The 122,474-nt window shown below is 57.8% G+C and overlaps 6 protein-coding genes and 1 long non-coding RNA gene across 13 annotated transcripts; 5 read left to right on the top strand and 2 right to left on the bottom strand.

The window, feature by feature from the left end:
• The first annotated feature begins 22,847 nt into the window (after positions 1–22,847).
• Positions 22,848–24,100, top strand: LOC134169051 (uncharacterized). The gene is made up of 3 exons (XR_009966742.1): positions 22,848–23,133; positions 23,192–23,371; positions 24,068–24,100. It is a non-coding gene; the product is annotated as an uncharacterized LOC134169051 (long non-coding RNA).
• Positions 24,101–54,503: 30,403 nt separating this feature from the next.
• LOC134169083 (START domain-containing protein 10-like) lies at positions 54,504–59,834 on the top strand. The gene is made up of 6 exons (XM_062629320.1): positions 54,504–54,857; positions 57,831–57,978; positions 58,081–58,184; positions 58,283–58,400; positions 58,600–58,652; positions 58,935–59,834. The coding sequence occupies exons 1-6, from the start codon at positions 54,693–54,695 to the stop codon at positions 59,145–59,147; spliced, it is 801 nt and encodes a 266-aa protein (XP_062485304.1). The 5' UTR covers positions 54,504–54,692; the 3' UTR covers positions 59,148–59,834.
• Positions 59,835–63,620: 3,786 nt separating this feature from the next.
• On the top strand, positions 63,621–83,728 carry ARAP3 (ArfGAP with RhoGAP domain, ankyrin repeat and PH domain 3). Of its 4 annotated transcripts, none has more exons than XM_062629294.1 (34): positions 63,622–63,820; positions 65,526–66,614; positions 67,231–67,277; positions 67,547–67,620; positions 67,835–67,905; positions 71,872–72,141; positions 72,375–72,444; positions 73,184–73,304; positions 73,525–73,712; positions 74,378–74,484; positions 74,589–74,788; positions 74,915–75,000; positions 75,158–75,340; positions 75,586–75,724; positions 76,033–76,164; positions 76,236–76,389; positions 76,497–76,599; positions 76,824–77,022; positions 77,112–77,175; positions 77,476–77,639; positions 77,770–77,982; positions 78,119–78,224; positions 78,648–78,795; positions 78,976–79,044; positions 79,304–79,378; positions 79,489–79,603; positions 79,730–79,858; positions 80,017–80,150; positions 80,282–80,364; positions 80,580–80,615; positions 81,323–81,386; positions 81,470–81,607; positions 81,861–81,899; positions 82,530–83,728. In XM_062629294.1, the coding sequence occupies exons 2-34, from the start codon at positions 65,566–65,568 to the stop codon at positions 83,094–83,096; spliced, it is 5,337 nt and encodes a 1,778-aa protein (XP_062485278.1). In that variant the 5' UTR covers positions 63,622–63,820; positions 65,526–65,565; the 3' UTR covers positions 83,097–83,728. The 4 variants fall into 4 exon arrangements, with proteins under 4 accessions (XP_062485281.1, XP_062485278.1, XP_062485280.1 ...); XM_062629296.1 differs by having other exon boundaries at positions 67,234–67,277; XM_062629295.1 differs by lacking the exon at positions 63,622–63,820 and adding an exon at positions 65,000–65,399.
• Positions 83,729–83,919: 191 nt separating this feature from the next.
• LOC134169064 (proteinase-activated receptor 2-like) lies at positions 83,920–85,990 on the bottom strand. Its single transcript, XM_062629306.1, has 2 exons — positions 85,789–85,990; positions 83,920–85,016 (listed from the first exon to the last, which is right to left on the bottom strand). The coding sequence occupies exons 1-2, from the start codon at positions 85,883–85,885 to the stop codon at positions 83,992–83,994; spliced, it is 1,122 nt and encodes a 373-aa protein (XP_062485290.1). The 5' UTR covers positions 85,886–85,990; the 3' UTR covers positions 83,920–83,991.
• A 1,216-nt stretch (positions 85,991–87,206) lies between these two features.
• Positions 87,207–92,873, top strand: FCHSD1 (FCH and double SH3 domains 1). Of its 2 annotated transcripts, XM_062629287.1 has the most exons (19): positions 87,209–87,318; positions 87,571–87,668; positions 87,930–87,975; positions 88,835–88,908; positions 89,097–89,241; positions 89,321–89,457; positions 89,534–89,597; positions 89,692–89,820; positions 90,019–90,141; positions 90,224–90,319; positions 90,402–90,509; positions 90,613–90,717; positions 90,965–91,195; positions 91,284–91,367; positions 91,479–91,635; positions 91,721–91,926; positions 92,050–92,149; positions 92,221–92,288; positions 92,429–92,873. In XM_062629287.1, exons 1-19 carry the CDS (start codon positions 87,298–87,300, stop codon positions 92,492–92,494), a joined length of 2,058 nt encoding a protein of 685 aa, XP_062485271.1. In that variant the 5' UTR covers positions 87,209–87,297; the 3' UTR covers positions 92,495–92,873. The 2 variants fall into 2 exon arrangements, with proteins under 2 accessions (XP_062485272.1, XP_062485271.1); XM_062629288.1 differs by lacking the exon at positions 90,965–91,195 and having other exon boundaries at positions 87,207–87,318.
• A 4-nt stretch (positions 92,874–92,877) lies between these two features.
• Positions 92,878–105,771, bottom strand: RELL2 (RELT like 2). 3 transcript variants are annotated; one of them, XM_062629293.1, is made up of 8 exons: positions 105,589–105,771; positions 102,155–102,368; positions 100,520–100,585; positions 100,376–100,442; positions 99,887–100,075; positions 95,647–96,217; positions 93,840–93,882; positions 92,878–93,555 (listed from the first exon to the last, which is right to left on the bottom strand). In XM_062629293.1, the coding sequence occupies exons 1-7, from the start codon at positions 105,754–105,756 to the stop codon at positions 93,841–93,843; spliced, it is 1,317 nt and encodes a 438-aa protein (XP_062485277.1). In that variant the 5' UTR covers positions 105,757–105,771; the 3' UTR covers positions 92,878–93,555; position 93,840. The 3 variants fall into 3 exon arrangements, with proteins under 3 accessions (XP_062485277.1, XP_062485275.1, XP_062485276.1); XM_062629291.1 differs by lacking the exon at positions 105,589–105,771 and adding an exon at positions 103,018–103,437; XM_062629292.1 differs by lacking the exon at positions 105,589–105,771 and adding an exon at positions 102,744–102,977.
• A 2,103-nt stretch (positions 105,772–107,874) lies between these two features.
• On the top strand, positions 107,875–121,096 carry HDAC3 (histone deacetylase 3). Its single transcript, XM_062629289.1, has 15 exons — positions 107,875–108,019; positions 108,258–108,340; positions 111,936–112,078; positions 113,750–113,831; positions 114,731–114,787; positions 114,879–114,934; positions 116,791–116,924; positions 117,185–117,265; positions 117,351–117,424; positions 117,636–117,700; positions 118,390–118,479; positions 118,592–118,650; positions 119,004–119,083; positions 119,455–119,612; positions 119,882–121,096. The coding sequence occupies exons 1-15, from the start codon at positions 107,965–107,967 to the stop codon at positions 119,949–119,951; spliced, it is 1,287 nt and encodes a 428-aa protein (XP_062485273.1). The 5' UTR covers positions 107,875–107,964; the 3' UTR covers positions 119,952–121,096.
• The last annotated feature ends 1,378 nt before the right edge of the window (positions 121,097–122,474 follow it).

A 122,474-nucleotide genomic window follows, 5' to 3' on the forward strand; every position in this document is an offset into this window, starting at 1 on the left:
TCTCTCAACATCCCTTTCCTTTCCATCTTCCTTGCTAACACACCTGCTGCCATCACCATCCTCTGCTTCCCTGTGTCCATCCCATCAGCATCCCTTCCCCACTCACTGGATGGTGTCCAGGCTGGGCAGAAGCCTCACCCTCTGTCTGAGCCGCCTCATGCCATATGGGACAGGAGCTAAGAGGCACAATGTCCTGCCCAGGTCTGCCAGAGGATGTTGAGCCAGGCCTGATGCAGCCGTGCCAGACAAACCAATGGTTCCTGCTGGGCTGCTCCAGGGCAAGGAATTCCAGGGCTCTACCTCCACATCCCACGGGCACTGCCCTGAGGGTACCCAGGGACCAGGAGCAGCGGCAGCAGCTTGTGCCTGTGCTGCAGCATCCATGAGTGGCCGCCGCAGCTCCCAGCTGGTCTGTGGGTGGTAATCTCGGCAGGTTGGTGGTGGCAACTTGATGAATGGGCTGTAGAATTTGGTGAGATAATTAAAGAACCTGACTCCAACAATGCACCTGATAACAAATGAGGTGTCGCTTCTCCCTCTCTGTTTTGCACCGTGAATTGTATTCCTAAAGATTAATGGATTTACCATTTCTATCTCAACAATGGTCCCATTCCCCACTGCTCCCCTTTACCATGAGGTACATCCTCCTGCCCCTGTCCTCAGGGTGTCTCAGACCACACCATGGCCCTGCTTTGCAGAGACATGGGGAGGCTTCGGGGTCTGGCAGCCCTTGGCTTTGGCTCTGTCTGGCTCCAGCCCCACACTGCACTGGAGAAACCATGGGTCCTCCTGTTCATCCACAGGGCATCTGTCCCTCTGGGAGGGCTGCAAAGGGTTGCATAGGCATGTTCCTAGTGCAGTGACATCAGACCACTTGTTGGGATGCCACAGAGTCTGTGTACAGACCCATCTACCCTGCAGACAGTGCCTGGATGAAGGATGGATGATGTGGGGGAGAACAGGGCTGCTCTGAGCTGCACAGACCAGGAGGGAAGAGCCTGGCTGGTTCTGCTGCACACACCAGCTGGTGACAACCCAAATCGGCATCCAGCTGAGGTGTGAAAAGCCCCTGCCCAGCATCCTAGGGGCTGAGAAGCACCGCTTCCAACTGCTTGCCATGACTCAGACACAGAGCACTTTGCCCAGGAGACAGCACCCTCCTCTGTCCCAGCGGCTCCTCCATCTGGGACAGATCTTCCCAGCCAGACACACCGGCAAGGGAGGCACTTGGTGAGCACGGCTTTGGCCAGGGAGCAAACACAGAGGGGTCCCTGAGCAAACAGGCCCTGTGCTCCCTGAGCCAGCGGGAGGCACGAGATGCTCCAGCCATGGTGGCACTCACCATTGGAGTGATCCTCCCAGCACCATCCACACACAGGTCAGAGCATCTGGGGACTGAACTGAGGCACTGAAGCATCTCCAAAATGTGCTTATGTATTATATAGACATTTAAATTAGGTACCTGTGTGAATGAGCAGGTCATTAATCACCCACTCATTTAATAGGTTTTCCTGCCAAATTGGTTACAGATAAATAATTAAAGCTAAAAAGCAGGTTTGGACGCATTCCTCTGGAAAGCCGGGTCAGCAGCTGCGAAGAACATCTTTTACCTCTGTTACCACACTGCATCCCCAGAGGGCAGGATGATGCTGGTGCTGGGGGCCCTGCCCGTGCTGGCGCTGGGCTTGTCTCTGTGTGCTGTCCCCTGGAGAGGCTTTCCTATGGAGAAGGTGCATGCCCAGGGGTGCAGCTCCAGAGCGTCCTGCTGTGAGTGTGGGTTTTTCACTGCACTTGGCTGCTAATCATGCATAATAATCGCATTTGCAGAACACAAATGTCACTTGGCTGAGTGCTTTAATTTACTGCCCCGTAAACATGCCCTGGGGATGCCTGGGCCCATAAAACATTGACAAGGGCCCTCGTTTCCTGGACATCGTCCCCCACAGACCCCTTTGTCAGATGGCACATCCACTGGCTGTGAGCAGGGTTGGCTGAGGATGGGCACTGCCAAGACGCAGCCCTGGCTCCTGGTGTGATGGAGAAAGAGGAAGGTCGCCATTCACCCCTGAGTGTGAATACAGCCCTGGGGTGCTTGCACCAACACAGGTCCTGGTTGAGGCAGGAGGGGCTGAGTGAGGCTGTGCTGAGCCCACAGGTTTCAGGAGCATGGGCTCTGCCCCACATCTCTGCCCCATCCCAACCACCCCATCCTATCCCACCCCACCCCATCCACCCCATCCCATCCTGCAGGACCTGGACTAGGATCCCCAGGTGGACATCAGGCACCTTTCCCTGTGCCTGGGACATGAACCACACATATGGGGACATGTCTCAAGTGTGGAATGCAGTTTCCAGCCATTGCTTGGGCTGCATCAGCTCCTGCTCCCCGTCAGAAGGTGCAGGCTGGGACACTGAGCCATGCTGGCTCCCACAGAGCCCAAGGGATGCTCGAGCAGGGGATGATCCTGCCTTGATTTGATCAGCAGCAGCTGAGGGGTCTTTAGGCCTTTCCAGGCTCTCCAGAAAGACAGAAAATCCCCTTCCCAGAGCTTTTCCTCTTGGTGGAGGAGAGCTGAGCAGTCACTGCTTGGTTCAGTGCATAAACAGAGGCAGGTCAGTGGCAGAGGTTCTTACTTTACAAGGATGGACTTTAATGACCTAAGGACTAAGGCGCAGCTAGCTGGACCTCTTCCCCTCCTTTTTAAACACAGGCTCTGTACTTGCTGGTCCCTGGCAGTCCCCAAGCCTCCCAAAAGGTGCTGGATCCACAGCATGGATCAAGGTGCTCCTGAACAGCAGCTGGTGGTCTCCCTTCCAGCTCCACCATGGTCCCATCCTGCTCCAAGGCAAGTGCCCATGGTGCCCCCATAGCCTTTATTTGCCCTGTGTCTTTTGCCAAGCATCAGTCTGCTTCAGATGCTACAGCTTATCATGGGACTCATTCCCTTTCCTCCTGCTGGGAAAGACATGGATGGGGTGGGCTCCTCCTCAGTCCCAGGCCCTTGCCATTCAGGGCTCCTAGCCCAGCAGTCCCCTTCCCATTGTTCCATCGAGGACAATTTCAGCATCCTTGGTTGCTCTCTGGTTGTCTCAGCCACTTTGCCTTGTTGTTCTTGTTAAAGGCAGATCTCAATAAGTAGTTCACTAACTCAGCCATTTGAGAATCATCATTAATTTAATATCCTTCCTCATTTATTAATGGGCCTACTTTGTCTTGGCTCTCCAGTATTTCCTTTTCCCCTTGATATATTTGTAAAAGCCCTTCCTATTCCCCTTAGCTGCATGGCTACCACTAATGTTTGCTTTTCCTGCTGTAACATTTCTCTTCAACCTGAAATGACTTGGGCTCCTCCGGCTTCTCTCAGCTTCCATGCAGGGCTTTTCTCCTCCACACCAGAGCTGTCCTGCTGAGGGGCAGCAGTCCCCTGCCTGCAGCACACTCCTCTGGCAGCTCCCTGCTGGATCCTGAGGGAGCTCCAGGAGTTGTTCTTGCCCTGGCAGGGGGTCCCGATGGAGGCAGCGGGACAGGACATCTGCTCATTGCATTGTGAGAGCTTCCCACAGAGAGCATCCCAACCGGAACAGGGCAGGCATCTCTGAGCCCCTCTCCCTGCCCTGGCCCACGTCGCACCCAGTGCAGCTCAGTTGGACCCCGAGGTGACCCGCAGCACTGTGTGAGCCTGGCCTTGGCTTCGGCAGCACCGCAGTGCTTCTGGCTGGCCCTTGCCATGATGTCTGCAGCCAACACTCATCCTCATGGGCTGTGTTCACCGGGTCTTGGCCATGGATCAGCCAGGGAGGACATCAGCCAAACCTGGTCCCCTCACGCTGCTGTGTCCCTGCTCCTTGCCTCAGCAGCTGCTGGAGATGGGGAGTCCAGGATCTAAAGCCAGGAAAGAGGAGCTCAAAGACTTGATCATCCAAGGGAAAGGGCTGGGAGCAAAGGGAGCAGGCAAAAAGTTACAGGCAGGGCTGCGGAGCCGGTAGGAGCCGAAGCACATCTTAAGAGGAGGGTCGGCTCTGCTGTGCTGTTGCCAGGGTGATGGGAAGCAGAGGGCTGGAGATGTGTCTGTTTACATAAGAATTGTTGATTAATGAACATCCAGGCGAGATAATGAACTCAGGGCCCGGAGGCACCGAGTTATCTCTCCATCGCCAGGCAGGCAGTTTAGCGCTGGGGCTGCAGAGCCTTCCCGGGCTACCTCTGTCTGCGCCCCAGCCTGCGTGTCCCGGCAAAGCCAGGTCCTACACAACGTACAGCGGTGCGGGGACCCAAATCCGCGGGAGAAGAGAGCCCCCATGTGATGGACTTCACCTACCCGTGCCCCTCCAGAGCCTCTCCAAGGTGTCCGGGCAGCGACAGAGCTAGGATGCTCCTGCTGGCAGCTGCTGAGAGAAGGAATAGATCCCAAGATCCCTCCCTGGGAGGGCACAGTGCCCCAGTGCTGATGGAGCTGGTCCTTTTTGGGTGTATGGTGGAGCCCGGGCGTCTTCCCTGCATGGGTGTTGAGTGGCCAGGTAGGGAACTCAGGCAAGCTGATACCCACCACTCTTCCAGGTCCTTATCCCCCCTGGCTCTGCCATGAGGTGGTCTGCATCCTACCCACCTCCCTTCCAGGTGGTGATCCCATAGCCTGCCATGAGCTGGATGTGCCACTTTGACTGCTGGCCCTGTTGGGCACGCCACTGCTGCCACCCAGGTCACAGCATGTGGAAGGGCTTCCCAGACAGCCAAACCCACCAAGTCTGGTGTTTGTTGGCACCACACAGGTGGTTCTTGCACTCCCACCTTGATGACAGCGTAGGAACACCCTGAATGGGCTTGCAGATGCCAAGGAGGTGGAAGAGCCCAAATCCCCTCCCTGGACTGGAGCAGAGGCAGGTGAGTGGCTATAAAGATCCTCATGCCCACAGCCACCTCCTCTAAAGTTGCCAGGCTCCATGTGGTGAAAGCTCCAGATCCAGCAGCTTCCAAGCCATGGAGAAGCTGAGAAATGTCCCTAAAGCCACGTGCTTGTAAGAGTGCCCATGCCTTGCACAGGCTGCTGGCCTATTCAAATGCTGGTTTGCTCCCACTCCCCAGTATCCCTTCACTGGCCAAGGCAGGCAGTGAGGAGGGAGAAGCGGTGGTCCCTGGGGTTCTCTGCCTGCCCTGCACCTGCAGGCTTGGGACACATGCAGGTGGCACAACAAGGGCATGCATGGCAGGAGCACAAGGAGAGCAGCACATGAGATGTCACGTGTGCATCACCAGTGCCCAGATTCCTATGCCAGGTCTCATTCCCACCTCATGTATCAAAGCCTCTGTGTTCCATATTCAGTGGAACCCCGTCCTCTCAGAGCTGAAATACCTCTTGAAGCCTGAAAAAAATACCGTGTGTTCCCAAGCAGGAACTAGGGGCTGGAGCAGGGGAGAGGCAGGAAAAGAGAGGGGTCACTGGAGAGTGGAGAGGGGCTGAGAGCAGGGATGCTGCAGTGGGAAGGGGTGCAGTAGGCAGTGGGCAGGACAGGGTGAGCTGCAGAGAAGGGGAAGGGCAGTGGATCCAGGGGTCAGATCCATGTGTGGGAGATGCAGCCCCAAACGGGTACTGGGAGCGTGGGGCAGGGCCCTGGGTGCAGCACGGGGATGGTTTCCATGGCACTTCCTGGCTGCTGCTCCTCCAAAGGCTGTGATTAAACACAGGCAGACCCAGCATCACCGCGGGGCTGCTGCTGGTGGCAGCTTGGGCCCTGCCTCTCTGCCTCTACCTGCGTGCAGCCTGCAATGGGAGGACAGCTGCTGCTGCTGTGTCTGTGCTGCCTACAGTCCCCAGGCAGGGCAGGGATCATGTCCCACATGCCCCAGGCAGGACAGGGATGACGTACCATTGCCCCAGGCGGAGCAGGGATCTGTGCCCCCATGTCTCCAGGAAGCACAGGGACCAATGTTCCCATGTTCCCAGGCAGGGCAGGGATCATGTCCTGCATGCTCCAGGCAGAGAAGGGATCAGTGTTGTGTCCTCAGGAAGGACAGGGATCTATATCCCTATTGTCATTAGGCAGGGCAAGGATGCGTGCTCCCATACCCTTAGGACAAAGATCCATGTCCCCAGGGACCCCAGGCCATGCAGAGACCTGTGGCAGGGCAGTGAGGACACAGACAAGTCCGTCCCTTTGAGGACCCCCCTCGCTCAATCCCCACAGCCCCCCATGTCCCCATCTTCCCTTCCAGGTGCCCCATCCCTGAGGGATGCCCCCTCTGTGACACGCAGGGGGTGCAGGTCCCTGGCGGGGGGGGAGGCACAGCAAATGCTGTTGCTTTGTGTATGGCTGGAAATAACAACTTTAAAAATGCATCGTTGTGCAAACTGATGAAGGCAGGAGCCGCATCCCAGAGCAGGGAAGTGCATTGGGAGACCTGGAAACCTGCTTGATCTTTACACATCCTGCACAGCCAGTGCTCCTGAATATTTAAGCCTGACGGCTCCCTGGGTGCTGCAGTGGCTGCAGGGGTATGGAGGGGATCCTGGAAAAGGGAATGCGAGGACCTTGGCAGAGGGGGAGGCCCCGTCTCCTCATACAACCCCAGACTCATTTGGGTTGGAAGGGACCTTAAAGCTCATCCAGTTCCAACCCCCTGCCATAGGCAGGGGCACCTTCCACTAGAGCAGCTTGCTCCAAGCCCCATCCAACCTGGGGACAGGGAGGGAATCACCATGTCCCTGTTGGAAGCAGGGGTACCAGTGGTGCTGCCACCCACCCAGCAATGCTGCATTGAGTCATCTTTAATTCCCAGCTGTGGGCAAGCCAGGAGTGCAAGGCTGGGGTCTGGTACTGCCTGTGGCTCTCCTTGTCCCACCATGATGCCACATGCCATGGTACCCCATGGTGCTGTGTAACCCACAGTAACCCACGATGCCCCACACCCCGGGGTGCCCCAGAGCGCTGCACCTCACTGCCGTGCCACGCCATGCCCAGTGCCTGCTTCACCTGCAGCAAGCCTCAGCCAGCCGCATACCTGGAGCTCATCGCCAGCAACACCCCAGCCCATCATGAGATTAATTCTGGAGAAGGGGCTGCAATTACCTTCCATCTCCCCCTTCATAAATATGCAGAAATCAAAGCAGCGCACTCTGCTGAGCCCACCAACACTCGGCAGTGACCTTTGCGAAACAATATGTGCTGCAAGGCGCGTTTGTGCTTTGCCAGGCAGGCGTTGCCATGGCAAAGCAGGAGCGCAGCAAACACACGGCAATTACGGGGGGAAAGCTCCCCGGCAGCACCACAATGCTCACCCCAGCACTGATCTGGACTTGGGCGCAGTGCATGTGTCACCCAGAGCCTCACCTGCCACCAGCAAGCCTGGAGGAGGTAGGAGGAGGATGCTGAGTGAGGTTGTGGCCTCTGATGAGGGAGGACAGCATCCTCGTCCTGGCCGAATGGGTTACCTGCAGCGTCTTGCCTGCATTGCTCAGCTCCATCACTTACAGCTCCCAGCCAGCTCCAGGAGCTGATCTCCATCCCCAGTGCAGTTGTCATTCCTGGTCCCTTCTCCCTCTGCTCTGCTGGGGACACTTGCTTTCTCCATACAAATAGGAAGCATCCATACCCCCATTCCTGCATACAAACCTCCTTCCCACACCCTCTACCCTCTCCTCCATCCATCCCAGGAAGCACCCCACTTTGCAGGCCATGCCGTTGCAGTGTCCCCATCCTCTGACTGCCACCTCCCCAGTGCTGCTGGGTGCTGCAGGCAGGGTGGTGGGGTCCCTGCTCAGCAGGTGGCTGCCATTGCAGCACAGCACAAAATCAACTGACCGTGCTCGCTCCCCACAGGGGTTGATGCAGGGAACAAACCATCCAAATATGTGCCAGTGCCCCCAGCCTGACGGGAAAGCTCCTCACGATGCACAGGAGATGCTTGCCGGGCCTCAGAGGTGCACACCACAGCGTGCAGCCCTCCTCCTGCTCCAGCACCCTGCTGATGTGCAGCTGCACCAGGCTGGCATCCTCCAGACAGCTCCAGCTGGTGCCTGCCCGGGGCTGCTCTGCCTCCATGGGTGCTTCAGGTCCCACTGACAAGCAGGCGCACGCTGGTGTCCCCCTGCCAGGCCTGGGGCTGGTCAAGCTGATCTGGAGAGGGGGATTTCAAGGCAATGTTGCTGCAGGGCAGGGATGCTCTGTAACCCCCCCACACACCATGCAGGAAATTCCCTTTACCTGCAAAACCCTGCTGCTGCAGCCTCAGGCAGGGAGCAGGAGGCAGCAGTGCTGCGGAACACGAGGCAGGGATGAGCAGCCCATGATTTTCAGAGGCACGTCATCAACCCTGGCTGCATCCTGCTCTGTGCCACCCGCTCCATCCTCATGTGGATGGGACAGCCCTGGGGCCATGGCTACCCCATCCCTGCGGACATGTCTGGAGCCAGGGCTAAGCAGAGGAGCTGCTGCTGCCAGGCACTGTGCCATATCACTGCTGCCATGCTTCAGCCATGCACTGAGCTGTGTCACTGCTCCATGCACTGTGCCGTGTCACTGCTGCCATGCACCGTGCCATATCACTGCTGCCATGCTTCAGCCGTGCACTGAGCTGTGTCACTGCCATGCACTGTGCCATGCCACCACTCAGCTCCGCACCCCTGGGACAGCAGCCAGCATCTTGCCTCAAGCAGAACAGCTCCGGCGCGGCTCCACGTCCCCGACATGACACTCAACACACAGCTGGCAGGATGTTTTCAGATGCTTTTTAGTCATCCCATAGCATCCTCATCCTCTGCTGAGCCAGGTGCCTGCAGGGCTCTCACCTCAGCATCATTCTGGTCTTTTAGAAGAAGCCAAAGGTGAGGGCACCATGCATGGGCATGGGGGGTCAGGGGACCCCCTGCCACCTGCACAGGGTACAGAGTGCCTGTGTGATGGGGGTGTCACCAACCATCACTGTGTGTGCACATCACTCGGGGGGCTGAAGTGACACTGTGTGTGTCACCCTGTCACCATGAGCGTGGCATGAGCCCCATGTGTGTGTGTGCTGCAGGATTACTGCACGCTCCCATTAGCTATTTATTTAACCTTGTTTTGGAGGCGGGTGAATTCCCTTTGCAGTGATGCGAAGCTTTATTGCTGCCAACCCATAAATCAGGGAGTTTCACTCCTCTCAGGTGCCAGAGGACTGCAATTAGCTGCTCTCCTGCTCCACGCACGAGACGCCCTCCCTGCCTAAGGGGGACACCAGGAGCCTTCTGCACCCCAGGGGAGGCTGGAAGGAGGTACTGGGAGAGCTCTTCCCCCCAAAATATGGATGCTGGAAGGATGAGGTTGGGATGAGCCTCTCATTGCTGCATGACATGGCCATGCACAAGGCATGAGGTGGGCACAAGAGGCCCCAGTGCTCCCTGTGCCCTGCACCAGTGCTGCCTCTAGTACAGCCAATGCACCCTGAATGGATGGGGGGGTCTCCGTTTGTGTTTTCTGACCTGAAGGGAGAGCAGGGGAGATAACACACACACAAACACACACCATGAAAGTATCACTGAGGCTCCCAGGACAGAGGCTGGCTCTCATGTTTGTAGGTGACACTGGAATCCTCAGAGGAGGTGAGGGTGCTGGCAGAGCCCCTGGCAGGCAGGCAGCAGGGTGTCCCCATTTGGCGCCTGCGCTTCCCAAATCCGGCTTCCTGGTGAGCCCAGGTTTCCTTCTCACTGAAGAGGGAGTCGGTGCTCCAGCAGAAACACCATTGTCAGGGAGCTGGAGCCAGAGGGGAGCTTGCGGACATGGCTGGCAGCCCCAAAGGCACCTGCACTAAAGCAGAGCCAAAGCCACCACAAATGGAGCACCCTGTCCCCACCTATATGCTTGGTGGCTCTGCTAAGACCATTGGGCTTTGCAAACAGAAAGGTGAGGGTCTCATTGGGAGTATCCAGGCTCAGCAAATCCCTCTGTGCCTCAAGGAGAGGGAAGGTGGAGGATTCCCCACTGCAAGGAAGGATGTGGCTTCCAGTCAGCGCTGCAACAGGGATGCTCCCAGCAAGGCACATCCAGGATCTGCTGCACGGTCCCTGCCCTTCCCCATGGATGGTGCATCCATCCTGCATCAGGCCTCATCCCCTCACATGCTCAGGGGTGGGTGGCAGTGACAGGGACACCTCTGGTAGCAAACCTCCTCTTTGTGGCATGACTGGGACAGAGACGGCTGCTCCGGCACACAGCCAGCACCAAATGGTCCATGGCCAGGGCTGGGAGCGGAGCCTCACTCGTGCCCAGGCAGGGAGCAGGGGGGGGGCTCCATTTCCAGCTCCCATTTCCCATTCCATTGGCTGTGCTGCTGGAGCTAGCAGCGGGGGCACAGCTTCCACAGCCACCCTGCACCCAGATGGGCACATCCCAGCTCACTGTGGGGCCTGAGGCTGATCACCACATCCACGGGATGAGGGCAGGAGGGGACCACAGCATGGCCAGCCCTGAGCTGCAGCAGGGATGCTTGTCTGTGCATACAGGCACATCCAGCCAGGGAAGAAACCTCTGGAAGAAGCATCCTTTTCACCCCATGCCAGGAGGCTGAGGAGTGCGGGAGGCAAAGAGCAAGAGCAGTGTGAAGCAGCATGGGTTATCCCAGCCATGAGCCCTTCCCTGCTGCAGGGATAGATGCAGTGGGGCTGAGCTCAGTGCTGTGAAGGCAATGAGGGCTGCAGGCTGCGGGGAGCAGGTCTGGGATCAAACCAGACTTCAAAGGGGAGCACAGTGTGAATATTTCACCAGGCCCTGCACAGAGCACTTGAATCAGGCTGGGGGGGGGGACATCAAAGCAGCCTGGCCAGGAGCAAACTTGTGCCCCACCTGTGCCCTCCTTCAGCCCATTCGCAGCCAGGGACATCAAGGAGCTGCTGCCCATGGCCCCATCCCCACTGGGAGCTGCTGCCCAGCCGAGCACCCATGGGTGGGCACGGGGCCGCCTGCTTGAAGCTGGCTCGGTGCAGCACCCTACTCCTTCCCAGAAGGCAGGAAGCTCGCTTCCACCCCCAGTCCTGCCCATCACAGGCACATGGTCAGCGTGCACTGACCGGGACCCCTGCGGATGGGGTGCTGTGAAGCCAGGAGCTGCTGCAGTGGGAGAGGCAGTGCTGCTGCCTGCGCTGCTGTTTGTGCCCTCAGATTAAATGGAATAATTCATTTGTTTCAGCTTCAAAAAGACATTTGCTGGCTGTCCTGTGGAGCGTGCCCGCACCCTGCTGCCATGCTGCTCCCTGGCACGGCTGGCATGGGCAGGAGGTGGTCTCTTGGCCTCGGGAAATCTAAGGGACCAAAGCCAGTGGGCATGTGGGGCAGTCCCCCAGTGCTCCATCCCCAGGCCAGCTCAGGCAGAGGTACAGTGGGGAAGCACCCTATGTGCCTGCAGCTTTCTCTGCCCGTCACGCAGGGTTGGGAGGTGGCACATTTTGGTGTTCCCACTCAGTGCTCTATTGTATAGTTCTGTGATGCTGCTGAGATGGTCAGAGCAGAGCTCGGCTTCCCACCGAGGCATCCAGCCCCTCCTGGGGCACCCCTGCTCCACAGCACCCATGCCACAGCGGGGTCCTGCACAGCAAGGACCACAAGCAAGCCGAGGAAGGGGTAGCACTCTGCTGTGTGCCATGGTCCCAGGGCAGAAGCTCCCCTCACACCACAGGGAAGTGGAATGAGTGCCCTCCCAACGCAATGAGGTGGGGGCCCAGCACCCTGCCCTACAGCACAGGGAGAGGATGCTGCCTCTGGAGAATTATCCTGCGAGTGGAGACCTGTTCCTCATCACCAGCTGAGCGATGGGGTCCCTGCACCCTTCCCCTTCACCCCGCACAGGTTTCTCTCACCAGCGCAGCTGCCACATCCAGATGTTGCTGGTACTGCGGGAGGCGGCTGCTCAGCCCACAGCTGCTCCCTGCTTCGCTTGCAATTGCTTTGGAGCGATTGTGTGTGCTCAGCTCTTTAGAGCTAATCTCCATCCTGCAGCCGGGGCTGGGGGAGCTGCCCACGCCAGCCGGGGAGCCGCGGAAGGGGAGGGAGCCCCCGCTGGCAGCCCCCGCTGCCGGGGTGGAAGCGATGCTGTGCCGGGGGTGGGCTGGGCACCACCCCAGCCGTTCCTTCCCGCTTGATTGGGGCCATTAATCCTGAGCTCGCCGCCAACCTGACAGAGTCTGTAAGTGTCAGCGTGTGAGCGATCCGCTCGCTCGGCACCATCCATCAGGCCCCTGGCAAACGCCGTGCGACACCCCCCCTCCCTGATTTATCTGAGGCCGATGGAGTCATGGAAAACAGCTGGTAAATCCTTCCCCATCAGCCCGCTGGTTATTAATGCAGCCGAGTGTGGAGGCAGCAAGCGGTTTGGAGGGATGGGCCTGGGCGGTGCTGGTGCAAGGCAGCATATGGACCGGTCCGGCTGCCCCCGCGGTGAGGTCCCTTCCTGAAGGATGCTGCCTGCTCCCTGCCATGGTAGGAGCAGAGCCCTGGCCTCACCTCCTGCGTGCAGTGCCCCTGCCCCTGCTCCTGCCTGCTCCCAGCTCAGCGGGCGGGACACCCTCTGCCCCGGGATGCTCAGGCTGGGGGTCTCAGCAGCCCTGGGAAGAGCGACTTGTGCTGTCCCTGCTGGTAAATGGCCCATAGACAGGGCCTAGGGGTGCTTTTCCAGGGTGAGGGCAGGCACACGATGTGCCGCTGATGCAGGGGGCTCCCCAGAGGAAGGAGGGAGAAGCCCGCATCAGCTCTATGAGACCCTGACTTAACCTGGTGATGCTGCCTGCACCCTGGGATGTGGTGTGGAGACAAGCACACCCACATGAGCAGGGATGTCTTGGTCCTGCCAGCCCATGCAGCCTATGGCATCCCCCTGTCCTCCCCACAGAGGCAGCAGTCTGGAGGCACTCAAACCCTCGCCACCGCAAGGTGCAGCACTCACATACATCACTACCTGCACCCCTCATGTACCACATCCCTGTGCGCACCCCATCCTCCTCTCCCAACCTGGCAAAACAGCATCACCACTCGCCCCTGTTGCACCCCTCCTGTTGCACTCTTCGTATGGGGTCCCTGTGTGCTCGTCATGCCCTGCAAGGCTGCTGTGCCCTTTGCATTGACGTAATGGCTCGGGAGAAGGGGGAAAATAAACCTGTACAAATGGTGTGAGTGGGCTGGAGGGAAGCTGGAAGCAGCGTCTCTGCGGTTGGGTGCCGAGCAGGTGCAGCTGACAATTAGCTCTCTCTTCCCAACCCCTTCATTTAGTTTCTCAAGGTTATTCTGAACACTGAATATTCAATTAATTGCAGAGTGGCTTCACAGGGCTCTCGGTGCTCCCTTCCCCGGGGTGCAGGCACCCACAGGCGTAGCTCAGGAGGGGAGTGAAGGAGGAAGAAGCGCATCCTCCTCCTCCTCACCGCAGCCTCCTCCCCTCCGCCCCCCTCCACAGCCACGTCTCAAGTTCGCCGAGCCCCAGTTTTGTGCTGAGGCGATGAAGTGGCACAAGTCATCACGGTGGAAAGTAGGTGACATTGAGTCACGTTCGAGCCTGTCATGGAAGACATTGTGCTCCCTTTGCCCCCCTTCAAACCCAGCCTGCAAAAAACACCATGCCCCAGCCCAGCATCGCCCCAGCCCACCCTGTCACCCCAGGCCATAGGGCTGCATGGGATGGAATGAGGGCAGCTTCTCCCCTCCCTCCCGCACATCCTCTCTCCCACCCTCCTTTGTCTGCTTCATTTTCTTTTCTGCCACTTAAAATACCCTGTGATGAGGAGCCCAGATTGCTTGGAAACGCTGGTGCTGCTCTGCTGGGTCTTGTTCCCCAGCTCCTTACCAGTGCCAGTGCCCACAGCAGTGCTTTCCTGGCCATAATGCTGATGTGGGGTCATTCAATGGCACCCCACAACCCACTGATGGAGCAAAAGGTCCCTTTTCTATAGCTCTCCGCCCTGGGACTGCTTCTCCTGTACCGGCTGCAGGATCAGGACAGACTCTGCTCTCCGAAATTGAGTGAGACCCTGTTTCCTGCTGGGGTCTGTAACTCAGAGCCGAGCACCAAATGAACTTGAATCTTTGCTCTGTGACATGGATGTGTCACCACCAGATGTGCTCACCCTGTTGGGACCAAGACCCTTGGGTTTCACTTCAAGCATGGCCAGCCACTAGGATGGGGACAAGCATCCATGGCTGGGGACATCCCAGGGGTTGTCCCCACACCATGGGATCTGGGAATGCTGGCCTGATCCCACACTGTTCCCAGCTTCCTTTCCTTTAAATGAAGATCCCTGCACTGCCAGATGTCATCAGCATCACTTCGGACGGGCAGTCCCCACTTCTGGTCCTCATTGCTGGACTCAGAAGCAGACTCAAAACTCAACCAGGGATGGAAGAGATGAGCTCTGCCCCAGACTGTGGTGGGGGAGATGGAGCCATGGAGCAGAGCCGCAGCTCAGAGGCAGCATGTCCCCAAGGCAGTGACCACAGCAGATTGGCAAGGTGGCCGGAGCAGGTGGTGGTGGCGTGGGGACACCTCTCCGCGGTGATGTATGAGCGCTGGCTCAGACCTCTGCTTCTTCAGCTCTTCGTGGGGAAGGGATGAGAGATTTATAACAAAATACTGCTCGGTGTGTGCCAGCTGGGGCCCAGAACTGCTGCATGCAGCCTTTGTAAGGATGAAAAGGTACTCAGCAAGGGCAGGAGCCCCAGTCCCCTGTTGATGACCTGCAGGTGCTCTCCTGCAAGGTGCCCTTCTGCAAAGTGCCCACAGCTGAGTGAGACCTGCCCCTGGGGACAGGGGGTGGCCTCATGCTGAGGGCTGTGTCCCTTCTGCAAGCCAAGCAGTGGGGTGATGTGCAGCCCCTCCAGTGCCACTTGCTGCAAGCTTATCTGCTCATCTCAGCCAGCACCACTCACTGGGGAAGGAAGATTGAAGACACTGCTGCCAGTCCTGTCCCCTTCCTACCCCTTTTCCACCCCAAACCATAAAGGTCCATAGATCTGGGAGGGGATATTTTAGGTTACAAAGTGGGGTATTGCCTGGATGAGGGATGATGTGCCCTGTGGGGGTGCTCTGAGCTGTGCCAGGTCAACCTCCCTGCTCAGGGTTCATCCTGGAGTTCATCTCCTCCTTGTACCCTCTTCATTTCTTATTCCCAAAGCCTTACTTACATCTTCCTTATTATCCTCCTCCCCGCTCTATCTGGGTCACCCTCCCCTGCCATTACCCCAGATAACTGTGAGCTGAGCGGAGGCCACGGGCAGCAATCTGGCAGGCAGCACCTGCACTGCTCTCCGGCACGGGGCATCTCCCTGCCCTCCTCACCCCCTCCTCAAGCCTGCTCAGGTCCTCTGCAATTGGGAAGGGCAGGCAAGCAGGGCTGCAAGATCACCCCAAAGCGGGCTGGGGTCACTGTGCGAGGGATGTTTGCTAAGTGAGGAAGAGCACTGGAGGATGCTTTTGGGACTGGTCCTCACTGCAAAGCTCCTGTTTCCAGATGGGAAATAGCTGCACCCGAAGGGCTCTGAGCTGCTGCTCTCCCAGGGTCCTGCTCACGGGCACCAGCAGATTCAAGCCTCACCCAGGAACCAAACGGCACCATCTGGCACTCAGGGAGCGCTTCCCCTCCCATCAGTGAGGAGGGGGTAATCCGGGATGGGAACCAGGCCACGTGGCAGCAGCAGGCACCAGCCCTGTGTACAGTGATGGCCAGGCAATCCCTGCCCGCAGGCTGGCTGGAGCAGGGGAAAGAGCTCTGGGGTCCCCATGGCGTTGTCAGATCCCAGCACATCCTGACCAGCAGAGCTGGATGCAGCTCGTCACCCCAGGGACAAGGCCAGGCTTTTTTTGTACATAATTATCTCTCCAAAACTGGCCCAGGCTCCTCCCAGAGCTGGTTTTAGCTCGGCTAAACCCACGTGGAAACACAAACTGTCTGGGCTGTCCAGGAACCTCATCCCACTCCTGCTAGGATGCCCCAAAGTGTGGACAAAGCAGGAGATGGAACAAATTTGCATCCCAGCCCCTCTGAGCAGCGGATGGGATAGTACTCTGTGAGTTTGGTCTCTCCTTTAAAGGTTCAGTAGAAATGAAGTTAAACAGAGGATGAAAGGAAAAGCATCAAGCCTGGCTGGGCCCAAGGCTTTCCAGCATCAGGGGATGCTGGGACATCTGCGACAGGGCTGCCACTGCCCCTCTGCCTGCCTGTGCTGGGGCCCTGCTGCTCCCTCTCCCCCAGAGCTGCATTTCCCCTGCCCGCACTTCCCGTGCCTGCATTTCCCTGCTGAAGCCATGGGGAGGAGGCACCTGCTCCCGGGATGGCATCGGGGTGGCTGCGGTTCCAGCCTCCGCAGGAATGCAAACCCAGGGTTTAGGAAATAGCTCCCCGCCGTCCCGGTTAATGCCCTCCTCTCCAGGCTGTTTGTTACCCCAGGGGCAGGCACCTCGGGATGCGCTGTCGGAGGGACACCTGACAGGCTCCATCACACTGCACAATTACATCCTCCTCACCAGCTGGGGAAGCCCCTTGCCTGCTCCCACCATCCCACTCTTCTCCACATGCCCTGTGGGACCAGAGGTGGGGGTACCAGACTCCGTCATCCTACCGCTAACAACCAACCCCATCCCCATGGGTACATGGAAGCCCTGGGGACACCCCTTGGCCCTGTAGTGAGGGTGTCCCTCCATGTACAGCAGACCTGGGGCACAGCAGCTCACCCACCCTCCGCTCTTTGCCCCCCATCTCAGGCATGGTGCTCTCTTCTGTCTTTGCCATGCACAGCTGCATCCCAGTGTGAGCCATAGGGATGAGGCTGCCCCACGCTTCCCCCTCGCTTGCTGCCGGGGAGCACAGGCAGCAGCCAGGCTGGAGGGGGGCCCAAGGCGAGCTGCTGCAGAGGCATTAACTGAGCCAGGATTAACATTCACCAGCGAGAAAATAACTCCATCCAAGCTGCGTCTGTGCTGGGGGCCTCGTGTGCGGCACGAATCGAAGCGCAGGCTCCCCCGGGAGCCCCGGGGATGCGTGTGCTGCAGCCGCATCAGCTCTTTGCAAGGGCTGCTCGCGCCTTGGCTAACAAGCTCTCAGCTGAATGTGTCCTACGCACACCCGAGGATGGAGCCTCCTCCCTCATCTTCTCCCAGCTCTTTCCTCTGCCCATCTCCTGGCAGTGCCATCACCTCCTCATCCACCCCATGTGCTGGGGTGTGAGGTCTGTGTGGGCATCACCTGGGGACAAGTGGGCACCACAAGGACATGCTGGGGATCAGAAGGGGGACAGGCACCCCCGGGTGTTGCACTGGCCCTCGGGGATGTGTGGTGACCTGTTCTGTAGTCAAGAGATGTACATGTTGGTATCTTATAGGAACATGTAGGGTTTGTGGGCTACAGGATCCATATAGGTGCTCCTGGGGAGCTGCTATGGGGTTTTTGGTCTCATTGCTGAGCTGTGTGATGAACCCACACACAAAATCCCCCCTAGAAGTGGGCAGCATGTGTCCTCCACACTAGGATGCCAGCTCAGGTGGCATGCACAGCACTCAGGTGGCATGCACAACCACCTTACCTGCAAGCCCTGTCCCTGGAGGGTGTAGGGTCCAGCTTGTCCCCATGCCACCCACTGATGTGTAGGATCAGCTGGATGCTCTGCACATATGTGTGTGCAGGTGTCTCTTTCCAACCTGTGCCTCTCCCTTGGGAAACACCCTGGGATGCTACCGGAGCTGCTGGCATCCCACATCTGGGCAAACCCTCGGAATACCATCCTCCTGCAGCAGCCCTGGTGCTCAGAGGGCCCTTGGGGGGTCTGCTGGGGATGTGCAGGGGTGTCTGGCACATCACTTGCCCCCTGAAGCCCTAAGCTCCTGCTCACCATCCTTTCTGCATCCCAGGTTGTGCCTGCAGGCAAACACCGCTCCCTGGCTCACATGCCATGTGCGTGGGCAAAGGCTGCAGCTCCAGCTGCCGTGGGCACCGCAGGCCAGCGCTGAAATAACAGGCTGAGGACAAGAGGGATAAAAATAGCCCCCGGTGCTGCCTCCCCCTCTGCAGCCGGGGGGAAGTGGCTCCTTGCCACCCCAGCCCAGGTGGTTATTTTAAGGCTGTCACCTCCTTGCTTCTCTCGCTGGCGGCTTTTATAAATAGCCAGTGCCTCTGCATGGCTCCAGTGCCAGGAGCGAGATGTGCCCGTGCCTGGCAGGACTGGGAAATGCCCTGCATCACCTGCCCGGCCCTGCTCGCTCACTGCCGTCTGCACCATCCTCTTCCTCTGGGCACAGACCTCAGGGACACAGCCTGATCCCACCACACATCCCTCTCTGCCAGCCCCCAGGGCCTGGGCACAGCTTCCCCCGCTGCCTGTGCTCATCTGGGTGCTCCAGATGCTGGCCCCAACCCGGGGCACCCCATCCTCTGCCTCCTACCCCCACATCTTTCTGGTTCCTTCCCTGGCCCTGATCCCCATCCTCTGCTCCTGTGTTTCTCAAACCCCATCCCTGGGCTCCAGCTGCTCAGAAGGTCCAGCCCTTGCTCTCTTGCAGCTCTGCCCCTTCCCCAGGGCTGGGAGCACCCTCAGGTGTCCCTAATTATCCTCCTCCTCTTGTTCTTAGCTTTATTTTGGTATCTAAAGCTCCCCTTGCCTGGCAGCATCTCACCAGCACGGTTTTGCCCGGTGCTGGTTCTCAGTGGCCATAAGCGCTGCAGAGTGGCGGCCGCGGTGCTGTAATTAGCCAGGTACAGCAGGAACACACTTGCAGCCTGACAGCTCTTCTGGAGTCGAATGGGAGCCAATTAATCTAATTAAAGCGGCCGCTGGCTCATTATCCCTGCACAGTTCACAAGGCTATGAAGGCATCCAGCCCATCCTCACCATCCTCCTGCTCACGAGCAGCTTGGATGGGCACATACGAGTGGGCATGGAGAGCCACGGCTTGCTCCCCCCATGGATCCAAGGTGCCTGGAGCACTGCCCTGGGGGCGAATAAGGGGGTAAAAAAGCTTCTTGCCCACGGCGGAGTGACCCTGCTCTGTGCATCGGGCTCCTGGTGGCGCCAGCATGTGGCTGGGCTGCAGTGGTACCCACGGGAGCGGGATGCAGGAGGATGCTCCCTGCGGCTGCCACGGCCATGGGGTTGGCATGCCGCGGGGCTGCAGTACCAGGAGTGCCATCGCGGCAGCGGTCGGCAGGGCCTGGAGCCGTGCCACATCCCGGCGAGGAAGAGCTTTGTTTCCCGGTGCCAGAGCAGGTCCTGCCGGGCGGCGCGGCAGCATCCTGCAAGCTAATTAGGAGGCAGGCCGAGGAGGAGGTCTGTCTGCACAGGTGCCTGTCAGCAGGGCGCTGGCACTCACGCCGCCTAATTAGACACCCTGCCAGCCCTTAATGAGAACAAATGAGAGGCCAGCGAGCGCGGGGCTGGGCTGCAGCATCCGGACCCTGTCCCGTGTCCTGGCCCTGGCCCTGGCCCTGTGCCCGCAGAGAGCCATGGATGCTCTTATTGGTGCGTGTGGGGTGCTGCAGTGGCTCAGCCCCTCTGTGCCATGTCATCTAAGCAGAGTTTGCCCCTCTGCAGCAGCCTGCATCCAGCAGGACCCCGGTAGCACTCCATGTGCACCCCCCGGCAGCCCCTGACCCATCGCCATGCCCTTGCCCTTTCTTTAAGTCCTTTTGGGAGCTGGATCTTTGTGCTCCAACACCACAGGGTGCCTCTAAAGCAAGATCCTGTCATCTCCCCCATAGGCTGTCTCATTGCAAAGAGGAGAGCTTGGTGCCAAGTGGATCTGCCCACGTAGGCGGAGCCTCTATCCTCTCATCAGCTCAATAGCTGTCAGTGCCCCATGGGACACCCCATGGCATGCAGATTGCCACCTCCATGCCCTCACCCTGCGCACCTCCAGCTGCACCATGGGACTCAAATGCACCCACTCAGGTATTTTAAAGTCTGGGTGCAGCCAGGGAACGTGTTTGCTCTCCTTGGGGTCTCCATGTGGCTGAGCTTTTCCCTGTCTCTCTGTAATCTAAGGCAAACAGGCCAGTGTCCTGGGTCGAGAACGCAGAGGTCAGCAGGAGCACATCCCTGAGGCCCTGGCACAGGCAGTCTTCCTTGCTGGACTCAGATGTGCAGGGAGGGCAGAACAAGCTCGGCACACCAGGTACGCTTCAAAAACCCCGTGAGGCTGGAGGAGGGACTGCAGAAGAAGACCTCAGGACACATCTGCCTCAAGAGAGGGAAGTTTAACCCAACAGCAGGACCTCAGGCAAGCCTTGAGGCTGCAATGGGGCTGATCAAGCGGGAAACAAGGTGCAGATGCGGCAGATTGTGCTGGGAGAGATGAACTCCCTCCACAAGGGGGTTTGCAGAGCAGCAGGCACCGGGGCACGGCTCAGGGGGTGCCCGGCCGTGCTGAAGGTGCAGGGTGCCCACACAGGTCCCGGCTCTGCAGCAGCCCTAGAAACAAACCCTCCCACACGCCGGGATGGGGAGGCAGCGGCGTGCGGCTCCCTGCGGCCAGCGGTGGGTAATGGGGCGAGACCAAGCACGGTGAGATGCTGCGTGGGTATCAGGAGCAGCTGCCTGGCAAAGGAGCCATGGGGAGGAGGGAGGCAGCTCCTGGGGAGCCAGGCACAGCCTGGAGCCCCCCGGGCAGGAGCGGGTGTCATACAACACAAAGCCTGTGCAGTCTGGAGAGGAAGATGTGCCGTTAGGGGACACACACACCTCTGTACCACCCCCACCCCCCCATACATCCCCTGTGAGTGCATGCACACATCTCCATCCCTGTGTGCAAGCTTCCCTTTACTCCTTGTGTTCACCCTGGTGTGTGCACCCCTTCATCCCGGTGTGTGCCCCTCCATGCACATGTACCTTCACTTTTTATGTGCCACACATGCCTCAATCCTTCCTTGTGCACACATCTCCCTCTTCCCCACCACAGATCCACATCCTTGGGCCCTGCCTGCCCAGGGATGGAGAAGAACAGCCAGATCCATGCCATCGCAGCTCTGCTATTACACCACAGCTTAGCGAGGTTTAAGGGAAAGGCAGGGATGTGCCAGGTTGAGGCTGAGGCCAGCCCCTCTGTGCCAGGCAGGGGGTGGTGGGATTTGCTGAGGAGCAGAGCAATTTCCCTGCCACTCTGCTCCGTCCTCTCATTTTCACAGCAGGGTCTGAGTGGTTGATGGGCAGGTTGGTATCGCTGGTGCAGCTCTGCAGCAATGCTCCCAGCACACCCAGTGTTCACAGGAGGAGATGGATGTGGAGCAAGGGGCTTTGGTATGAATCTGTATGTGTTTGGGGTGGGCAGGGGCCATACGGCATCATCAGCTGTGCCAGCTCCATCCAGACACAGCCCTGGCAGGCTGCATTGTGGCCATGCATCCCACAGCACTGGCTGCAGTGGAAAGGGGGAAACAGGGATGCTGCAGCCAGATGGATCCCCATAGCTGGCCATGGAGTAGACACCGGGAGCCACAGGAGCTGGCACTGCCAGCAGGGCAGAGGTGTGGGGCAGGGGGGATCCAGCAATCTCAGCATCTCATCAGCCCCTTTCTGGGGAGGCCAGCCCTGGCCTGCAGGGATGATGGAGCAGATGATGCTCTTGGTCTGAGGCGAAAGGCAGAGAAGAGTTGCCATGGAGACCAGCTATGTCATTTTAAGGAGGCGCGGAGGCATTCACACCCATCCCTCTAGAATGAACCCCAGAGAGGGGAGCGGGGTGGGAGTCACCAGCATCTCCTTAGGTCACCAGTGGGTCGGCCGGTCCCCAAGCAGTGCCACACCACAGGGAGCCAGCAGCGAGGCTGCAGGCAGGACTGCCTGCCCAGGGTGTGCCAGCATCCCCTGGGGCCAGCAGGAGCAACTGGTGGCACTGGGGCAGTTCCTCTGCTGCCAGCCCAGCCTCAGCAGGCGATAGGGAACAGCCTGCAAGGAGCAGAGGTCAATATATCCCCCCCCCCCCCCAAGTTAGTCCTGAGGCTGGGGAGTGACTGTGAGTGCAGACCAAAGGGCTGGGGCGAGGTTCAGGATGGAAGCAGCCACATCCTGACTTTGTGGATAATTTAAGCTTTAATTAAAATGAAGCTTTACGCATTAGGAGCATCCTCCCGCCCCCCCCCCCCCCACTTCCCTGCAACCGGCGGCGTCCGGCACTGCGGGCAGCAGTGGTGCCTCTACTGGAGTCCCCCCCTCATTGCCACGGCCGCTCCGGTTGAGAAATTACCCAGGTGGGGGGATTGGATGTAGCAGCACTTCCAATGGGAAATACAGCCCCAGATATGGAGGCAAATTAAGGGATGCAAAGGTGCCCCCCCTCCCTTTATCCCTTGTCCCCCTTATCCCCCATGTGCTGGTCCCACTGGGCAGCCCCAGGGCCAGGGTTCACAGCTTATGGGGTGTTGCAGGAGCCCCCCTGGCCCTAAGTGGGTCCCACCAGCTCTGGCACCCCGATGCTGATCAGCTCCGTGGTGCTGGCAGCACCCACCGGCAGCTCAGTGCTGTTGCTGTTCAGATGGGACTGGAAGAACACCGGCATCGCTGCACCGGTGAGTCCATGGCCGGGAGGATGGGGAGTGCCAGGGCTGGGGTCTGCAGTGATGGGGGACACAGCAGTGCATGCTGCCTGCATGGGAGGCAGCCGAGCCTGCACAAAGCAAACAGGAATGATGCATTGATGGCGTGTGGGGAGGAAGGAGGGTGTTAGGCTTCAGCAGGGCTCCCAGGGAGGTGCTGGCACTGGCCTGGGTGTCAGGGACATGCTCACCGATGACCAACACAAACTATTGAATGATTCTAGGACATGGAGCTCGGGCAAGGGGCTGTGCATTGTACCTGGTGCAAGGTGTCTGCAGGTGGTGTAAGCGTGTGTTGATGCAGTGGGGGTGCAGGGGGGTGTGTGGATGTGCAGGGTGTGTGGGAGATGGGGTGCACAAGTGTGACAGGTACAGGATGAATGGCATGTGGCCTTGCTGCACGTGCAGTGCGAGGGGTGGGTGACGTGCTGCGTGTGCACCCCTGCAGTGTGCTGTGCGTGCAGTGAGCTGTGAGTGTGCACTGCAATGTGAAGGGTGTGCACAGTGCACATTCACTGTGGGAGGCGTGAGCTGTGCAGTGCGGTGTGTGCATGTGCAGTGCACAATCACAGTGTAAGTGTGAGCTCTGCAGTGCAGTGTGTGTGTGCAGGTCATGCTCATGGTGGGAAGTGTGAGCTGTGCAGTGCAGTGAGGTGTTTGTGTGCCAGTGAATGCTCACTATGTGAGGTGTGAGCTCTTCAGTGCAGTGAGGCATGTGCAGTGCATGCTCATTGCGGGAGGTATGGGCTGTGCAGTGCAGTGAAGTGTGTGTGTGCAGTGCACACTCACTGTGAAACTGTGATTTCTGCAGTGCAGTGTGTATGTGCAGGTCATGCTCATGGTGGGAAGTGTGAGCTGTGCAGTGCACACTCACTGCAAAACTGTGGTTTCTGCAGTGCAGTGTATGCAGGTCATTCTCATGTGGGAGGTGTGAGCTCTGCAGTGTAGTGTGTGTGCACAGTGCAAACTCGTGGGAGGTGTGAGCTCTGCAGTGCAGTTTGTGTATGCAGTGCAGTGCAGTATGTGTGTATGTGCAGTGCAGTGTGTGTGCGCAGTGCATGGTCATGTGGGAGGTGTGAGCCATGCAGCACAGTGTGTATATGCAGTGCAGTGTGTGTGTGTGTATGGAGGGCACACTCACTGTGGGAGGTGTGAGCTCTGCAGTGTAGTGTGTGTATGCAGTGCAGCACAGTGTGTGTATGCAGTGTAGTGTGTGCATGTGTGGTGCACACTCACTGTGGGAGGTGTGAGCTCTGCAGTGCAGTGTGTGTGCGCAGTGCATGCTCATGTGGGAGGTGTGAGCCGTGCAGCGCAGTGTGTGTATGCAGTGTAGTGTGTGTATGCAGCGCAGTGCAGTATGTGTGTGTGTGCAGTGCAGTGTGTATGTGCAGTGCAGTGCAGTGTGTGTGCGCAGTGCATCCTCATGTGGGAGGTGTGAGCCGTGCAGCACAGTGTGTGTATGCAGTATGCAGTGCAGTGCAGTATGTGTGTGTGTGTGTGCAGTGCAGTGCAGTGTGTGTGCACAGTGCATGCTCATGTGGGAGGTGTGAGCTGTGCAGCACAGTGTGTGTATGCAGTGTAGTGTGTGTGTGTGTGTGCAGTGCACACTCACTGTGGGAGGTGTGAGCCGTGCAGCTCAGTACATGCAAGGCGCACAGATGCAGACACTGACCAGAGGCAAGGCACACACCATGCAGCTGCATGCCCCCGGCACAGGGGCACGGCGCAGAGTCCAGGTATGGCCGGGAGCAGGATGCAGGCGTGGGCACCGCAGTGATCCCTGCTTGGATCCAAACGGGCTCCATCTGCTCCATGCACCTCCCAGCCTTGGGAACCTCTTTCCCCGGGCATCGCAGGCAGCAGCCAGCCTGGCACGGGGCCGGGTGGGAGCATCTCCCCCTGCCGCGCCTGCTCCCGCTCCCGAAGCTCTCCGACAGGAGAAGAGGGAACAGAAATGCACGTTTTCACATTTAGCTCCCTTTGTACTCAGCTAATTAGCGCCTGAGTCTGGTGATGTCATTAAAGCTGCACTAAGTCTTTATTGGGGTAATTTAATTTTCCCTTTCATATCAGGATGATTTCCTTTGTCGGGGTAGGTGCTGGGGAGGGGGAAGGGCCCGTGCAGACAATTGCTATTGTCAGGATAAATAATTCCCTGTTGGATTGACAAGGGGGGAGGTGGGCCGGGGGGCTGGGAGCTGTCACTCACCCGGGTGGCAGCCGGAGCTGCGTGCCTTGGGGTGCCTCTCCCCGCGCTGGGTGGGCTCCTCAGACAGCAAAGCACCTGCTTTGGTCCCTTTCCAACACAGAAACCACGTTCAGGAGGTGGGAGGGTAAAGCTGGGGATGTCCCATATAGCTTCCCCCCTTTCCCACCTCATCAGCATCTCCGGTACCGGAGGGAAGCAGATTGCACTGGGCTAGAAGGAGCATTCGTGAGCGTTGAGACTCCATGCGCAGTAACCCACTGGAGAACCATTGGGTTCTGTATGCAGCTGGGACATGGAGGGGAGCAGGGAGCTGCTGGGGGTGGTGTGGACCAGGTGAACCTTTTTCAGGGGTCTCCCACCTTAAGGGGGTCCCAAGTGGCATCCCTGCATTAGGAATGGTTGGAACTGACCTCAGCAGACATCGCCCCCTCCAGCCCCTCGCTGGGCACTGCATGCAATGAGGTGATGCTGGAGCGCTCACGGCCGTGGTAGGAGGGGGGGCGGCTGGCATGGGGCAGACCCAGTGCTTGAGTAACAGTGGGGTGAAGGTTCTTGGGGTGAAGCCCCTTCCCCAATCCTGGCTTCCCGCACCAATGGCTCATGCTGCCCCAGGAGGGATCCCAAACACAGGGTGAGGGGTGAAGGTGTCCGATGGGATGAGAGCCCCTGAGGACTGGCACTCTCAGTCCCTGCAGAGCATCACTGACAGCAGATCCCCATCACATCCCATCCCTGGCCATTCCCCAACCTTTCCAAGCACGGGAGAAAATGATGGCACGTCCCCAGGAAGCAGCTGGGAGACAAAAGCTGTTGACATTGCCACCACCTAAGTCTTGGTGTCCCAGGGAGCTTGGGCATGACCCATGGCAAGGGTCTAAAGAGGCAATGCATGGGGCAGAATGACTTGGCACAGGGGTGCACATCTTGCCCAGGCAGAGCTGCTGGCACTGGTGTCCTGGTCCAGCAGAGCATCACCAGGCTGGGAGGGGATGGCTTGTGTGGTCCCAAAGCCCTGACTCCTCAGGTTTAACACTTCCAGAGGATCCGTCCCTCCCTGAAAATGGGAAGGGAGGAGAAAACAGAAGACAGCCATTTTCCACCCACACTTGGGTCCATCTCCAGAAGGAACCAGGTCCTTACAACCCTTCTGGAGCAAGTCCCACATTCCCCAAAGCCCCCCGTGTTGCTTGCAACAGCTTGGGTGCAGAGCAGGAGGAGGGGGGCCGAGGGGAATGTCACACCCGGAGCGCAAACACCAGCTTGTTGGTAATTAGCAACCGTTTCAAGAGGAATGATGAGGAGCCAGTGACAGGCGGGCGGGTTGCTATTAAAAGCTGCCACGTGTGATCCCTCTCCAAGCCTGCTGGCCCCTCCTTACCTGGCGCAGGGGAAATCAAATGTAAACCTGACATACGTGCAACGCTCAGGGGGAGCTTTAATAGCGGGGCCCAGGTGCCAGGGTGATGGACGCCCTCACATCCAGCAGTGAAGCGGCCTTTGGGTACTCTCCTCCCCATCATCCTCCTCCTGACCTGAGTCACGAGGTGCTCTGAAGTGAGCACTCGGCTCCCCGCATGCCTCCACAAGCACAGGCACTTGCTTAAATGTTAAGGGCTTGTTTGCCTCCAGCGGAAGGGAAGCGGGAGCTGAGCCTCCAGCTTGGCAATTGTTCTTCTGTGCCTTCCGGAGCCAAGGGGCCAGGGAAGTGCTCATCCACACAGGGAAGCATCCTCAAGTTGTTCCTCCATGTGCTCAGCCCCCCACAATGCTTCTTTTCAGCCTCACTTGGCTTAAAGACTTCCCAGAGCTCTACAGAAGGAGCATGGCAGGCATCATAGAAGGTGCATATGCATGGCCAGGACAGCATTCACACCCCTCCTTGGTGGGGGGATTGGACTAGATGATCTCCAAGGGTCTCTTCTAACCCTAATTCTGTGATTCTGATGCACAATGGTGGGGTGGGTCCTTGTCTCAGACCTGCAAACCAAGCTCACAAGGAACCAGGGCACATGGTGCTGGAGCTCAGCCCAGCAGCAGCCAGGTAGAGACGCAGTGGCCTTGGGCGGGTGAGGTAGAGATTGCCACTGCGCAGGGGCTGAGGGTGGATGTGCTCAGCAATGCATCTTGCGAGTGACGGGAGCGGGAGGATAACCTAGTTCTGGCTTCCTGAGATTGGCTGCCCCAATCCCCACGCCGTGAGATGAAAGTCAGTAATTACTGTCTGACTTGGCAGAATGGAGAAGATCAGCCAGAGGGGCATGGTCAGGACCACTGCTCTGTGGGCTGCCAGCATCGCTTGCCCCTGCTCAAGGTGTGAGCAGCACTGCCCATGTTCCCTGCCATCATCTTGAGGTAAGAGCTGCCCTTGCTTCATGACTTCCATCACACCTCTCTCCCAACCATTTTGCTGTCCATCAGGTCTACCCAACTAGGGACCAGCCTGAGGCAACCCCAAGAGCAGGAGCAGGGATGAGCAGTGTATCCATCTGCCCCTCAGCAGGGTCCTCTTGCAAGTGGTTTGCTAAGCAGCTGCAAGGTTTTGCTTTGAATGAGGGCTGGTTATAGTGAGTGGGGTTTAGCTTGGTCTGCTGCTGTCCTGGGCTTGCTGAAGGAGGTGGGGGTCTCTCAGCTGTGCGTAAGAGCTGGAAGTGACATGGGTTCCTCCCTAGAGAATACTTGGAGAGTGTCCCCTTGCCCCAGTGTCCTCCATGGGTGGTGACAGCCTCTTTCCTTGCATCCAGCTCCTGCCTGTGAGACAGCTCTTTGGATGCCCTGGCACCCTCCATCTACCGCTGCTCACCAGCTGCCACATTCCCTTCACCACCGCCCTGAGATTCAGGAGCTCATTTGTTCCATTGGCTGCTCCATGGGGAGGGGGTCCTGTGCTGCAGGCTTGGCCAGGCTGTCTTGTCGTCCCTTTGGGGTGATCCCTGGTGCCCATCCTCACTGCTGCTGCTGCCCATCCAGTCTGCTGTGCATGCTTGGCATCACCGCGTGTGTCTGTGCTCTACACATGTGCCTGGTTAGGGTGATTTGTGTCTTCCGAACACTCCAGTCATTGTTTAAGAGCTCTTCTTTGGTTGACAATAGTACGGGCAGCTGCCACATTTCTCTTCTCCTTAACATATTGTTTGGCTTGTCCGGCTTTCCTCAAGGCCGAGCCCCCTGCCCCATCACCATTTCTGAGCTCTCCTCCCACAAGGGTCCCTGCTCCCCTCAGACACGTTTGTGAGCTGTGCTGCTGTTCTGGGGTTTAGTTCTGCAGGAAAAAAGCCTCACACTTCTTTTCCCATCTGTATCCCAGCGCTCAGCCCTGTTGTGTCACCAGCTTTTCATTCTGGGCACGTGCAGGGGTCCCTCTGCTCCTGGGCCAAAACCACCCCATCCCTGTGAACCCATTGAGCGCTGTTGCTGCTGCAGCATGGGACCAGCCCATGCGAGCAACCCCAGAGCATCCATGAGGGTTGCCCCAGCACCAGGAGATGTGACACCAGCAGCATGGAGGTGACCAGGGAGAGGCTGAGCTGGCGGTGATGCTGATGCAAGAGGTTGAAGAAACCGAGGAGGGATATAAAGGGGGTTCTTCCATGGATAAAAGGATGAGGAAGATGGGGAAGGGTCCCCAGCCTGGTGCTGTGTGGGAGTGATGGAGCATGTCGTGACTCCTGTCCCACTGGGGGCTCCCCCACACCGTATCTTGCTGCAGAGAGGCCCTGAGTGCACACAAGCGAGGGGGGGGGGGGGGGGGAAGAAGGGGGAGAGAGATCTTTTCATCTAAAAGGTTACATTTGTCCTACTTCCTCCCATCTCCAGCAATTAACTTGAAGGGAGACATCACTGCTAATTGAGCAGTGAAGATCAGGAGCAACAATTACGCCTTTTGACAAGAGACAGCACAAGAGGGACTGCTCCGAGGCTGAGAATGGTAGGGAACGGTTTCTATGGCAATATAACTTTCCTCTCTTCCTCTCCAGCCATAGAAATGATAAAAATGTAGATTTCTCCCTGATTAATGATTTAATGAAAATAAAGAATATTCTTTTTTTTTTCTTTAAAAGAGAAAGAAGGGAAAAGGGAAAAAAAGCAAAAGCAAAGGAAAATCGATGGGACGCAATGTTTAGCACGAGGCTGCGGCTGCGGCAGGATCGATGTCCTTCTCCAGGCTGGACGTGGTGAAATCTATTACAGCAACATGCCGAGGACTCCAGGCAGCCCTGCCATTTGGTAATTAGGCAGCAGGCTCACACGGGGAGAACGTGAGGGCTAGATTCACATCTCTGATCAAAGGAGCTGCCCATCAAAGAGCTCCTCGCAACTGGCTTCTCCAGCAACCCCTCACGCTCGCTCCATGTCTCCCCTGCCTGCCTTCCCTTGCCTGCCTTCCCCTGCCTGCCTTCCCCTGCCTGCCTTACCATACCTGCCATCATTATTGCCAACGTGAATTATTCAACCTGTTCCCTTTAGGATGGTGACTCCAGCCTGGATGCCACATTGGCTGCCGGCAAGGTGAAGGATTGACCTGTCATGGAGGTGGCCCTGAGCTGGTGGCAAGGGATGCTGTACCAGGGAGCAGGCAGCCCCTGTCTGGCAGTGATGCTGACAATCACCTCGGTTGATGTTCAGACCAGGCTGGACTGGGCTTGGAGCAACCTGCTCTAGTGGAAGGTGTCCCTGCCCATGGCAGGGGGCTGGAACTGGATGAGCTTTAAGGTCCCTTCCAACCCAAACCAGTCTATAACTGTCTTACAGCACACACTGCAGCCCATCTACTCCCCTTGAACAATCAATTTTTGTGGTTTATTTTTAACCTTTTAGAGGATGCTGCTTTAGGATGCACAAAGGCATGGGATGGGACTGGACAGACCTCCTCTACCGACACAGGGAGGAAACAGTGCAGCAGGTTCAGGTCAGCTGTGTGTCCATTCATCAAAACAAAACGCAACCCATTTCAGCAAGCAGAGCTGGCTTTTGTGAGAGACCCAAGGCAGTGGTGAATTAACTCCTGCAGCCTTCCCCTGAGCCCAGACCCCAGACCAGGGGTGCCTCCTGCCATGGGGACCATCCCCATCCCAGGTACCTCCATCCCCATCCCAGGTACCTCCATCCCTATCCCAGTCACCCCCATGGGGATGCACCCTTACTGCTGCAGACTGGTACCCCCAAGGTTCATCTGTCCACCCTGCCCATTCCTGCCCCACATGAGGAGCCCACAGAGCACCAGGACACACATCTCCAGCCCAGGCACTCTGCAGGGGCAGAGCATGGGCACACAGAGGGACTTTCCCACCTTCTCAGTTCCTATTTTATTGCCAAAGCGACGCATAAAACACATAAACAAATCTAACAGCGAGAAATGGGTTGCTATCAAATCAACAAATTAATCTAATTATAGGGCTGATTAAACCGTATCAGATAAACCAGCAGCTCTTCCCAGTGCTCGGCAGCCGTGCAGGGAAGCAGGCAGCCCGGCTCTGCTTTTGGCTCCACGGCACAGGCAGGGTCCAGCCACCCTTCATGGGGAGCACCGAGCCCCCTCTTCAAATCTGAATGGCAATGCAAATCCGAATGGCAATGCAATGCAAAGCACATGATTCCTAAGGATTAAAGCTGCAGCTCCAGCCTGCGAAATGTATGCGGGAGCCGTCTTTGGAGTGAGATCGCTTAAACCTAAGCCTGCTTTAGGTACTGGAGGAACAATTTTATCAGTGCTGTTTGCAGGGCTTTGCCGGGGCTGCTTCCACCTCTCCGCGCGCCTGCACATGCCAGCACCCATGTGCACATGGGAATGCTCTTGTGTACCAGCACCCACGTGTAATACCCACCCTGGCAGCCAGTGCCGGAGAGCAAACGCGTCCTGTGTGAAAGGCAAAAGCTCTTTATCACCCGACAACACTCACGGAGAGGGCTGTGGATGCAGCACCGCTGGCTGGCCTCACTCAGGAAGGGTGATGGGCGGCTGCAGACCTTTGCTGGAGGGTCTGGTGGCTCTGAGGCTCCATGGGATGGACTCATTCCATGGTTCCTGCAGGTGATGAACCTCGGATCTTGCCTCTTGCAGGACTCTTTGCAGATGGGAAGGTGGAGAAGGCACCGCTGTGCCTGCCTGGCAAGGGATGTGCGGGCTCCCCACAGGCTCCCACGATGCTGCTGCACCCCAGAGCATGTCAGTGAAGAAGGAAAATCCTTTTCAAAGCAAGTTGGCTCTGTTTTTTCCTGCCACTGGCAGGTTATTTTCCTCTTTACAGGGCATCCTTTCCTCCCAGCCATGGGTTATATCAGCTCTTGATTCTCCTCCTCTTGCTCTTTTAGCTGAGTTGCTCTGTTCCAGGAACAAAGGTGTCGAGTGATGATCTTTTGTTTCCTAATAGGAGATTATACCAGAGTGCTGTCAAGCTCAGCAGAAGATGAGAGGAGCTTGAGAGCCCCGGTGCAGTGCAGAACTCTTACCCCTCTTGGGGTTCCCATCCAATCCCACTTTGACCCCCAGCTTTGGAGGGAATGCTCCATTTATGGTCTTCTCCTTCGCACCCCGCTTCAGGCCATCCTGGTCAGTATTTGGGAGCCCAGAAAATACACAGCAGGGGGTAAAGGGGTGTATTGCAGTGGCAAGGGCACGGTGGGATGGCCAAGACTGGGCACATCACCCTGCAAGTGATGTGTGGTGTCACATCTGCAGCACTGGCCAAGAGCATCACCAGCAGGAGCCAGCCTGAAGGATGGGATTATGCAGCGGGCACATAGGAAGAATAAAGCTGGGGCTATTGACAGGCCCAGCTGGGTGGATCATCCCTACAGAGATGAGAACAAACCCTCCTTTTGTGTTCAAAGGCACCTCTCTGCTGCCTGTCCCCAGCATGCCACGGCTTGGCAGCACAGTGAGGGCTGGGGTACCCATGGGGTACCAGAGTGGGCAAGGGGGATTCAAAGCAAAACCTTCCCAGGCAATGAGCTCAGCTTCAGACACACTTTCACTAATATTTTGTTATGATTCAGTCTTTAATCTGTCCTTCCCCCTTGGAGAAACAGGTAAATAATGCAAGCACAAGCTCAAGGACCAGCACTGTGCGCACATCACACAGCAGGTTTCACACGTTTTCGGTAGAGGTGAGTGCTGCCGTGCCCTGGATCATGTCAGGAGCCTGGGTGATGCAGATATTGGGATGCTGGGACCAACCCTAGAGTGGTCCTGGAGTGGGATATAGGCTGCAGGTGCCAGGATGGGCAGGGATAGGCTGGGAGCCTCCCCCCATCCTCTGCAGGAGGGCACAGCTAAGAGGAGGTACAAACCACCCTAAATGTGCTTCCTACAGCCACCTAAATGTGCTTCCAGTGCCCCCAACGCTCCCAGTACCCACAGCCACCCGCTCTGGGGGTGTGTGTGCATGCATCCTTCTTCCTGTGTGCATGCATAAGCATGTCTGTGCAGAGGTGCAGCACATACATGTGTGCATACATGCACATGGGTGCATACACGTGTGTACATTCATGTGTATGTAGAAGCCCACGTGCGGGTCATGGCGTGCAGGGCTGTGCGCAGGGTGGGGGATGCTCTGTGAAGAGGAACCGTTCCCCAGCCTGGCTGATGCAGTTTAGCAATCAGAATAACTTTGCTGATGAATATTTAAGCCGAGCGCTGAATATTTAAAGCATTCAATTATTTTAATGGCTTCTAAGTGTGACAGCGGGAGGGGACAGGGGGACGGCTGCTCCTGAGTCCAGCGCCGGGCCCAGGCAGGGCAGGCAGGGATGCTGTGTACAGCCCCCTGCAGTGGGAGAGCTGGGGGGAAGCTTGTGGTCCCCAGCAGGGTGGTGGCATCTTTAACACGCTGCTGCCGGTGCATCCCTGCCAGAGCTCATCCTGGTGGGCACAGTCCCAGCGGGCAGGAGGAGCGCTGTGCCCTGCCATCCTGGCAAGCCTCAGCCATGTCCTAGTGCCCTCATTCTTGCATGAGCAGCCTCAGCGTGTGCCAGCACTGCACGGTGCCAACCCCTTCCTCTCTGCCACCAGCAATGCTCTTGAGCTGTGCCTCTCATAGAATCATGGAATGGTTTAGGTTGGAAGGGAACGTAAAGCTCATCCAGTTCCAGCCCCTGTCACGGGCAGGGACACCTTCCACTAGAGCAGCTTGCTCCAACTTGTCCCCGTGCCATTGTGCCATCACAGCAGTGGAAGGACTGATGTGGCCCTGCACCAGGGCCACCACCAGCTCTGTTGGCACCCCCAGGGATGTGAGGGGGTGACACAGACTCCATCAGCCCCAAAGTCACCCTGAAGGCAAGTGGGTGGTGACACGGGGGTGGTGTGCCCACTGCAGCATGTCCAGTCCCACCACCTGGCCCCACAGCCGAGTGCTGCACATGGAACCAGCCTGAGACCCAGGGCCGGGGGTGTCAGGGAGCACAGAGGAGCACTTTCCCAGTGCGTGCTCCCACAGCCATAAATATTCATATTCTTATACTAATTTTCCATGTACTTTTCTGTCACATCCAATTTTATTTTAATTTCCCTTTATAAACCTTCACAGCTAATGCACTCCGTGCTCCCATGATTACCCCAATCAGCCAGCACTTTAAACACAATCCCTGCAGGCAGCTCTTGTTGGAAGCTACAGGATCACCGAGCATCCACACACGACTTGCACACACTTGGCAGACCCACTCACCAGGGTTACAGCAGAGTTCCTTTGCCACCCTGCGGTGGGCACAGCTCCCATCATGGTGGCACGGTCACCAGGCTGTGCTGAGCTTCCTACGGTGCCAGACTCGAAGGAAGGCTCTAGCAGCCTTGGTTGTGTTCGTGTTCTGCAGTGTGCACATTGCATCGTGTCCTGCGCAGGGATGTGGCTGTCCCAGTCACTGGGCTTCCCTTGGATAACTGGTTTGGCAGAGGCCACCTCCAGCACTGTATCCAGCTGGAAGTGACACTTCACTGTGGGCAAGCTCCTGGAGCTCCTTGAGGAGCAGAAGTGTGCAGGATCACGGTGCTGGGGCTGTGCAGTGCCAGCCAGCATGCCAAGGCTGCAACAGGGCTGTGCTAGGGCTGTGCCATGCCAGCTCTCTGGGCTCAACAGGGCCTTCCCTGCAGGGATGTGTTGTGCCATGCCCTGACACGCTGTGCCAAGCCAAGCACACTGCCCAGACTCAGCACTGCCATCCCTGTAGTACTGTGCCATGCTGTGCTGTGCCATGCTGTGCTGTGCCATGCTGTGCTGTGCCAAGTGGTCTGGCCAGGCTTGGCAGTACCATACCTGAAGGGCTGCGCCATGCTATGCCATGCCATGCAGGCTGCCCAGCCTCGGAGGTGCTGTGCTTGCTGGGGAGGCACCACGTGTGTGTGTCAATGCCAAGCCCCATCCTGGCACATGATGAATCATAGAATCCTGGAATGTTTTGTGTTGGAAGGGACCTTAAAGCTCCTCCAGCTCCAACCCCTGCCACGGGCAGGGACACCTTCCACTAGAGCAGCTTGCTCCAAGCCCCTGTGTCCAACCTGGCCTTGAACACTGCCAGGGATGGGGCAGCCACAGCTTCTCTGGACACCCTGTGCCAGCGCCTCAGCACCCTCACAGGGAAGAAGGCAGTGTCTGGCCATGCTCTGTTTGCCACACAACTCAGGCAGCCCTAGCCCGGTCCTGCTCAGCGCATCCCACACTCACCCTGCCTGTCACCAGAATCCTGGCATGGCTCAGTGCCATTCTGCCACTGCTCCCATGGCACTGTGAGGCTCCAGCAGTGTGGATTCATCAGCTCTGGGCAGTTGCACCAAAGCTGATCCAGCTGGCACTGCATGTACACAAGTGTCCACACATGTACCAACATCTCTGTGTGTGCACCCACCGCTCAGTCCCTTGTTGGGTACCCTGATCCAGCCTGTGACCTGGGCACACAGTGGGCATTGGGCTGGGGACAGAACACATCCCCAAGCTGGACAGAGCATGTCCCCAGTGAGGCAGGACATGTCCCTAGTGGGGCACTGGCCCTTGCCCACTGGCAGACCCAGAGTGGGGTCACACAGCCACAAGCAATGGGAAAAGCCAGGGCTGCCCAAGAACACAGTGCCGCTGGCAGAAGGAGGGAGCACATGGATGACAATTTGTTCCTCCCCATCCACGGGGACACGGATTAAAGAGGCTGTGGGAGCAGGTGCTGATCTCTTGATGGTGGTCCCATAGAAATCCCCCCATGGGCAGGGGTAGGGTGGCTGCCATGCTCCTGCCAGCCATGGGGAAGTCACTGCGGCTCCGCTCTCTCGCTGCTGAAGACCTCTTGATAAACATTTATAAACATTTGTAGTATTTTAAACTTCCCCTCAATAATTTATGAATAGTTATTTTATATACTTTAAAGAGGGTAATAATGTAAAATTTATAAGGCGGGAGCACTCAGAGTGGCAGCGCGGCGTCGCGGGGCTGGGAGCGGGAGGCGCATCTTCCCCGCCTCTCCCAGCCAGCGCTGATTGAAACTTGAAAGGCTGCAGCAGTGGGGTGGAAACGGGGCACGGCAGGACACCGAGGGGCACGTGAGCCGGGGGACATCGGGGACACGTGTGGCCAGGAGGGGTGGTGGCCACGAGGCCAAGAAAGGGAGAGAGGGATGGGAAGGAAAGAGATCTTGGGATGGAGGGGATGAGTGATGGGGGTGAAAGATTTGGGGGTGAAGGGGATAAGTAATGGGGGTGAAAAAGATCTGGGGATTCAAGGAATGACCGATGGATGTGAAGAAGAAGAAGAAGGGAAGTGAAAGAAGGGTGAATGGATGAGCAGAAAGAGGGAGGGAGGGAAGGAAGGAGGGAGGGAGGACGATGCATGCAAAAGAGTGATAACAGCGGCAGGAGGATGTGGGAGCGAGGGATGGGGAGAAGGAGGGATGGAAGCAGCGGAGGAGGGGAGGGGCGAGAAGCAGCTGGGAGCTAGAGATAAAGAGGGAGGAAAAGGGTGCCTGGCACTGAGCGCAAGAAGGTGGCAGTCGGATGGACGGACAGGTGGATGGAAGGGTGGATGACGGATGGATGGATGGATGGATGGATGGATGGATGGATGGATGGATGGATGGATGGATGGGCGAACAGAGGGATGGATGGGGGATGAGCAGAGTGGGAAGGAGGGAATGGGGACAGATGTCTGCAGGGATGCAGAGGGTGAGTTGACATGCCCAGGTCTGCCACATACTCCCATGAGTGGGGGTCATGAGCAAGGTTTGGGGTCTGGGAGGGCAGGAAGGGGTGAGATGCTCCTGGAGCTGCGGGGATGGGAAGAGGCATGTCTGGGGGCTGTTGAAGTGTGGCTGTGACAGGGAGGCACCTCTGAACATGAAGGTGTGCAAGGCACCAGGAGGAGCATGAGGGGACAGCACATGGGCATGAGCAGATGTGTGGTAGCTGAGCACATGAGCAAGGTGTGGAAGTACAGGGGGGGTGTGAGCGAACACACAGGCCATGAGTGCACACCTGAGAGCTGAATGGGTGTGCAAGGTGTAAGTGTACAAGGCATGCAGGGCCCGAGGAGGTGCACACAGTGAGTGTGAACAGGGTGGGAACACTTGTGCAAGGGTGAGTATGAGCAGAGAAAGAGTGTGCAGGGATGAGTGTGAGCAGGGTGGCAGTGCTCAATGCAGGGCATGAGCATGAGGAGTGCTCATGCAGGGGGTGAGTGTGAGCAGGGTGGCAGTGCTCGTGCAGGGATGAGTGTGAGTAGGGTGGCAGTGCTCATGCAGGGGTGAGTGTGAGCAGGGTGGCAGTGCTCGTGCAGGGGGTGAGTGTGAGCAGGGTGGCAGTGCTCATGCAGGGATGAATGTGAGCAGGGTGGCAGTGCTCATGCAGGGGTGAGTGTGAGCAGGGTGGCAGTGCTCGTGCAGGGGGTGAGTGTGAGCAGGGTGGCAGTGCTCATGCAGGGGGTGAGTGTGAGCAGGGTGGCAGTGCTCAATGCAGGTCATGAGCATGAGGAGTGCTCATGCAGGGGTGAGTGTGAGCAGGGTGGCAGTGCTCGTGCAGGGATGAGTGTGAGCAGGGTGGCAGTGCTCATGCAGGGATGTGTGTGAGCAGGGTGGCAGTGCTCGTGCAGGGATGAGTGTGAGCAGGGTGGCAGTGCTCGTGCAAGTGAGAGTGCATGTGCTGCAAGTGTGTCTGGGGCAGGCGTGCACGTGCAGAGCATCTGAAGGTGAGGAGGCAGCTGTGTGCTACACAAAGGTCCCCCCCCAGGATCCCCACAAGGAGACACCCGCAGTGCCAGCTGTGCCCCTGGGGACAGCCCTTCCCTGGCTCCTCAAGGAAGCTGGGCTCCCAGGGGCTGTCCTGAGCTCCATGAGGACACACGTGGGCCCCGCTCCAAGGGACACCCGCTCAAATCCTGCCGGAATTACCGAGGCACCTTAAATGCATAAGTGAAATCTGTCAGGCACAGAGGGACCTGCCACGCAGTGATAACATCTTCTATGCTATATATAGCACCACCTTTACATACATATACAGATATATACTTATTTATGCTGCTTCAAGGAGGATGGCAGGAGCACACAGGTAGGGCATGTGTAGGACGGTGGGAGGGGGAAGTGTGCAAGGCATGCAAGGTGTGAGTGCTGTGCAAGGTGTGAGTGCATGCACAGAGCAGGCGGGTGTTCAAGGTGTGAGAGCTGTGCAAGGTGTGCAGGCATGCAGGGTGCAAGAGTGCGCGTGCAAGGCTTGTGTTTATAGGTGACAACACGCATGCAAAGCACAAGCGGGTGCAGAGGGGCTCAGGGGTGCTGTATCCACAGCCGGGATGGCAACGCCACTGCAGGGACCCACTGGGGCAAAGGGATGGAGGTGACATGGGGTGCATGGGGAGGAGGGGAAGGGGCACGTTGTCTCCAGGAGCAGGGAAGGCTCCAGAGCATTGACAGCGGAGGGAGGATTCCTGATTTTGAGGCTGATTCCTGGGTGTTCGGGGCTGTCAGGTTCCTGGTTAGCAGCTCCCCCCTCCGCGGAGCTGCACCGCGTAGTTGACACCACAATTGTTTTCTGAAGAGAACACGCGACTCTCTTCTTATGTATTCCCTTTCCCGGTGTTTGTATTTGCTTCAAAGTCTCCTCATCACCCTGTTTGGTGACAAAAACTCATGTCTGGAGATCAGGGTAATGTGTTGCTTTTCAAAGCCCGTGGAGGAGGGGGTTGGCAGACATGGGTTTGCTGCATTATTTACTTCCCCATGTTTCCCTGCCTCCCTGGCAGCCCTGCCTGTCCCCCCACTCCTGCGTGCTGCAACCCCCACCCCCATGCTCAGCATCCCACCTCATGCTCTGGGGGCACCCAGAGCACAGCAGCACCCGGGGGTGGTGTTGGACACAAGGGTGGAAGGGAGGGTGCAGGAGCCCCCAGGTAGGATGTGGAGCACGCACAGCTTTGCAGACCATGTCACAGTGTCACACAGCACCGGCAGGGTAAGGTGCCTGGTACTTCCCCATCCCCTGCCCACATCCAGGCTCGGCTGGGGGACAGCAGGGCCATGGGCTGGGGTCACTGCCTGTGCCCCTGCAGCAGGACAGGCAGGCTGGCCATGCTCCTCATGAGCTGCCACCTCCCCATGGGCACCTTGATGGGTGGCCTGGCCTCTGCAGATGTGTCCTTGAGCAAATCAGGGCAGGAAGAGAGTGCGCTGGTGCTCAGCACCCTCCAGAAAGCATTGTGCAGGCATACAGTGTGCGTGGATTTGTGCAAACACGGGATGTAGCTGGGTGCACATGGCTGGGTGCAGGATGGGTGCTGGGGAACCACGCTGCAGGTGCACTGCCAACAGCACAGGCAGTTCTCTATCTAATTGATCAGCTCATTACCTCCAGCATTCAACTCCATATTGGGTTTAGATGAAGGGATAAGCTAACAAGTGGATTAGGAGTGTGTCTTCAAGGAGTGAGCCAGGGGGGAGGTGGGAGGAAGGGAGAGAGATAAGAGACAGGTAAATGTGGAATAAAGCCCCTCTGCTTATTGAAAAGGCTGGAACCAGGAGCTGGAGATGGTTCCAAGGCACAGCTGCAGTGATGCAGAGGAGCTACAGAGGAAGCTCCAGAAATGATGTGCCAAGGCAGGAGGATGCTCCAGAAATGGTAGGGTTGGGATAGAGGCAGGAGGGTGCTCCAGAAATGGTGCAGAGGCAGGGGGATGGTGCTGAGACATGACAATGCTGCTCCAAAATCAGTGCTGAGTGCTCAGAGCACACTGCTCTGCAGCCATGGCCGGGCTCGACCTTTCTCCGTCCCCTTCTGTCCTGCCCAGGGTGGCCGGGGCTAGACAGGGTAGGCCATGGTCTGGGCAGGCAGCATGCAGCATGACCCTGCACTAGGGAGCATGGACACTGAGGCTGCATCTCCTGGAGATCTGCATCCCTTGTTTCCTAGGACAAATGGCACCCCAAAACTGCTGGGGCCTGGCAAACCCAGGCAGCTTTCCAGGGGTGTTGAGGAGGAAGGATGGCATCAGGGTGAGCCCCCCAGCAGCGCTGGTGGTGGCGAGCCCCTGGGGATGGCCCGAGGAGGTGGCTGCGGGTGTCAGCCGTCCTCCTGGCATCAGGGCTCATTACTGTGACAGGCTGTCACTCAGGTTGCAGCCAGCCCCGGGGGCACACCTGGGGCTGAAGGGTCCCCCCATCAGCACAGGGCTGGTGGAAGAGCATTTGCATCCCTCTAGTGAGCCTTTGCATCCCCACAGCACGCTCTGCAGCCCATGGGGATAGCGGGGAGAGCTGCACAGCACCACCCAGCCTCCCTGGGCACCCGGGTGCAGCATCCCCCCGTGGGCTGGAAGGGATGGAGGAGCAGGAGCCAGGCAGAGCACATGGGCAAGTGCAGGCAGTATCCCCAGCACGCTCCCTGCCTGTCAGCCGAAGCACCTCATTGTATGTCAGGTGCTGATCCCCACATGTCAGTGCAGGACATGACAGCCCACTAATGACCGTGGCGGAGCAGGACGGCTCTGCACGCAGGGCAGGGATAATTGTTTGACTTTCCTCACTTCCTATCCTGCTGTCACTTGCTCTTTGGAGCCCTGTCAAGCATGCAGCATCCTCCAGCCCCCTCCCGCAGCACAAACAAGCACCGCACAGCTCAGCACACACACGCAGTGCATCCTGCAGCGTTGAGCAGTCACACACAGGAGCACACGTACGTGCATGTGTGCACACGTGTGCCTTTGCCCGTGTGCATGCAGCAGTGAGCTACACACATGTATGTGTGCAAACGCAGCCTGTATCCTGCATGCATATCACTGCATATGCATACATAACATAGACACACACATCCTTCCTTCTAGGGGCATTCAGCACTGAGAAATGCACCCACATGCTTGAACACATGATGGTTCACTATGCACATGCACAAACACATGTGAATTTTGCGTATACATGAAGCTCCCCATGACCCGTCTTCAGTGTGTGCTTGAGCCCAGAACCTCCCCCCCCACTGTGTGCTGGGCTGCACCCCCAGAGCGTGAGCAGCAGTCGAGGGAGGGGATCCTGCCCTTCTGCTGCCCTCCTGGGAGACCCCCCCTGCAGTCCTGATCCAGCTCTGGGGCAACAGCACGAGAGGGATGTGGAGCTGTTGGAGGGAGTGCAGAGGAGGCCATGGAGATGCTGCAAGGGCTGGAGCAGCTCTGCTCTGGAGCCAGGCTGAGAGAGCTGGGCTGGGTCAGCCTGGACAAGAGAAGGCTCCTGAAGGGGAGACCTCAGAGCAGCTCCAGTGCCTAAAGGGGCTGCAGGAAACCTGGAGAGGGGCTTTGGACAAGGGCCTGTAGGGACAGGCCAAGGGGAATGGCTTTAACCTGCCAGAGGGGAGACTGAGATGAGCTCTTAGGCAGAAGCTCTTCCCTGTGAGGGTGCTGAGGCGCTGGCACAGGGTGCCCAGAGAAGCTGTGGCTGCCCCATCCCTGGCAGGGTTCAAGGCTGGGTCACACCCTTCACCTCCATCCTATGTGCATTTGCAGGCAGGGAGCACACAGGAAGTATCAGCACATCCCCGTGGTTTTACCATTCAGGGACTCTGGCTTGTCCTGACTGACCCCAAAACCTGCCCAGAGAGTGGGGGATGCCCCCAGACCTTCAGCTGCACCCACTGAGGTGTGCACAGTGTGCCCAGGCACTTCCATGTCCCCAGGGCTGGGCTCCCATCCTATCCCACAGCGCAGGAGGAACAGGAAGGAGGCCAGCAGGGTTGGAGTTGTCAATGCACCACCGAGGAGGAGGAGAAGAAGGAGGAGGAAGGGGAGGAAGGGCAATGCCAGCCGAAGGTGCAGTCACTGTGCATCCAAGGGATGGGTTGGCTGGCCACGACAACATCACACGGGAAAGGTGCCTTGTGCTGTCCAGAGCTCCCGAGGGCAGGAAGCATTTCCCTGTTATCCTGACGCTGTCTGCGCCATGCCCGCAGCGGTTCCTCCTCCCTGCTGTGCCTGCCACTTGCCTCGGCGTAATTAAAGATCCAACGACCTTTCCCACTGCCTGCGACGCTGGACAAATGAATGGCAAGAGCCAGATTAGAGCCCAGCTCAGCACCCCCCACCGATCCCTTTAATGAGGCATTTAGGCACGGCCAGCGGGGTTCTTGGCTGCCAGGGCCAGCTCTGACCCACCTTGGCCAGCCTGGACATCGCTGGGGAATAAAGGCATCTGTGGATCCTGGTCCTGACCCCATCCTGGTCCTGCTGGGGAAGGGTCCTCAGGGTATCCTCAGGCAGGGGAAGTTCAGGTTGGGTATCAGGCAGAAGCTCTTCCCTGTGAGGGTGCTGAGGCGCTGGCACAGGGTGCCCAGAGAAGCTGTGGCTGCCCCATCCCTGGCAGTGTTCAAGGCCAGGTTGGACACAGGGGCTTGGAGCAAGCTGCTCCAGTGGAAGGTGCCCCTGCCCGTGGCAGGGGTTGGAGCTGGGTGAGCTTTAAGGTCCCTTCCAACCTGAACCATTCTACAATTCTATCCCAGTAACCAGTCCTCATTCCAGGGGTCACCATGGCTCCAGCTCCCCCCATATCCCCCTTTGCAGTGTGTCCCATGGGAACAATACTGCCAGTGGAGGTGGGTACAAGGTTCATGGCACCAGGACCAGGGTCCTGTGTGGACACGGGGTCCCTGGCCATGGTGCTCAGGGACAGGCATAGTGAGCCCAGCCAGGAGCTGCTGGGAGGTTTATCCCTTCTGATTGCAATATCAAAACATGAAAAAAGCCCAAAGGATTGATGGGGCCGTAAGGACACAAATCAATGGCTGACACCACAAACGATGTCTCTGCTCATATTAGTGCCAAATTAAGCTGTTTACTCAAACTTTCCCCGCACAAGGAGAAGCCGGGGCCAGCGTGGGGAGGTGAAGATGGATGGCACACTCAGGGCCCCCGAGGTGTGATTCTTCTTGCTGTGACAGACGGTTTGCAACAGCGATGCCTTCCCCTCCTCGCCTGCCACTTCACAAGGCGGAGATGCAGTGAGGGGACTCAGGGAGCATCCAGGCAGCAGGACTCCCTCCAGACACACTGACAGCCAGGGCCTGGGGCTCACCCTGGCTCACTTTCCCAGCCAGAGAGAGTGTGATGCCCCTGTCCCCTTCATAGGGACACATGAGATGGTGGCAGGAGCCAAGGTGGCTCCAGGTTCCTCCATGACAAGTTTGAGGGCCCAGGTGAGTCAGGAAATGGGGGCACATCCCAGATGGACTCCCTCCCTGACCCGTGTCTCCATCTTATCTTCCCTGTTCCATCATGTCCTTACCCCAGGCTGTCTCCAGCATCCCTGTGTGCCCCTGAATGGTGGCATTTATCCCTGGATTATGTCGTGGATGCCCTTACCCTGAGGCATTGATCTCTGGTGTTCCCGGATGTCCCTGCCCTGGGGCATTTACCCCTGGGGTCCCTGCCCCATGAGTTAGTTTCCAGCATCCCTATGCTGGGTGTTTATTTCCAGTATCCATGGAGTGGCGTTCAGTGGTCCACTGCCCTCATCTCGCTCTGGTGCATGACTCCTGCTCACCATGTCTGAGAGCCTGCTCGCTCCATGTTCTCCAGCCATTCCAATCCCTCCCTATGGCTGGTACACCTTCCCCATTCCCCACCTACTCTTGAATCGTTTGCCAAGCACAATTTCCAACAAAATCTGAGGGAAGACTGAAGCAATCCATGAATTCAGGTCAAACATGGGCAGTACAGAAATGAAAGCCGGAATACAACACAGGAGAGCAGCAGTATTTTCCATCCTAGTGATTCCAGCGTCGGAGTTTTCCAAACTGATCTTAACCTCTGGCTAGCAGAGCAAATCCCTGCACCTTCTCAGTGCTCAGCATCACCCGAGCCCCAGGATGCTGATATGGGATGCAGTGGGACAGCCGGGTAGCACGGGCATCCAAGGATGGTGGAGCCAGGATGCTCCCTCCTACCAGAGAAGGGCAAGCAGAGGGAGGGCAGCGGGCAGAGGCGGGGGCCGGCAGCATCCACCTCATACCTTTTAATAAAACATGAATTAGGTGCCAACGCATATTAGATTCACTTCCCCAGTGACAGGAAATCAAAGGCTTCTCCCATCTTTTCTAGAGGCACGTTCCTGATTGATCTGGAAGAAGCAGCTCAGTGCAAGGGAAAGGAGTCTATACACACCGAAACAGCTCTTTAATTTCTTAATTTAATATCTGACATGTAAAGATTCTCATTAAGCCAGTCAATGAAGCCTGGAAATACAATTTTCGTGCAAACTGTCGCTATCATAACTTACACGAAACTTCAGATGGTGCCCTGTGAGCGGTGTGATTAAAACCATTCATCTTCCCTGTCAGTCGCCTGCTCCCGCACCCCTCAGCCGGCCCCCTGCCCCACACCAACCATGGCCAGCCGTGGTCAGCACCCAGTGGGTGCCGCCACCGTAATGGGCATCCGGGTGATGCCCGACATCTGCATTCCAGGTTGCTCCTTGCAGGACCTTGGGGCAGTGTTGTCTGTACCAGGGGGGTATCAGAGCGCTGGGCAGCACCCCACGAGGCTCAGCCTTGGGACCCCAAGCCCTCAGATCCCCACACTGGGAAGTGCAGGAGGGAGAGCTTCCCAAAGATCCTAATTAGGCAAATTAATTCCTATGGAGTCACAGCTCTTCTCTGCCTTAGGAGAGAAAAAACCCAGCAAGCTGCTTACTTCAGGGATGATTAAATTCCAGCTATCAAGACACAGATTAGACCTGAGACTATTCCTTTGAGGATGTAACCCAGCAGGCAGAGTCCCAGCACCCGCCTGGCCCCATGCAGGCACTCCGAGGATGGGCTGGCAGGCACTGAGGTTTGCACAGGGACACGAGCCATTGCCCTCCTCAATGGGCTGTCATCCCTCACATCCCTTGGCACTGTCAGTGCTGGGCAGAGCATGGTGTTGGCAGAGCTCACTTGTCCAATGTGGGCTGAGGAAGAGGATGGTAACGCTGCATGGGCACAGGGCACCACCCCAGCACAGGGCATTAGGGTGCTCTGCCACAAGGAAACCCTCCTGAGCCTTGGGGTGCCCTCTGAAACCATCCATGAGAGGGAGCCGGGTGGGTGTCCCATCCTCACTGGGGCCTGAGGATGGGTTAAATGATTTTTCAGGCTCTTCTGCCTCTCTCTGCCCTTTGTCCCCCTCTCCCCAGCCCCAGCTCCAAGAAAACTCCATCAATTCCCAGCAGCTGGAATCTCAGTGCTGGACACTGAGCTGGGGAAGAAAAGACACCCCAGGGGCTCTGAGACACTGTGGATCTCTCACCGTGGTGTTGCACCACCCCATGTGGGAGCAGGGAGATGTTTCCCTGGCCACCTAAATTTCTGTCCCAGTTGCTGGTGTCCAACAGAGAACTGGTGACAGGGTGGCAAAGGGACTCATGAGCCCCCCTGACTGCCCAGCCCTTGGTTTTCTACAGCCAGCCCCATGTGGGCCATGGTGCCATGGTCCTGAACAGCCCCATTGCACCCCCGTCAGACCCAGGTACCCCAGCCCAGGTTCAGCTGCCATGCCCCATCACCAAAGAATGCTCCAGCGAGGTGAAGGCTGAGGAGAGCCTCCTGCATCCGTGTTGCCCTTGCCCCAGAGGCATGTGCAGCTCCAAGGAGGAGGAATACAGCTGAGTGGGCACTAATGGGATCACCCAGCTCTGCCTCTGTCCCATGGGCTGCCACCTGGGGTCACTTCGACTCCAACCTCTCCCTAGAGACACAACCTACCTGAGCGGTGCAGCACAGTTACAGAGGCACCCCATGGGTCCTGCACCCAGGCCCCCCTGTGTGTGCCCCATGGAAAGGGCTCTGGGGGCTGCAGCACCCGGTGCTGCACATCACGCTGGCAGAGCCGCTTTCCTTGTCTGTCTTGTGTGTGTTATCTGGAGACGTCGGAGCTGCCAGCTCCTGCCAGCGCGGGCGCAGCCTGACGTCGGTGCAGCTCGAAGCGTGCGTGGCGTGTTTGATGTCAGGATTACCGGCTGCCTGTATTGTAAATGCTAAAATGAAATAAGAAGATTAGAGAAGAAAAGCGCCGCTCCGCAGCGGGCGCCTGACGACTGCTTCCCGCTGGATCTTCTCTGGAGGATGGGAGGGGGGGACCCAGCCCCGGTGGCAGTCATGGGCAGAGGCAGCAGTGCCAGGGAAAGCATTAAAACAGGACAAGCTTCTGCCATCATTGCTGGTGCTGTTTGGTACCCAGGCATGGTGCTTCCCCAGGCAGGATGGACCCATTGCCAGCTTCCCAGGGTGCCCGGCACCCCGATGCTCTGGCTCACGTAAGTATTCCCTGAATGCCCCTGCTGTTTCCTAGCCTGTGTCCTGCAGCCAGTGAGCCTTGGGGCAGAGCGTGGAGGGGCAGTGGGGTGACATGGGGCTGAGCTGATGTGTCTGCAGCCTCTCAGGGAAGCTCACTGAGCTCCGCATGACTTCCCAGGGAATGAAGGCAGAGCCATCTCTCACTGCTGGGAGCTGGCTCTTAGGGAGGAAAAGGCTCGTACCTCCTCAGAGGTGGGTGATGAGCCCTTCAGGTCTCTCCAGGGAATATGCAGGTCTCCAAAGGGCAGGCAGGTGTTCTCTTCTTCCTCACTGCTGTGGCAGGATGTTCTTGCCCATCCAAAGCCAGACCCAGCAGTGAGCAACTCTGCGCCCGTTCTGCACCCTCCTGCCTGGCAGAGAGGCCAGCACCATGGTCCTATGGGCGAGCACGAGAACCAGAGAGGATGGAGGCAGAGCCAGGGCAGGGGTCAGGCCCTGCTGAGCCGTTCTCCACTTCTCCCTGACAGCAGCATGCCCAGAGCATCTCTGCCAGCACCCCAGAACGCAGCCCCGTGTGCGGCAGCCTCTGTGCAGACAGGGAGCACTGAGTTTCAGCATGACTGGTCTTTATTTTCATCTGTGCCCTTGGCCTCAGCCTGCCAGAGCTGTGCCCTTGGTCCTGCTGGGCCACACAGACAGCACTGGAGGAGGAGACAGAAGAGGAAGAGAAGGAGGAGGCCACACTGTGCTACCCACAGCATTTCTTGTGCTGGTCCTGCAGGATGCCAAGCTGGGCATGGGGCTTGGAGTCACACACACAGTCCCACATCCTCCCTGGCAGGACAATTCCCAGCTTGCAGCTCCTCTCAGAACAGCAGAGCATTCTCCCCATGAACCCCTGCTTCCAGTGACCCCCCCACAGCCAGGGAACAGCTCATCCCCCAGCAGTGATGCCCACACCCAGCCACAGCATCCCGCAGCCAGGCACATCCCATGTACCAGGGCATCCTTCCCCCACTCCAGTGCCTGCTGCTTGCCCAGGCAGACCCACATCCATCCCGGCAGCCCTGGAGCAGGCAAGGCATCAGGAGGCTGAGCACCAGCCACCTCCTGGGGCTCTTTACTTCAATTCCCTGCAGCCAGGACCCACCAGCAGGTTGAATGCTGGCCCTGTGTCTAACCATGCGGGTACCTGCCTCCTCCCATCTCTCGTGCATCTGTTCCCAATCAAAGCATCATTTCATTTCAATCCAGGAGAAGGTTGCCCCCCCCCGCTTCCTACCAAATGCTATTGTTTTTCCAAGGCTTGGGAGCAGCAGCTCAGCCCACACCAGCTCTCCTCAAGACATGCATGGGACACAGCCTCAAGCAAGCACCCACTCAGCTCCTGTGTGCCCAAAGCAGAGCCTGTTTCATCCCCATGGCAGAGCACTAGGCTGCAGGGAGGAAGATGAGGCTGGTACCCCCCACATGAGGTGGCACCGGGGGACTTGACCCCCTGTGTGATGCTCAGAGCTCCATGTGGCAGCATTCAAGTTAACATCCACACAGGGCTGCTGGGTGGGTGATACCGCGGCAATGCCCACATGTTACACATCCCACGGCCTTTGCTGCCAGCTCCAGACCCCTCCAGCTCATCCCTGCATCACCCCAGGTGAGTGCAGGTCTCTGTTTCCCCCCAACACTACTTTGGATGTCCTGGGAGCAGCCAGGTCTGGCTCTTTCCCCTGCAGGTCTCACCCCCACACATTGCCACAGGGCCTCTGTTGTTTCTGAGCCATTAATGAGTTTTAATTGCTGCAAACACATGCCCGGCAGTGCCAGAGCTGCCATGGGAAGGAGTTGGGAAAAGGGAATAGGAAAAGGGAATCATAGCAACCTTTGCTATGGCTGGACCAGCCATCCCCGAAACGTGGCCATGGCTGAATAGGGCTCTCCCAACAGCCCTGGGTGCAGCAGCACCCCGAGGATCCCAGTACAGCCCACGTCTCCCTGCCTCAGTGCCACCACCACCACTGTACCACAGTGCTGGGTCCCATGGGGCTCAGTCACCCCATAGGGTCTGCTTTTGGGGTCCCATGGAGGGGCTGTGCTGGCATCATGTTGGGAGACGGCCCTTTCCTCTCCTCTGGACGTGCACCCATGCGTGCGGTGCTAATGAAGTCTGCAAAGGTCAGAGCTCGGGTGGCAGGAGGTGGCTCTGTAAATGCTATTTTCTAGCTCAGTGCCCTGTAACTCTCCCTGACACTTGAGCTTAAATAAAACAAACGGTGCATTTTAATCTCCCCTGCACGGCTCCTGCCCCCCCCGGCACACTGCCAGCCCCGGGGTGCAGCACAGGGTGCCTGGGGAGCACCCAAGGGTCTCTCTCCAGTGCTGCTGTCCCAGTGCCATGTGTTCACATGCGGAGGAATATGCACGTGTGTGCAGCTCTGTGCTCCAAAGTGCAGTGTGTGAGTGCACATACGAGTGTGTCATCATGTGTCTTGTGTATGTAATATATTCGTGTGCTCATAGAACCCCAGACTGGTTTGTGTTGGAAGGGACTTTAAAGGTCATCCAGTTCCAACCCCTGCCACAGGCAGGGACCCCTTCCACTAGAGCAGCTTGCTCCAAGCCCCTGTGTCCAACCTGGCCTTGAACACTGCCAGGGATGGGGCAGCCACAGCTTCTCTGGGCACCCTGTGCCAGCGCCTCAGCACCCTCACAGGGAAGAGCTTCTGCCTAAGAGCTCATCTCAGTCTCCCCTCTGGCAGGTTAAAGCCATTCCCCTTGGCCTGTCCCTGCAGGCCCTTGTCCAAAGCCCCTCTCCAGGTTTCCTGTGGCCCCTTTAGGCACTGGAAGGCTGCTATATCTGTCTATATGCATGTCTCCATGTGTGTGCATGAGCGTAGGCACACCCCTGTGTATGTGCCCATGTCTAGAACTGTGTAATCTGCACAAGCACACACGGATGGATGTCTGTGTGTCTAACACAGCGCGTGTTCACGCACACTGCATCTCCACACCCAACCACACACATGCGGCACCACCTCCTCACAACAGGGTAGCAGGGTTCGGTGCTGCGATCCCAGGGAAGCTTTCCCTAAGGCCGGGTGCGGGAGCAGCACAAACCCGTGCCACGGATAAGTTCCTGCCACCAGGTTTTCTCTTGCTGTTAATTTTGTGATTAGCCTCTGTCTGATGCTCCCGCAGCAGCGCTCCGAGGAGCTTATCCAAAGGCGCCGTAATCTTTGGAAGCAGCGAGCAGGGGGCAGGGACACCATTCCCATTCAGCTCCCAGCAGACAGAGGCGTGTGTCGGGAGGTAATAACTCCTCAGGGGCTGACAAGCAGCCGGGAGGGCTGTTGAAATCCTTTCTGTGGATGAGCCGTGAGGATTCTCCCGCTATCCCCTAAAGCCTGCGTGTCACCTAGTCCAATAAAAGGCATTATCGGGAAGGTGGCATTTTGTTCCTGCATATCTCAGGCCTCCAGCCCAGCCCTGGCTTTGCATGAGAACAGGAGGCTTAGGGCATGGAGGGCGATGGGTGCTGCTTGGGGACTGGGGGCTGCAACCCGCTTTCTGTGCCCCCCCAGCAGAGGAGAGGCTGGAGAACGTGGTTGTGCCTGCTCTTCATCCTGCTGGAGCACCTCCATCCTTCTCTGGTCTGCAGCCACGAGCCCTGTGCCCATGGTCTAGGGTGAGATGTCCCTGCCCATGGCAGGGGGTTGCAACTGGATGATCTTAAGGTCCTTTCCAACCCAAACCATTCCGTGATTCTATGATTCTATGATCTCCTGCCCTGGGGACAGCAGCTGCACCCAGCAGTGACCACACTGGATCTCAGCACATCCATCTGCTCTCCCATCTGCCTTCAAGGAGATGCAAGGCGGAGAGCTGGGGAGTTTGGGGGGTTCAGAGCAGCTGGATCCACCCAGCATCTTTGGTGTGCAAATGCCTCAGCCCCATCCTGGTCCATCCCTCAGCCAGGGGTGATATTGGGCCACCCCCGGAGGATCCTGCCAGCCATGGCACCAGATAACTACAGCCTCAAGTCCAGGAAGAGTGTCCACACGGATGGGGAAAGCATCTGGAATGGGGTTAAAGGCTGTGTTGGGGGTACCATGCCACACAGAGAGCAATGGACCTCATGATACAGGAGGTCATCCTGCGGTGGCCCTGGCTGTCCTATGTCCCTGGATCCTGTCTCATCCATTTTAGAGCAGTCTGATGAGGAACTGCTGCCCAGGGCAGTGCTGGAGTCACTGTCCCTGGAAGTGCTCACACACCATGTAGACAAGGCCCTCAGTGCCATGGGTTAGTGGTGGCCTTGGCAGTGCTTGGAGAGCTTGGACTTGATGATCTTAAAGGTCTTTTCAACCTATTTGATTCTATGATCCTGGGCCCCAGGGAAGTTGCCAGCCTGTGGCATTACCCACTGCAGGGATAGGGCATGCACTGGGACATGATGCCCACTTGGTGCCCATGCATGGAGGGGACACCACCCCTAACCCCAAGCAAGCAGGGGGCTTCCTTGCTGCCCCCCATGCTGGTACAGCCCCAGGTTAGTGCTGAGCTTGGATACAGCACAGCACAGGGGGGTCACCCATGCCTGCTCCAACCGGCTAATTTACTATGCCGCTGCGCACCGCACTAGCCAATAACTCTGAAACGATGTGAAGATTTGCAGCCAAACCCTTTCATAAAGAGATTTAGGAGGGTGACAAAGATAATTAAACATCTTTCCCCAAGTATTGACTTGCAGCTGAAGGGGAGGGGGGGGGAATAACTACATTTTTCACAGTCCTTTTAAATCATGCTGAAACCTGGCTTGGGCACCGTGAGAACAAGCCCTGGACCGGCAGCTGTGGGGTACCACAGCCCTGTGTGCCACGCTAGGAGAAGGGTGGTAGAGCAGAGATGGGGTTTGGGCAGTAGGGGCTGGCACAGGGTCCCTGGGTGGCTACAGGCAGTGTGGGAAGGGAGGGATGCTCCAGGGTACACAAGGCAGGGGGAACACAAGGCTGGCTGCCACCAGAGCAGAAGGACTTAGCTCAAATGAGCAGTATGGGGCAGTGGGAGAGCTGTAAAGGGGGAATGCGGGGCCATGGTGCAGCGATGGTGGCAAGAGGGAAGTGGGAAGCAGGATGCATCCCAACAAGGCTTGAAGTGGGAATGGGGTGTTTGAGAGGCCTTTGAGGAGCGTCAAGATGCACACGAAGGCAGCTGCAGTGGGCACGTGTGTCTGCACACGTACAGAGCACATCTGCACCACCCCGTGTGTGTGGAAGGGATGGGATCCAGAGAGACCTGGACAGGCTGCAGAGGTGGGACCGTGCGAACCTCATGGAGTTCAACAAGGCCAAGTGAAAGGTCCTGCACATGGGTCGGGGCAATCCCAGGCACAGAGGCTGAGGGAGGCTGAATGGAGCAGGCCTGAGGAGAAGGACTTGGGGATGCTGGTCAGAACCCCCCCGTGCTCTGGGCTGCACCCCCAGAGCGTGAGCAGCAGTCGAGGGAGGGGATCCTGCCCCTCTACTGGGGAGAACTGGATGAGCTGTAAGGTCCCTTCCAACCCAAAGCACTCTGTGCTTCTCTGGCCCAGGTCAGAATCAGCCCCAGCCATCACCTCCACCTCCGTGGACGAGCTGGTGGCAGTAGCGCGGAGGTGGGGACAGGTCACCCCTGCGCTGTCCCCGCCGCGGGCACGGCCCCGCTCCGCTCCCTGCTCCCCGGCTCGTCCCTTTCCCCGGCCTCTCCCTGCCGTGTCCCCGCCGCTGCGGTCCGTGGAGCGCTGGTGACACCCAGCGGGCGAGCGCCAGGCTGCACAGGGCGGCGCAGCCCGGGCCGGTCCCTGCTCGCCGTGCCCTGTCCTGGGGGTGTCACCCGTGCGGGGACCTTGTCCTCCCCAGGGAGCCGCAGGGGGGGTTTAACTGGCGGGGTCCCCGCAGCCCCGGGGATCTGGGGTGGTTCCTGAGGTCCTGGGACTCCTGGATCACACTTGGCATCAAGGGGTCATGGAATCCCAGCCTGGTTTGTGTTGGAAGGGACCTTAAAGCTCACCCAGCTCCAACCCCTGACACGGGCAGGGACACCTTCCACTAGAGCAGCTTGCTCCAAGCCCCTGTGTCCAACCTGGCCTTGAACACTGCCAGGGATGGGGCAGCCACAGCTTCTCTGGGCACCCTGTGCCAGCGCCTCAGCACCCTCACAGGGAACAGCTTCTGCCTAAGAGCTCATCTCAGTCTCCCCTCTGGCAGGTTAAAGCCATTCCCCTTGGCCTGTCCCCGCAGGCCAGGAAACTCTCAGCCCATCTCAGCTTTTCCTCCTACCTCTCTTCTTCATTCCCCAGCAGATAAACCCAAGTACCTGAGGAGAGCACCATGGTTCGCACAAAGCCAAAGCAGAACCGTTTTCTGTGGGAAAAGCATTTTCCATTTCAATTTTGAAGTTGATTCTTGAAGGAGCAGGAGCAGGAGCAGTCACTGCAGAGGAGACTGGATGCTCTTCTCCAGCTCTGGAGAGGCTGGACGCTCATCCTGCTGAGGCATCCAAACTCATTAAGGGAGCCCTGAACACCCACATCAGAGCCCTGCAAACCCCCCTCCCAGCATGGAAACCCCACATCCTGCCACTGGGGTCTGCAAAGACACTTGCAGAGTTTAGGAATTTGACCTGGAGAATGAAAGGAGGAGGAGGAAGGGACCAGAAAGTCCTTGTTCAGCAGCACTTCCTCCATGGAGGATGGGGCGCATGGGGCTGTGGTACCTGGAGACACACTATAAAACTGCTCCTGGATAGCTGTTGCCTGGCTGGAAACTCAAGGCAGGACGTTTGATGGTCAATGCTCATGAATAGAAGTTAAAAATGAGTGACAGAGACAAGGTCACGTTAACCTGTGTCTTTACACTTGCTCCAGTCACCTTCCCTCTCCCTTGGGATGTGCAGGTTCCCATCAGCATCACTCAGACCCAGACTTTGGGTCCAAAAGAGCCAAGGACAGGGGTAAAGGGGGCTGCCATGAGCCCTGAGTGATTGCAAGGCCAAGTGGGTGATGGGAACCCATCAGCTCAGCTGGTGGTTTGCAGATGACATGATGGTGACCAGCAACCTCTCGGGTGGCTGCACTGTTTTCCAGCTTGGACACTGACCAGGGAGTGCTGCAGAAGAGAAGAAAGCACCTTCAATTCCACCAGCCTGTCCAAGCAGGGAGAGAAAAGTTCCATCTGTCAGGTGCAGAGAGAAATGGGGCCAGGCAGGGCTGGTTCATGCTTCAGTGGTGCTGGGAAAGCAGTGTGCTCCTTCCTATGCAGCCCAGCAAAGCTGCTCCATCCCCAGGACTGCAGTGTCCTTCCTCCTTTCACCCCACGGAGCCTTGGAGCTACAAAGCCCCCAGGCTTGGGTTCTACCTTGCCCCACACATCCATGCATGGACTCTCCAGGCTGTGTCTGTCTCACAGGGGCTAGAGTGACTGTACATGCAATGGACACACAGGCATGCAGATGCTCACACACTCTCCCGTGCGTGCACCCCATGGGACACTACAGCAATGGTGTTGAACAGCTCTGGACCATAAATCCTTCCAGCCTCATTTGCTCCCTGCTCCACAGCCCCAAGGCCACCCCAAGGTCTTTCCTCTGCACTATCCCCAGCTCAGGATCCGCTGCTCCCTGCCCACTGCGGCAGCTCTTCAGCCAAGTGTGGCACCTGGCAGCTCTGCCTCACTGGTGGTGACCATGGCACCCAGAACAGGCCAAAGTGGGAAACAGCCCCAGGATGAGCCAGTGTGCATGGAGGAGCTGCTCAGCCACCGTGCTGCAACATGGAGAGCTGCAGGCAACCTCCCTCCCAGGCAAGGTTCTGTGAGTGCTGCAGCTTCCTCCGTGCTCTCCCTTTTTGCCTGTGCCTTGATGCCCATCTGGCAGCTAGTCCCAAGTGGGGTACCCCAGGGTGAGTGCTGGGGCCACGCTCCATATCATCATCAGAGGGCTGGATAAGAGATGCACCTTTGCCTTGCAGGTGAGGTTAATCTGGGAGGAATGGGTGCACAGCAAATGCAGAGCCTCAGCCCAGGTGGACCCCAAGAGGCTCCAAAGTTGGATCAACACAAACCAGGACCCAGGGTCCTGGCCAAGAGGCTGAAAGAAAGGGGGCAAGCTGTGTCCTGAGTGACATGAGGAGGAGTGGGGGCAGCAGCCTGAGAGAATGGCCAGTTCAGGGAGAGGTGGAGGAGCTGAAGAGGGACCAGCAAATTGCTGCTGGCAGGGCTGGAGCTACAAGAGGGGTGGGTTGGAATCTACCAGCATGCAGCTACCCGGAGATGGAGACATCTCTTTTTGTAGGGAGTAACAAAGGACAACGGGCAAAATGAGGTGGAACGAAGCACAATGGGCACTAATTGCAGCTTCAGGTAGGACAAGCAGGAATTACTCTTTTTTTATTCCTGGGGAGGTGGTGCATGTGGGGCAAGTCCATATTTCAAGACACAGCTGGTTAAAGCCATGGGTCACCTTACCCTGTGCTGGTGGTGTTTCTGCTCCAAGGAGCAGGGTGGGCTAAAGACCCCAGGAGTCCCTTCCTGCCAGCATCACCAGCATCCTGCTGAGCCCAGTGAGGGGCAACCTCCCCACCTGCAAACACTGCCAGGAGCCCACACATAGACCCAGGGCACCTTGAGCACCAGGGTGCTGCGCACCGGACCGCGGCCTCATCCCAGACAGGCCAGGCCCCCCCCCCAGCCCGCATCCTGCTGATGCTGCTGCCCATTGCTTCCGCCGCGCCGCTGGAGGCCCGGCTGCTGCTCCAGGCAGGTGATCAGCTGATCCCATCGGCGAGCTGGTGCTGCAAAGTCAGGCACGGAGATTGCAGCGTGCAGCGAGGGGACTGCGGGGCTGGGGGGCTCGGGGGGCCTGGGGCAGCTGTGCCCTGAAAGCCGAGTCACCTGCGCGCTGCTGCCTGCTGAATAATAGAGGAGCTGAGAGCCCGCGGGGAGAAATGTGATCCCGGGAGCCAGCCGGAGGAGACACCCGAGCTCCCGGCAGCTGCGATAGCAACTGCAGGCGCTGAGCCTTCCTCTGCCTCTGCCCTCCCTGGGTGCCTGAGCGGCCCCGGTGCCCACCGCAGGGGCACGGGCGCAGGGCTCGGAGGATGATGTGAGCTGCAAGCAGGCACCCAGAGCTCAAGGGCAGAGCTGGGTTTCCCCGGGAGGTGAGGCAGAAGGAGCCTGCCTGCAGCCAAGTACCCGCATCCTGGGTCCGGCAGCGCAGCCCCATGTCCAGAGGAGGGGAGATGGTTTATATCCCGGATGACTCCGACTTCAGCTCCTTCAGGGATCAGTGCGAGAGCCTGGAGGGCTGGCACTGTCGGTATAACAAGGCTGGCGTGACCGTGTGGAGTCAGGGCCAGGAGGAAAGCTGCACTGTGCAGAAAATCAAGGTAAGCAAATGCCTGCAGCTGCGGGACTGCAGCCCTTCCTTACCCCAGCTGCACCCGACGGTCCTTGAGGTGCTGGCCCACCCTGAGGGTGCGCAGGGCCCTGGTCCAGCCTGCCTGGGGGTGTTTCTGCCCAGGGCTCTCACTGCCTGCCCTGTGGCTTTAGCCTCTCGACCTGCTGGGGTGCCGCTGCAGCATCCTGCCATGCACGCGTGTGGGCTCACATTGCGGCTGCCCTTGATCCAGACACAGGAGGGAAGGCCCCAGGATCGATTACGTTATAGAGATGGCCTTGCTGGGAGCCCCCGGGCATGAGACAGGCTGGTGCGATGCCTCCCTGGTGCCTCTCCCCCAGCCACGCCATCCTGCAGCACATCCCTGCCATCCCGCACTGGAGGAGCATCTTGAGTTTAAGAGCCCCCATGTGCGGTCTCAGGATGTTTGTTGTTTGCCACGGCCTGGATCGTAGAATCACAGAATAGTTTGGGTTAGAAGGGACCTTCAAAGGTCATCCAGTCCAACCCCCCTGCAGTGAGCAGGGACACCTTCCCCCAGATCAGGTTGCCCAGAACCACATCCAGCCTGGCCTAGAATGTCTCCAGGGATGGTGCATCCACCACCTCTGGGCAGCCTGTGCCAGTGTTTTACCATCCTCATTGTGAAGAATTCCTTCTTCACCTCCAAAATGGATCTGGGATGAGGTTCAACCATCCCTCAGGTTGTTATACCTAGCTGGTCCTCTATATGGCACCAGTGACACTGGCAGGTGACCCTGAGTACATCAGGAGTGGTTACAGGATGCTGGGGGCAAGGGAGCCCAATTACAGCGTAAGCCCTGGGTGGGAGCATCCTGTGGGTCAGTGCAGCTATGACTCCATGGCTGGTGTCATGGGCAGGGCTTTGGCTTTCCTGAGGACAGAGGCACAGGGCTGCTGGGCAAGAATGGTATCTGCCCAAGCAAGTAGGACAGGAGCATCTTACCTATGGGACAGACAACTTGATAAGGGGAGCTGTCAACTAGGAGTGTCAGGGAAGGGTTGCTATGGCCTGAAGGGCATGGGGAGGTGGTGATGGGTGTTTGGGGTACAGAACACCAGAGGAGCCTCTTGCACTGCTCTCCTGGACACAGAGTAACCGGCAGCCCACCTCGAGTGCCTGCAGCTGGGCAGACACAAGGTGGAGCTGGGTACACGATGGCTGTGGTGCTGCCATGGATGGAGGCCCTTCAGGGCAAGGTGAGGAGGAGCAGCACTCCTTACAGAGGTGTAGCTGCAATGCGCTGCCTTGCTGCTGAGAGCCAAGGAAGAGCTTTTGGGCTAAGATCCGGGAGCACTTAGGCCAGTTGGGCATGAACAAGTGCACAGGACCAGGCAGGATGCACCAGGGGGTGCTGAGGGCTCTGGTCAATGTCTCTTTGAAAAGTCCTGGTGACTGCAGGAGGTCCCTGATAGCTGGGAAGAGGCAAATGTCACATTCACCTTGCAGAAGGGCAAGAAGGATGCCCCAGGGCACTATGCACTGCTGTGTCACCTCCATCCCTGGGAAGGTGGTGGAGAAATTCCTCCTGGAAGCCATGTCCTTAAGGGCAAGAGCAGTGGTAACAGCAGCAGGAACCTGCCAAGGGGAAATCATGGTAGACCAGCCTGATTGCCTCCTGCAATGAGAGGACTGGCTGGCTGGGTATGGGGAGAAAGGTGAAAGCCCTGCACTTTGACTTCAGTAAAACCTTTGGCAGGGTCTCCTGTAGTCTCCTCATCACCACGCTGGTGAGTCTGGACACAAGTGGATGATGAGGAGGGTGGAAAACCAGCTCAGCACCTGGCTCACAGGATGGGGGTCAGCAGTGCAGGCTCTGGATGGTGGCCAGTTGCTGGATCCCACCCTGTTACTGGGATGATGGGAGTGCCCTATCAGCACATCTGCAGTGTGCGCAGCCCTGAAGTGTGGAGAGTGATGTGTTGGAGACAAAGCTGCTCCTGGATGGGCTGGCAGAAACCTTGTGGGGTCCAGCCAGGTTCAAACACGCAGAGCCCAGCAGAGGGGACACAGTTATACCCAGCTTTGCCACCACCGAGTCCCATAGACTGAGAACCCCAGACAGGTTGGTGGGGGGGTCTGAGCACCATCACCCTGCTTCATTGCAAGGATGTGGCTTTTCTGGAGGGGGCCTGGGCATGGTGCAGGGGTTTGGGACCCTTCCCAAAACATGGGATGGAGGATGCCACCCAGGAGCTGAGCTGCACAGGCTGGGGCCTGGGGTTCAGAGCATGGGTCTGGATGCTCCCACACTCTCATTCCTGGTACCCCGGGGGCTGCAGCACATCTCCAAGCCTGTCCTGGGCACAAGTCCAGCACATGGGGCAGGAGCTGCCACCGGGGCCATCAGGGAACGCTTGCCTGAGATTGATGGGCCCTGCCACGCTCAGAGGGGCATCTCCAGTTACACGCCAGTGCTGAGCACCTCATCAAAGATGCAAGGCCTCTAACGAGGAGCAGATGACATCTCCCTCCTGCCGGCACCGAGCGGAGCGGGGCAGCCAGCTCATCAATAATGCACTCGCTGCCGGGTAGGGCAGCTCCATGGCTCCGGTTACAGCCGGGGCCCCAGCAACCCCCCTGGGCTGGACCCCTCACCAAAACCACCCTGCCAGGGCAGGAGCATCCCTGTGCTTGAATAGGTTTGGGTTTGGGGTACCCGGGGAGCCAAGCCTGGACCACCACGCAGCTCTATTTGAGGGTCCTTCTGCCCCTGGATACCCTCTGGCTACTATGGCCTATCCTGAAGCTGGGGCATGCCCTGCACCATGTGTGTGCAGAGCATCCTCCGTGGCACGCGTGTACATGGGTTTATAACAGCACAGGGACATGCCACCGCGCACAGGAGCAGCCTGAAGCCCTCCTCCGCAGGCAGGCAGGCACTGCTCCATGCTCTGTGGTGGGGGCTGCCTCCCTGCCCCACTGCCTGTCACCCCCCAGACTCGCATCTCCTGCAAGGACGTCCCTGCTGAGACACTCTATGATGTGCTGCACGACACCGACTACCGCAAGAAATGGGACTCGAATATGATCGAGACCTACGACATCGGGCGCCTGACCGTGAACGCTGACGTGGGATACTACTCCTGTGAGCAGCCCCTGGGGACCCCCTCCCTCACCCCACAGCACTGTGAGTGGCTGTGGGGCCACGAGGGGCACTGGGTTGGGATGTAACGGGGTCTATCCGCAGGGAAGTGCCCGAGCCCACTGAAGAACAGGGATTTCGTCACCCTGCGCTCCTGGCTGCCCCTGGGCAATGACTACATGATCATCAACTACAGCGTCAAGCACCCGGTGAGCCCGGGCACGGCACTGGTGCCAGCAGGCGCAGGCACAGGCAGGGCTGGGCAGCTGCTGGGGCAGGCTCTGAGGTGCATGGGGTCTCTCTGCAGAAATACCCCCCCCGGAAGGACTTTGTGAGAGCCGTGTCCCTGCAGACAGGGTACCTCATCAAGGCGAACGGCACCGGTGCCTGCGTCCTCTATTATCTCACCCAGGTGGACCCTCGTGGTGAGTGCCAGTGTGCCCCAATGTGCCCCCAGAGCTCACCCGCTGTGGTTCTCCATCACCACAGGGGAGTGGGGACAACCCAGGGAAGAAGGGGGTCCCTCCCAGGGCACAGCCATCAGTGCTGGGGGGTGCTGAGTCTGGCACAGGGCACTGTGCAGGACCCAGACTGCCTGAGTGATGGGGCTTTGGGCTCTTGCAGGGTCGCTGCCAAAGTGGGTGGTGAACCGCGTCTCCCAGTTTGTGGCACCAAAGGTAAGCAGGGTGCATGGCTGGTGGTGGGATGCAGGGGCATCAGGGGTGAGCTGTCACAAAGTGACCCCTAGGTAAGGGCAGGATGGGTGCCGGTGCCCCAGGGCTTGCAGGATGGGTGCTGGGTGACCTAGGACTCATAGGTCTGTGTGGCCCAAGCCACCAGCAGGCCCCCATCCCCTCCAAGCCCCCCCAAAGGCCAAGCAGTGGGGGAGCCGTGCCCGCAGAGCAGGGTGGCTCCATCCCCCCTGGGCACTGTGACAGCCGGTCCCACTCTGCCCACAGGCGATGAAGAAGATCTACAAGGCCGGGCTGAAGTACCCGGAGTGGAAGCGCAAGCACGACCCTGGGTACAAGCCCTGGGTGTACCCGGAGCAGAACACACTGCCCAGCGTCAGCCTGGCCGAGCTCTCGCTGCAGCACGCGGACTCGCTGGAGAACATCGACGAGACCGGGCTGCCCGAGGATCACCTGAGCACCAGTGACCACGAGGCCTGAGCCCTCACCTCATGGGGGGACACCCTCATGACTGAGGCTTGGCAGCCAGGGGGGGAACGGGTGGGAATTTGGCCCCCTGCACCCCAATAGTCATGTCTGCTCTCCAACTCCTTCATCATAGACTCCCCTAGCAGTGCAGCGAGGTACTGTCACATGGGAAATGATGTCCCCATGCAGGACATAGAGCTGGAAGTGGGATTGGGTGCCCCAAGGAGAGGTTGGGCAGAGAGAGGGGGGAACCCTTTATGGGGGGGTGTAGGAGCTTTCCTGGTACCAGGATATCCCTCTGCCAGTTTAAGACCTTCTAAGGGTGTCCCCCAAAGGTCCAGAAGTAGGGAGAACTATGAGGGTCCTGCCCAGGCTTTCCAGTAGCACAGGGCTTGCACTGAGTCTCTCTGGCCTGTGCTCCAGCTCTGACAGCCCCACCGTCAGGCTCGACCTGCTCCAGCCCACCAGGTCCCCCCAGTTTTAGCGTGAACCCCCATCTCAGGGAGCGCACCCAGGTCCTGTCTTGGGCATGAGGCTCACCCCTGGGCCTGGCTCTAGCCCAGCTCGGGGGACCCCTTCCCTAGAGGTGTGGGGGGGGCTTGTCCTGGCAGTGGGGTCTTGGCAGCCTCTGTCCCCACTCTCTCGGTGTTTGCCATTGCTGTGGTTTCTGGCACAACAATAAAGGGGTTGCTGTGTGCACGAGAGAGCTTCGGGCTGGCACAGGATGGTGCTGGCACCAAGCCTAAGCCCCCATGCTGCAAGGCTGCCTGCGGCTGCAGGGCTCCTGCCCCAAATGGGTTGAAGCCTGATCTGTGCAAGGCCAAGGCAAATGGGGTCATCACTGCTGATGGTGCTGGGAGGTTCAGCTCCAGAGCTGTCCCAGCAAGGTAAAGACCAGGGGCAGGGACATGGCCAGGATGTGGCAGACACCCTCAACCTACGCAGTGATGGGGGTGACCCCATCAGCCATCCTGTGGCTCTGTGGATGGCAGCATCCATAGAGCCACTGTGTCTTTTGGGGCCCCTCTGACCGACTCAGCTTCACATCCTTGGTCACCCCAACGTCTGTGATCCCACCCCGAGCTGTAGGGCTGCTGCCCTGTGCTTGTTTCCCCCACACCTTGTGCTTCTCCTCCCCAGTTCATCCAGACCCCCACCCCAGCATCCCTGGCAAGGATGCTCACTGCCCCCCTTTAGCCACCCCATAAGGTCACATATGTCCCGCATATGTGCTGCTCCAGGGGGACATCACCCACACGTGCTGGGGCAGGGAGAGGAGGTCCGTTGAGGCAGCCGCTCCCACGGCTTGCAGCTGGGCTGGGGATGCGCAGCCCTCACAGCACAGTCCCTCCCTGCTCTGTGCTGCTCCTCCCGTATCAGCAGAGGGAGGGCGCTCACATCGGAAAGGATTTTGACACATTCCAGCCCCAGACTGCCCCAGTAACACTTTCTGGTAGAGCTGGGCAGGGAACCATGGCCACAGCAATGGGCAGAAACACCCCTGCCTGCTGCCATAACAGAGCACATCCCCCTGGCACCCCGAACCCGCAGGGTGCTGGGGTGAGGAGCACCCCACGCAGCCTTAGTGCTGCACAAGCAGCCTTCTCTCTCCTCACTCCCCAGAGGTTCCTCAGCAGCAGCCAGGCTGCAGTTCCCTTCAGCCAGCCAGAGGCAGGCGTGAGGAGCTGCTGCCTGAGTTCCTGCTCGCACCAGTCCCAGGGGAGGCTGTGCCAGGGGCTGACACCCAGCCCACCATGATGCTCAAGACATCCAGGTCGGCAGCGACATTGAGTGCATGTAGAGGGCAAGGGCTACTGGGGTGGCAGGGTCACTGGTCCACATCCAGGATTGGCCCCCAGCATCACTCTGGCTGGGGAGAAGAGTGAAACCTGCAGCACTGGCCAGTGGGGCTGCCTCAAACCCTGGGGGTCCTGGACCCCCAGAGTGGTGATTTCCTATAAGTGCCACTGCGGTGTTTCCTGTGGCATGAAGAGGAAGGCAGCAGTGTGCTGGTATCCTGGAGTGCCTGAGGGAGGGATAGGCAGGGAAGATGTGGGGGACTGGAGCCCCCCCCACCGGTGCCCTCATGGGTGGTCCACAGCCCAGTGGGACACAGGCAGAGACACAAGGGCTACAGCCCCATCTGGACAGCTTTTCCTGCTGGCCCCAGGCAGAGGCGAGTCATTCCAGAGATTGGAAAGGAAACGGGAAGCTGCTGCTGGACAAGAGATTAGCCCGGAGGTGGTGATGTCACCGGCACTGGATGGAGAGGAGTCAGGGGGAGCATGGCATGGGCCCCCCGTCCTGCCTGCACACAACTGTGCAACCCACTCCAGTGCCCCCAGTGTCAAACACACCCTGGCTGGGGGACGATGAGACTGCATCCCCGGAATCATAGAATGGTTTGGGTTGGAAGGGACCTTAAAGCTTATCCAGCTCCAACCCCTGCCACGGGCAGGGACCCCTTCCACTAGAGCAGCTTGCTCCAAGCCCCTGTGTCCAACCTGGCCTTGAACACTGCCAGGGATGGGGCAGCCACAGCTTCTCTGGGCACCCTGTGCCAGCACCTCAGCATGCTTAGCTCATGCTTTGCATCTCCTGAGCTCATGGATGTGTCCTGGGCAGCTCTCACCCCCACCATCCACACCAGGACCCTGAGTTCCAGTGCTCTGCTGTGCCATGTTCTCCCCATGCCAGCCGTCTGGATCCATGGTGGTCCTGTGGCTGAAGGATGTCCCAGCTCCAGCTGGGCATTTCCTGTTGGTGCTGGGGCTCAGCAGAGGTGTTTGAGCAGTGGTTTCCCCCCTGCCAGGAGAAGGGAGCCCCAGTCCTGGCACTTTGGTGACTGTGGAGGGAGAAGGGATCAAGGGAGGTTTTCTGCACTGCACTGGCCTGTCAGCAGCCATCAGGATGTGGGCTGTGGGAGTGTGTGGTCACACTTGGCCACAGGATAGGACTGGGTCTTGCCACTCTGGGACTGTCCCACGGTGTCCCTTCCACCCTTGAGCATCTCCCTCCAAGCAGCCCATCTCTGCCTTCCTGGCACATGGCGTGAGCACAGCTCCACTCAGCAGGTTGTGAGGGCTCTATAGAGATGCCACAGTGTGCCAAAGAGAGGTGAGTTAGGATCTGGTCCCTCACTGGAGTGTGCTTTATTGGTGCTAATGCCCCAGCACAGCAGGATGGAAGTGATGGCACAAACCAGTGCCACCAGTGCTATCAGCACCCTTTGCTCTGCCCCTCCAGCTGCTCACACTGCAGACCACAGCAACCTTCCTGTGAGCATCAGGACTTTTTAGCCAGTTTGCTCTAAGGGGCAGAGGTAGGAGCCCAGCAGGATGACACAGTCTGCAGTGCAGGGCCAGAGGGTTCCTATACACCGTGTGGGTCCCAGTACACCCTGTCTCCACACCTCATCCGTAAGGGTGGTCCGTGAGGCCACTGATGCTATCCCCAGCCCCAGGGACACATCACCCATGGCTAGAGCAGCTGGTGGGGAAGGGGGAGGAAGGCAAAAGCCATGCCAGATTCATGCTTTCTGCTTCTGCTTTGTAGGAGAAAGCCTGTGATTAAAAGCTGCCTTTTCACTTCTAGTTGCACACACAGGGGCTTGTAAAGGTGGATGTCCCACAGCAGGGCCTCACGCAGCTCCTAGCCACTACAATGGTTTTTGGGGACATCGTTGGGGCAGGAAAGGACCAGTATGAGTTGGTTTAAGGGGTTGCCCAGGGAGCTGGAGCCTCACCATGAGAACCAGAGAAGGGCTGAAGGGTGCTGTGAGATACCTCAGACACACTGTGTGCAAGGCTGGGTAAGAGCAGAGCTGCACCAACTGCCAGCCCCACTGGGGCTCTTGCACAAAGCATTGCATTAAAAGGCAGCCAGGTCAGCCCGTGGTGAAAGCACAGGTTCCTTGCAAGAGAAAAACCCTCCCGCTGTCCCCCTGACACCCAGACCCTGGTGCCATCCTGTCTCTCAGCTCACTCCACTCTCATGATGGGGCAGCAGCAGTGACGGGTGGGTGCTGCAGCATCCCTAGAGCTCAAGGCAGGGGTCTGTAGTCCCAGCATTTCACCCAGCCAGCGCCAGCCCTCCCCTGTCCCCTCATAAACATGGACATTTCAACCTGTTTCTACCAATCTGGCAGCACCTGCACCCTGCCTTGTTCTGGGCCATGATGAGTATCTCCTCTGTGTGTAGCCAGAGGTGGGAGCAGCCAATAGAGCCTGATACACCTGAGAACGTCAAACGTCCTCAGCTGTGCAGCCTTTGGTGTGGGTGAAGGCTCCTCTATGGCAATGCAGGTGGGGAGCAGGACCTTCACTGGGAAGGTGAAAGGAGCATGAGGCGGTGAGCAGGGAGGATGCAGCCCCCAAAGGAGGCCAGAGCCTGGCTGAGGGGCAGGACACGGGGCAGCCAGGGGCAGGGTAATGCCGAGGAAGGGGCAGGACGGGGCAGGGATGGGGGCCGGAGGGTTGGGCTGTAGGAGGGACCGGCAGCGGGAGGCGGGCTGGGTGCCTCGAAGCCAGGCTGTGCCCGCAGCTGCTCCTGCGCGCGGTGCCTGCGGGCCGAGCCCTGTGCCCGGAGCACACCTTGGCATCACCCTGGAGCCCAGAGCAGGACGGAGCCCGCAGCGGCGCTGCCACCGGCCGGGGGAGGCTGCGGACCGCGCTGCGGGGCGAGAGGTGAGGGACAACCCCGGCCGTGGCAGGGGCGGATGGGGCAGACCTGGGACAGGGAGGGAAGGGCCCCGGCTGGGGCAGTTCGTGCCCGCTTCCAGCCCCCTGCACCGGATGGTCCTGCAGGGACAGCGACGGTGTCCACCTGCCTGTGCAGTGCCATTGCCCATGGGCACAGCGGGACGGCCTCAAAGAGCCACAGCCCAGCCAGTGCCCCAGGGCCTCGCATGGGCGGGGGGGGGGTCTTGGGAGCCAGGTCCTGGCAGGCGGCTGCCTGCTGACCCCCCCAAGGCAGGGCAGGCAGAGGGCAAAGCTGCCCACAGGTCCCTCAGGGCAATACAGGCACAGGAAAGGGGGAAATTGCCCCATTTCTGCTGGGTACAGCCCTTTAACCCTGTGGCAGTGATACCCAACCCACACCCTTACAGGCCATCACCCCCCATACCCCCCTGCCCAGGCCTTTGTATAGGTGCTACCTCAACAGGCTGCAGTGTCCCCATGCCTTGCTCTCCACCCATTGCTCCCCCAGCTTCTCAACCAGCTCCTGCCATGGCTGTCCCTACTCAATGCACTCTGGTGCTCAGCCACTTGCCCTATGGGGAGCCCTCCATGGAAACACACACATGGCTGGGCACATACATGTAAGCAGAGCCCTGCTCTTCACATGTGCTTGCTGACAGCATCCTGCTCATGTGCTCAGGGGCACCGCAGCCACCAGCAGCACATCAGCCCCATGGCACTGTTGTGCAGCCAGCAGCAGGGAGCAGGCAGATGCATGCACAGGGATCGTGCAGCAGGAATCCTGGCCTGGCTGTCCCTCGGCTCCTGTGGAGGGGGCAGGGGATGTGTGGGATCATGCAGGCAGCAGGAAGGAAGCCTGTGCTGAACAATAGGGGGAAATGGAGGAACTGGAAAAAGACCGAGTGGCAGCACAGTCAGCACAGATGGTTTAGTGCGAAGCAGCGTGATTCATGGGAAAAAGGCCCTCAGCGCTCAGCAGAGATCACGGCTCTGTCCCAGAGCTGTGCCAGCAAAGATCTGGGGATGGGGGTCCCTAACAGAGCGGGCCCGGCCGCTGTCAGTGTGCTGAGCCCCCAGCTGTGCCCCTCTGCCTCGAGCTGTGGGTGCTAGCAATGGGCTGAGGTGGGTGGGAGGCTTCCCCCCCCTCTGCCGTGAGTCACGCTGACCTCTCCCATGCCCTCGCCAGCAGCGACAGAGGGAGATTATGGTCTGTCCTTCCGGCTGCAGAGCCCTCCCCGCGCCGGCCGGCTCAGGAGCTCATCCCCTGGGAGGGGCCCGGCTGCTCCCCCCATTATCTGCCTCGGGCAGCCCCTCCGCCGGGGCACCCCTCTGGCTGCTCCCATCCTCCTCACACCCCGTCCCGTGCCTGGCAGAGCCCGGGATGTCCCCTCGCCGGGCAGCTGCGCACAAACCCGCTCCCCCGTGAGCCCCCGGCTGCTCCGTTCCTGCCTGGACTCGGGTCACGGCCTCGTCGACAAAGCCGGGCCAGGATCCGGCAGCTCCGGGGAGGGGCGAGAGGCTTGGGGCTGAGGAACAACAGGATGTGGGCTCCTGAAGCTGGGAGGTGAGCGACGACGGGGAGAGTGGTGAGGCAGGGGGAGCTTCGGGAGCTGCCCGTGCTCATACCCCCAGCTGAGCGCCCCTGTCCCCTCCTGCCGCCTGCTCATCCCCTTTCCCTCCTCTTCCACAGATGATGGGCTGAGCATCCGTCGCAGAGGCACCCCAGGGCCATGAGCTCTCCGTGCGGTCCTGACTCTGATATCGCAGACTGGCTGGCCACCATCCACTTGGAGAGGTACCGGGATGTCTTCAAGCAGCATGGGTACCATGTGGCCAGAGACACTGCCTCGCTGGACAGTGACCGCCTGCAGCAGCTCGGCATCACTGCCACTGGGCACCGCAAAAGGATCCTGAACTTGGTGCAGCAGACACGGGTGCTCAGTCAGTCCTGGAGAGGACCTGCAGCAGAAGACACCCATTTCCAAGCCGTTGAGGGCCTGGATGCCCCCCAGACCGGCAAGGATGCCATGAAAACAGAGCCAGGAGGAGCCACTGACGCCTTGGGGACACAGCAGCTTGTGGCAGTGCCCACCCAGGCATCACCTATAGACAAGGACCCTGCTCCTCCCCTCGTGAAGCCTGTTCCCAAGCCGAGGACGGTTTTCCCTCGCTCCAAGCCAGAGCAGGGCTCAGCGCCTGCACCGCCAGCACGCCCCACAGTGCCGGTGCACACACACAGAGACGGGGCCACTGCAGCCTTTGTGGTGCTGGAGGGGTTTGTGCCGGGGGAGAGCTCCACGGATCTGGAGAGCCCGGAGCCCCGGCCAGCGCAGCCGGCTGGGCCAGGGGCAGCCGTGGCCATGGGCATGGGGTTATCCCGGCTGCGGGTGCGGGACAGTGCTCGGGAGGGGACATGGTCCCCGCCAGCTCTGGATCATGGACAAACCCTGGAGGCATCAGAGAAATTCCCCCTGTCCGTCCCGTTTGTCCCACCACGGCACAGCCACAGGGTCCCAGCAGCGGAGACCAGCACTGGGGGTGTTCCAGAGGGTCATCCTGCATCCATCCCAGCCAGAAGAGATCCCTCGCCGTGCCCCAGACCAGCGCCGCAGCCTGCCTCAGCGCAGGGCAGGATGGAGATGGTGTCCAACGTCATCTATGAAGGACTCAAGCGTCTGTCAGCACCCGCTGAGGACTCAGGAGGGGAGGAGGGTCCCCAGGGCCAGGCTCAGCCCCTGGCTCTGTCCCCACAGGAGCCGACCCAGCCGGACAAGCCTGAGTAAGCAGATGCATTCCCTCCCCACAGTGAGTGGAGGGGGATGCAGAGCAGCCAGATCCAAGGATCCAGAGACCCCCTCCATTCTCAGGACCCCATTCCCAGCCTGGCCCTGCCTGCCTCCGGGTGCTGACAAGCCCCTTTCACCACCCTTTCCCATGCCTCCCCCAGGCTCTGCATGGAGCCAGCCCACAGGGCAGCTGGGATCCCTCTGAGATGACAGGGTGACCATGGGCCCCTGGATTGCTCCACTGCTTGGGGGGAGAAGCTGCTGCGCCCCCCAAGCAGCAGGGCTGGGGTCCCTGCCATGGTGAGGGGTGGCTGAGTGGGGGTCTGAGTCTGGCTTCTGCTGGGAGCAAGGTGGGAGATGATAGAGGGGGTGACCTGGGATGGGAAATGCCTGGCAGCCCCGGAAGCTACAGCATGGTGTTGGGAGGAGAAGGGAGCAAAGGAGGGCGCTAGGAGCAGGGAGGGGATGCTGCGCATCCTGGGGGACAAAGCTGGGTTCTGCCCCAGTCAGACGCAGCCTCAAGCCCATGTAAGCCAGACGGAAAAACACAATGGAGAAATCCCGCCCCATCCCAGCAGCAGCCACAATAACCCTTCTCCTGTTTTCCAGCAGTCCCGGATTGCCCCCTGTCCCGCAGAGACCCACCAGCACATCAGGTGAGAGCACCCAGGGTGCGCAGTGGGGACCTCCTAGTGTCCCCAAAAGGGGGGTGAGGGGGACACCCTCTGCCTTGTCCCCAGGTCCTGCCCTGTGCCCCTGTCTCGCTCAGGGACACATTTGGTTCACGTCTCTGTGGTGTTGTGGATGTTGGGGTTCACTGTGGTGGGCTCAGTGGGGGTTCCTCTCTGGGACTGTCAGTCCTGGCTGGTTGCTGCCCACAGCAGGCACTGCTGACTGCCTTTCCCTCCCATGTCTCTGCCCACAGAGGTCAGTGACCAGCTCGTCAGCCCCTACAGCGAGACCATCTTTGGGCACATAGCCCCATCATGGGAGCAGAAGGTGAGAGCACACAGTGGGGATGGTGGGTGGCCCCTGATGTCACTGCAGCCCATCAGCTGCTGGTGGTGACACAGAGGTGCCTGGCAGTGCTGAGCATCACTGGTGGGCTGCGGGTCACAAGTTAAGCCCCCTTGCAGTGGGCCAGGCTGGTTGAGGAGGTCTGGGGTGGGAGAAGGCAGAGAGGAGGGGAGATGTGACCAATCTCTCTTCCCAGGGTGCTGGCATCTCCTCGGATCAGAGCTGTGAGGCAGTGCCCGAGCTGGACCTGGAGCGAGAAGTGTGCAGGTAGGAATCACCTCCTCTTGGCTCAGGGGCTGGGATTTGCTTGCCAAGGGACAGGGACACCCCTGGGGATAGCCTGAGAGGCAATGGGGGCTTTTCCCCCACTGCAGAGCGGATCAGGATTGTCCGGGATCAGGTCAGCAGTCACAGGAAGAGCTGATGGGCTCAGAGATGAGAAAGGGTCATGCTGGTGGGTGGCCCTCGAGGGGTCAGTGCTTGCCAACAGACGCTGTGGAGCTGTTCCAGCGGTTCTGGGCACCTACACACCAGGCAGAGCCTGGATTTGGCTGCTGGGAGCAGGAAAACACCAGGGAGGACAGGGATCAGTCAGAAATGGGATGGCTCTGAGGACCAGATGAAGGAATGTGCAACCTCCAAAGGCTCCAGCATCATTTGATCAGCATTTGCCGATCTGTCACACACTGTGGTGGACAGTGATTGAGGGGCACTTTAAAATGCTTTTGAAATGTTCTTTCCATAGCTCCTGATACCATCTCAGAAAGAGGAAGGAAAGTTGCTCTTCCCATTTCGGATGGGGAGGGTTCCTTTTCCTGTGTTGCTCAGAGAGGAGGCCTGAGCTGCAGCTCTGTGTCCTTCAGCTCTGCCGTGGCTTTGTTGGCCAATGCATCCCCATGCCCCTGCCTCTCTGGTCCCAGCTCTGGTCGGTCCAGCTCTGGAAGTGTGATCCAGTGTCACAATCCCAACACAGGCCATGGGCTGGAATTGCAAATAGCTGGGAATAGGAGCTTTGGAAACAGAAATACTGACGTCTGCTGTGGAGCCACTAAACCAGAGCAGGGCTGGGTGCTTGTGGGTCACAGTTTCCATCCATCAGCTTCCAGGAAGCTGGGATGCAAAGCATCCTGAGGGCATCAGCTGAGTGCTTTCAGCCCTGGACACACCAGGGTCTTGCTGAGAAGAGACAAGATGTGACCATCAGCAGCATCAGAGGCAGCGATTGACAGGGTTTTCTCACAGCCTGAGCACTAAGGTTGGGGCACGGGGAGTTGAACAAGAGACACAAAAGTCTCTGAAGACCTTTTGCACTGTGCTTGTGAACCCTTTTGGTGGGCTGATCCAATGCTTTCCTCCCCACCAGTCCAACCATGATCCCCCTGGAACAGAGCTATGGGCTGTTTATGAGATACATTCTCTCACCCTCTTCTGGGACAGTTCCATCTGGACCACGCTGCTCCCTGGCTTGGAGTCTGAGCATTGAGGGTCAGTGTTAGAAATGAGCAGAGCTGCCTTTGCCAGCAGCAAGGTATCCTCAGCAAAGAGGAGGAGGAATGAGAAATTCCCCTTGCACCTGGGAGCTGCATCTCTGCAGGTCCAGCAGAGGCTGGAGCATAAGCTGGGATTCACCCACTCTGACACGGAGCACCTTCATCCAAGTTGGTGATGCTCAGCCCCATGAAATGATGGTGTGGAGGATAGCATCTGCCCTGCTTCAAACATCAGACTTGGCAGGAGAGAGATGGTGGCACAGCAATGCCAGTGCCACCCCATGGAGCTCATGGCACTGGGTCAGACGGCAGCTCTTTGTGGGGAAGATAGTGGACCTTACCCTGGTTTGCACCAAGACTCACGATGAGATGATTCTCAGGAAGATAGGTACCCACACTGCTGCTCCTCACACCTCAAGGCATCTTCCCTGTGGAAGAGAAACACTGGGAATGGTGTATGTGACAGCTTATTCCTTCTCTCCCTACCTATCTCAAGGTTGATTGTCTGGCCCATGACCCCCAACTGAAGTAACCAGATCCATCAGCAGCTCCTTGGTCCCCTCACCACCTGCAGATCCCTTTCCTCCATCACCCACCCTCCATCTCCCACATCCCCCATGTAAGCACTGACAGGCTGAGGCTGCCCCAACTCAGTGCACCTCAAGCATCACGTTCCAGGCTCAGCTGACCTGGAATTATGCTTTCCTTGCCCTGAGGACTCATTTGGCCCTAAGGTTGGTTTTCATTGCCCAGCACCAGTTGAAAGGGAGATAACTTGGCCTTAGCACACTTGCTTGGAGGTTTGGAGCTTTCCTCTATCAGCCCTGCCCTCAAGGGCAGAGCTGGGAGTTGGCCTGGATCTTGGTGTGCTCCTGGGATGCTGAGAGACCCCACTCCAGCTGGCCCATGAGCTTTGCTTGTCCCTGCCGGATGCTGCTTGTCCTCCAGCTCTTTGTGGCCTCAGTGGCTGTAAATCATGGCTCAGGAAGGGGCTGTCATGGAGTTTTCCTCTTCTTATCTTGCCCTGACCCATTGGGAGCATCTCTCTCCCACTTGGCTCTGACATCAAGGCTGATGTCCGCCTATGACGTGCAGAGTTCTCCAGCCACCCCACTCCCTGGGCAGCCCCTCCTGAAGGAGCTGGACACCAGGCTGGGACTGCAGCCAGATCCATCACCCTGCCAAGGCTGTTACACTAACTCAACAGCAGTGGTCATTGTGATCTGAGCCTCCAGCCACCCATGGCCATTTCTTGTCTTTCTGGAGCCACACAGGCCATTTTACCTCTCCAGCCCCACACACTACCCCAGAGCTGACCCCTAGCCTGGGTGGCTCCAGCCCAACATCCTCTCAGGCAGACTTCAGGTCTTGCTTTTGTCCCACATGGTTCAATAATGTCCCATGGCTTCATAAGGTGCTTATCCATGGCCAAAGCACAGGTCCATGCATTGCCTTTGTTCCTATGATGGCAATGCTCAAAACAGGGTGTTTTGAGAGTTTGCAATGAAGGAGTTTGCAGTCATTCTCCTGGTCCAAAAGCATTCCAGCACATGGTATGGTGCTGGAGGTGGTTTCTCACATTGAGTAACCCCCAGTGGGTTTCTCCTCTGTACATTTCTTCTTCTACAACATCCCATAGTGAGGATTCCCACAGATCAGCCACTTCTGCACCTTGCTCCTGCTGGCTTTATCTGCTGTCACCCAGCTCCTGTGGCTGGAGCAGAGGTGGCCAGGAGAGGCTTTTCTGCCCTTCTCATGCTGCTCATGACTTCAGGAACCTGCCCCATCACTAACCCTTTCCCCACCGGGGAAGTGAAGCCACCACTTGCTCAGGTGCTCCTCAGGCAGAAGCTGTGACAGGGCTTGGACCATCCTCGTTGCCTCTCTTGGAGTCTTTTCTTCGCCCTAGCATTGGATGCCAGCAGCGATCCAGTGGTAACGGTGCTCTGCTGCTGGTGCTGCCCAGGTGTCTCGGCTTCCATGGCTCTCTTGTTGCCCATCATCATTGCACCTGAGCAGCTCTGCTCTTTGCTCTGGGACTGTCAGACATTTCCCAGCACATTTCCTTTCCAGGGAAAGAGCCACGTCTGCCTGGGAGGGCTGAGGGGAAGGGGCAGGCTTAGCAGTTTATTTTTATAACTTCCTTTTATTGTTATGGCTGGATGGGCTCACCAGGCCTGCCTGGGGGTGCAGCACAGCTTCCCAACAACAGGAGATGGCTGCAGGAGCTCCACCGGCCCATCTCTCCATCCCAATCCTTTGCAGAACACAAGAGCAGGCAGGAAGGTGTCACAGCAGAAGGACATTCCCAGTGCCATGAACACTGGAGGGGTAGAGGGAGAAGGAAGCTGAAACCCCTGGTGAGGAGCTCTGGGGTGAATGGAGAGTAGGGAGCAGGAGGTGGGACTGGGCCTGGTTTGCTGCCTGTGAAGAGGGGCAGGAGGTGATGCCAGGGGTTTGGAGATGTGCAGTGGCCTGTGCAGTGTTACCACAGTGGGGAAGCCCATTTTGCCAGGTAGCCCCAGCCTTGCCACCATGTAGGACTGGCTGAGCCTCAGGCTGCTGGTGGCTATGGGGGTCATGAACACTAAGCCCTTGTCCCACCCTGCTCATGGAGGTACAACCACCACATCATGGGGTGCCCTGAGGAGCTCCGGATGGGGACAGGAGCAGTGTGAGACATCCCAATGGGATGGCATTAAGCTGCCATAGGCCGGCTCCCTCGTAGCCCTGTTTCCTACAGGACGAGCAGTGACTGCAGCAGTGAGGGAAGGAGTGAGGACGAGGAGACCCGGTCCCGGCTCATTGACCGCATCATCCAGCATGACACGGAGGGATACTCCACTGTGGAGGCACCGCGGGCCGAGGGCACCCCGTTCGTCCTGCCTGCACATCTCTACCCGGATGAGGTCCTGGACGACCTCACCATCTCCCCTTACGCCAGCTTCACGTCGCTGTCCGAGCCCCGGCCCACCATGCTCAGGGGATGGCTGGACAAGCTCTCCCCACAGGGGTACGTGCCCACCCATGGGACAGTCCCCATAGGTAAAGCCCCCTTGGACAAGGCTGGTGAGGTTGGCACACTGGTCACCGTGCCGGACCTCCCCACAGAAGGAACCTTTTGGGTACCACTGCACCGGTCTCTGTGCAGCCATTCTCAGGGGAACAGGGGTCAGTGAGCAGATGAGGGGTCCCTGGGGGGATCATCTCCTTCCCAACAGCCTAATTTTTCTGCCATCCCAACAGGAACTATGTCTTCCAGAGGCGCTATGTCCGTTTCGACGGGAAGAACCTGATGTACTTCAGCAGTGAGAAGGTACCAGGGGACAGGATGTGGGCAAGGCAGGGAGGCTGCACTCAGAGCAAGGTGCCTTGACACCACGTGAGCTGCCATGTCCCCTTTGCCTCCTGCTGCCCTGCAAGGAGCCAGCACTCCTTTACCATCACCAGGGCAGAACAGCCGTGGTGGGGCTCTGAACGCAGCCTGGTGCTATAGGAAGCCCGGGGTAGCAAGGGTCCCTCTGCCAACAGGGAGCAGCAACGGGGGCCATTCTGGCTCCCAAGCACTGGGGTAGACCACAAATGGGGGATCTCTGGGTGCCACCATGGACCCATCCCTGCCTGAATCCTCATCTCCTTGTGGCCCAGGCTCTTTGAGGCAGCACCCAGCGGAGTACCTAGGGATGTGCTGCACAGAGCAGCTTTTCTTGCTGTGGGTACTGCACTGTGGGTTAGGTGCATGTGATGAAACAACCCTTTCCTGTCCCACATCCTCCCGTGGGTGCATGGCCCCATTTAGGCCTGATGTGGGCTGTTGGTGGCTGCCATGCCACATGGGGTGACAGACACTGCTTCTGTGGCCCCACATCAGCGGCACCCATGCAGAAACAGGTACTGTGCATGGCCCACAGCTGCAGGAGCTTGCAGGCATCCCTGTCACATCTCCTTACCCCTATGGTAACGGCACCACAGGGGCAGGTGCTGGGGTGGGTGGGTTATGGAGGTGTCCCACAGGAAGGGCAAAGGGGGATAACCCTGCTTGGGGCTCATTCCAGGAGCCCTACCCCAAGGGGGTGATCCCGCTGTCCGTGATCGAGATGGCTCGCTGCACCAAGGACAACAAGTTCCAAGTCATCACCAGCCACCGGATCTTTGTCTTCCGTGCTGAGAATGAGGGTAAGCAAAGACCCTCACCAGGGACCACCGGTCCCTAAGGAACCTTCCCTGCCTCCATCCTCCAGCCAGAGCATCCCGGGGGCAGCTCTCACCCCATCCCCAAGCCATCCAGCCACGATGATCAAGGGGACCTGTCCCCTGCCATGTCCGCTGGGTGCTCTGCTCTATGCCAGGGCTGTTGGGAAGGGCTCAGACCTGCTCCCTCATGCCTGGTCCCCAGCCCTGAGGAATGAGTGGTGCTCCACGCTGCAGAAGAAGGTGACGGAGCAGCGCCTGGTGGGGTCCCGGCCCCGGCCCGCCAACACTGCCCACTGCCAGAAGTCAGGAACCCTGGAGCTGAAGGGACAGAAGTCCAAGGTGTTTGCAACCCTGAGCCTGCCTGAGATGTGGCTGTACAAGAGTGAGCAGGTTGGTGGCTGGACCAGACACCGCAGGGGGCTGAACAGGATGAGGGCAATGGAGGGGTGGAGGGATTTTAGCTAGGGCTGGTGCCAAAGGGAGAGCAGAGAGGAGTAAGACAGGTAGGAGAAAGGGAATGACAGAGCAGGAAGCGAGAGATGCTGCACACAGAAGTAGCAGGGGCTTGGGCTTGGAGATGCAGGTACCAGGAATGGACCCCCCCTTCCAATCTTCTCACTGTGACCTGCTTCCTCCAGGGTTCCCCTCCTCCTGCTTGCTGAGCTTTCTCAGCACCCCTGTTTCTTTCCCAGTCACTTCAGTTTGCAGACATGCATTGAGCATCATCGAGTGTCTGTGGTTTCTGCTCAAGTTGATACTTTATGAGTGTGCCTGACCCCAAAACTGAGCCACTTGAGTGCCCTGATTTCAGGGGCTGCGTGCCTTTCATTTTAAGGTATCACGTACTTGCAGGATGCTTTATGTCAGCCCTCATGAGGTACCTGAGAGATGTGACCTGGTACCAGGTCTGCTTGTCCAGGCGAAGCAGGGATAGAGTGCTGGGGGTGCTGGATGCAGCAACCTGGCTCCAGCCCCAGCATCACAGGCGTCTGGGTGGTGCATCCACTGCAGCCATGGCGCTGCAGAGCCAACACCAGTGTCACTCTGAACTGCAGTTCTTCAAAATGGGCATTGGCATCTGTGTGATCGAGATGCGCGGCTCCACCATTCGAGAAGCCAAGAACCGCAGCTTCGAGCTCATCACCCCCTCCAAAATATTCAGGTATCCCAGTTATCCAGTGGGATGAGGTGGGGGGAGCAAGCAGACGCTGGACCCGGGTGCTGGTTGCTCCAGGCCCCTGACTTTTGTCTGTGCTGGTGTCATAGCTTTGTGGCGGAGTCAGAGCGAGAGAAGCGGGAGTGGATGGAGGCCCTGCAGGAGGCCATAGCTGAGATGCTCTATGACTACGAGGTGGCAGAGAAGATCTGGTCCAACAAAGCCAACAAACACTGTGCGGACTGCTGGGCTCCGAGCCCCGACTGGGCATCCATCAACCTGTGCGTGGTCATCTGCAAGCAGTGTGCAGGCCAGTACATCTCCCATGGGGGGTCCCATGGGTGTGGGTCGGGGGTGCTGGCTGGGGTATGGGCGCGACTCGGGTACCACTTCCCCTGGTGGGACCAGGGAGTGCTCACTCTCTTGCTCCCCACAGGGCAGCACCGCAGTCTGGGCTCCAACATCTCCAAAGTGCAAAGCCTGAAGCTTGACACCAGCGTCTGGTCCAATGAAATCGTACAGGTAGAGGCACTTAGGGCAGGATGCTGGGGCTGGCACAGCAGGCTCAGGGCCCAGGCTGCTTCTCCAGGCAGGGCAGCAGCCCCACGGTCTCCCTCGGGATGCAGGGATGCTGCTCCTCCTGCCTGACCCTCGCCATGACCTCAGGACTCTCCTGCAGCTCTTTATCATGCTGGGAAATGACAGAGCCAACCGGTTTTGGGCCGCTCGCCTCCCCGCCGCTGAGGCCCTGCACCCAGACGCCAGCGCCGAGCAGAGACGGGACTTCATCACCCGCAAGTACCGAGAGGGACGGTACCGCCTGCCCCATCCCCACTACACCACGCAGGAGGACGTGCTCCAGGTAGGAGCGGGGAGCCTCAGGATGCAGGGAGGATACTGGGCTGCTGGGAACCAACCCAGGGCTCCATCCACAGATACCAACACCTCCTGCTTGGCTGTGTCTGCCCACACCCTTGTGCCAGGCAGCTCTGGGGGCTCGGGGGGGAGGTTGTACCCCACTTTACCTGCCTTCAAGCACCCCCAGCAGCAGGCTGGGGGTCTCTGTGTGCCAGGACATGGTCCCTACAGGCACTTGTCCCATCCCAGGCACTGTGCACTGCAGTGACAGGACCAGCTCTGCTCAAGACCATCCTGCAGTTCTTCTCATCCACGGAGGCTGGGCTGGCGGCTGACCCTGCGGGCTGCGAGGTGACGCCAGAGAGGAAAAGGCTCAGGAACCATGCAGGTACGAGGAAACCCAAGCCCCATCTGTCTATGATATCGGGGGTTTCCCCCTATCCACTGCCCCCCGCAGCATGCCCCAAGGCTGGGGACAAGCAGGACATTAGATGCTGTGGCTCACCAGGTGACACCCCTGCCCCCTCTTTTGCAATGGGGCAAGGCAGTGGGTTCTTTTGGAGCCCCCATTCAGGGAGCCCCATGCCTGGCACACCCGCTTACCCACACCTGCGTGAGTGGGGTCTCCCTGCCCCTCCAGCACCCACGCCTTGGTGGGTGCCTGCTCCCGCCCGCTATCAACATCACTCCCCACAGGGACCCCGCGCGCACAGGAACCGGGTCCGGAGGGTGTCTACAATGAGATCACGCAGCCAGTGGCACACAGTGGGTACCTGTACCGGGCAACAGCCCCACACAAGCTCCCGGGCACCAAGAAGAGCAAAGAGGGTAAGTGTGGGGAGCACAGGAGAGCAGCCAGGGAGTGTGCACCCCGGTGCCACTGAGCCCTGGTCCCACAGACTTCCAGCGCACGTGGTGCTCCCTGGAGAGAGCCCTGCTCTTCTTCGAGACAGAGAAATGCACGGAGCCCCTGGGCCACATCGAGAGCGGGGACCTCCTCTCCATGGGCGTGAGCAGAGCTCAGGCAGTCACCAGCCCTGGCCCCACTGAAAGGTACCCCCAGCAGTGCCCCCACTGCATGCCCATGGATGGGCATTGCTCCTGCTTGGAGCAGGTTTAGGGTATGGGGCTGCCCTGATGGGCTGCTTCATCCTCTGCAGGTTCCGCTTCACCCTCGAGCTCTTCCTCACTGGGGAGAAAGTGCAGCAGCTGGGAACCGATGGGCCTGAGACACTGCAAGCATGGGCCAGCGCCATCGGCAAGGTGAGCCAGCCCCAACCCCAGTGCCATGCCAGTGGTGAGTCCCTGCGTTCTGTCCCTGCCTCCCCATTGTGCTCCCTACACTCTTCATCCTCTGTGTCAAGCACCCTCCTTCCCTTTGCAGGGGCTCCCATCCTCCCCAGCAACCTGCCCCCATCCTCACGGGGGTCTGCTCTCGGGTGCTGAGCCCTGTCCTTACCCAGCTCACCTCTGGCTCCCTCCTGCAGTGGTTCACCCCCGTGAGCTGTCACTGCCTACTGGGCTACGAGTTCCAGCGCGTGGGCCAGCTGCGCTACAAGTGCATGCTCAACCCCGAGCGGTGGCAGCAGGCCTTCTTCATCCTGCAGAAAGCCCACCTCTTCATCTGCCCCGCTGAGGACGATGGGGCTGAGGACAGCATCAACCTGCGGCGGCTGCAGGAGCTCAGTGAGTGCTGTGCTGCAGCCCGGGACAAGGCACCATAGGGCGGGTGGCCACACACGGCTCTGACCCCTCCACTTCTCACCTCAATGCAGGTCTGGTTCCCCCCACGGAGACTCCAGAGAAAAAGGAGCTGCTGATCCTGGTGGAGATGGGAAGGTGAGGCCTGGCTGTGGGAATGATGGAGAATGAGACAAGCAACTTCAGCAGGCTGCCCAGGATAAAGGCACTCATCCATGGGTTGATGCTGGTCCCAAGCCCATGGTGGGGATGCTACTGGGACAGCAGCGCTGTGGCTAAGGGGCGTACAGAGGTCACCCCAGCCCAGGGTCTCACTGGCATAGGGTGTCCCCTGGCTCAGCCTGGCTGTGCATTTCTCCCTGTGCATAAGGGCAGGAGGGGGTAACCTGCCACCCCTGGCAACCTTCATTCCCTCTTTTCTGCCCTTGTTGTTCTCAGGACATTTTACCTGCAGGGCTTGTCGCGGGCGGACTCGGCAGCGTGGTACAGTGACATCCAGGCATCGGCAGGGGGCCGGGGCAACGCGCTGCGGGACCAGCAGCTGAGCCGGGCAGACATCCCCATCATTGTGGATAGCTGCATCGCCTTCATCACGCAGTACGGTGAGCCCGGCATGGGGACCACAGCTACAGCATCCACCAACACACACGGGGTGGCCAACGGGGCCAGGCAGCCCCATTAGGGATTCTCTGGGCAGGATAGGGCCCCTATGACCCCATATCCCTGTCCCAGGGCTGCGGCATGAGGGGATTTACCGCAAGAATGGAGCCAAGTCCCGGATCAAGGTACTGATGGAGGAGTTCCGGCGGGATGCCCGCAATGTCAAGCTGCGCATCAGTGACAACTTCATTGAGGATGTCACGGATGTGCTGAAAAGGTTCTTCCGAGAGCTGGAAGATCCTGTCTTCACCCTGGAGCTGCACCCACAGTGGAAGGAGGCTGCAGGTACATCCTCCTACCACGCTGGGCTGCCTGCCAGGGACCCAAGGGTCAATGTCCCTCAGGGCAGGGTCCTGGTACCCTGTCAGCTCTGGACCCGCTGGGTTCACCATTAAGCCATGACCTGTTTGCCTCACTGCAGGAATACCCTCGAAGCCCCAGCGCCTGGAGCGGTACAAGGAGCTCATTCAGCGCCTGCCTCGCCTCAACCACAAGACCCTGGCTGCGCTCATCGGGCACCTCTACCGGTCAGTGGGACACGTCCCTGCAGGGTCCCCTGGTCCAGCCGGGGTAACCAAGGCCAGCCAGAAGTGTGGGATCACTCCATTGCGCAGGGAATGCTGGCTGCCATCCCAGGGAGACAGGAAGAGCCCAGTGCCCATGCCCTGCTTCATCACCCCTCCAGCTGCTGGGGCGTGATGAAGCATGATGCTCTGGGACACCTCAGATGTTCCCAAAGTCATCCTGCAGCAAGGGGAGTGACAGGAGCTTTAGGAGTAAAGGACACCCCCCTGTAGGGTGTAAACTTCACCCAGTGCCCCAAAAAAGAGGGAAACCAAATTCCACAGCTGGTTTTTCAGGAGAGTCTGTAGAAGGCAGAGGAGGATGTCTGGGGCTGAAACCCCATCCAATGTGCGACCAGCCCCTCACCTCTGTCCTCCTTGTCCCAGGGTGCAGAAATGTGCAGACCTCAACCAGATGAGCACCAAGAACCTGTCACTTCTCTTCGCACCCAGCCTCTTCCAAACCGATGGCAAAGGGGAGCACGAAGTCAAGGTGATGGAAGACCTCATTGACAACTATGTCAGCATCTTCAATGTAAGCTCCCTGCAGGTCCTTGCCAGGCCCCTGCATGATGGCTCTGTCTCTCTCCCCCTTTATCCCTCCATTCTGCCCACCCCTGCCTTGCCCTGCACCCCTCCATCCTGGCAATGTGTCCTCACTCCACATTGACTCCATGTGTCTCCCTTCTCACCCTGTGCATCCTTCCTCTGGCAGATTGATGAGGACCAGGTATCCCAGATGGATCTGGAGAACAGTCTGATCACCACCTGGAAGGACACTCAGGTACTGGGGATGTGCTTGCCAGTGCACATCATGTCAGGGACCCCTAGGCTGGTGGGACTTCCAGGTTCCTACTGTCCCACACCAGATATATGGGGAAGGACCTTCACCCACTTGTGTCCCCTTCACCCATCACCTTGAGGCTCCTGCCCAGGTGATAAGCACCCCCAGCTCCCTGGGCCACCATCCCCAGCCCCATAGAGAGGGGCTATGCACAGCACCCACACCAGCACAGCACCGATGCCACCCTCTCTTCCCGCAGCTCTCACAGGCAGGGGACCTCATCATCGAGGTTTACCTGGAGCAGAAGCTGCCCGACTGCTGCGTGACCCTGAAGGTGAGTCCCAAAGGAGACCGTGCTGCGGGATGCAGGGAGGGATGCAGGCACAACCTGTCCCTGGGACCCATCCTGCCACCACCTGCAGCTCCCCATGTGTCCGGCCCCAGGTGTCCCCCACGATGACAGCAGAGGAGCTCACCAACCACGTGCTGGAGATGCGCAACGTGGCAGCCAGCCTGGACGTCTGGCTGACCTTCGAGGCCCTGGAGAACGGCGAGCTGGGTGAGTGTGGTGGGATGGCACAGGGGGATGCTCTCGGCAAGGCAGGGCTGGTGAGGAGAGGTGTGGGGTAAGGGGGGCAGCTTGCTGCTGGTGACGGAAGGGGACACAGTGTCTGTGCCTCCCCAGAGCGGCCCCTGCACCCCAAGGAGAAGGTGCTGGAGCAAGCTTTGCAGTGGTGCAAGCTCCCGGAGCCCAGTGCCGCATACCTGCTGGTGAAGAAGGTCCCCATTGGTGAGGGCAGCTGCCTCTTCACAGGTAAGGCAGTCACAAAGGGTCCCAGCCTTAAAGGGTGTCCCCAGGGGGGACAGCTCTGCCTGAGCTTCCCCTTGCCCTGGCCGCCACCCTGCAGCCATCAGGGGCACATCCCGGAGACCACAGTGGGACCCTGACCCCTGTCTCCCCAAACTGGGCAGGAGTCAAGCGCGAGACCCCCAAGTGTGGGCTGCTGAAGTGCCGTGAGGAGCCCCCCAAGCTGCTGGGGAACAAGTTTCAGGAGCGCTACTTTGTCATCCGGGATCGGAGGCTGCTGCTGCTCAAGGAGAAGAGGGTACCCAGGGGATGCTCAGGGAGGAGAGGCAGGGAGGGGAGCCTGGGGACAGCAATGGCACAGTGGTGGCTGTCCTCCTGACAGGGTGGCTGGCACCAAGCTGGGCTGACCCCATGGATCTCCTTCTCCAGAGTGCCAAACCAGAGCGTGAGTGGCCCCTGGATGCAGCCAAGGTTTACATGGGCATTAGGAAGAAGCTGAAGCCACCAGCCCAGTAAGTGGGACCTTCCCTGGAGCATGCATCCCTCTGTTCCTTGGTCACCCACATGCGAACCCAGGCACTGGGAGCATGCCAAGCTCCAATGGGACCCAAACCCACAACAAGCTTGAATCCATGGGGGAGCTCAGCCCCCTGATACTGCCCACAGACCTTGGGCTGTGTCTGAGCTCAGTGGTGTCTCCTCACAGCCCATCTCTTCCTTTGCCCAGGTGGGGTTTCACACTGACCCTGGACAAGCAGCAGCTGTGAGTATCTGTCCCTGCCACTCTGGGGCTGGGGGTGTTGAGATCAGTCCCCAGTTTCAGTGGCAGTGGCACAGCCAGGGGCAGTGCTATGGGGCCCGGGGGTCAGGGCAGAGCTGGTGCCTGGCTGGGGCACTCAAGGGACAGAGTGGCAGGGCCATACGCACCCTGGCACAAGGTGGGAGCCAGGCTCTAGGGGCAATCTCTGTACCACACACTTCTCCTACATCCCCATCCACACCAGCACCCCTGGTAGATGCATGTCCAAGCACCCACAACAGGCTCCAGAGGGACCTGCCCACCCTGCTCAGGTCTGCATGCCACCTGCATGGCTGTGCTGCCTGCCAGCATCCACTCGGCTCAGCTCTGTGTCCCCATCACCCAACACCTGCACTAAGCTGGGCTCCCTGCACTGGCTTCCCTAGCACCACCAGGTGCCTGGGCACATCCCCGCATCCTGCTGATCCCCTCCCCATTCCTCTGACACTGCTGATGCTAGGACAGGTACATGGGGCTGAGATGTTCTGCTAAGGGCAGCACGGGCAGATGAGCTGAGGAGCCCAACAAGCTCTCGCTTTGCCCTGAAGCATGATTTGGGTTTCAGAGGTGTAGCTGTGCCTGACAGCCCCATGTTCACATGCAGGGTGACAAGGGGACATGGGCCCCGCTGGCCCTGCTCCTTAGCAGCCTCTCCACTGACTCCTCTGCAGGTACCTGGTGTGCTCGGGGCAGGCTGAGCTGTGGGACTGGACCACCAGCATCCTCAAGGCTCAGGTGGGTGCAGAGCGGCTGCGCTGTGGCAGGAGGGGGGTGTCAGGGCAGCCCAGCATGACCCCGCTCCCTGTCCTTGTGCACAGCACGATGACCTGCGCCCCGTGATCCTGCGCCGGCGCTCCTCCTCTGACCTCGCCAAGCAGAAGTTCGGCACCATGCCGCTGGTGCCGCTGCACGGGGACAGCACCGATGCCACCATGCTCTCTGCCAACCAGACCCTGGTAAAGCCCCACAGCTGCCCCTGCCCACAGGGGCTTCTGCACCCACCCAGCTCCATGCACCCATCCCAGCTCCATGCGCCCACCCCAGGGCCCCAGAGGCAGGTGCATGCACGGGTCCCTGATGGATGCTTCGGGTGGGTGTCCCTGTGCTTGGTGCTCATGTGCACAGCAGCTCCCTGCTGCCTGCCCAGGCATCCACAACCCTGATCCATGCTATCTTGTGCTTACCTCTGCCCATCTCTTCTGTTTCCAGCGCCGCCTGCACACGAGAAGGACTTTGTCCATGTTCTTTGTAAGTACCAGCACACATTGAATGCATCCATTGCTGGCTTTGAACTTTGCTGGCAATGGGATGTCACCATACTTGAGACATGCCCAGGCCATCTGCCCACACTGTGTGGCAGAGGACAGGGTGCCCATTACTCCAGGTGTCCCACACCTAGGGATGGGGGTCCCTGCATGGTCCTGGTGTGTGCAAGCAAGACCACAACAGACCAGCCCAGCTCCCACAGCCTCTCCCATTGCCCAGAAACGATCAACATAAGAAATGTGAGGAAACAAGTTTAAGTCCTCCTCACCATCAAGTTATTTGCATGGGGGCCACCTGACTGGACCCCACCTCACCTGGCTCTGTGCTCTACATAAGCACCCATCTTCCCTTCCCACCCCAGACCACATCTGCCAAGGGTTGCAGGGCTGCTGCTACAGCCTGGTGGTGAGGACCATGCCTCAGCAGGCACCAAAATGCTCACCCTCCATCAGCAATAGGGAAGAAAGGGCAACAGTGCCTGAGCCAAGAGAGCTGATGGATAATGGGTCCACGGCAGGGATTGCAGGGAGGGCAAGCTGAGGGGGGATGGAGGGGTACACTGCTGAGCGGTATGGACAGTGCCCCTCACCGTGACATCCTGCCCTCCTGTAGCCCATGAAGGTTCACCAGGACTCCCTGGAGGAGCAGCAGGAGAAGGAGGCAGATGCTGATCCTGTCTACGAGGAGGTGGGCAACTTCCCCGAGCTGGCTGCGCTGGAGCTGGGGCAGGGGCTGCTGGCAGACCTGTCTGCTGTGCCCCCCATGGACAGGTCCAAGAAGCCATCCCTGTTCCCTGAGCATCCCCCCGCCACAGCGCTGCGCTCCTCGCTGCCCGCCAGCCCGGCCCAGAGGGTGGCAGGTCCCTCTGTCACCAAAGCCCTGTCCCTGGAGAGGGGCTTGAACCTGGAGAGTGATAGAGCTCCAGCTCGGGGGCTCAGAGCCACCAAAACAGCCTCTCTGGAGAGGAACATGGAGCCTTCCCTGGCACTGGGCAGGGACTGGGAGCAGGCAGCCACGCCAGGGAGCAGTCCCAGTGCAGACGCCACCGTGGAGATGCCCAGGAAGAGGAGCGTTCAGCCTCCTTCACCCATCAACGACAAACTCATCCAGGAGCTCAGCAGCGTCATCCTCAGGAAGAATGAGGGCCAGTCGCCGGGGCCAGGCCAGCCGGTGACGTGACTCACTGTGCCAAAGGGGTGGCCACCGACCTGGGGGTCAAATAGTGCCCAGCAGCAGCGACAATGGGTACCCCACACTCCTACAGCATGGAGCACGCACCCTCCTCCTCCTCCTCACCTGGGAGTGGGGACCAGTGGGGACCCGGGGACTAGTGGGAACCAGAGGACTAGTGGGGACAAGGATGCTGAGCCATGGTACCCCCTCTTGGGAAGGCTGGGGATGCTGCCCCATGTGCTCTCCCTCCTGGGTGGCATATCTGTCACTGGGCCCAGCACCACGGGAAGCAAGTAAAAGGGAAAATAAAAGCAGAAACATGGAGCCTGCATGTTTCAGCAGCATCCACAGTGTCAGGCACAGGGCACATGGGGCCTGCTGGCATGGGGGAACACAGCGTGATGTCCCCTCTCCAGCATTTGGCCCATGGGACATGTCAGGACACCCAAGCCACCCCCCAGTTCTTCTTGCCTCTAGCATGGCATATTTGTGGGGGGAGAAGGGTCATCAATGGGAGCAGGGCTGGCCATGTGTGCCTGGAGCACGGTCCTGGTGATGGAGGACAGCTCCTGCTCAGCCAGGGTATTTATACCTCTTCCTTCCAGCAGCAGGGAGAAATAAAGGTTTATTTGTACTCTAGAGGGTTTGGTCACTACAGGAGGAGCAATGAGGGATGCTGGCATCCATTAGATGAGGAAATAAGGGTTCCAGGGCCAGGCATGCAGTTGAAGGGCCCATAGGACGGGGGCACCACCAGCAGAGGAGCTACAAAACTGGGATGAAGCCCAGATCCAGGGTGGGATCTTCTGCCCAAGGCTCATGCCAGCCTTTGTGGTGGCACCACACTGCAGGATGTCCCCCTTTGGGGCAGGGGGACACAGCGCAGCCCCCCAAGCCCTGCCTACAGCTGGCTCTGCTCATTGGACCGCAGGGGCAAGGCTGCCTTCTCCAAAGCCCTTCCTGAGGAGGTGTCGAGCCCCTTCAGGCAGCAGCTGCCTGCATCCCGCACCCAGACCCGGAAATCCCGGGAGACGTAGAAGTAGACAAAGGGATCGAAGCAGTTGTTGAAGGCGCTGAGCACCAGGGCCACAGTGTACCACATGTATGTGTCGTTGTGGCACCCCGTGGCCTTCAGCATATAGTGGATGAAGAGCAGCACATTGCTGGGGGTGAAGCAGAGGATGAAGACCAGGAGGACCACGGCCAGGACATATACCACTTGCCTATAACGTCTCCCCTCGGCCAGCAGCCGCACGAGGATGCAGCTGTAGGAGATGGTCATGAGCACAAAGGGCAAGCCAAAGCCCAGTCCCACCAAGCAGAGGAAATAGTAGACGAGGAACATGTGCTTATCCTTTCCTAGGACATCGTGGCACGTTGTGATGTTCAGGCTCGAGATGTGACTTGTCTGGGGGCACAAAAGCAGGGGGCTCATGCCCAGCCCCACCACCAGCCAGATGCCCACACAGACACCTGCTTTGAGCCACGTTTGACTGGAGCCCTTCCACAGGAATGGGTGCATAACAGAGATGTAGCGCTCCAGGCCAATGCAGGTGAGGAAGAGGATGGAGCTGTACATGTTCCCATAGAAGAAGGCCATCATAGTGCGGCACAGGTAGTCCCCAAAGAGCCAGTGGTTGCCCAGGAGGTGGTAGGAGATCTTGAAGGGAAGCAGGAGGGCAAAGAGCAAGTCGGCACTCGCCAGGTTGAGCAGGAAGAGGGTGCTGGAACATCTCCTGAAGTTGGTCACCAAGACCCAGCAGGCCAGAGCGTTGGCTGGCAGCCCCACGAGCAGGACCACAGAGTAGAGGGCAGGCAGGAGATGGGTGGTGAGGGTGCTGTTGAGGAAACCTTCCACAGAAGCACTGGGGCAAACGGCTTCTTCTTGGGCAGTGAGGGGGATTAAGGTTCGCCCTTTGCCACGCACTGTGGAGGGGACAAGGGTTAGGCTCAGCTCCCACTGCCCCTTCCCACTCAGGACCATGCAGGAGCTGTCATCAGCAACCGCAGGACCTGGCATTGCTCTGCTCCATGGCTCAGAACATGGGACCCCCGTGAGCCCAGCACAATGGGTCCCCTGCAACCCAACAGGATCATAAAGGGCAGACAGGAAACCCACAGGGATAGGGTTGGGATAAGGCCTCCCATGCCAGCATAGGAGATGTTCTCCCAGCGGGGCTGCTTCCTCCTCCTCCTGGCCAGGCCCCCAATTTGAAGGCTGCCTCCTTGTTTTCCTGCAGTCTGAGGCTTTTCACTGCATGCTCAGAACAAAAGTGAAGAACAGGAAGGTCCAGGACACCAGGCAACTTCTGATCAAATCCCTCTTGTGGCTGGTTCACAAAACATCCAGGCTTTGCTGTCCTGCACGTCACCCCCAGCTCCAAAGGCTCCATCGATGGTCCCCAGAGGACCCTGGTTACATCCAATAGGTTTCCCACAACCTCTGCCACCTCTCCACATCCAGGGCACAGGGAACATTCAGGTTACAAAAGCAGTAACCTGATTTCTGCCTCCAAGTGGACCAGGGATGGCCGGGTTTCAGGTCTTCACTTAGGTTTTGAGCATGGACACCCAGGGAAGGAAAGAGAGTAGTGCCCCGAGCTTTCACCACGACACCCAGATATCCTCTCCAAGTATCACAGGGCATGATGGGTGCCCATCCTGCCCCATCACCCTCTAGACCCACCAAGGCACTTACTTGGGGAGACTTGGACAGCCGAGCCAAGGCAGGCGCAGCCGAGCAGGAGGGTGACACAGGCGGCAGCAGAGCCGGGCGATGGCACCGGCCAGGACATCTCTGCGGGGTGGCCTCTGCACAAGCTGGGTCTGCAGGAGCAGCACAGGCAGGGCTGGCTCCTCCGTGCGTCACCACGGCAGGACCGGCGCCAGCCCCGACACGCTGCCTCCTTCCTCTTTCACTCCACGTCGTGCCTGCGACCACATCCTCGTGCTCCAGATGACCATCAGCTGCCCGCACCGAGCAGCACGCAGGGGACACGCTCGAGGCCGGGGTGATTTCCAGCCTCCTGCCCGCAGTGACACACTGTGGGGAGGGGGAAGCAGGCGCAAGGCAGCCATCGAAAGGCAGTTGTGAACCGCAGCAGTCATGCCTGTCCCACGCGAAGGGCAGGAAGGAGGCAGCTGGGTTTCAGTCTGGTGACGTCTTCAGCAGCGTTCCTTGGGACAGGCATCGTATTCATCACCTTGGTCTGGCTGACAAGCCAGTGTCACCCTGTAGATGGGGCCATCCTGCATTGTCCCACTCTGCTGTCCTCTTTCTGCCACTGAAGTGGGTGCTGGGTGACCCCTGGTTCGTTTTCCCAGCTCCCTCCTGAAGCAGAGAGGCCATGGATGGGAGCAACAAACCCAGTGACACAGCCCCAGCCCAGCCTTGCGCATTGACATGCATCAGCCAGGATATGTGCAGCAGGCATCAAAAATGTGAAAGAGCAAAGGGAAAAAAGGGACAGGGGGGAAAGCCACGAGCTCTGCAGGACTCATAGGCAGAGAAAAAGCAGGATGGAAAGAGATGAGAGATGAAGGGGATGGAAGAGGGATGGGATAGGGACAGAGGGAACGGGAGACAGTGGGGAAAGGCTGGCTGGGGATCCCCTCTGGGTTCTCGGTGCCCTCCACCAAATGCCTGTGCTCAGATCTGTCCCTGTGTCCCCATGGCACGACCCTGGCATCCAGGGGCTCAGCATCCTCCACCTGATGTGGAACCCCACATGTCCCTGTGCCTGGGGACTGAGGCCCCACATGCTCCCACACTCCAGGACCAGTGCCCCACCACCCCACATCACCCCAGCGCACCAGGGGCCACCGTGTCCCAGGACCATTGCCCTGTGAGTCCTCACCTCAGCGCTCCCAGTGCCCCTGTGCCCCAGCACTTCCCACGTCCCCCTGCTCAAGGACATGGCCCCAATGCCCCCTGCGTCCCCCCTGTCCCCATGCGTGTCCCACCGCTTCGGACCACGAGGTGGCGCTGGGACACGGCGTTGGGGGCGTGGCTTGTACGCCGCGGTGGGCGGGGCTTGCCCGGACAAAGAGGCGTGAAATAGGGCGGGGCTCACGGAGGGCGGGGCTGTGGGCGGGGCCTCGGGAGGGGCGGGTCCGGTCGCGGCAGTTCCGGGCTCAGCACGCGCGGGGCGGGCACCGGGTACCGGGAGCGCGGCCGGGGCTGGGATCGGGACCGGGCACCGCAGCGATGCAGCCGCCGCCGCGCAAGGTGAGCGCGGGCTCAGAGCGGGGCACGGGCCGCTGGGGACCGAGTTCTCCCCGGGTGCCAGCGGGGCCGGGACCTGCAGAGCGGGAGTCGCCCCCGGCGGACCCTCACCGGCGCTGGGCCCTGGCTGCCGGCGCCTGCAGCGGCACGCGGTGTGGTGGGCAGTGGGGACTCGTGCCGGGGCAGCTCAAGGCGGCAGGCCCGGCCCGGCCGGGGTCGCAGCGTCGCCGGGGTCTGAGCGGTGCTGTCCCGCAGGTGAAGCTCACGCAGGAGGTGCGGGTCCACGTCTTGGAGCAGCTCTCGGGCCTGCAGGGCAAGCAGCAGCGGGATGCTGAGCTGCTGGAGGACATCAGGTAGGGCCCTCGCTGGTCTGTGTGTGTCCCCTCCAGAGCTGAGACCGGGCAGCTCATCCCACGTGTGAGGCGAGGGCCCAGCCCGCCGGGCACGGCTCACCTTGAGCCTGCCGCGCCGAGGTCGTGGGCTCCATCACCCGCCGGGGTAGCCAGATGGGGGCATTGCGCGGTGGGGTGGTGGCAGGGGGGTGATGGCAGGGGTGGCGCGTCCCTACCCTCCTGTGTGGGTCCTCACCAGCCCTCTGTGCCCGCTCCCCACAGGTCCTACAGCAAGCAGAGGGCTGCCATCGACAGGGAATACGGGCAGGTGAGGCGGTGCCACCAGTTCAGGAACCGATGGGCTGGGGGGACATGAGACCAGGCTCCATCCTCCCTGTGTGGGGGGCTCTGGAGCAGAGCACAGCATCGCTAAGTGATGGGCAGAGTTGGAAATTATCCAGCCAACAGGGCTTGGCTGGTCCGTGTTAGCCATGGAGGGCTGTGGTGATGGGTGAAGCATATTCCCTGCTGGAGAGGGGGGTGCTGACACACTGACCACCTCAGGGCACCCACTGGGATGCTTTGCTGAGCACAGCATGCCTGAGCCTCACGTGTTTGGGGGGCCTGGAGGGAAAATCTTGCAGTGGGAGGAAGCTACTTGGCTCTGCTGTCTGCTGGGTCATCGCAGGGCTCTGCTCTTAAATGTCAGAGCCTTGGTTTGCTCTGTAAGATGTCCTCACAGCATCCCTTGGGCACAGCCTGCAGCAGAGTTGCATCCCCCCTCCCTGCACCTGGGCTCCGTGCCATCCTGCTTCCTCTCTGCTCTCCAATCTGGGGGGGACCATGCCCTCAAGGCTGGGGTCTTGCTTTGCTAGGGGCTCCTCTGCCCCACCTCTGCAGCCAGTGTCCCTCACTGGTGTCCCTTTGCCAGTCTTCTGCCCTAAAAGCCACAGTAAGGGGGTCATCTCATAGTACTGGCTGCTTCCCAAAAAGCTTTTCCTGCAGGAAGCATGATGGGATCCCTGCTGACCTCCAGCTGCTGTGAGATGTGTGCCCTCCCTGCGCTGATACCCATGGGGTGAACAGATGATGTGGGGGACCCCAGTTTCAGCCCCAGAGCGGGATGGTGGGTTGCTGGAGTGCTCAGCAGGGTTGGGGAGTGCTGGTGATGCTGGGTCTGTCCACAGGCACTGCAGAGGCTGGCAAGCCAGTTCGTGAAGAGAGACTGGCAGAGGGGCCGTGGCGAGGCCGGCGACTCAAGGTGGGAACAAGGGGCTGGGGCTGGGGCTGGCTGCGCACATCCATGGCCCTCCCAGCTGGGAGATGCCTAATGCCAACCAGGATTTCAGCATCCCAGGGATGGGATGTAATGATGTGGTGGGGACTGGGGACTCTGGCAGGGAGGCTGGAGGGAGCCCTGCCTTGTCCTAACCCTCATACCCTGCACAGGAGCGTGGTCGCTGTCTGGAGAGGTGTCATCGAGGGCACCGCGCACGCCGGGCAGGTCCGTGTCACCGCCTCGGAGAGCTACCGTGCCCTCGCCGCAGAGGCCGCCCGCACCGCCCGGCTCTCCAAGGAGAGGATGCTCAAGAAGGTACCAGGATGAGGACATGTTCCCTGTGCCTGGGCAGTGGGGACAGCTCCTTGTGTCCCACTGCTGGTGCTCCCCACAGGGCATTGAGCGGCTGCAGAAGGCACAGGCAGAGCTCCTGGAGACGGTGAAGGAGCTGGACAAGGCAAAGAAGCAGTTCACCCACCTCCAGCGGAGCAACGAGGTGGCCAAGGACAAGGCGGCTGATGTGGAGGCTCGGTGAGCAGAGGGGATGGTGGGAGAGGGCTGCCATGGCTGCAGGGTGGGCTCACATCTCCTCTCCTACCCTCCCTAGGCTCCGGAAGAGCGACCGGAGGATATTTCACACCAAGGCCAGCCTGCAAAAGCTCAGTGCCAAGGTCAGCAGCACCACGTATCCAAACAGCAGGGTGCAGGGGGACGGGGTGGTGGCCCCCAGCCCATCACCGTCCCCTGCTCTCCCCATCCCTGCAGTTCTCTGCACGGCTGGCCGAGCACTCGAGGCAGCTCGCAGGGGTGCACAACGAGTACAGCTTTGCCCTGGTGTCTGCTACTGCCCACCTGGAGCACTACTGGCGTGTGGAGCTGCCGGCTGCCATGCAGGTAGGAGCTGCCTGGACCATCCAAGTCCCTTCCCGAGGTTCCTACAAGAAGCATTTCCCCAGTGCCGCTGCAAGGGGATGCAGCAGAGAAGGTCCTGGTGGTGTAGAGTCAGAGGGCAGGGATGCTCCCCAGGGGATGCAGGTAGTGCTGGGGGGATGTGGGCAGTGCTATGGGTGGTTCCCACCCGCTTTCCTGCAGGCACTGGACGGTGACCTCTACGAGAGGCTGCGGGAGCACTTGTCAGCAGCTAGCCGGACGGAGGTGGAGACCTGCCGGGCCACACGGGACTGCTTCCAGGGCGTTGCGGAGGCATCTGCACGGGTAACAGTCCCCCCTCCAGGAGCTGGGTAAGGCAGGAGGGGATGGACGAGCCCCCCAGCCTCACACTGCTCCACTGCTGCAGGTGTGCCGGGAGCAGGACCTCATCCTCTTCCTGCAGGAGCATCCCTCCTTCACCCTGGCCCCCGAGCAGCGCCTCCAGCTCACTGGGCTAGAGGAGGTAGGTGGTGGTGATGGGATATCACAGCAAGGTGGGGGGGCTGCATAGCCAGCCCCTTCTCAGCCACCATGTCCTCACCCAGGTATGCTTGCTGCCACCTGGGGATGACGGGGCCAGCCTGGAGAAGGAGGCACGGCGCTGGGCTACACGGGTGGCCCGGGACCGCAAAAACAAGGTGCACAGTGAGGAGGTGGGTGCTGTCCTTCCCCACGGAGCACAGGGAGTTCAGTGAGGGGCTTTCCTTGTTTTCTCCCCTCCTCCCACTTTCCCATTGACCTGTGGTGCCCACTTAGGTGCTGCAGCGGCTGGAGGCCAGGCGGCAGCAGGTCACAGAGGTGGAAGCAGCTGCCGTGGAGCGGCAGATGGAAGAAGTGAGGGAGAGCATCCGGAAGGCAGAGGTGGGTCCCTCTGTCAAGGATGCTCAGGGTGGGTTCCAGGTCTGTCACCCACAGGGTGGCAGGTGCAGGGATGGGAGCTGTGGTGGATGCAGGGATGGGAGGTGTGGATGCAGGGATGGGAGGTGTGGTGTCTGGGGATGCTCTGCCACTATGACAATCATGCTGGGGACAAGGGGTGATGGGGATTGCTGGGCTGTCCCTGCACCCCATAGGTGTCCCCATAGACCTGGACAATGTGTGTGCACAGGTGAGCCGAGTGAAGGCAGAGGCACGGCTGGCGCTGCTGCGGGCAGCAGGGCTGGATGTGGACACTTGGCTGGCGGGGGCCATGGTGGGGGCAGGAGAGGAGGCTCCCACAGGCCTGGATCCAGCTGAGTTTGATGACTACGAGGACAGTGACGAGCCGGATGAGGACGATGAGCCTGGCCCTGCTGCCCGCACCTACCCCTACACCTGTCGGGTGATCTTTGGGTACCAGGTACAACCGTGGGTGTCTGTCCTTTACCCTGCCTGCCTGGGGCCAGCACCCTCAGCATCCCTGCCGCTTTGTTGCCTGTACCCTGCAGGGCTGCCAGGCGGACGAGCTGTCCATCACCCAGGGAGAGGAGCTGGAGATCATCGAGGATGGGGACGCAGAGGAGTGGGTGAAGGTGGGAATGAGATGAGTCCCTCTACCATGCTGGGGGGGACACATTGTGGAGGTCCCTGGTGCTGTCCCCTCTCCATGGGCTGGGATGGTTATGTGGCTTCTGTCCCCTCAGGCTCGAAACAAGGCCGGCCAGGTTGGCTACGTCCCTGAAAAGTACCTACTGTCCCTGGGGGGTGAGCCAGGGGCCGGGGCTGGTCCTCCGGGACCTTCTGCATTGCACCGTCAGCTCTCCAGCATCATGGCTGCAGAACTGGTGCTGGAGCCTGGAGGTGGGTGCTGGAGCATTCCCCCAGCCCTGGGGATGGGGACAGGTCACCCAGAGTGTGCCGAGCCCCTGCCCCATCCTCCCCACAGCCTGGCTCGTGCGAGCTCTGTATGACTATGAGGGGCAGAGCCCTGAGGAGCTGAGCTTCCCCGAGGGGGCCATCATCCGGGTGCTGCCCCGCACTGCCGGCGAGGTGGACGATGGCTTCTGGATGGGTGACTTTGATGGCCGCATTGGTGTCTTCCCCTCGCTGGTGGTGGAGGAGCTCACCGGGGCGCGGGGGCCAACTGGGCAGGTCCGTGGTCCAGAGCCCTTGTGTCCCCTTGGTGTGGGGCAGCCCCAGTCTTGTGCAGTGGCTGCTGGGAGTTAGACCCCCCCCTTCCCGCTGTTCCCATCCCTCTTGGCTGTGTCTTCCCAGGAGCTGCCGTCGCCATCCCCACCGCCCTTCTCCCCTCCTGGCCTCGCACCCGGGGCCAGCCTGGTCCCCAACCCCTCTCCTGAAGCATCATCACTGGGAGGTGAGTGCTGGGGGGCTGGGAAGGAGCCAGAAGCAGGCAGAGAGCTGGGCTGAGCTGCTGCACACTTCCAGGTTGCCGGCAGGATGGCGTGGGCAGCGGGCAGAGCTCTCCGGACCTGGCAGCCACCCGCCTCCGGCCAGTAAGCCCCATCACAGCGATGCTGTGACCCCAAACCTGCCCCCAGCCCTCCTGTAACAGGGGGCAGCACCATCTGTGTGCTTTGGGGGGGTCTGAAGGGTGATGGGTGGCCTTGGTACCGCTTCCCTCCTCTCTCCACAGCTCCGAGCACCACCACCACCACCAGGCAGAGCCCCAGAGCCTGACCACGAGCTACCCTTCAGCTGACCCTGCAAGGTCCCACCTCCCTCCCTGCTCCTCAACTCACTTCACCCCGGCGAGCCCCCATGGGCTGCTGTCCTGCAGCAGGGGCTTGCGCCACCTCCTACCCTGAGCTGGTCTCTCCACGGGCCGCATCCTGCCCAGCGCCGCTTGCAGAGTGGTCCTGCATCCCTTTACAGCACGTGGCATCCTCACAGCCCCTCTATAGGCGTGCTCAGCGCTAAGGCTGGGCCCCACGTCACCCACCTCTTGCCTCTGCCCTTTCCATCACCCATGTAGCCCTAGTGCAGCCCTGGTTCCTGGGGGTGCTGAGCCCTGGGGTCATCTCCCCACAGGCAGGAGTGGGCACTGGGGGCTGTGCCCCAATAAAGCCAGTTAAGCCTCTGCCGAGGGATTCAGCAGCTTTAATGGTTTTAGCTTGTCTATGTACAGTGCGGTTACACACCAAAGCTCGCTGCGGGCACGGGGGCTGCCCGCTGGCCTGGCTGCAATCCTGCCCCCCCCCCCGGGCCAGGCTCCAGCCCTTTCTGTGCTGGGAATGGGGCTGGAAGCTCCTCTCTCCACCTCATCCCACAGGGACCTGGCCGGGTCCCTTGCCGGTGCAGGATGTGTGCCTGTGCCCGCTCTGCGTGGCCGAGGTGCCCGGGGGGGCTGTGCTCTGTGGTGAACGTGCTGAGTGGGTTGGGGGGTGCTGCCCCACACCCTGGGGGAGCTCAAGCTGCTGCCTCCATCCCTGCCCCTCTCTGCAGCCCCTCAGGTCCATCCTTCCCCTGGCACTGGGTGGGCAGTGGGGACCGGGTCCTGTCCTGCCCCTGCCAGGCCGGGGGGTGTCTCCGGGGCAGGTGCAGTGGGTGGGAGTCGGGTACCTATTGCCAATGGGATGAGGTCTGGCGCCGAGCGCGTTGTCTGTAACGTCGGCGTGTCGCTCCGGCCATGCCAAGCGCGTAGCTGCCAACCCGGGGCCGGGGCCGGCTGCCCCACGGGTACCCCATGGCAGAGCCCCCAGCCTGGCGGGGGTCAGGGGCTGAGCACCTCCTGTCCGCGCTCCAGCCAGGAGCGGAGAGGAGCTGTATGGAGAGAGGCAAGAGGATAGGGATTGTCCCTGTGGCCACAGCATCCCCCATCAGCCACAGGCTGTCCTGGCCCTGTGTCTGCCCAGAGCCAGCATCATTGCCTGGGGCTGGACACACTGATAACAGGACCTGCCTGTGCAGGACCCAGGGCACTGAGAACCAACCCTTCTGGAGCAGGGGTTCATCCTCTCTCCATCACCAGGCCATGACCCACTAGAGCAGGGACACTGCCGCTTCCCACCCCAGCCATCACCCAGGGACTGGGGACAAGCACTCACGTCACACGGTTGCTCCTCGGTCCTGCACCACAGCACTGGGCTCCTGTGGGATAGAGGAGGGATGTGGATGTCAGTGCTCCTGTGGGAGCAGGGTGCTGGGGTAGGGGTTCTGGTCTCCATTGGCCACAGCAGTGATCCATGGGCCAGTGAGCAGAACCCTGCTGAGGCTCCAGGAGCTGACAACAGCACAAACACCATCTTGCTGCCTTTCTCCATCACCTGCAGGACACATTGAGCAGCACCTAACAACCCTCATGGTGGCCCTGGCTGGGACCTAAGGATGAGGGAGCACCAGAGTGGTGTCAGGGCTTGCTGACAGATGTTCTAGTGGGGTCCCATTACTGTTCTCCTGGGACTCCATGTCCTGGAGCTCACCAAAGCAACAGCCCAAAGCCTGGTGCAGGGTCCAAGGCAAGAGCCTGGCACCACAGAGGAGAAAGAGGAGAAAAAAGTCACCATGTCCCTGGGCTTGCCCTGCATGTAACTGCTTCCCCAGTGATGAGAGGGGCCACAGCTATTGCCCAAGGCACAGAGGGTCATGGGAGGAAGGAGGACCTGCCACCACCTCTCCAGGTCTCTGGAAAAGGGCTGCAGCCCATCGGCTCTGTCCTGTGTGGATGCCTTGGGCTGCCCTTCATGAAACAGTTGGAACCTTCCAGCCTGTCCCCCAGAAAGCAAAGAGGACCAATAAACGCAGTGAGTTCCTGCCTTTTCCTTAGCCTGCCTTCAGCCAGGCACCTTTCCCTGGCTCTTCAATGTTGATGCAGTCAGCTCCATCCCATCTCCCTGCCAAGGGCTACAGGCATGGTCCATGCCTGGCCCATGGAACTCCAGCACAGCCAGCCCCAGGGAATGGCTCTGGCTCTTTATCCAGATGGTTTGCTTCCCTTTTCTTCCAAGGGCTTTGCCACACGTGTCCAGTGCTGGTTTGGTGGGATGAGCCAAGGCCAGCTCCTGGGGCTGCTGATGCAGGTGGAGTGATGTTGCATGAGCTGCCTTCCCCAGCTCCCTTCAGAAAAGCCTTTCTCCATAGCCACAGGTGAGTGAATGGACACATTGGGTGGCTGCTGCCACCACCAACAGCCTCGTTTGCTCATTGATGACAGCCACTGACAGGGAGTAAATCCCCTAAAGTGGGAGCTATTGATGGCCAAGCAAATGGTGTCCTCTCCAGTGCTGTCTGGCACCTCCAGCAGGGTGGCTGGGTGGGATGGCTGGGAGATATGAGGGTGCTGGGAGCTCCAGCTATGGTGGCCTCCAGTCTGAGCACAGCCAGCACCAGGCCCCCTGGAGCAGGGAGGAACAACCAAGAACTGACCAGTTGCCTTTGCCATCTCCTAGACTTCAAGGCAAGAAAGGCTCCTGGTGCTATCTGTCCCTGCCTGGACATTGTGCAGGTGCCATGTTGAACATTGTGGTGAGGCTACAGTTTCGGAGGGACCAAGCTATGTGCAATGATAGAGCTCCCGCAGGTCAAGCCACCCCAACTACAAAACTCATCCCTTCCCCTAGGGGCAGCTGGCAGCAGGTCTGCAGCATCTCCCATGCAAGCCAACGTGACCTGCCTTTGCCGCAGCAGTGCAGGTACTGGTGGGATGGGGACTGTCACAGTGACTGCATCCCCCAGGCATTAGAAACAGATGGAATCAAGAAAGATGAGCAGAAACGGGGTGGCAGGCCAGGTCCCATGCCACAGCTCACACCACACTGGGGCTGGTTGATGTCAGCAGCACTTGGGATGCTGAGCCACAACCCAAACCCCCCAGCCCAGAGGACCCCACAGGGACAAGGAAGAGGAGGAACCCACCTTCTGCCCCACATCCCCCACTGCGGGCTGTTTCCTGCTGCTGTCATCTCTTCCCAAGTCATCAACCTGCTCATGCAGACTCAGGCTCCCGTGAATATCCGACACTTCATCTGCCGACCCCAGTCCGGTCTCCTCCAGGCAGATGCTGGCTCCTTCCTGCACCAGCGCTCCCGGGATGCTGGGACTCGACCCTCCGAGCATCCGCTGGCTCAGGAGCTTCCTCTGGCGGCTGGTGCTGCCGGGAGCAGTGCCAGCATCCTGCAGGGATCCCGCCGTGCCGGAGCGCTTGCCCGCCCGCCGGCTGTCGCGAGTGCCGGAGCTGGCTGGTGTGTCCGGGGCCGGGGTGGTGGAGCAGCTCTGCCCCCCGCTTTTGCCACCCTGGACACCCTTCTGGACGTCTCCGTTCTGCAGGCCACCAGTGGGGACAGTCCCATTGCGCGCCGGCTCCCGCTGGAGCCGCTCGCTGCTGTGCTCCATCTCCTCCGTGCTCAGCTCCCGGCTGCCGTCGGGCAGGGAACCATCCTGCTGCTCATGGAAAGTGGGTTTCTTCCCGATGTGTGTGACACGAAACCTGGAATTGGGGCAGGATGGATCAAAATCCTTTCCCTTCTTTTCCCCAGCTGTACTGCCAGCTTGCCTGCACCTCCAGCCTTGGATCTCCTCTCTTTGTCATCAACTGGTGATGATCTCCAACCTTCCAGACCCACTCAACACCACTGGCCCCCACTCTAGCCATGCCCCCACTGACTTAATCCCATTTCCCCCTTTATTTTTGGCAGAACAAATACAGAAAGATGAAAAGGTCTATCCAGATGTTGTCTGGTGAAGGCACTGCCAGCCTGTTCTCCCTGTAAGATGGGTCACAGCTCTTGGAGATGCTCCAAGATGCAACCTGGATGAGCAGGAGCTTGCACAGAAACTCAGGTGTTGATTCAGAAGGTGAAATAAAAACCTGCTAAGCCTGGTAAGGAGGGGATGGCTGTGAAGAGCTGCATGGAAGTTGGTCTGACACCCTCAAAGGATTAGTTTATAATGAGGTGATGCAGTATTGCACGTGGGGAGGAGAAGTTGGGGATCTGCCATAACTTTGGGATTTGTGAGACATAATGCATAGGCAAAGCCTAAGTCTGAATTGCAAGCAAGCTGATTGTGACCAACACTGTGATTCCTCTTTGGAGGCAAGGCAAGCGACTGCTGGACCAGCAGATGGGAAGGCTCTTCCATGTGAGCTGGTGTCCACCAGCCAAGGAAGACTGATCCCACCACAGAGATCTCTCGCAGTCCATGACTCACCCAGCAGCCCTGTGCTTGAGCCACACATGGAGGAGCTGCAGATGGCTCTGGCTGTGTGGAAGCTCAGCTGCGAGCCAGCACTGGGGCAAAACACAACTTCAGCAGCAAAATTCAAGCCGCTGGGGCTGAAAACAGGGCCCAAAGGTCAAGGACATGGCAGTACAGCCACTCGGAAGGAAGGAGCTGAGAAGGCCCAAGAGATAAGAAGAGATGCCAGATGAGATGCCAGAGGTAAAGGAGATGACTGCCAGGCTGAGGACCCAGTGGCAGTCTGTGGGCAGCACAGACCCCTCTGCAGATTGCTCTTCATTGGAAGGGTCAGGAAGAGAAATGCTCCAGCTCCAGACGAGGTACCCACAGGACTGCTCTGGTCAGGCCAAGCAGCAGCAAATGTGACCTTTCAGGTCTATCCAGATAATAGGAGATAAGGCACCAAGCACTGCTATTCGGGAAGACCAGAGAATGTTCCAGACCTGAAGAGGGCCAGGGAGCAGGCACAAGCGACAAGACCATTGAGCAATGCCAGCCTGGAGGAGCCAGGAACAGGTTCAAAGGAGCAGGCAGGGTTCGGACTGGAGGGGGCACAAGAGGTAACATAGCCAGCTTCTGTGTGGTGAGGGGAAAGGCAGGAGACCGCTGTCTCCTCGTCAGCATCACTGGGCATTTGACTCAGTAGGATGGGACACTGTGGCTGACTGGGCTAAGGATGGAGGGTCAGACCCTCCAGTGGACAAACTGCCCCTGACTACTGGCTTCGAGAAAGCCCTGAGATAAATGTAAGTCAATAATGTAAGAGTGCAGATCATATAACGCTGATTGCCTCAGAATTACAGAATCATTTAGGAGCAAAGAGCCCTCAGGAGGTCTCCAGTCCAACCCTCTGCTCGGAACCAGGCCACCTCCCACCCTCAGGCAGGTTGCCCAAGGCCCCGTCCAGTCTCCAAGGCTGGAGACCCCTCTGCTCCTCTGGGCCCTGCCCCAGGGCTGCACCATTCTCATAGTGAAAGGTTTTTTTCCTTACAGATTTTCTGGATTTCTCTTGTTGCAGCTTTTGGCCACTGCCTCTTCCCTGTGCATCCCTGGGAGGAGTCATGCTCCACCTCCATTTAAACTCCCCCATCCCTTTGCATAGTTTTAGAGAGCAATTAGATCCCCCTCTATTACTTCTTCAGGCTAAATAAACACGATTCCCTCAGCAGCGCCTCACATGCCACATGCTTCAGCCCCTGGTGATCTTGGTGGACCTTCGCTGTCCTCCTTCCTTTCCACTCCACTAGGGATGAGGCTGTGCCTACCAGCTGCCAACCAGACTCAGTCTATGAGCTGTAGGTAACAGGGAAGGGTGCTGGACTCTCAACCACCATGTCCAAGACAAAAGCAACAGCAAGAAAAACAAAACCTGAGGATTGCAACAGAAGAGGTGGGTTAAAGGAGCTTTTGTCTGTAGCATCAGTCATGAGTCAAAGCACTTTATGCAATCAAGATATTCCTAGTAAATAAGGTACAGCAAGGGCAGTCCCAGAAGAGTCATCCAAGATCTGGAAGAGCAAAGGGGCCAGTTTGGAAATAAGAACCAGAATCTGGAGGTAGTTTTGTATCTCATGGTCTCACAGGACCCTTGGCGCTTGGACCTCATAGCAAGGAGATCCGGGAAGTGGAAACTTCAAATCCGATCTTGGAGAGATGCTATGACTGCACCATGGAGAAGGCTGGTATGACACAGGATATTAGCAAGGTTGAAGAGAGAAAAAACATTTGCAGGAAGGTGCCTGTAGGAAAGGAAACCATCTTCTCTGGCACTCAGAGGTCACTGAGAGATTGACAAGAGCATGGCTAAAGGACACAGAGAAGTAGATGGAGCTGGGTACCAGCCAGGGAATGAGTAGCCATGAGTATGCAATTGTGCAGAGATCTGGCCACCAACCACCACAACCGAGGACACCTGACAGCTACAGGCGAAGAGGAAGTCAGAAGCCATCAGCCACCATAAAGTGAGGTCATAGCTGAAGTTCAGCATGGGGAGGTTCAGTGTGTGTCTCCCCCAGCTCCCCATAAAGCCCCCAGTTCACCTCCCTACCGAAACTCCTAGCTGTGATGGTGGAAAAACCCAAAGCTCACCCCCGTGATGCCCACTCTGGCTCAACATCACCATGAACAACCGTCTCTCTGGACCACAATGTGCAGCTTCAGCAGGTCTTACGCTCTGATAAAGACCCACTGCAGGATCTGAGCACAGCAGAGCCCTGTGTCTCACCAAGGTGTCCATCCAGGGACCAGCAGTTGCTCATCACCCTGCTCTGGTCAGCACAGCAGTGAGGAGCTGAGCCCTGGAGGACTTAGCTGGGGAATGGGGTAACCTGGGCAATGCTGCAGATGGTACTAAAGGTTATGGATTACACAGCGACCACAGGAAGTCCCTTGAGGTGAAACCAGTTGGGGACTGGAAAAGTATCTGTGGGAAGAATGAGGTACACTCCCCTGTTATGTTCCTGCCATGTCAATTACAGTCGTCATTTGACAGAGACCTGGAGGAGCACAGCCACCCTTTCATTCTGATGGTGGCTGGTAACTTGGACCTGGGCCCTGCTGTCTCCTCTCCTTCCTAATGAGATCCCTAAAACTTGGGGTCACTGCTGCTGTTGGGCAGCTAGAGTCCTGCTTGCAAATAGCTGGGACAGCAGGCTTTGAAAGGACATGGATCTGGGGCTCTGCCCAGCACTGAGTCAGCAGAACAACACAGGCTTGAGTCACCTTCCTCAAGGAGAAGGAGGGAAGCCACCACATGAGCATCATGGCCTGCCACATACCACAGGCATTTCCAGGTCCAAGAGGCACCTGGGTCCTCAGGACTGCAAGTAGGGAAGGGGAAAGGATCAAGGGAACTGAGAAGACTCTACATGATGCTCTACATGAGACGGGCTGTGTCTGGCAAGTGCCACTGAAGTACCTGCCCACTGAGAAGACAGTGGTCTCTCCAGGATGCATCTTGCCTTTGCCATCCTTGGACCGTCCTTGTCGATGCAGCGGGTGCCTCTTCCTCTTGCTGCAGTGGATGCAGGGGGCCTGCGTGGAGCCCAGATGCACTGTGTGGTGATGTGGTGGGCCCCCGTCCTGGCTGTTACGGTGGGGACAGAGGCTGCAAATAGAAGGATGTGACAGGTCATGTTATCTGGATACTTCCCAACCATGGAGCAGCCTCACTGCAGCAAGCCTTGAGAAGCAGCAGCTCTGAAGGGGACCTCCTGTGGGGAGAGGAATGAAGAAGAGCTATTCCCCTTGACAGTGGGGTAAAGCAACCCTTGGGAGAGCAGGACTTCTTATTGGGAAGATGCTTTGTAACACCCTGGAAAGGGGCTGGCTGCAGCCTCCAAACCAAGGTGATACCCAAAGGCTGTTCCTCCCTTACTTCCCACGAGCTGGTATAGGCTTCCCTCACCTGGGCACTGGCACTGGGATGTCCCCTTCATTGTCCCCCAGCATCTCCTTGAGGGCTTCCGCATTTGCTGAAGAGAGAGGAAGAAGGGAATGCATCAGCTGAAGCAGTCAGCACATCTCCAGGCCAGCCCTAGGAAGTGCTCACCTTCATTTTGTATGATGCATCTCACAATCTTCTCCACAGTGTCCTCATTCAGCTCCTCCTCTTCATCTGGAAAGAGAAAACATGGCACTGAGGGCTGGGATTTGGGCACCAGTCCCTCCCCAGAGCAGCCACGTCAACAGAGAGGTTGGAGAAGCCTCGTGTCCCCATCAAGCTGGGAAACCCATGGGGAGCAGCAGATCCCTCTCCCTGGAAAAGAAATGGCTAAACCAGGAGCCATGTGTGTGTGGAGACACATAGAGGGGTTGTGTTGCGCCTTCAGAACTGGGGGCATCACGAGAAATGAGTGGGGAGAAGGTTCAAAACAAATTAAGAGTCCAGCCCTGGAGCCCCTGGCTGTAGGATGCTGCTGGTGCTGAGCGTCCAAGGGTAAACAGGACAAGTTCACAGTAAAGAAACCTACTGGGGCCTACGGAGAAGCCATCTCTGATGGAGCAAACCAGGAGCTGCACACTTTTAGAAGCCTAACAGACTGTTCTGGGGAAGCTTGGCTTAGTGTCTGCTCCATTGTGGTATTCAACCCCAGCATCCTTAACCTGCTTCTGGCCACTGTCAGAGGCAGGAGGCTTGGCTGAGTGGACCAGCCCAGTTCACAGCATTACATGTTCCAGTGAGCAGATCAGAGCCATGGTCTGGAGGGCAGCTGCCTCAAAGAGCATGGTCAAGGGCTACCACCGTAATCCTGGGAGCCCATGGAGATGTTTCCCTTGGCTGTGGCATATCCAGTGGGCAAAGCCAATCCTGGAAAGTTCAGACACCGTCTCCATATGCAGCCAAGTCAATTAAGCCAAAGGAGTGTATCCAAGGACACCAGTGAGCTGGAGGAGCCACGTTACCTTCCTGTGCATGAGAGAAGTGGTAACAGGAGGTGCTGATCCCCCCAGGCACTGGCGATGGCACAGGGAAGGTGGAGGAGGCATGCAGCACCATTTGACCTGCAGAAGCAGCCAGAGGAACGTGTCTTCTCCATTTCAGCAGAGGTTCATGAAACCATTAAAAGTCAGATCTTGCTTGGACCAAGCTCTAGCTTGAACCCACACTTGATGCTGCAGTGACTTCCCAGTCTAATTACCCAAGAGTGACTTACAGTGAAGTGATGGAGAAAAACCCTAAAAGTCACCTTCCAGCTCCAGCCTTCATGAACACAGCAGGGACTCGAAGAAGACATGAGTGATAGCAAACAGCATGCTGCCTCCATGCTGGACCTCCTAATGCCAAAGGGGCAGAGGGACAGCTGGCTGAGGGATGCTTTCTTTCTAGGGGACATGGGACACAATTTAGGTGCTGGGGATTCAGCAGGACCTGGCTGTTCATCAGCATTATCTTTTGGTGATAATGCTGCTTTGGGAAGAGCCACATGCTGGTTCCCACCTCCTTGACACCACCAGACTTTCCAGCCTGTGGAGCCAGCAGTTCATAGGGCTCTCCAGACAACAACACTCCCAATCCCCAGGGAACACCGCACTGCCCACCCCTTTTTCCTAGCCCAGCAGCACGTGATGGGTAATCCTCCCATCCCCAGCCCACATCACAGGAGTGTGTTTAAAGGAGCATCAATCCACACCAAGCAAAAGATAGCATCAGATCCCCACTGAGCCCCCGAGCCCCAGTACTCACTGGCCTGGAGCTCCGCCAGCACGTCTTTATTATCTGGGTCGAGCTCGTCCCGGAAAGTCCGGCACCGGTAACCCTTCTTCTTCAGGACATGGCAGATCAGGAAACCCACCAGCCCCATGATGAAGAAGACAAGGACGAGGAGGAAGACCATAGACAGGCTGTGCTGGGGGTCTGTCTCCCCATCGTCGGTGCTGTGCTGGTCTGACATGCGGATCTAGGAGAAGGGGGAAGGCAGTTCAAAGAACACAGTGCTCATCCCCCATGCCCATCCTCTCCCTCCTCTTCCTCCTGTCCACCTTCAGCAAGAGCCACAGAGGTGGCTCCGTGCAGTCTCCCAAGGACACTGCTGCCCCACACGCACCCGGCAAGAAGCATCCCAAGGGCAGCGGTGGCAGCATCCCCGCAGGCCTGCCCGGCCCCCGGCTGCGGCGCTTCCCCATCCCTTGCAAGCAGCTTCCCAAGGGCATCTGTTCCCTGGCCTCCTCCGGGCTCTGCGGCGAGCGGTATCACCCCGCTCGCCCTTGCAGGAGGATGGGCACCCTCATCGCACAGCGCCGACCCGCCACCCCCTCCATCCCTCGCTACTCACGGCCGGGGGCCTCCACCCGCACAGGCAAAGGCACAGGCAAAGGCAGAGGCAGGGCAGGCAGGGAGCCGCGGCAGCCGGGCGGGCGGAGGGCCGAGCCGGCCGGCAGCTCCAGCATCGTCCGCCCGCAGAACCGAGCTCATTCCCTGCGCCCCGGCTCCCCTGGGCTTTCCCATCTCCCTTCCCGGGGGCTCAGAGCGCGGCCGCCCGCTCGCCGGTTCCACTTCCCGGTAAGAGGCAGGGTGTCCCCCGGCTGTCCCCGCTGCTGCTGCGGTACCTGGGCCTGCGGTCCTCCGCAGCGCTCTCCTCTTCACCTTCACCTGCCTCCTAGCAACCCCGCATCCCTGCGGCCCGGGACCGCGGCGAGCATCCTCTGGCCCCCCGGCTCCCGGCTGCCTCTTCCTTCCTTGGAAGGAGCCGAACTGCTCCTGGGAGACGCGGCAGCCCGCCGCTGCCTGACAGCGAGAGCAGCCCGCCTGTCCCGGCGCTGGGAAGAATCACTCCGAAGTGGTATCAGGGGAGGAAGGTGCGGAGGGAAGCTCAGGGAAATGCCGGCGGCTGCAGCGGGGAGCAAACAGGAACGCCGCTCTGGGAAGCCGACGCTGGCAAGCTGCTGCCCGCCCCGGGGCGAATAACCTCACCCACATGCGAGCCAGCCCTGGTTCCCCCGGTACCCTCCTTTCCTAAGCGCTCGGCGATTTTTAGAGCAGTGAGCCGTGGTGATGGGGGGCCACAGGGGTAGAAGTGGGGCTCAGCTACACCAGGACTGGTCCTGCACCAGTGTGTGCAAGCAGAGAGGGGTGCAGACACCCTCACTGTGATCACAGCGCTGAGGACAGGGTGGAAAGGGAGCCCCTGGAGACCCCACAGCCCAACCCTCTGCCCCAGCCAACGGTCTCTCCCTCCTTCCTCAAAAGGGATGGCTGAGTCATTTGAAATCTCCAGCTGTGGTGGTCCCAGGACCTCCCTTTCCATCTCCACCACACTATGCTCACTCTGGGAGGCTTCACCCAACTCTCCTTTCCTACTACAACCTAGGCTTGCTCCTCTCCATCCTTAGCCCACCTGCCAGTTTTCCACCTAGACCCTGAGAAGCACAGGCAACTCTCCCACCCCATCTCTAGCAAGCTATCAATCTATATACACATTCAGTTGTAGGAATTATCCCACCATAATCCATATCGCCATGAGGAAACTTGCAGCTCCTCATCATCAGCTGTGTAATGATGAAGGCTCCAGGAGCTCCATCACTGTAACATCAGGAGGTCACAGCATCATAGGTACCACTCATAGTCTGCTGTCCTGGTAGGGACAGCTAAAACGGACCATCTATGGTGAGGCCACAGGCAGTGAGACTTATTTCTCCTGCCATGCACTGCTACAGCCACAGGAGAGGTCTCCTAATGCTGGAACATGCTGCAGCATCATCCAAGTCTCTGCTGATCAAGACCTTAAAGGTGGTTTACTCCTTGCCCTTGTTTCTTTGAAGAGGGGGACCTCACAGGAATGGGTTTCTGCAGAGCCCAAAGGGAATGCAGTCATTGTGAGCTTATTCCCATTTTCCTCATGCCCACACACGCTGTCCTGCACAACAAATCACTCTTTCTCCTCCCAGGCATTCCCGCCCACCCAACGCATTGCTGCACCCTTCCAGCTTCCAGCCTCCAGCCGTGCCAGGCGAAATGAGCCCAGGTTGTTCAGCCCTCCAGTCTTGGAGGGAAGATTCCCTTTTCCCACTGCTTCTGGTGTTGAAGTATTTCCACAACCCAGCAACCCACCCAGGGACGAATCCTGGTCTCAGTGGGGTGAAAGGATGAGGAGGGGGCTCCACTACTTGTCATGGAATCATAGAGTGGTTTAGGTTGGAAAGGACCTTAAGATCATCCAGTTCCAAACCCCCTGCCATGGGCAGGGACACCTCACACTAAACCATGGCACCCAAGGCTTTGTCCAACCTGGCCTTGAGCAGCACCAGGGATGGAGGATTCACAGCTTCCTTGGGCAACCCATTCCAGTGCCTCACCACCCTTACAGTAAAGAACTTCTTCCTTATATCCAATCTAAACTTCCCCTGTTTAAGTTTTAACCCATTACCCCTTGTCCTATCACTACAGTCCCTAATGAATAAAGTTGCTACTGCCTTTCTCTGCAGCTGGGTTATCCCAGCCCATAGTGTTTCTCTTCCTAATGCCTCCCTCCAGGGAATGGTCTGTCTCCATCCTCCTTCCACCAGCCCAGCTTCAGCATCCCTCTGGGCTGCTCAGTCCTTGTCCCACTGTGGGACCCCGTTAGCACTTCAATGGACAGACCATGAGCCTTGGTCCATGCAGCATCTCACAGGTGATCCAAGAAAGACACCACGGCTCCTCTCTGCCCCAAGACCCGGCAGCATGGCAGGCATGAATCCACACAGCTGAGATCACGGTTCCAAAGGGGCTGAGTCCATCCTGGCCAGGGGGATGGTCCCCACATGGGGCTAAGCTCCACATCGTGCCAGGGAGGTGTGAACATGGGTGTGGGCTGGATGCTCATGGCTCATCCAGAAGCTGGGCTCTGCATCCTCTGTCCCCTCCTTACCCCATTACAGCTCCTGTCCCCATCTTGTGTGACCCCACCAGCCAAAGCAGCACAAGCTGATACACAGCACCAATCCTGCTGGAGCTCCAAGTCCTTGGAGGCTTTGATCCCTCCTGTGCCATTGCCTGGAAGCCCTTAAATTTTAAGCCACCAGGTCTAGAGGTGGCATGGGAGGGATGAGACAGAGCAGTAAGAAGGGGTGGGAGAACAGTGTTGTCCCACATCACCCCATACCATGGCCAGCTCTGATCCCAGTGTATCACCACTTTACCTCTTGTCTATTCTCTTCCCATGCTTCCTCCGCAGCCATCACAACAGATGTCACCCTGCAAGCAATGTGAACGCTCCCACTCAGGGGTTCATCCACCCTGGCCCCGCTGCTTGTCCATGTGGCAGCTAAACGGGACAGATCTCCTGGCTCCAGCAATCCCATGGGCATGCTCCAACCAGGGTCTCCACTGTGATGCTCAGCCCAGAAACTGCCATCATCTCTGAAGCAGTGCTACATCCCATTGCATCAAATACCTCCCTGATTACTAAGCCCTTATTTAAGATTTTCAAAGATCCCCAGCAAGCTAATGGCCTTTAAACCACAGTGTGGTTTTGCTCTCTGAGCACAAAGAGCATCCAAAAACACCCTTCTCCGATGCTTTCTTTGCACAGCTCCAAGACTCGTAAGGATGTCCAGAGCAGTGACTGGCTTCCAGAAAGGGAGCTGGACCACCAAAGCTGGGAGCAGGGCCGTGTTTGCTCCTTCCTCACCCCTATCCCCAGCTGGCTGGATGCTATCTGGTGGCAGCACCTTGCAGAGTGACAACCAGGTGATCGTCATGCTGAGGCAGCAGCCCCATTGAGATGTCAGTGCGCTCCTTGTGCTCCCTGCTTCACCCTTGTTCTGCACGTTCAAAGCCTGTTTATTGAAATGGTGCTGGGCTCAGTGCTCACTGTGCCAAGAATCACAGCTCTGTGTCCACAGCCTTGTGGGGTCAAGGCCAGAGGGTCGTGCATACCCTGGAGTATCCATGCGTCAGAGCCAGCATCCCAAAGGGAAACGCTCATGAGGAATAGTGTGGAGGGAGCGGCGCCCCTGCAGTGAGTGGCAAAGCCAGCCAGAAGCATCATTTAATAATCCCATGATTTAATGGCACCTTGAAACTAGTCCTTCACCTGCTTGCTGCCAGCACAAACCTCAAAGTCCCATGCCATCACCTCAAGGCCCTGCCAGCCCCATCCTGCACACCCCAGCCATGCATGAAGGAAGCTCCCCCTTGCTGCACGCCGAGGGGTTTCCCTACCACACGTTTATTACCCAGCACCAAAACCCTGCTGCTGAGAAGCCATGGAATATCCTGGTGCCAACCTGATGTGTTCTCCATCCTTACCCAGCTCTTGGTGTGTCCCTTGGGTGTCCTTGCCTTTTGCCTGTTGCTCTCTGACACCCCAGCAGGTGGTTTGGGAAGCCTGGCTCCAGCTCAGCATCCTTCACCCCCAGCCTTCTGCCCGTGGGAAGTAACCAAGCAGGAGACCAGCAGGACCAAGACTTTGCCAAGCATTGATTTTGCCTCATTTGTTTTCCAAGCCTTTGGACAAGGCCACCTGCTCCTTTCAACCTTCCTTCTTTCCAGCCCACAGGGAACAGTATTTTGCCACCAGCGTCACTCACAGCATGGCCCCAGCCCTGTCCCTTGCTGGCTCCAGGGGAGGTTCAGGGTTTTCCATCCATTCCACGTGGCTGCTGTTTTGTACACAGCAATTTTCCATGGAGCTTTTGTGAACCCCCTGCCTGGCAGTGCCTCCCTGTCCCCACTCCCTGCCAACCCCAAAAGGTTATTGTTGAAGGGGTGACCTGCAGCTGGAAGTGCTGCTTGGCCGGGTGACAGCCAGTGGTGGTGGTCCCCATTGGGCCTGCTCCCCAGAAGGAGATGAAACCCAGCAAGGTTTTTGGTGCCCCATGGGAACCCCACCACCCATCCACTGTACCTCGGCTGGTGGGCTGAAGCAGCTGGGGGTGACTGGGAGACAAGTGGGGGTAACTGGTGGGCAACTGGGAGTGATTGGGAGGGCAGCTGTAGGGCTACAGAAGAGAATCCAGGGGGCAACTGCTATCAGCTTGGAGTAACTGGGGGCAGCTGGGAGTGACTAGGGTAGCTATAGGGCTACAGAAAAGAATCCAGTGGGCAATTGGGATCAGCGAGGGGTGCCTGGGGGCAGCTAGAGGTGATCGGGGAGCAGATACAGGGTTATGGGAGAGGATCCAGCAGGCAGCTGGGGTAATGGGCGGTAGCTGGGAGTGACTGGGGGCAGCTGGGGGAAGCGAGGTGAGACTGGGGTGCAACTCGAGGTAACCGGTGAGCATCTGGAAGTGCTTGGTGGCACCTGTAGGGCTACAGCGGCCAACTGTGGTCAGCCGGGGGTAAGCGCGCAGCGGGCAGGGTGACTGGGGTCGGCACTAGGACCGCGCAGCGGGCAGGGTGACTGGGGTCGGCACTAGGACCGCGCAGCGGGCAGCAGCGACCGCCCCGCCCCTAGCCCCGCCCCTAGCCCCGCCCCTGGCCCTCAATTGAGCGCGCTCAGGGAGGTGGGGGCTGACGGCGCGGCGTGATGACGTCGTCCGGAGCGCGCCGCGGCGGGTCTCGGCTTCTCCGCCATGGCGAAGACCGTGGCCTATTTCTACGACCCGGACGTGGGCAACTTCCACTATGGTGCGGGCCGGGCCGGGCCGGAGGCAGCCGGGGCCGGGCGACGGAGGGGCCGCGCTGGGGCTGGGGCCTGGGTCTGGATCTGGGCCTGGGTCTGGATCTGGGTCTGGGTCTGTCTTGGCGCGGGGCGGGGCTGTGGCCTAGCCCGGCCTGGGGCTGGTCCCCTCACCCGGCACGGCCCCGGTGTGTGCGGAGCGGCCGCCGTCCCCCGGCGGTGACTCCCCGTGTGTTTCCCATTCAGGAGCCGGGCACCCCATGAAGCCGCACCGCCTGGCGCTCACCCACAGCCTGGTCCTGCACTACGGGCTCTACAAGAAGATGATCGTAAGCAGCGGGGCCGCTCCTGGGGCTGGGCGCGGCGACGGGGGGCTGCGGCGGGCGGCTCTGGGCAGGCAGCCGCCACAGGTGGTGTCCGTGCTCCAGCACGCGTGGAGGGTGATGGAGCGCTGTGCTCTCACCCGCCTGCTTGAGCTGTGGCCTCCGTGGTAGGGCTTGGCCCATGTTTGTAGGTTCTTCACAGCTTTCCTGTGGTGCTGCTTGTCCTGCAGCTCCACTCTGGCGCAGCAGGTAATGGAGTTGTTACGGACAAGGCTTTGAGCAGACCCTGAGCCCCCACTATGCCATCCAGCACTGATCTGAAAGGTCCCATCGTTAGTGGTCAATGTCTTGTTCAACCGTGTCTGAAGCTGCAGCAGGGCTGCTCTGTGACATTCCTGTATCTGTAGCACCTTCTTGGGTTGACCCAGTGAGCGCTGTGGACTGTGTGATCATAGAACAGTTAAAGCTGAAAAAAAAACAAGCCCTCAAGATGGTTCCTTATTCACCTTGATGCTGTAATGGGGTTCACTAATCCCATCTCGCATCTGATCGCTGAGTGCCCAACTTGCTCTTCAATGCTTTGTTGCCCAGCCAGCTCCAACAGCCGAGGCCAGTGGGTTGTTAGTGTTGGCCTGACAGAACGTAGCGTAGAGTGACAGTCAAAAAGCAAACTTGTCATCTTCTAAGAAATGATCTACTTCGGGGATAATGACATATAACCGTGAATGTGTGGAAGCCCTTTCTGACATCTGTTTGATTTCACTTGGCACAGGCAGGGTTGAACCGTGCACCTTTCCCTAGAATCCTTGTTCCCTTTTCTGCCCCTTCTTGCAGAACAGAGCAAATGAAAAGCTCTCAGGAGCACAGGGCATGTAACTTAATGCCTCCCAATACATCAGGGCAGGAATGATGAAAGTCTTCTACAGGTCTGGCCCTATTGAGGTGGCTTTTGTGCATTTTGATGTGCAGAACATGCCACCTGCAGCTGCTGATTGTCTTGGGGCAGCTTCTTCAGTCTCTTGTGGGTTTGTTCTCACTTTCAGTGAGCTGTTTTGAACCATTGAGTGATTTAATTCCTGGCTGGCCTGTTTCTAGGCAGTGCTAGCTGATCCAGAGGCTGGGTGTAGCTGCTGCCTATTGTCTGTGATGTGTTTGAGCCCTGGGGGAGAGCCTGTGTCCAGAATGTTCCTCCTGTTGTAAACAGGCACTTTTGGGTTTATGTACATATATGTATTTATATATGTACATACATGGGCACACACAGTCATGCATTTACAGTGTCTTTTCATGGGAAGTACCCTGTTAAAGAAGGTAAGCACTTCCATCACAGTCATCATTGTACATAGCTGGCAGATGGGGAGGGGAGATGAAAGAAGGGCACAAATGCACCATTACTCTGATCTGTGAGGCTTGTTAAGACTTTCCTATGTCCTTCCTCTTTCCCGCGTGTTCCTCACCCTTCTGCAATCAGGTTCTACTTGTGATCCTCTGCAAACTAGCAGCTTCCCTTGTTACTCGTGAGTCTGAACAGGGATGCCCCATCCCTGGCAGTGTTCAAGGCCAGGCTGGACAGGGCTTGGAGCAACCTGCTGTAGTGGAAGATGTCCCTGCCCCTGGCAGGGGATTGGAACTGGATGAGCTTTAAGGTTCCTTCCAACCCAAATCATTTTATGGTTCTATGATAACTGGCTGACCTTGGAGGTTAGACTGCAGTTTGTGCTCTCAAAATGATTGTAGAACTCAATCCTGAGTTGTTTGCAATTGTAGATTGCAAGGAACTGGTAATAGTTGGGCTTGTTCTGAGGCTGTAGAGAAGAAAATGCAATCAGGATGTCTCGGTGCTGTATTTTCACACCTGCAGCAGCATGCCTTAGTACTAAGTTGTGAGCTGCTGTGAAAATGTGATTGTGCAGAGCTGCCAGACAGAAATGTGTCACTTCCAGTCCCCTCCAACAGCTCCACATCCTTCTTATGCCATCTTAAAGCTGAAAACCACAGAGGAAACTGCCTCCTGAACAGTTACTGGGAAAGTAATGAGCAAATAAAAGCAGGGATTGTGGTCAGCTGTGACTATAAAAGGTCCTGTTAAGGTTGTGTTGTGGTTACATCATTGTGACTTCTCTGCCTCCTCCAAATAAAAGGCTGCCATCCTGTCAAGCTGGGTTTGCCTCCTTCCACCTTTCCCAGCTTCCCTGTGGCTGTGGTGGTGCGGGAATGCAGTGAACTTGCAGGTAAACAGGGGAAGTTCAGGTTAGATATAAGGAAGAAGCTCTTCCATGTGAGGGTGCTGAGGCGCTGGCACAGGGTGCCCAGAGAAGCTGTGGCTGCCCCATCCCTGGCAGTGTTCAAGGCCAGGCGGGACACAGGGGCTTGGAGCAAGCTGCTCTAGTGGAAGGTGTCCCTGCCCATGGCAGGGGTTGGAACTGGATGAGCTTTAAGGCTCTTTCCAATCCAAACCATTCTGTGATTGCTGGGAGCAGGATGAAGGGTGGAAGGAGGCAGGTTGTTTGCCAGCAGCTGAGCCTGTCTTGAAGCTTTTGGTCTTCCCCCATTTCCCTTTCTGCTTTGATTCACACATCCCTACTTTTTGTTCTCCAAGAGAGCCTCTAGATATCTTTCAGAACTATTTCTTTTCCATTATGACTTTAGCTTTGGGTTTGGTCTTGTTTGATTTAATCAACCATCAGGCTTTCTGGAGCCGTTATGGGGTCAGGAAGGCTGCAGCAGCTCCTTCAGCAGCTGCACTACAGGCTCATGCTGTGAATTGCTTCATCTTCCTTCTTTGAGTTGTCAGAGGCAGCAGCCTCTGAGAAACACCAAACCCTACACATCCATGTGGAAAATTCCATTACCGCACACAGATGGGATCAGGAAAGGAGATGATCAGTTTGTTCTGTCTCTGAAAACTAACATTCTCCTCCTTAGCCCAGGAAACAGGTACCTTGGTGCAGCTGCCCTCACAAATTTTCCCTTTGGACACAAGCTCGTGCACTTACATTTTCCTCATGTTCCACTTTTTCTGTAAAGGGCCTTCTTTAATTACAGATAAATTGGGGAGCACATAAAAGCTCTCTTGTTGATTTTAGTGCAACTCAAATTGCTTCTTGCCAGGTATGTGGTGTTAATTTTTAGCTCCCTGTATATTGAGGTATGTGCTTTAAGTGCCAAACTGGCAAGTCCATATTGTCACAAGGGCTTGAATTTGGATCCGTCCACTTCCCTGAGCATTTTTTGCCAGCTTTCCTAAGAAAACAAAGCTTGTGCAACTCTTCCATCTGTCTGTGAGCTTTCTGCAAGTGACTTTGGAACCTCTCAGTCCACTGCAGGCAATTCCAATGGAGGGACCGAAACTGCCCTTATGTCAAGGACTTAAAATTGTGTGAAAGCTGGTAAATAGTGCCCCCATCAAAGAGAAAGCTTGGTAGGAAAACAGGCTTTGTGGAACTCATTGAACTTAAATGAAAGATGTCAGGAAGCCAGTGTACTGGGATGGGTTTTGATATATCACATGCAGGTTGTTTGTCTATTAGCGTGAGACTTCTCACAGCCAAAGCAAACCCAAGTTTGGATGGGAAATAAGTCTTGCCTTTCTCTCTTGCAGGTTTTCAAACCATACCAGGCATCCCAGCATGACATGTGCCGATTCCACTCCGAGGACTACATAGACTTCCTGCAGAGAGTGAGTCCCAACAACATGCAGGGGTTCACCAAGAGCCTCAACGCCTTCAATGTGGGAGACGACTGGTGAGTGCTCTGTGTCTTCTCCACAGTCACAAATGGGGTGCTTGTACATGGCTATGTCCAGAGAACCCATTTAGGATGTCCCATTTCTTTCTTGGTTTTGACCAGGATGAGGTTTGTGTCCCTCTTGTGTGTCTCGGATTACTAGAATCTCCTCAATTCCTTTCACTTCTCCTTAGCTCTTGCAGTCTTCCTTTTTAGATCTACATTTAGGTTGTAAGCTTGTTGCATTAGAGATGATATTTCTGCTTGCTCTTGCAGAGCATCAGTTCTTGAACATGCTATCTCTTTTAATAATTTCCTGCCCTTTTAGCCACCTTAATATATGCATGTTAAGTTCAAGGCAGCTTTGAGAGCCTGAGTTTTGGGTAGAACTAGGAGGTACTCATGCTTCTGTACAAAATTATGTGAGATCTTGTTGAGAACATTCCATACCAGCCTTTAATGCTTGTGAGAGATGAAACTTGAAAGAAATGTGTGGAAGAGCTCTGTGGGTGACTGAGGAAATGGCAATATGCCTTGCCTGGTTGAGGATTATAAGGGCTGTCTGTAAGATTGTTCTTATGTATTCTGTGGAGGGGAAAGCTTGTAAGTATCATGGGAGGAGTGTGGGGTTTAATATTTAGGCTGAGAATAAAAAGACTGTTCTGTGACCTTGCTGCTCTGATGATCAAAGACCATCTTAACAGAAATGAAAGGGGAAATAAGACCCTGTGGTCTTTGAGCCATCGCTTGACCATGAATGAAATGTGGGACACTGTCAGCCAGCTGGTGACACAGGGGCTGCATGTCCTGTGCTTCTGTACTCTCCCAGTGCCTGGGCTGGCTCTGCATGGTGGGATGGATCAGGCCTTAGTGCTGTCATAAAAGCTGTGTTCAACATGACCCAGCAGTAGGCACTTGCAGCCCAGAAAGCCAACCATGTCCATGGAGAGGGGCTTTGAACAAGGGCCTGTAGGGGTGGGACAAGGGGAATGTCTTTAACCTGCCAGCAGAGATTAAGATCAGCTCTCAGGCAGAAGCTCTTCCCTGTGAGGGTGCTGAGGCGCTGGCACAGGGTGCCCGGAGAAGCTGTGGCTGCCCCATCCCTGGCAGTGTTCAAGGCCAGGTTGGACACAGGGGCTTGGAGCAAGCTGCTCTGGTGGGAGATGTCCCTGCCTGTGGCAGGGGGTTTGGAACCGAATGAGCTTTAAGGTCCCTTCCAACCCAAACTATTCTAGGTTCATCCCCAGTTGCAGTGTATGGCATGCAGGGCTGTGTGCCTGGAAGCAGAGTGGGGTCAGGATCTTCTAGATACAGCCATGGGGGAGATAGTGTAGGAGCAGACCAGCCCTCCCCTCTCCTCAGCATCTCTCATCGTGTCCCAGGTCTGGGCCCATGTCAGCAGGGCTGCAGGACAGGCTCCAGCATGGTTGTGAGCAGGGAAGCCTTGTCAGGGCTGGCTTGCAAGCTTTGTTACTGTCAAACTCAGAGTTTCCCTTTGTGTTTGCGGCTGGATTGCTCCGTGCTGGCTTTCAGTGTGTTATAAACAGGGTCAGAGTGATTCCAAATTAATTGTTCCACAGAGAGTGAATTGTGATTGTGCTCAGGTGATGTCCCTGGACAGTTTTATTCCTGGCTTTGTTCTGGAGAACAAAGTGATGTCCTGTGTTTGAATCATGGTTTCTTTTCCAGCCCAGTGTTTCCAGGCCTCTTTGAATTTTGCTCTCGCTACACTGGGGCCTCCCTGCAGGGAGCAACACAGCTGAACAACAAGGTAACCGAGCTGCTGGCCTTATCTTTTGAAACACCATCATAAAAGCCAACTGTTTAATTTAAGGAGAACCTTCTGGCTTTGTTAGGTAAAGCAGCATAGCCAGCAGTGCTGTGCTGCAGTGTGAATACCTAGTGGTGCAGGACTATTGAGCTTAAGAATGTTCCTATACTGTCAGAGGCAACCATTCAGCAGATGTTTAATCTGAATGAAGTCAGAGGATACTGATGCTGCACATACTAAAACCATAAAGTTCTCTTAGCACTGTGGAATGAATCTGGAGTCCTCATTGAAACTGGCTGCTGAGAGACCAAGGGTGCTGCTAGGTCTGTGCTATGGGCATGCACTGAATGAGCCCACACAGAAGGTCTGAAGAAGAGGGTCACTCAGGAGTGTATGAAAAAGTAATCTACATATGTGTGAGTCGGAGACTGAGAAAGGTCTGATGAGAGGGAAGAGCAAGTGCAGGAACAAACTGTATGGGCCTGGTGCTGGCTAGGGAGGGAGCAGTGGTGCTGGGAGAGGATCGTCTATGCTCTAGCAGGGAATGTAGAGCACAGGGCTAATCCAGTACAGATGTGGTACAGCCAAAACCAGTTACCCTGGGGATGGTGAGGTACTGGCACAGGGTGCCCAGGGAAGCTGTGGCTGCCCCATCCCTGGCAGTGTTCAAAGCCAGGTTGGATGGCACTTGGAGCAACCTGCTCTAGTGGAAGGTGTCCCTGCCTGGGGCAGGGCTCTGGAATTGGGTGAGCTTTAATGTCCCTTCCAGCTCAAGCTGTCTTCCATAGGCAAAGGAAATGCCAGAATGGTGTTTGTGTGCCACAGGGCTGGGCAGATTGAAGTGGGTGCAAGGTTGTTGTTACCACATTGTCACCTGAAACTTACCTTTCCTTTCCTAGATCTGTGACATTGCAATAAACTGGGCAGGGGGCCTGCATCATGCGAAGAAGTTTGAGGTAATGAGGCAATTGTGTGTATTCCTGACTTGTTGAGGCCCTAGCTCCGTGTTGATCCTGTTCTAATGCTGTTCTGTTTTCTGTCTTACAGGCTTCCGGGTTTTGTTATGTTAACGACATAGTTATTGGCATCCTCGAGCTGCTCAAGTAAGGACCTGGGGCAAGTGAAGTCCTGTCCTGGTTGGCTGTAGTTTCCCTTTTCTCTTTTCTCTGCTCCCCTTTTCATTTGCCTTTCTAGTATCCAGGAAGGCCAGCAAACAACTCAGTTGTTGTCCTGGCCTCTTAGGATATAGGAAGTGGGGCTTGAGAATTGCAATACCTGACTCCAGTTTCACTGCATGCAGGTTAAGAGATACAAAAGAGGTCTTCAGTTCCATTTCTCATCCATCTGTGAAATGCTCATTTCAGGGTCTCCTGACTCTCAGCATTTTGGCCACAGTGAGCCTCTTGTAGGTAAATGCATATTATGGCTCACAGGAGGCAGGTAAATGACTCCAATCTACCTTGTTTTGCTTGAGTGGCTTCCGAACATGATTTGAGCAACACATGGATGATCAAAGGACGCTTTGAGTAGAAAAGAGATTTCTTTTTAGAAATTGAAAAATAAATTCAGAGTGGAAGAGTTACAGAAACACCTCCAGCTTTTTGAATAATCTGGTTTCTAAATTACTTTTTTTTTCTTGTTTGTACTTTCCAATGCCCTCCTTGCCCCTGAATCTGAGACAAGATATTACAGAATTAAAAAAGATTTGAGTTGACCAGACAGCAATTACATGACTGGTGACAAGTCTGCTCACTCTTGAAGTCAGGTGCATGGGATGTACTGGGGTGTCCTGTACCTCTTTCCTCTCTTCCAGTCTTCCTGCTCTGTGCTTCTAACCTCAGGTCTTCACTGTGAATCTCTGTGCACCCACTTTCTAGTTTCATGTGAGTCCCATACACTGGAGGCTTCAAGTACAGCCCAGTTACCCCTTACAGGAGATTATAATACCACAGAATCCCAGACTGGTTTGAGTTAGAGGAGACCTTAAAGGTCATCCAGTTCCAACACCTTCCACTAGAGCAGCTTGCTCCAAGCCCCTCTGTCCAACCTGGCCTTGAACACTGCCAGGGATGGGGCAGCCACAGCTTCCTGGGCACCCTGTGCCACCGCCTCAGCACCCTCACAGGGAAGACCTTCTGCCTAAGAGCTCATCTCAATCTCCCCTCTGGCAGGTTAAAGCCATTTCCCTTGTCCTGTCCCTACAGGCCCTTGTCCAAAGCCCCTCTCCAGGTTTCCTGTAGCCCCCTTAGGCACTGGAGCTGCTCTAAGGTCTCCCCTTAAGGAGCTTTCTCTTCAGGCTGAACCAGCCCAGCTATCTCAGCCTGTCTCTGGAACAGAGGTGTGTTTGACCATTACCCTAATGCATTTACTTGTGATGATCTCCCCTTCTCCATCCTGTCTCTGTAACCCAGCAGGCTTCTTCTCCAGTAAATTTAGTATAGTCTGGTGTTCTTGGTGCTCACCAGCTGGGACATATTGCTGCCAGTTCTCTGGGACATGGAGGAAGTAAGTATTCAGCCTCCTCCTTGGCTAGCCTGTCTTTCCTGATATGATTAAAAGGTGTTGGAGCTCTTAATAATTTAGTAATGGCATCTTGCTTGTAGAGGGAACCAAAGCCTGCAACCCATGGCACAGGGGTTGGAACCAAGTGATCTTTAAGGTCCCTTCCAAACCAAACCATTCTGTGATTCTATGATTCTATAAAATAGGTTCTCTGTGTTTCCCAAGACATTTCTGGCCTCATCTGAAAACCTTTAATACCTATTTCCAAACACATAAGTAAATGTTTTAGCGGTGGGACATGTTTGACTCTAAATGTCTCATACTGAGTTTTGGCAAGTGACTTATGGGTGGATGTTGCTGGTGGTGGTCAGAGTATCAGGTGATGCTGAGGCATGGGGGGAGCAGTGAGGTTGGCTGTGGAGCAGACAGTAATGCCATTTCCTCCTGTGTTCAACAGGTATCACCCACGTGTGCTGTACATTGATATCGATATCCATCATGGAGATGGGGTGCAGGAGGCTTTCTACTTGACAGACCGTGTCATGACAGTGTCATTTCATAAATATGGGAACTATTTCTTTCCTGGTACAGGTAGGTATTTTTCCCTTATAGTGTGAACCTGGCCTCACTTCAGAATCCTTTGGAAGCTCTGCTGGAGTATAAAAGTGTAAAATCATGAAATGAGAGCTGCAGGGAGAAATGATGGAAGAGGGCATGGAAAAGCAATCACAGAGGAGCAGAAGTGTAGTCTTTTGTTAAAAAGAGATCCTAGCTAGGTTAAGAGATCTCAGCCCAGACCAGACACTTCTGAAGCCTCAGAGCTGTTGTGACTCCTGTTTTTCCCTGGCCAGGTGACATGTATGAAGTTGGTGCAGAGAGCGGGCGTTACTATTGTCTCAATGTGCCTCTGCGGGATGGCATTGATGACCAAAGTAGGTGTTTCCTGCCCTTTCCCCATGCCAAGGTGTTTGCTGGTTCTTCTCCAGAGCCAAGCCAAATCTACCTTTCTCTCCACAGGTTATAAACACCTCTTCCAGCCAGTCATTAACCAGGTGGTAGATTACTATCAGCCCACCTGCATAGTGCTGCAGGTAAGAAAGTGTATTCATCCCTTTGAGGTTGGAATGGGCTGCTATCAATGTGTTACCTCCTGTTCCTGGGGAGTTAGGGTTGGTGTGTCCTGGCAAAGCTGCTGTCCCTACCCTCTGGTGAATAAGGATGGACAAGGGGTGGGAATGCTGTTGTGTCTGGAAAGCAATGCCTCTGTAGCAAGAACATGGTTGTTCTTTTTCTGCTCCCCAGTGTGGTGCTGATTCTCTGGGTTGTGACCGTTTGGGTTGTTTTAACCTCAGTATCAGAGGACATGGGTAAGTACAGCAGGGCTGGGGCACAGCAGGTGGTTGAAAGACCATCCTTTAGTCTGAGGGGCTCTCCTGAGTCCTATGCTGTAAGGATTGAGCTTTGACTTCAGCCTTCCAGCAGGGTTTTGGGCTTTTTTTAACTCTGGTGTGACAGGAGGGAGCCTCAGAATGAGGCTTCATAGAAGGTGCTGGCTCACAGAGTAGCGCATGGTTCAGGCTGCCTAGGTGGAAGCCCTGAACTTGGGTGTATCATGGTGACAGTGGGACCTGGCTGTGTGTGCTTGCAGCCCAGAACACCCCATGTGCTGGGCTGCACCCCCTGAGCGCGAGCAGCAGGTCAGGGAGGGGATTCTCCCCTCTCCTGTGTGCTGGGGAGACTGAGATGAGCTCTTAGGCAGAAGCTCTTCCCTGTGAGGGTGCTGAGGCGCTGGCACAGGGTGCCCAGAGAAGCTGTGGCTGCCCCATCCCTGGCAGTGTTCAAGGCCAGGTTGGACACAGGGGCTTGGAGCAAGCTGCTCTAGTGGAAGGTGTCCCTGCCTGTGGCTGGGGTTGGAGCTGGATGAGCTTTAAGGTCCCTTCCAACCCAAACTATCGTAGGATTCTATGTAGTGGTGTTTTAGTGTGTAGTGACATTTCTGACATATGGATGTGTGCTGCCATTAACAGCTCTGGCATTTTTCTTTTGGGGTTTGTAGGGAGTGTGTGGAGTATGTGAAGAGCTTCAACATCCCCTTGCTGGTGCTGGGAGGAGGTGGTTACACAGTCCGCAATGTGGCACGTTGTTGGTGAGTCTCTCCTCTGCTTATTGAGGGTCGCTGGATAAGCAGTTGCTGTGGGCTGTGTCCCTTCATGCACTGTGTAGGTTTCTCTGGACTGAGCTTATCTTCCTGTTTCCAGGACTTACGAAACATCATTGCTTGTCGATGAAGCCATTAGTGAAGAGCTCCCTTACAGTGGTAAGTTGGAGTTTTTTCCTCATGAGCTAAGCTATTTGTTACATCAGCTTAATTAACACTTCTGGTCTGCATTGACCAGAGATAGAAGGATGAAAGAGGCCTTGGTTGTCTTCTACCACCCACTTTGCTGGGCAGACACACCATTACTGTCATGTATCATTTAATCCAGATTGTTTCCTTATTAGTGACCTGAGTGTTTCTTTTACTGGCTGTTTGATACAATTCCTTGTGGATGCAGAGCTATAAATCGCTCTGATTTTTAGGGTCTGGACCCTCCTAGCATGGTGGGAGTGAGCTCTGCTCTCCACAGAGCACTCTGGGCTCTGTGCTGTAACTCTCTCATTCCATCACAGAGTACTTTGAATACTTTGCTCCAGACTTCACCCTTCATCCTGATGTCAGTACAAGGATTGAAAATCAGAACTCCAGGCAGGTAAGTCCTTGCAGCCTTATTGCAGGGGTAGAGGGTAGTAGCAAAACCCTGGGGTTGATGCTGTGCCCTGTAAAACCAGGTAGAGGTTTCCAGGCAAGGAATTCTTGTGCAGTTGCAAACTGACCAAGAACAAGTAGAACCTTTCTTTTGCGATGTCAGGCAGTCTCCCAGCATTTGAAAGCCTTGCTGGGTTGCCTGTTCTATGTGTGTGAGTTTCAGTGACTGAATTAACTCCTTCCTCCATCTGCTCTGATAAACAGTTTCTTGCACGCTTTTGCTTCTCATGGCCACCACACAGGTGATGCAGGCAGGTAGCAGTGGTTGATGCACACTGCCAGATCTCACTGTGGTCATCCCTTTTTCCTATATAGTACTTGGATCAGATCAGGCAGACAATATTTGAGAACCTGAAGATGCTGAACCATGCTCCCAGCGTGCAGATCCATGATGTCCCTTCTGACTTGCTCAGCTACGATCGCACGGATGAGCCTGATCCAGAGGAAAGAGGCTCTGAGGAAAACTACAGCAGGTAGCAGATCCTGTTCTGGAGAACAGGACTTCCCTTCCTGTCCTGATACACTGGAGACCATCTGTTTCCTAGAACAGATACTAAATCATTTCCAAATCTCTGGTTTTATCCAGAGAGCCTCTATCCAGAAATGTGTAGTCTCCTCACACACCATGTTATGGGGTATCTGGGTGCAGGGTATCTCCTGATCTTCAGTAGTGGAAGGCATTCTCTTGTGGCCTCCAGGGTGCCAGGGCTCTCCTTGCTGATGCTGATTGTCTCTCCCCCAGGCCTGAAGCTGCCAATGAGTTCTATGATGGTGACCACGATAACGACAAAGAGAGTGACGTTGAGATCTGAGAGCTCTGCTGTGGGGCAATGGACTGTGGGGGGTCCCACATTGGACATGGGTGCTTGGAGCAGGTAACTGGAGCAGGACCCAGTTAGCCTTCCCTTTGAATTTGATTGTATGGGGTGGCAGCGCAGAAACAACAGCACTGCAGGCTTCTGCTACCTGGAGAGGCAGAGAGCAGGGAAACGTGTTCCTTCCTTTCTACTGTGTTACGGTTCCAGTTGTCACTGCTCTGGGATATGGGAACTCGAGTAGCACTCTATCTGTACTGTGTTCTGGCTGCAGCTGTGCAGCTGCCTTCAGAGCCTGACCCATGGTGGTTCCTTCACCTCATATAACTCCCATGCAGGCTCCTGCCAGCAGCATGGAGCTGGAGTGGTTGTGCCTACGATCTCTGCCTCTCTTCTGCAGCAGCACCTGATACATCCTGCCCTCCCCAGCCCTCTATTTAGGTACCCAGTTGCCTGTCCTCAAGCCTGCACTGAAAGCTGCTTCCTGATGTCCCTCCTAACCATCCGATGCTCCACAGCTCAAGGAAAACTGTTCAAGAAGACAAGGCCAGTTGTGGGATTAGGGGTTGGGAGAGTCCCTGGGACAGGGAGCAGCTTGATGGAGCAGGATGGAGGAATGGATGCAGGGCATAGTCTCGTTCCTCCTGTCTCCTCCCCCACTCAGTTTTTGTGTTCCAAATGAGTACTGCAATACTTTGAGTTGGACCTAACTTCCCTGTTCTGTATTCAAGAGGCTAAAATCACTGGGGCAGAGGTTTGGCTGTTGTACTTGTCAGTACCTTGCACCTCTAATACAGCTTCCAACTGTGTTGTCCAAGGTCACACATGGCCCTTCTGTGCGTTAGCAAGCGATTTGGGCTGCTTGCTCAGAGTGGAAACCATTCCCTCTTCACTGTAAGATGTTACTCTGCTTATGGGTGAGGGAAGCTGCTTCCTCCAGGGCCTGCCTACTTGCCCTCACAGAGCAGAGATTTCCCTTGGCCATCCCTCAGATCCCAGACTTTGCTGCTCCTCCTCCCAAATCACCTGGTACCTGGTTTGGAGTGTGTTTGGGGAGGCGGGAGGGCTTTAGCCTCTGTACTGTTCTGGTTGTTTACTGACGTCTTTAAACATTAAAAAGAGGCAGTATTTTTCTTACCTGATCTGTTGTTTGTCTGTTTAATGCTCACACCCTTGGCTCCTGTCCTCAAGACTGAGAACATGAGACTCGTCCTCAGCAGGGTAGTGTCTGAACATGAGGGCTATAAACCCGTGAGTGTTGGAGGGGGTATCTCCAAATGTTAGAGGAGCATCAAATGAAGCTAGAAAGGGGCCAGCTTAAAAAGGAGATTGCTTTGCACACATGAAGGTGAGCTGTGCAAGCTTTTGTCACCAGATAATGTGAATGTGGCTTCAGAAAGGACTTGGGGATGGGGAAATCAAGGCTGTTGATACAGAGACACTTCTGGATTCAGGTTGGTGGTGGCTGGGTGAGTGCTCTGGGGAAGCATGGCTGCATGCTTGCCCTGTGCTTGTACCATTCCTGCCTTTGTCATTTGGTTACTGCAGGGTGGGCCTAGGGCTAGATGGGCCTTTAAGCTCTAAGATCCCCTCCAACCCAAACTGTGCTAAGGCTCTATGAGACAGGACTTGGCAACGAGTTTCCTCCTGGGACAGAATTACGCTGCATGAAGGAAAACACACAGGGGCTGTTTGAAGCTTCGTGTTGCTGTGCTGGGACCTGCAGGTCTGTAGGACAGGAACGGTGGCACTGGGGGGGTTCTGCTTTTGTCCGGTTGGAGCTGCTCTTTCCCTTTCAGGCAGGTCTCCCTGCAATCTGGGTCACGGTGCAGAGCTGCCTTTGGACACCAGGTGGCAGATGGACCTCTTGCTGTGTATGGAGGCTCTGTGTCCTGCTGCTGCCTGTGCTTCCAGCCCTGGTGGGAGCCTAACTGGGGGGCTTCAGACCTGGAGGAGGGATATGGGGGGAGACCAGAGTCCTGGCTGTGCTCTGGGAGAGCTCAGGGAGACTCCAGTGTGATGCAGCTGCTGCAGGGTGCATCAGAGGCAGGGGATCAATTCAGGCCTACCCCATTTCAGGTTAAAATCAGTGCCCCTTGGTTAATAAACTGAGCTCAGGGTTATCTGCGGGCCAGGCAAAGCTTCTGCTCTCCCCAGTCCCACTGCAGCCAGAAGGGTGAACCAGGAGCCCACTAGAAGCATTCCTTCTGCCTGGGAAGGAATGAGGGAGTCAAAGTGCAGGTAGGACAAATAAATCACAGAATCCCAGACTGGTTTGGGTTGGAAGGGACCTTAAAGCTCATCCAGCTCCAACCCCTGCCATGGGCAGGGACACCTTCCACTAGAGCAGCTTGCTCCAAGCCCCTGTGTCCAAGCCAGCCTTGAACACTGCCAGGGATGGGGCAGCCACAGCTTCTCCGGGCACTCTGTGCCAGCGCCTCAGCACCCTCACAGGGAAGAGCTTCTGCCTAAGAGCTCATCTCAGTCTCCCCTCTGGCAGGTTAAAGCCATTCCTCTTGT

Source organism: Pezoporus occidentalis, unplaced genomic scaffold (genome assembly GCF_034315485.1).
Source record: "Pezoporus occidentalis ecotype Australia unplaced genomic scaffold, CSIRO_AGI_Poc_V1 ctg33, whole genome shotgun sequence".
Taxonomy (NCBI): Eukaryota; Metazoa; Chordata; class Aves; order Psittaciformes; family Psittacidae; genus Pezoporus; species Pezoporus occidentalis.

Bases quoted from the DNA above. Each gene is read 5' to 3' on its own strand.
- LOC134169064 (XM_062629306.1), bottom strand. From the start codon at position 85,885: ATGTCCTGGCCGGTGCCATCGCCCGGCTCTGCTGCCGCCTGTGTCACC. The intron at 85,017-85,788 runs GTAAGTGCCTTG...TCCCCTCCACAG, and splicing joins GGCTGTCCAAGTCTCCCCAA to TGCGTGGCAAAGGGCGAACC.
- FCHSD1 (XM_062629287.1), top strand. From the start codon at position 87,298: ATGCAGCCGCCGCCGCGCAAG. The intron at 91,196-91,283 runs GTACAACCGTGG...TGTACCCTGCAG, and splicing joins GGGTGATCTTTGGGTACCAG to GGCTGCCAGGCGGACGAGCT. The intron at 91,636-91,720 runs GTGGGTGCTGGA...TCCTCCCCACAG, and splicing joins ACTGGTGCTGGAGCCTGGAG to CCTGGCTCGTGCGAGCTCTG.
- LOC134169083 (XM_062629320.1), top strand. From the start codon at position 54,693: ATGTCCAGAGGAGGGGAGATGGTTTATATCCCGGATGACTCCGACTTC. The intron at 57,979-58,080 runs GTGAGCAGCCCC...GTCTATCCGCAG, and splicing joins TGACGTGGGATACTACTCCT to GGAAGTGCCCGAGCCCACTG. The intron at 58,185-58,282 runs GTGAGCCCGGGC...GTCTCTCTGCAG, and splicing joins ACTACAGCGTCAAGCACCCG to AAATACCCCCCCCGGAAGGA.
- RELL2 (XM_062629293.1), bottom strand. From the start codon at position 105,756: ATGCCCATGGGATTGCTGGAGCCAGGAGATCTGTCCCGTTTAGCTGCC. The intron at 100,586-102,154 runs GTGAGTACTGGG...TTCTCTTTCCAG, and splicing joins GCTGGCGGAGCTCCAGGCCA to ATGAAGAGGAGGAGCTGAAT. The intron at 93,883-95,646 runs GTGGGTTCCTCC...TCTATCCCACAG, and splicing joins TGGGGGATGTGGGGCAGAAG to GAGCCCAGTGCTGTGGTGCA.
- HDAC3 (XM_062629289.1), top strand. From the start codon at position 107,965: ATGGCGAAGACCGTGGCCTATTTCTACGACCCGGACGTGGGCAACTTC. The intron at 108,341-111,935 runs GTAAGCAGCGGG...TCTCTCTTGCAG, and splicing joins GGCTCTACAAGAAGATGATC to GTTTTCAAACCATACCAGGC. The intron at 118,480-118,591 runs GTGAGTCTCTCC...TCCTGTTTCCAG, and splicing joins CGCAATGTGGCACGTTGTTG to GACTTACGAAACATCATTGC.
- ARAP3 (XM_062629294.1), top strand. From the start codon at position 65,566: ATGAGCTCTCCGTGCGGTCCTGACTCTGATATCGCAGACTGGCTGGCC. The intron at 67,278-67,546 runs GTGAGAGCACCC...CTCTGCCCACAG, and splicing joins GAGACCCACCAGCACATCAG to AGGTCAGTGACCAGCTCGTC. The intron at 73,713-74,377 runs GTTGGTGGCTGG...TCTGAACTGCAG, and splicing joins GGCTGTACAAGAGTGAGCAG to TTCTTCAAAATGGGCATTGG.